This window comes from Heteronotia binoei, chromosome 2, assembly GCF_032191835.1.
Source record: "Heteronotia binoei isolate CCM8104 ecotype False Entrance Well chromosome 2, APGP_CSIRO_Hbin_v1, whole genome shotgun sequence".
NCBI lineage: Eukaryota > Metazoa > Chordata > Lepidosauria > Squamata > Gekkonidae > Heteronotia > Heteronotia binoei.
The window spans coordinates 178,491,019-178,635,197 of NC_083224.1; the positions used below are offsets into that span (position 1 = coordinate 178,491,019).

The window sequence follows — 144,179 nt, forward strand, 5'->3', positions numbered from 1 at the left end:
ATTGTTTTAATAATAAGTTCAGCAGTGGAATATGTTGCCTAGGAAGGTGGTGACAAACAATTCTCAGGGATGCTTTAAGCTGATCCTGCATAGATGGCCTGTATGGCCCCTTCCAACGTCATGATTTCATAAACCCATAATGTCTAGTTAAGCCTCCACTGACATGCTAGGAGCTCAGGGTTTCCCTGGAAAACAGTTTGAAAACCACTAGAATTTGCTGCTACTGGATGCTTGCAGGCAATGTCATTTAACGATATTTGATAATCCAAATGCAGTTTATTTTTTTAAAATCTTAGAACATTTTAAAAAGTTAATTTAATAGATGCAGCATTTGGAATCTCAGCATAGGATTGAAACAAATATACTGATATTTTGATGGCGGACACCTCATGAGATTTCACAAATCAAGAGATGGCAGCAGGTCTTAACGTTTTCAAAATATGAGGTAAAAATTCAACATTCGAATTCGAAACTCGAAACACCTGCTTCAACAGAGCTAACTAAGAAAATTCACCACATTTCAAGTACTTGTACATATTAACTTCAGCTGTAGCCTAGAGAGAGCCTCTTGTCCGCAAAACACATCAACATGGCAGCCATATGAATGATAGAGGAAACCATCTATGGAGATACATGTGCACTGATAGGGGTGTAACAAACATTTGTGGTGAGATCCCCATTTGGAGGCCATCATCTGGAAACCATCAAGGCATCGGAATGCTTGAGCTTGCTAAACACGGAAATGCTGTGGGTGATTTATGATGGACAGTCTGGCATTTTCAAATGGTACTGCTGGATATGCGTGCCACCAGGGCCGGATGGAAGAGACAACCGCGCACAGTAATTTAGGGGAAGGAAGCCAGGGGCAAGGACATTTATATATTTCCTCCAAGGAGTTCACAGTGTCCCCCAGCACCATTCAATTCCCCCTGTGCAGCAGTTTAGACAGAAGCGGGGCTTTTTTTGTAGCAGGAACTCTTTTGCATATTAGGCCACACACACCTGATGTAGCCAATATTTCAAGAGCTTACAGGGCTTTTATTTGAGTACCTACTGTAAGCTTCAGGAGGACTCGCTACATCAGAGAGGTGTGGCCTAATATGCAAAGGAGTTCCTGCTAAAAAAAAAAGTCCTGCAGAGAGCTAGGAAGTGACCCAAGGTCACCCAAATGGACTGCATGGTAGACTATGGATATGGACTCCTCTCTCTCAGTCAAAATATCTAGCCACTGCTCTGTACTGGCCTTTGTACGTTTGTTTTCAAAATGTCCAGTGCTGAGTGTCTGGATGACAAACAAGATGAATATTACAGGCTTGGCAGGAGATCAGAACTTCTGGAAGGATTACAGTCTGGCACCGCACTCCTAAAGTCGGTTTGTAAACAGCTTTAGGAGAGCAACTCGGATCCATACTAAATCTTGACTGCAGTACACCTGGCACTGCTGCACCAATGAAGGAACCAGAAATGGGCAGCACGAGGGCCAACGTCAGGGCAGGAAACGGTTTAGTTGGTATCCCCTCAGCCTACCTCCTAGCACTGGTAAGCAAAATTTGCTGCTATGCAGAGGACTCACTGGGAGTGAAAAACGACCCTCTGTTCTCAGGCCTACAGAGTCATTGTGCTGCTTGGGATACCAAGCAGCTGCAGCCAGTGACGGCTCTCCTACGCACCTCAGATGCCATGGTCAGGACACCTGTAGCTCAGATGAGAGGCTGTGCAGTCCAGGGCTACATCTCTCTGCCGCTCAGCTTTTGCTTAGAACACGTATGGAAGAGAACTCGACAGAAAGGAAGCTGCACATGTAGCAGAACTAGGAAGAACTGCAACAAATAGAAGCTACACTTGCGCGCCGATAGGGGACTCCTTCAAATTGGCTCGAGGAACAGGTGCTTATGCACGGCTCTTGCTGTGCTGAGACAGCTGACCTGACAAAAGGGAATGGGTGCTTGCAAACAGAACTCTATCAGAAGTGGTGGATGGAGGGCTATAAAGAAGGTCATGGGAGTCAAATGCCATCCCATTTCAAGTAGATTTTGGTCAAAGTTGCGGGAAAGGCCAAGTTTGGTCTCTCACTTAACGTCAGTGCGACAGGCTAAGCAAAATTTCCTGCCTTGAGAAGGTGGCTCTGAGCAGAACTGGGCTTTGCTTCTCACGTTAAGGCACCAGGGTTGATTTAAAGTGCTCGCTTGCTTAAAACATCAGCCCAAAGCCCAAGAACACGTTCAGTTGCACACTAGTCAAAACTAATCACCGAGAGAAGTGTAATCCACTGGAGAGTGTTTTGCAGGGCTAGACTAAGGATCAACGGCAAGGAAACATTAACTCTTGTAGCTGCAACATGACCGTTTTAAGTGCTTTAACTTTCGAGCTGCACTTTGCAACGACAATCATTGTGGATTTCTAAAGTGCAAGGGCACTGGTAGTGATCACATCGGTGGGCGGAAGGCTGGGCATAAAGGCATTGCCTTGCCAGATCCCGATCCATCGAGAGCATTCTTCCTGCTCTGATCATAGGACCAGTTTCAGGATCCAGGGAGGTAACTTCTATCTGGGATCACTTCTTCTTCCCAGAATTTGGTGAGACTGTATCCTGAGTGTTCGTTCTGATGATTTCTGAGGGTATGTTTCCAGTGCTGTGGATTCTCTTAGCTCACGCTGGCGAGGGATCTCCAGCAAGTCCATGGACTTGGGCCAATACAAGGCCTTCACGAGTGAATGCAGCCCCGCTAGGGTGTGCAAGAATGCCCTGCAGCTGGAAAAGGTTCCTGCCCTTCCTCGGGATGTTTCTTGCTTAACAACTGTTGTCCCAAAAGGAGAACAGGAAGCATCCCTCCAGGGTCTGTTCTCAGCAGGAAGACATCTGGCCGTGGAAACTGTCCAATTGTACAGTTATGACGACCGACTTGGCTAGGAAAGCGGAGCGCGGTCGTAGCGACGGGAGACAAAGCTACTCGAAGGAGAGCAAGTCTGGGCTGCGGCCTTCGCTTTCCATTGTGGATGTCCTTGGCACGGAGGGATCCATGCCGCTTGGCAAGTGGCACTCTGGAAGGCATTTGCCAGGGGTCAAACTGAGACTGAGCGCCAAATTTTCTGGGCAAGTAGGAGACATCTGGAAAGCGCTGTTCGGCCTGGGCTCTGAGTTCTCTTTATGAATGAGGTCAGGGACACTAAAGGTCCTGTTGGGACTGCCTCCGTTCTCCTCCTGTGTTGGCAACCTGATCTCGCTCCACCCGTCTTCCCCTTCCTTTGTCCTGGCTGGTTGGCAGGCATGTTCCTGGATTTCAACTGGAAAACAGGCTTCTATGCTACCCGCCGATGGAGGGGAAACCATCAGCATGTCTTGAGTGGTCTTCAGAGCTCTGGGTGTGCGCTTTTTGGTACTCAGCGGTGGCGGGTCAAGCCGGGGGATGGCATCCATCGGTGACGGCCTACGATGTACAAGAAAGATACAGTCAAGGGAAGAACTGGATTCCCTCGCAACGCATTTCCAAATCCCTCCCCAAAGCAGGACTGGCTATCGGTTTTGTTTTGCAGCTTTTGGTGTGTCCATCTTCTTCCCAAGGGCCATCCCAGCCTTGGAAAATGGTGCCTGCTGCTTAAAGAAAAGCCAGAACATTGTAAAGCATTCAGTGAATGACAAAAGTGCAGCAGTCTTTTCCTCTGTCAGGCAAAACTTTCCCTAAGAAGAAAAGTTAAAACGTTTGGGGCCCTTTAGCTTGGAGAAACGTCGACTGAGGGGTGACATGATTGAGGTTTACAAGATTATGCGTGGGATAAAAAAAGGTAGAGAAAGAAGTATTTTTCTCCCTTTCTCACAATATGAGAACTCTTGGACATTCAATGAAATTGCTGAGCAGTCTGGTTAGAACAAATAAAAGGAAGTATTTCTTCACTCAAAGGGTGATTAATACATGCAATTCACTACCACAGGAGGTGGTGCCAGTTACAAGCATAGCCAGCTTCAAGAGGGGATTGGATAAACATATGGAGCAGAGGTCTATCAGTGGCTATCAGCCATAGCGTATTGTTGGAACTCTGTCTGAGGCAGGGATGCTCTGTATTCTTGGTGCTTGGGGTGGGGGGCACAGTGGGAGGGCTTCTAGTGTCCTGGCCCCACTGATGGACCTCCTGATGGCACTTGGGTTTTTTGGCCACTGTGTGACAAAGAGTGTTGGACTGGATGGGCCACTGGCCTGATCCAACATGGCTTCTCTTATGTTCTCTTAAAGCAGAGCCTGATCTCCTTTCAGCTCCCCCCAAATGGTTCAGCTTCTCAAGATCACCCCACTTGCCGTGCTTTTTCACCCCAGGACAAAGACAGCTGTGGTCCCCTGCCAAACTATGCTATTTTCTAGGAGTAAATAAATGAAATTGCCTAGTGTCACAACATCCTCTTCTTTGGACTGGCAAAATGACTGTTCTGGGGCTGGAACCTCCAACTATTGTAGAGTATCACCCAGCATCCAATGGGTGGATGACCCTAGTATTCCAAGAAGGAATGGTATCAGATGATTTAGGACAGAGGTGTCAAACTCATTTGTTACGAGGATCCAGGATCTGACATAAATGTCACTGTGTTGGTTATGTGTGCCATAAAACTAATGCCAGGTACCAGAGATATTAAGCTGTATAAAGGACAACAGCTTTTAAGCTGTTGCTGTAGCCTCAATGCATGGCTCCATGGGTTGGGAGGGGGGTGTAGAGGAAAACCCACATGGGTGGACTGGAGAGCCAGTGATGCAACACTGGGCAGATGCTCCCACACTTTTTGACTGCTACAGACAAGGTTGTTCCTCTGTGTTGAAGCCACAACCAGAGTGGCTCCACCCACTCCCTTTCCCCGAGCAGTTATCTGTTCACTCCCTTGCACCAGTTGCTCATGGGCCATATGAAAGCCCTGGACGGGCGGGTTCTGTCCCCTGGGCCTTATGTTTGACACCCCTGATCTAGGAGGCCATATTCCCACACTGGGCTTTCAAACTTCCAGCCCCTGCCTAGTCCTACTTGGCAAACTTCCATCCTTGGCAAATTCATAACTATGGACTGCTTTGGTGGACAGAAGGAAGAAACAACCAGCTCTCCGGCTGCAGCCCCATTTCTACAGGCCTAACCCTAGGAAGCCCTGACTTGAATGGTCCAGACTACCCCACTCTAGTCAGGTCTCGGGAGCTCAGCTGGGTCAGCCCTTGTTAATATTTGGATGGGAGATTATCAAGGAAGTCCAGGGTTGCTACCTCTGAAATCGTTTGCCTTGATTCCCCTACTGGGTTGCAATAAGCTGGCTGTGACTCAGCCCTGTAGCTAAGAGTCAAAGAGGGAGGGGGCCATGGGGGTGAGAGCAAGAAGCTCCCCGCTCCAGTGTGATTTAAATTGCATGTAAGCTCCAGTTCCCCTTCTACCTTTCCTGGAGCTCAGCCTGCAGTGATCAGCTTCCAAAGTTCAAAGAAGGCTGATTTGTATCTCTGCGCTCCCTCCCCATTTCCCTGCTTTCCTGTGCCCTTCCCCAACCGGAAGCAGCAGGGAACAAGCACGTCTTGTACACGCTGACTAGGGGAGACATGTCCTGGCCGTCATCCCTCCCCACCCCGAAAGGACTCTAGCTGTCCTTGCAGCCTGTGCAATCCAGAGGCCTCTCCTCCCACCCACCTAAGAACTGACCGTTCAGGCTCATGGTGGTGGAAAACAAGGCAGCACATGGAGTCCTCAGCTCTTCATGGCTGCTGGGAGCAGGGGGTGGGGCTGGCTGCCCACCTACCCATCCATCTTTTGGAATCTGACTGCCCACCCACCCAACTCTGCTCTGAGCGCTTCAGGGGAGAGCTTGCCAGTGCTGCTACCTGCTTCATGTGCTGAGGCAATTGGGGTGAGGAGTTATGAGGGGGAGGGGGAAGCCAAGGCTTGGGGAGGGGGCCTGTAAAATCCACAAGGAGGCTGGGCCCTCTGGGCCTCATGGGGTGCTATGGGCCTGCTGTGACTTGACGGCACTTTCCACCAACAACCCTGGGAAGCTTCAACAGCGGCTGCCCACCACTTACCCCACTGCCTGCTCCTGGCTTTCCAACAAAGCATCTTCTTTGTGCGAGAGAACCGCTCCGGCGCTCTCGTTGACTTCTGTCACCCCCAAGCCGTTGAGGTTGGCAGGCTCTTTCCTGCGCAGGAAGTCATTGACTTTGGCACCAACCGCTTTGCCCAGGTTCTTGAGGTGCTGGCTGCTGCCAAAAGCAGCCGGCTGCCCTCGTAGACTCGTACCCAGGGATGATCTGGATTGCAGGGAAACAGATTTGGTGGGCGGCAGCTTTGATGCGGAAGCAGCGCTTGAATTCTCGAACATGCTGTGATCAACTGCGGAAGAAAGAAAGTGATGCCTGTATGAGAGGGGGCGGCTGCCTGGGCAAAAGCACAGCAGTCCCACATTTAGCCTCGCTGGTCATCCGTCATGATAACAGAACCTGAGAATGACTCTCGGTTTGGTAGAAGAAGAAGAAAAAAAAGAAGATGATGATATTGGATTTATATCTCGCCCTCCACTCAGTATCTCAGAGTCTCAAAGCAGCTCACAATCTCCTTTACCTTCCTCCCCCACAACAGACACCCTGTGAGGTAGGTGGGGCTGAGAGAGCTCTTACAACAGCTGCCCGTTCAAGGACAACTCCTATCAGAGCTATGGCTGACCCAAGGCCATTCCAGCAGTTGCAAGTAGAGGAGTGGTGAATCAAAACTGGTTCTCCCAGATAAGAGTCCTCACACTTAACAATTACACCAAACTGGTAGCTGATGAATAAGGTCTTTGAGGGCATAAAGCTAGGCCAGGAGTCCCTGATCTTTTCCAGCCTATGGGCACCTTAGGAATACTGACAAAAGGTAGAATTCTGACAGACCGATTCCCCACTAGCCTTATGCTTCTCTCACGCTCCTCTTCTCTGTGGGGCTTCCATTGGATTTCACACTATCTGCCCTGGGGCTGCAACTTGCTCTGCTTCTTTCACAGAGCAAATAAGATCCTGTAAAAAACTGGTTTCTGTTTGCCATGCAAAAAAGGCAAAGCGAGTTGCAACCCTGGGGCAGATAGCGTGAAATCCGACGGAAGCCCCACAGAGAAGAGGAGCGTGAGAGCGGCATAAGGCAAGTGGGAAATCAGCACCCGGTCTCTAATAGAAACTCTTCAACGTTTTAGGCAGAAAGTCCTTTTAACAGGATGCCTTTTAATCTGCACAGCCAATCAAAAGCCCTGCTGGGAAAAAAGCCCCACCTAGCCCCGCCAACTTTCTAAAAACACTTGGCAGACACCCTGTTGGGGACCCCTGTGCAAGGTTAGGATGTGGGTTGACCTGTATGTTTACTAATGCATTTGAAATTATGCAAGAAATCTTTGTCCAGCGGGTAAGGCACGAGTGGGTACTCCGACGTTCCGCTCACACGAGCAGAAATGCCTGATGGTCAACGCAAAGACTACTTGCCCTTGACTGTATCCTGTCTGGCATTTGTTTGTGCAAGGCAGAACACAAAGTATATTTCAGCACCCTCACATGGACAATGACCTTCGTCTATCATAGCATATGGCACTGCTACCCTTCTGCCACCGCTCCAGTCCAAAGCTTTAAAAAATGCTAGGGTCTGGGGGTGGGGGTGGGAATCTCCTTTTGAACCCTAATAAGGATTGTTGCCTAGTAACTTAGGAGGTGATGTATCCTCCCAGACAAAGGGACTCAAAGACATCACTCCACAATGAGAATGACCACTATCTGTAACTTTAATCCTTCACTTTAACTAAGCCCTGGAAATTAGCTAGGGGGGAAAGTTCTCATGAGGGAGCATAACATAGAATCATCTTGTACGGAAGTATCAAGGATACATTTCTTGGCAGGCTCATTCCCATTCAGTGGTTAGCGTACTAAGGAAACACAAAAAGTAACACTCTTCAAACAATGAAGAAAGCTTCCCCCTGCCCCCTAGATAATCGCTGGTGAGGCAATTCTAAACCTGCAATCACAAGATCGGTTTCAAACTGGCATCGTTCACGCTCTTAGTCTTCTCGTGTTACTTCTCGTGGGCATTCAATGAAATTGCTGAGCAGTCGGGTTAGAACAGATAAAAAGGAGGTACTTCTTCACCCAAAGGGTGATTAACATGTGGAATTCACTGCCACAGGAGGTGGTGGTGGCTACAAGCATAGCCAGCTTCAAGAGGGGGTTAGATAAAAATATGGAGCAGAGGTTCATCAGTGGCTATTAGCCACAGTGTGTATATATATATATATATATATATATGTATATATATAATTTTTTTGGCCACTGTGTGACACAGAGTGTTGGACTGGATGGGCCATTGGCCTGATCCAACATGGCTTCTCTTATGTTCTTATGCCCATCGCTCCCAAAACTATCTGCCAAACATCAGAATATCAGAACATGACCCTTTCCTCCTGGAATTAACAAACGATGTCCGCCTCTTTGGTGTAGTGGTTAAGCGCGTGGACTCTTATCTGGGAGAACCAGGTTTGATTCCCCACTCCTCCACTTGCAGCTGCTGGAATGGCCATGGGTCAGCCATAGCTCTTGTAGGAGTTGTCCTTGAAAAGGCAGCTTCTGGGAGAACTCTTTCAGCCCCACCCATTTCACAGGGTGTCTGTTGTGGGGGAAGAAGATAAAGGAGATTGTAAGCCACTCTGAAACTCTGATTCAGAGAGAAGGGCAGGGTATAAATCTACAGTCGTCTTTGTCTCTTTTCCTACCTCTTTATTCTCTCAATACAACTTCCTCTAATGAACACATACACTCAACCCCTCCACCAATCCTAAGCTGTTCAAAAACAGCTCTCCTCTCTTCCTTTCTCCTCAAAGGCTAGATCGCTCATCCTCAGAGGAAATATATACTGCTGAGTTCTATTAAAACCAATTGAGAGTGGGTGAAATACACTCAGAACTGACGTTAAGCTAATGCCAGGGGTCCCACAACGTGACGCCTGCCAACACTTTCCCCAGCATCTGCAAAGTGCTTTGAGAAAGTGAGTGGGGCTAGGTGGCTTCTGATTGGCTGTGCAGATTAAAAGGTATCCTGTAAAACAAATCTGCCTGGAATGCCGAAGTGTTGCTATTGGATTTTGCACTGGGCAGGGGAGGAAAACTTTCCTCTATCCTGAAAACTCTGGATTTACTGAAATATTTTAAGTTAGCGGAGGCTAACCCAATCTCATTAGATTTCAGAAGCTAAGTAGCGTTGGCCAGTACTTGCAGAGAATACAAACGACACCTGGGGTTGCTATGCAGAGGCAGGAAATGGCAAACCACCTCTGAACATATTTTGCCTTGAAAAACCGATAAGGTTGCCATGAGTCAGCTGGAGACCAAGTCCTATGAGGAAAGGTTGAAGGAGCTGGGGATGTTTAGCCTGGAAAGGCAGCGGCTGAGAGGTGAGAGGATTACCATCTTCAAGTACTTGAAGGGCTGTCATATAGAGGATGGTGTGGAATTGTTTTCTGTGGCCCCAGAAGGTAGGACCAGAACCAATGGGTTGAAATTAAATCAAAAGAGTTTCCAGCTCAACACTAGGAAGAACTTCCTGACCGTTAGAGCGATTCCTCAGTGGAAGAGGCTTCCTCGGGAGGTGGTGGGTGCTGCTTCCTTGGAGGTTTTTAAACAGAGGCTAGATGGTCCTCTGGCAGCAATGAAGATCCTGTGAATTTAGGGGGAGGCATTTGTGAGATTCAAGCATTGTGCAGGGGGTTGGACTAGATGACCCTGGAGGTCCCTTCCAACTCTATGATTCTATGATTGATGCCCTGGACTGCAGATTCCATGCTTTCCCCTTGCCAGAGGTGCTCTGGTCTTCCATACTCCCCGAGCAGAGAAGCAGATGGGCATAGCAGCCAGCCAGCCACCCAACCCACTGAGTCTCCATTTGAGATCTTAGCAGAGGGATCTGCAAGGGGAAAAAAAGAGGGTGGGGGGGAGTTGGGTTCATACCAGGGGAATGGGAATGGGGAAGGAGCTCAAGCTCGGGCATGGTGCACAAAGTCTGCGGAGAGTGGGAAGAAGAGAGGCCAGCTGAGGGTTTTGGCAACTGCTGTTGAAGCTGAGTTGCAGAACTAGAAAAAGATCTCTCCCTGTTTGGTGTAGTGGTGAAGAGCAGTGGACTCTAATCTGGAGATCTGGGTTCGATTCCTCACTCTTCCACCTGAAGCCAGCTGGATGACCTTGGGTCACCAGTCACAGCTCTCTCAGCCCCCCAAATAAACTTAGCTCGCCATAAAAAGAGGTAGAGTTGCAGGCTGCCGGACAATCTTCAGATCTCCTGGCCACACTGCACCCACTGCCATACGATAATTATTATTTGTCCTGGATGAAATTAGAAATGAAAGTCTCATTGACCAAATGGCATTTTATTCCAGCATTTTTTTTTTTTTAAATCATTTTTGAAGAAAAGTCGGCCTCATTAGTGTGGATTAGCACAGGAGGTGGTAGTGAGGTAATGTTCTTTGGACGACTGCATGTGTTCTTTCGGAAAATGAGAATAAAAATTTAAGTTTAGTAGAAAGACAATGAGTAGTGATGTCAGTGAATGTGGCTTAATGAACATAATTCCCCCCCTTTTGTATTAAACCTATACTTTTAGGGTTTTTTAAGCCTTCAATTGAGGCACTGAAAGTAGTTTAAAGTAATGAACACAGGAAACTGCCTAACACTGAAACCAGAGCCTTGGTCCATCAAAGTCAGTCTTGTCTACTCAGACTGGCAGTGGCTCTCCAGGGTCTCACGCTGAGGTCCTTCTCACCACCTACTGCCAGATCCTTTAACTGGAGATGCTGGGGACTGAACCTGGGATCTTCTGCATGCCAAGCAGATGCTCTACCACTGAGCCACCGCTTATCCCTACTGGGGAAAACACACAGCAGGTTTTTTTCCAGGGTATGTGTGTAAATATTTCCCTTCCAGTAAAAAAACCCTGGGTCATCATAAAAGAATTAATTTTGGCAGCTGGGAGGGAGACTCCGTAAATGCCCAGGGAGTTTCTCTACCTCTGCTACACACGCTTGGATCTAAGCATATCTGCTCTCTTGCTCTGCTCTTTCTTTAAAGGTAACGGTAGTCCCCTGTGCGAGCACCAGTCGCTTCCGACTGGGGGGTGATGTTGCATCACGACGTTTTCACACAGACTTTTTTACGGGGTGGTTGGCTAGTGCCTTCCCCAGTCATCTACATTCCCCCCCACAGCAAGCTGGGTGCTCATTTTACCGACCTCAGGAGGATAGAAGGCTGTCAACCTGGAGCCAGTTACCTGAACCCAGCTCCCGCTGGGATCGAACTCCAGTTGTGAGCAGAGAGTTCGGACTGCAGTACTGCAGCTTTAACATTCTGCACCGAGGTGACAAAGATAGGTTATATTGATAGAACAAGCGGCGGTACACCACCCGCCACTTTCATTGGCACGTGCAGTTAAGCATGGCTCTCTCTCCTTTGGGATTTGGTGCCCTTTGCTTGCAGGAATACATTTACCATCTTTACTCAACAGATTTTATGAAACTGGGTAAAGCTGACAGGACTGTGACATCAATGAGCGACCTCACAATGTCAGCTCCCAGGGTGGCCATTTTGCACAGAAAAACTTGCACGCAGCTGAGGTTTCCATCCTTTCAGTTAATCCGTTTGGAGAGGCAAATGGAAAATTTCTCTCTTTTAACCATTTCTGGGCCACGTCTCCCCAGCTTTGCCTTGAAAAGCTTGCCTGATTTAACATGCCCTGTAGTACACACAGCCAGCTTGCCAGGTGAGTTGGGGGCTGGGAAGGTGGGGCACCCCTCCTCAAAGAGTGTTGAAAAGTTTGAGCAAAGATTAATTTCTTTATGATATGCGAAGCAGACGGGTGCTACCATGGGCTAGAACAGGCTATCAGAGAAGTTCCTGGACCATCATCTGGGAAAAGTTCACAGTTATCTTTCAGCATACAGAGTTGTTCATCTGACCATCTTCTACCACTGTAGCATCCTTCCATCCTGACCTGGATAGCCCAGATCTCAGAGGCTAAGCAGGGTCTGCCTTCATCAGTATCCAGATAGGAGACAACCAAGGAAGCCCTGGGTTGCCACATAGAATCATAGTCGGAAGGGACCTCCAGGGTTATCTAGTCCATCCCCCCGCACAATGCAGGAAATTCACAGGATCCGCATTGCTGTTAGATGGCCATCCAGCCTCTGTTTAAAAACCTCCAAAAGAAGGAGAGTCCACTACCTCCCGAGGAAGCCTGTTCCACTGAGGAACTTTCTGTCAGAAAGTTCTTCCTAATGTTGAGCTGGAAACGCTTTTGATTTAATTTCAACCCGTTAATTCTGGTCCTACATTCTGGGTAGGCAATGGCTAGGCATGGCCCTGGGAGGGGGTGGGCATAAGCAAACCATTTCTGAACATCTGTTACCTTGAAAACCCTAAGGGGCCATATACAGGCTGTGACTTGATAAATTCCAGGATGACCATAGCAATTGCTCCACAGAGGAGACTAATGTGACATTAAACTCCCTAGCCTTAAGTGGATGCAGCAACATCTGGTGAGACACTGGCTTTGTGAAGTGCGATAATCACAGCCCTCTACCCCCGCCATGTATCTCCCAAACTCATGGGTGCCTCCCTCCTTCCCATGTGAGATGCTATAGGGTTGCCAACCTCCTGTTAGGGACCCGAGCCCTCTCAGAATTACAGTTGATCTCCAGACTCTGGAGGCAACTAAAAGAGAAGCGATTGGATTTATTCCCCACCTTTCACTTGGGAGTCTCAGAGTGGCTTACAATCTCCTTCCCCTCCCCACAACAGACACCCTGTGAGGTTGGTGGGGCTGAAAGAGCTCTCCAAGAACTGTTCTTGGACAGAATAGAGAAAATTATGATTGACTCAAGGCCATTCCAGCAGGTGCATGTGGAGGAATCAAACCCTGTTCTTCCAGATAAGAATCTGTGCACTTAACCACTACACTAAACTGGCTCTCTAAAGCTTTGGGCTCTGTGGTGTTACACTCTACTATGGACTTATACACTCACAGTCCACCTCCCCAGTCTCCACCTCCAAATTTCCAGGAATTTCATGACCCAGATGGCAACCTTATGATGACAATGGGCTTGCTTTTCGTCCTTCAGGACCAGCTTTTTTGTGACATGTGCTGCCAAGTTCAGCAACTCCCTCTCACATGAGAGAAAATGGGGAGTGGCAATATCCTTCTACACTGGCCATTTGAAGATCTTGTAACGCCGTGGAAGCCTTCTTTTAAAAAGTTGCCTAGTTCAACCAAGAGGGGGTTATGGGGGCAGGGCTGTGTTTCATAGCAGATAAGCCATGTTTAGTTTGGGCAATTACTGGGCCAGGTGTCAAGAAAAGGTAAGCTGAGCTTCTGAGTGCCAACAGCTTTTACAAGGGAGTAGCAAGGCTGACAGAAGCCAGGGCAAACAGGAGACAGACACTGAATAATGAAGGGAAACAGGTCACCATGTCCCTAATGCAGAAGAACACACTCCAGGGGGCGAAAGCTTAGAAGATGAAGAAGATATTGGATTTATATCCCGCCCTCCACTCCGAAGAGTCTCAGAGCGGCTCACAATCTCCTTTACCTTCCTCCCCCACAACAGGCACCCTGTGAGGTGGGTGGGGCTGGAGAGGGTTCTCCCAGCAGCTGCCCTTTCAAGGACAACCTCTGCCAGAGCTATGGCTGACCCAAGGCCATTCCAACAGGTGCAAGTGGAGGCGTGGGGAATCAAACCCGGTTCTCCCAGATAAGAGTCCACGCACTTAACCACTACACCAAACTGGCTCTCCTGCTTTAGCATGCCAAAAAGCAACTGGTTCCCCCAACCATATACGTTTATACAGCTGTGCGTATTGCCCACAGCAGTGATATGCATCCAGTGGTGCAGGAGCCACAGGCGGTTCTTTGACGGGCCACCGGTGGCTCTGCTGAGCGCTGTTACTTCGTGTGGCACCAGCCCCATGTTTCAGGAAAGTGGGGCTTGTCCTTTGCTGGTGGCACATTGAAATAACCACTGCTAGAGGAACAGGGAAGCTGCAAGCCCCCATTGAGGAGCAGGCCTCCAGGGACGGAAGCAAATCCATCTCTTTTGGATGATGGCAACCTCTCGGCAAGCTGCAGAGTGAGTACCGCCGCCCTCCAGATCTATGGTGCCCTTCTCACCTACTAAGCGCTGTACAAGGATTCATTCATTCAGGTTTTTATACCCTGCTTTTCTCCCCAGTGGGGACCCAAAGTGGTTTACAACTTTGCTCTCCCCTCCTCTGATTTATCCTCACAACCCCAGTGTGTAAAGCAGGGGTGTCAAACATGTGACCCAGGGACCAAATCAGGCCTCCAGAGGGCTGCTATCAGGTCCCCAAGCAGATGGTTCTTGTCTGCTTCCTTCTCCCTCTCGCTTGCTTCCTTCTGCGTAACAGCTTGCTTTGCAAGGCTTGTTCAATCGCACAGGAGCTACAGAGCAAAACCTCTATTTTCTCCATTGGCTGAGGCTCCTCCCCCTCCTGGTCCCCTGGTAAAGGAAGGAAAGAGCCAGAACTTTCTTTCCCCAGTTCCCTGGATCCCATGGGAGAAATACAAAGGAAGCACCTTTAAGACCAACAAATGCTAATGTTTAAACATATTTTTTAAATTTTAGTTGTGTTTGTCTGTGTCCTTTAAAAAGTTTATCTCTCTGCTACCTAATCTGAATAGGTACACACGTGGCCCAGGCCATCATAGCCCAGCCTGGCCTGTCAGGGTCTCATTTATATCAGATCTGGCCCTCATAACAAATGAGTTCAGTATGTGTGCCTGGTAAAGTATGTGTGCCTGGCCCAAGGTCACTTGGCGAACTTCCATGGCAGAGTGGGGATTTGAACTTGTGGCCTCCTGGATCCTAATCTGACCCTCCTAACCGCTGCGCCGCAATGACGTGGGTCCGAGAAAGGCCCACGGCCCCCTTGGCTCACTCCACCTTTCCTTTTTGGTAGACTGCCTCCTCATGGAAATGCAGAGCGACGACCCCCTGAGACGCAACTGTGCCATCTATCGGCCCTGGTACTCTCCCTACAGCTACTTCGTGTGCATGGACAAAAGCGCCCCGGTGGATTCCTTCAGCTTACCCGGCATTCTTGGAGTCAGCGGCGGAGACATCCCAGTGGAGGCTGGTCAAGCTGAAGAGGCTTCCAACAGCGCCTCTTCCTCCTCCGGCTCCCTAGAGAAAGCTCGCCCCCAGGAGAGCAGCAGCAGGAAGGGTAGGCCCACGCCCGAGGCCAAGGACAGCATCACGTCCCAGGACATCCTCCTGGCCTCCAGGTGGCACCCCCTGCAGCAGAACGGTTACAAATGCATGGCCTGCTGCCGCATGTTCCCCACTCTGCACTCCCTCAAGACCCACATCAAGTGCGGGCTGAAGGAAGGCTTCAGCTGCAAGGTCTACTACCAAAAGCTCAAAGCTCTCTGGGAGAAGGAACACAAGTGTCAGGTCAACAAATGCCCGGCGGGGGGTGGCTGCCACAGCCCCAGGAAGCTCAAATAGTCCTATGGGGAAAGCCATCAGCTATCACCTCCACTACCACGAAGACAAGAATAAAGCAAATTATTGCAGTCCCCTGGCAGATTCCTCTCATAGCAGCTCCCTCCCCTGGACACTGACCAGCAGAACTTCTCCTGTCTTCTTCCAAAGTCTCTGTCCCTCAAACAAGGTACTCTTCCCTCTTTGAGCCCCATTAAAACGGGGTTGCCCCGCTTCTACGGCTGGTACACAGACTCTGTCCCTGGCACTGGCAGAGCTTGGCTGTCTCCTCTCCCCACTGTTCTCCTACATTGGTCAAGGCCAACGTTTCCTCTAAGCTGCAGAGTCTTGTGAGCCAAAATTCTACTTTGTGAGTCACTGGCATTAAAATGGTGAGTTACTGCAAAAATTATTGTGCTCGGGGGGGGGGGGGCGGGGTCATCCTTCCTGAGCTAAGACAAAAATGTGCGAGCTGGAGGCTAAAAATCTGTGAGCTAGCTCGTGCTAACTCAGCTTAGAGGGAACACTGGTCAAAGCCAGGTCTTTTTTTGTAGCAGGAACTCCTTTCCATGTTAGGCCACACACACCTGATGTAGCCAATCCTCGGAGCGCTTACACGGCTCTTAGTACAGGGCCTACTGTAAGCTCCAGGAGGATTGGCTACATCAGGAGGTGTGGCCTAAAATGCAAAAGAGGTTCTGCTACAAAAAAGCCCTGGTCAAGGCACAGTTGCCCACATGACTGCAAGTACAGTCACTGGTCAGAACCCACGCCAAGGGCCTGGATGTTGCTTCTTTGGACTGCCCAAGTACCCGGTCCAAGGGGCACCATATGCAGGCCATACAGATGACAGAGCTAAGTCTGTGCAACTGCAGTGGTGAGGCGGTGACTCTGTGCAAGCTCATTTGCTGTCGGACATGGGCTTTGGCTCTCACTGGCCATTTCCTAACATGGCTACTGGAGACTGGGTCATCTGCTGTGGCAGGGGAGGGAGCTCGAGGGAACAGGGGCTCCAGCCACCCTGCCGTTGGTGGGAGCAGGAGTCCTTGCTTTTGTGGGCATGCCTCAGGCAATCCTCTCCCTCCTCCCCACACTGTGTTCCGTGCCTTGGGAAGAGGGACTGTAGCACTCGTCAGGGGAACAGGAAGCCAAAGGCAGAGATGTCTGAGTAGGAAACCAAGGTGCCTTAGCGGTAGGGTTTGGGCTCGCATTCTGTTTGATTTCTCTCTCTTTCTCTCTCTCTGGAATGCAATTAGAACACGGACACCAAACAAGGGAGGTGGGGAGGTAAGCAACTTAAAACGGGATTCGTGGCGTCCCCTGCGGCTTGATAATGCAAGCTAATAGCCTTAACTCGCACTCTGCAGAGCTAGCAATGATCTTTCGTTGCATCCCATGACGCGTTTTGCACCAGCAGAAAATGACAAAGAAGCCGCACAGCTGATGCTTACTTATCTATATGCACGAGCATGCGGCTTCTCTGCGTCCTCATCCAGCGTCCTCCTTTTGTAAATACCCTCTTGTAAATACTGTAAATAGCCCTTTCTTGCTGATTTCAAAAGCACAGTAAAAATGCCTCCGGTTAAAGCCAAGATCAGGAGGGCAGGCATCACGATTCACGAACAGATCTGTCGATAGGGGGGAACAAATCGTAAACTATGGAAGCGAATTTGCCTGCAATCAATGTAATTGAATCTAATTTCACGGGCCTGGCAGGTGGCGTACTACAGGTAACAGGCTTTTAAAAAAGATTTCTGTTCTGAAATAGTTGCACTGAGTGTGGAAGTCGTCTAGCAGTCCTTGGAAATTATGAGACAAAACCGTCCGTGTTGAAACACCAGGCCATTTCACACACACAAAATAATGCACTTTCAATCCACTTTTCAATGTACTTTGCAAGTGGATTTTACTGTGTGAACTGGCAAAATCCATTTGCAAAGGGTCACTGACGTGGATTGAAACTGCATTATTTAGCATGTGTGAAAGCACCCACCATGAATCTGAACTTTTTGCTTGTTCCCTGGTTTTTGCCCTTTTTAGCACTGTATGTTGTCAATTTCTTTTTCTGGTAATCTATGAGAAATTTTTAAAAAATACTATAAAGCCTAGATTGCTGTGAGTGACACGACCCTGCAGAGAAATGCTTTCAAGATACTGGTGCAGCCATGTGAGCCCTCTGATGTGCAGACTGTTAATTCATTTTTAACTGTGCAGGGAGTCTAACAACTCTTTTTCTTCATAGCTGGTTTCCCAGCTCTTCAAGTAATGTAATTGGACTAGGAACAAAAAGATCCTGGCAGCCTATTATACAGAACTGACGTGCTATTCTACATGGGCCCTGCAAAATGAAACATCACTTGACTTTTCTGGCACCTGGGGACTTGAGAGCACATTCTCTGCCGAGCGGAAGACTGTTCAGGTGCTCAACTCCAGAAAGCTAAGCAGGGTCAGCCAAGGTCAGTACTTGGATGGGAGACCACCAAGGAAGTTCAGGGTTGCTACGCAGAGGCAGGCAATGGCAAACCACCTCTGATAGCCTCTTGCCTTGAAACTCTTGCAGTCCTGGGGCTCCCATGAGTCAGTTATGACTTGATGGCACAATACGCACTCAGCAGGGGTGGGGAAGAAGATGTTTTTCGTACTGCTGGCAGGGCTCAGAAGCCTGGCAGGGAATGGGGAGGGAGGATTCCCTTTCTGTTGCATCTGAGGTGTTAGCTGTCATGAAGAGGCAGCAAGGGATGGAACTGTCACACAGCAACATATCTGAGGAAGCCACTCTCGGCTCTCTAGAGCAAGGGTGTCAAACATGTGGCCTGGGGGCCTGATTCGGTTCCTATCAGCCCTCCAAGCAACTGGCTGTTATCTGCTTCCTTCTCCCTCTGTCTTGCTTCCTTCTACATAACAGCTTGCTTTGCAAGACTTGCTCAATCACACAGGAACTACAGAGCAAAATCTCTATTTTCTCCATCAGCTGAGGCTCCTCCCTTGGGGAGGAGGAATAGCTTGCTTTGCCTGGCTCTCCCAATCGCACAGCAGAGCTCCTGAGCCAAGTCTCTCTTCCTTCTATTGGCTGAAGCCCCTCTCCTTCCTCATCCCCTGGGGAAGGAAGGAAAGAGTCAGAGCTTCCTTCACCCAGTTCCCTGGATCCCATGGGAGAGCTATGAAGCAAACACCTTTAAGACCAATGGGTGCTAATCTTTCCGCTGCGCACATTTAAGGTAACGCAGCAGTCTGAATAGCCCATACTGGCCTGGCTTATCTGAGCTTGGAAGCTAAGCAGAGTTGACTGTGGTTAGTACTTGAATGGGAGCCCACCAAGGAAGACTTGGAGTTGACATGCAGAGTCAAGGCAATGGCAAACCACTCTAAATATCTCTTTAAAAAAAAAACCCTTTTCATTGTGTTTGTCTGTGTCCTTTATAAAGTTTATGTCTCTGCTACCTAATCTTAAATAGGTACACACATTGCTCTAGAGGGCAAAACTGGAGCCACCGTTTGCTTCTAAATGACAAGCCAAACCCCAAGAGGGCTACGTCTTCAACAGGCAGAATGGGGAGGGTGCAGAGCTAATCCCGGTGGCTGCTCCTTGGAAGATCTTTACGTGGAAAAGAAGACACTCGACGAGGCGTCGTTTTTTAAAAGGCTGCCAAAAGCCAAAATAATTTTGTATCCTCTACTCCAGAGTTCCCTAGAGTTGATTCTGCGAGTTCATTTCCAGTTAAGAATCTTTTTCTGAGGACTTCCGGGGTAGGAAAATGCCGAGCTGAGCTGCTTCTCATAAAGGGAGCAGGCTGGAACTGCTGTTCGGGGTAGTGGAAGGCAATTTAATGCCTACTGCCTACTTTTCTCAGTCAGAGATTAGTCCAAGATATGCACAGAAAACTTTGAGAAGATTTACCTTGGCTAAAAGGGAGTCCCAGGGGGGGGGGGGGGCTCCTTTGAGGGGTCTCCGGAGAAGAGTTGCATTTTCATCATCTGCAGAAGTTTCCAGAGTCATTTATTTGACATAAGTTCGACAGAATCCTAACCTTCTTGGACATTACCAAACATCTAAAGTTACACAAGACCGGTGTGGATCTGGATAATTTGCAGAAAAGGTATAGATTACTATCTTTCATTCCGGGACTATTTAAAGTTAAACAGAATAAATTCAGAAGGTGGGAAATGGAAATCTAGAAAGCTTGGAAGAAGAAGGGATGAAGAGGTGAAATTTGGACTTTTTAAATTTAAAGGACAGTGCTAAAAAGTGAGAAGGAATTTATTGTTCGGTCTACTTGCGGTTTTGAAAAAAGAGCACCATCGTCACAGACTTGCAGCATACACAGTCAACACAGGAAGTACGTCAAGTATTGTGAGATCTCTCTACCAGCGAAAACGGGATTTGGTGGCAGGTAAAGCAGGAAGCATTAGATGAAAAGCCTACTCTAGGACTATAATACCACAGAAAAACATTGGCGGCCATTGCAAGGAGGTCAAAATTAAAATAATTTTAAGGAGTTCGGGACATTAATAATTGTTGGAAAAAATTGAGGTGATGATGAAAGGATAAATACTATTGGACATTATTGTTAATATTGGATTTTAGAAGCTTTTACATTATTGAATAATGACTATAAAATATACACAAGAATACTGGCAGAACGACTTAAGCAATATTTGATAAACTTTATAAAGGAATATCAAGCAGGGTTTCTCCCCAAAAGACAGATAAGAGACAATATTAGGACTGTTGTAAATATTGTAGAATATTACGAAAGACATCCAGAAAAGGAGTAGCATTATTCTTTGCGGATGTAGAGAAAGCATTTGATAATCTAAACTGGGACTTTATGTTTGCAGTTATGGAGAAAAGTGAGTTGGGAGAAGACTTTATAAGGATGATAAAAGCAATATATACTGAACAACGTGCAAGGCTATGTATAAATGCAGACCTTACAGAAGATATGATAATTAGTAAAGGTACAAGACAAGGGTGTCTGCTCTCTCCACTGTTGTTTATAATGACACTTGAAATCTTGCTGATGCAAATTCAAGAAGACAAAGAAATAGAAGGATTAAAAATAAAAGGATTTATTTATAAATATAGAGCATTTGCAGATGATATAATGTTTATAAATGAAAATCCCACTCAAGTAACACCCTTGCTGTTAGCTAAAATACAAGAATATGAAGAACTGGTGGGATTTTATATAAATAAAGAAAAATAAAAAAAAATTATGTAAGAATATGCAAGTAAGTAAACAAAAGGAGTTACAAAAGCTAACGGGTTGTGAAGTCAACTCGAAGGCAAAATATTTGGGTGTGGAGATAACAATGAAGAATATTGATTTGTTTAAAAATAATTGAGAAGCTATGGCGTAAAATGGATGAAGACATGATAAAATGGAATAAACTTAATTTGTCATTGCTGGGAAGAATAGCTGCAATTAAAATGAATATTTTGCCAAGAATAATGTATTTATTTCAAACTATTCCTATTGTGAAGGACAGCAAACAGTTTAACAGATGGCAGAGGAAGATCTCAGAATTTGTGTGGGCTGGGAAGAAACCAAGGATCAAAATGAAAATTTTAACAGATACAAAAGAAAGAGGAGGATTCCAATTACCAGATTTAAAACTATATCATGAAGCAGTCTGCTTAGTGTGGATAAAATAATAGGTGATGCTATTAAACAGAAAACTTTTGGCGTTGGAAGGTCATGGAAATAAATTCGGCTGGCACGCATATATGTACTATGGGAAAAAAAAGATGGATGTTGAATACATGGATAAAATATAAGAAATATGGTGATGAGAGAAAACCGTTATGGTTAGTGAAAAAAATAACGGCTGAAGTGGGTGAAGAAAAGTGGTTGTCATATAATCAGCTATTAAAAATACAAGGTGGTAAAATAAGAGTTGAAAACTGCGAAAGAGTTGAATAATAAATATGACTGGTTTCAAATGCAACAAATAAAGAGTTTGGTGGAAAAAGACATTAAAACTGAAGGAATAAGAAAAGAACAAACAGAAATGGAAATATTTTTGCTTGGAGATAATGAAAAATTAATTTCAAAACTATATAAACTGCTTTTGAAATGGTCTACAGAAGATGAAGTAGTGAAATCTCAAATGATTAAGTGGGCAATTAATGTAAATAAAGAAATACAGATGGAAACTTGGGAATATCTTTGGAAGAATTCTATAAAGCTTTCAACATGTCATAGTATTAAAGAGAACTGTTTTAAAATGATGTATAGATGGTATGTAACTCCTAAAAAGTTGGCAAAGATGAATAATAAGATACCAGATAGATGTTGGAAGTACAAAAAACATGAAGGTTCTTTTTACCATATGTGGTGGACTTATGAAAGAGCAAAAAAGTATTGGCAGATGATTCAACAAGAAATATCTAGGATCTTGGGATATGAAATCAAGAAAGTTGCAAAGACTTTTCTGTTGGGATTATATATGGAAAAATTTCCAAAAGAAGATAGAACTATAATTTGGTACTTGCTCTCACCTGCTAGGACATTGTATGCGCAGTTGTGGAAGCAAGAAAGAATGAATACCAGAGAAATGGGATTGGATTATAAAAGTTATAACGTGGAGTGAAATGGAAAATTGACAAGAATTTTAAGAGACTATGATCTAGAAACTTTTAAGTTGGAGTGGAAGAAGTTTAGAAGTTATATAGAAAAAGAGTGGAAAATAAAAGGACATTGGACAATTTTTGATAATGATTAAGTCTTAAAAGAAAGAAAAATAGAAATTTTTGTTTTATTAGTTAAGGGTACCTTTAAATATTAGTATTTTAAGTATACAACACCGGCGAGGGTCAAGTAACGGGAGGGTTTTTTTTAGAAAAGTAATATATGGGATAGATAAAAAGAAGTAATTAATAATGCAAAGAAATGATTGTTACCATATGTTACTGGAATAAAATTGTTTTAAACAAAAAGAATCTTTTTCTGAGGAGCTCTCGCTGAGATTTATTCCCTTCCGCTCTGCTTTTCTGCATATCCCTTGTGCAGTTCATCTCAATCTGACTTCGCTTACGGTCAAGTGTGGCTCCCGTCTTGCCTGCCTCCATACAGAGGCCATTTCACTTACCCTCCAGATGTATCGCCCAATGGGAGTTTCAGGCTCAGAGCCACTTAGCTGAGGCCAGCAACAGCTTTCCTCTCCCAGGACCTTGGCAGGGACGCAAATGCTGATGCCCTTGAGTGAGAGCATTTACAAAAAAGCCTCCCTCCGCCCCCAAACCCAATAACCTTTGGATGTTCCTGCTGCTGTTCAAATGCTCAAGCAGGGACATATTTAAAGTGTCACCCTCAAGGTAGAGTTTGTAGAGTAAAAAGGGGCAGCACCAGAACCAGCACTTCGACTCCCAGCTTAGATGTGATACTGGAATCATTGTCCTCCTTTGCTTAGCAAAGACTGTGCAGGATGTCACAAAGAACAAAAAACTAAATTATGACCTCTCTTTGACAGCTGACTGGCAAGTGAGGATGACTGTAAGGATCGCTTGCAGTTCAGCTCTGGCATTAGGCTTAGACGGTGGCAGTGCCAAAAGGGGCTTTTTTCTGCTAACTTGATGAGGACGATTCTTGGGAATGGAGTCAGTTTAGCCCTCGGTTACTTCCGCATGGTGCTTCAGCTCCAGTCTGCTGCTAACTGCTTGTTATCTTCCCCCTGCCTGCCTGCACATGTGAGGGACCATGAGCAAACTGGATGTCTCTCTAAGGGTCAAAGCGATTGAAGGTGAGAGGGAGGAAGTGTGGGGGAGATAACAGAAAGAAAGCAAAGAAAGCCGAAACGACAGAGAAGCTTTAGAAATCAGTAAGATTTATTTAGCAAAAGCCAAGAAGCAAACAACCACCACCCTGGGGGTTAAGTGCACTTACACAGAAAGTCATTCTGTAACAGCAAGTGTGATAGTCTGAGAAAGAACAAAATACAGAGAGCTCCCAGGGGGGCTTTGTGAAGAAAGAGCCTGAAGCAGAAATAGACAGGAATACCAGACAAGGTGAGAGTCAAAACCCTTCCCAAGGACTTAGGCTCAAATTGACAGGGCGAGCACTGCTGCTGCAGGATCCTGCGTATACGAGAGACACCAGGTGAGCAACTAGCCCACAAATTACATCAAATGCACATGTATCCTTGTGTGTACGTGCGTACCTCTGTTTGTAAGAGCCAATAAAACTGGGGACCGGCAACTGGGATGCAAGTGGAATTTAAACCATGTGTTTGACCCTATGCACACCGAGACAAATTTCCTACTCACCCTACACTGCTCTGACGTTCCTCTTTTCAGCGCGGCGTCCTTCCGATTTCCCACTATCTGCTCCGGGGCTTTGGCCTGCATCGCCACTTTTGCTCAGCAAAGAGAAACTGGCTTTTAGCAGTTTCTCTTTGCTGCGCAAAAAATGGCGATGCAAGTTGAAGCCCCGGGGGCAGACAGTGGGAAATCGGAGGGAAGCCCCGCTGAGAAGAGGAACGTCAGAGCAGCACAGGGTGCGTGCAAAATCGGTCTGAATGTAAGAACTGTGCATTGTGCACACAAGCAGAAATCACATGTGCAATGTACATGGACTGTATGTGCATTTGTTGCTAATGTATGGCTAGGGTTCCTGTCGAGTAATAATCCCCCACTTGAAGCAGCAGCCTGCCCTGTTCCTTGTGAACGGGACATCTGTCAAGCTGAGCAGGTGACTTCTCTCCCTCCCCCTCAATCAAAACTTCTTGCGCCTGAGGCACCTGCGCCTGAGGCACCTGCGCCTGAGGCACCGGGCCTGGCATTCCCTGCTTCTCGCTATCATCTCTTGTGGGCTTTGCCCTTCTAAGTCTCTAGCTTTTCTCCACATCATAGGGTTTTTTAAAAAACTATTTGGCCTCCATATCCTTCCCCCTCTCTAGACACTCACTTCACATACTTCATGTCACTCCTGTGCTCACCAAGGCCTTGGTTTTATATTCCCAGAGTTGGCCTTAATGTGAGGGATGCACACAAAATGCACCAGCAGTGGCAGCTAGCAGTTCTCACCTCACTTCAGTCATCTGCCACCAACACTAGAGCAATCCTGTCACTCCCTTCCTAGACAGACTTTCCTAGGCAGCATAGAGACCAGGGTGGGGAGAGAAGCCCTCCTCCCAATTTGTTCCAAAGGCACTGTCTCCCTGAGTTGTGTCCCAGTTAGCCCCGTTGAGCAGTAAACAATGGGCCTAGCTTTCTTTGGCTTCAGCTGGCCTGCTGTATGGCAAACACCGCCTGGGAATGCAAAGAACTGGGCTACTACAGAACTTTTTTTTGTTTTTTGTTTTTTTAAAGTCAGACCTAATCTCCCTCAACTTCCACCTCAAGTGTTGTCCTGAGGTGACGTCGTTCTGTGGCGACCATTCTAGTAAAGGAAAGAACAGAAGGGGGGATGGGAAATACCTAAAAGGCGTTAAAAGTAAGTCAACCACCTGTCACAAAAATATACAAGAGATACAATCTGAGGGTCAAGGACGCCCTTGGGAACTTGGGTTCAAATGCTGCTGCTTGTGGGGGCAGCAGTTGCTCAATCATCTCCCGGCTCCAACCAGCGACAACTGCTTTTCGCTCACACGATTGCGCAAAATTCACACAAAGACAAAGAGTAAGAAGAAAGAAAGAATTAGCTTCATCAGAAAGAACAGCTTAGGACAGGGGTGGCCAACGGTAGCTCTCCAGATGTTTTTTGCCTACAACTCCCATCAGCCCCAGCCATTGGCCATGCTGGCTGGGGCTGATGGGAGTTATAGGCAAAAAACATCTGGAGAGCTACCGTTGGCCACCCCTGGCTTAGGACATTAAAAACAACACTACCAAAATCCCACCCCTCTCACGATGCCACCACTACAGGCAAGTCCTGCCAAAACATCCCATAATCAGTGCCTTCATGAGAATGCCCTGGCAAGCGTTCGCTGCAGATCTGCCTTTAGGTTTTCTTGTTTCCCCCCAGTTTGGAGGATCAGAAAACCACCCATTGTTGAACCAAGGAACGGTAAATCCATCTACCAAACTAGTGCATTTTTATGCCTCCCTTTCTCCAAGGAGCACAGGTTGGCTTACATGATTCTTCTCCCTTTCTCATAGTATCCTCACAACAGCTTTGTCGAGTACGCTAGACTGAGAGCAAGGGACTGGTCTAAGGTTGCCCAATGGGCTTCGTGGTGACGTAGGCTTCTGAACCCAGGTCTCCTGGATCCTAGCCCGATGCTATGAACCACAAAGGTGAAGTCCACAACAGCAGCAGGACAGCACAAAACATTTCAAAGTTTCTAAGGACAGATCAAAACAAGAGCAAAACATATTTGGCATTACTGTTTCACTCGAGAAAGGAGGAAGTATTTACACAGTGGGGCAGCGTCCCCTACACCACTCCTGCTCTAGTTATGGGGCTGGTGATGGGCATCAGCACGTAGGGGAAGCAGGGTGCTTTTGCTGTCTGGCTGCCGATTACCATGAGATGCCACACAGGCAAAAGGACATTCTGAAAATCCTCTGAAAAATCTCGCCTGAATGAGTGCTAGTTTGGTTTATTGCCACTCCGGGATTATTTAAGAAGCTTAAACAGTCCAGAGCTCAGGGACTGGGCTCTGCTTAAGCATACAGCACCCACAAGCATCCCCGACACTTGTGGGGACACAAGTCTGCCTGGCAAGACGTCACCAGCAAATTCTAGACTCGCAACCGACAGCACTCACCTTCTGTTGGAAAGAAACAGAAGAAGAGACTGGATTTATACCCCACCCTTCACTACCCAAAGGAGTCTCGGAGTGCCTTACAATCTCCTTTCCCTTCCCCTCCCCACAACAGACACCCTGTGAGGTAGGTGGGCTGAGAGAGCTCTGACAGAAACTGCTCCTGAGAGGAACAGCTTTGTGAGAACTTGTGACTGGCTCAAGGTCACACCAGCAGGTGCATGCAGAGGAGTGGGGAATCAAAACTGGTTCTCCCAGATAAGAGTCTGCACTTAATCACTACTCCAAACTGGCTCTCTGAGGGAACAGGAGGAAAAGCAAGATGGGACAAGTGAGTTCCCATATGGGAGGGGAGGGGGAAAGGCCTTGTCTATGGAAGGGATGGGGAAAATGGGCAGTGACACTTCCTGAAGGACAGTCAAAACCTGGAGCCCTAAGAACAAATGCATTTCCAAGCATCTCTCTTTTTAAAAAATGAAGTGCTTTTAGGACTTTATCTATGATAAACTTGCCTTCACTGTCCAGTTGCTCTAAAGCAGGGAAGTCTGAATGCTCTTTTGTTCACTGACAAGAGAGTATATTTTCAGAAGGCAAAACTACATAATCCAACCTTGAGAAGAGAGGAGTATATGTGTGTGTGTACAAATGTCAAGAAAGAAGATGGAGCATTCCTGTGGGATGTTTCAAGAAAATAAAAAGCACAATGGAAGGAAATGATAGAAGCAGTGAAAATGGGGGCGGGGGGAGAGGAAAGAAATCAGTTCAGACTGAGCTTGGTACCTTGCTGATGCTTGGCAGAGAAAACATCTGAATGTACACAAAGCTGCTTTCTGCTGAGCCACACTCTTGGCCTGTCCAGGTTAGAGCTGTTTATTCTGACGGGCAGGTGGCAAAGGTCTTTCATACAACTCACTCCCTGATCCCTTTAACTGGAAATGCCTGGGATCGAACTGGGGATCTTCTGCCATGCAAAGCTGCCACTTCTGCCACTGTCAGACCACTGATCTGTTGAAGCTGGGGTTGCCTACGCTGATCCGTTTAACTGGAGATGCCAGGGACCGAACCTGGGACCTTCTGCACGCCAAGCAGATGCTCTACCCATTCACCGTGCCTGATTAAGATCCGGCGTGCTGCCTTCACCAGGATGTCACTGAGACCTACACAACAGCAGAACTGCAGGTGCAGTTTCTCAAATTGGATCTTCTCCAGCCAGCGCCTGCAGAGGAAGCGGCCTGCTCATTCAAATGCAAAGGTCCCCTTTGCATGTCAGCTGCAAGAGCGTCTTCCCTGTGATTGCATGCAACTGCATGTGAAACACGCAGCGATGTGAATAGAGTCATTTCTGGGAGATCTACACACAGAAGGGAAGGCACTGATCTTGAGTAACAGACACAGGTGATTAGCTTTGCCCATGTAAATGTATCATTCACACACTGTCTCTGCTACAGGGGGGAAATCACAGAATCACAGAGTTGGAAGGAACCTCCAGGGTTATCTAGTCCAACCCCTGCACAATGCAGGACCTTCACAAATACCTCCTCCCCCAGACACTCCCAGTGATCCCAGCTCCATGCCCAGAAGATGGCAAAAAACCTCCAGGATCACTGGCCAAACTGGACTGGAAAAAAATTGCCGCCTGACCCCAAAATGGCAATGCTCAATTCCCTGGACATAAGAAAGAGCCACACGAATGAAGCACTGAAGCAACTCTTCCTGATCTCCTTCCCCATGACCTGCCTGAGTTCACAGAATCAGCAATGCTTTGCTTAAGTTAACAGAATCAGCATTGATTCTGTGGACTCGGTTCATAAAATGTTGCCTGCTTCTGTGGCTACCCGTGAAAGGGACTTTCAAAAGCCTTGAAAATGTCACTGGTAAACTACCATCGCACACAAAGATGCACAGTTGTGAGGTGCCGTGGGGGCTGAGTGCCACAACAAATTAATCCGCCTTTAAGGGGCAACAGTCACTACACACTAACACAGCTGCTCTTCCGGAATCGGGACTGAGGCTTCAACGATTGCAATGGGACTAAAAAATGATATGAGAAATGATATGACTGTGTTTCTGGTTGCAAGAGTTCCCGGATTACTCCCGGCAACTTAGATCACCATTCAAGTGAAGAAACTTAAGGCTACGGGGTCGTGTCCAGAGGCTAAACAGGGACAGTTCTGAACAAGGGAAGGCATGTGCTGGAAAGTCATTACTGAGAATAGGGCTATGTATATTTCATACACCTGTTCCCCCTTTCACACTCCCTTTGCCAAGCTCAACCTCAGTCTATCCCCAAAGAAGCAGAATCTGGCATTGTGAACACGCCATCTGCATACTAAACTAGCTTTTCATCTGAGTTATGCTTCTAATTCAAACGAGGAGCCAAGACCTACGCATGCCATGTCCTTGTCCGGTGGAAACCCCTTCTTGTCTCTACCTCCAGCTTTTGAGAGCTCACAGGCCACTGTCAAGACCAGTTTAGCAGCCTTTTGGGCTAGAAACGTGTGTTCCTTAAAACATATAGTAGCTTGAGATTCTCAAAATGCTGAAATTTGAACCAAATGCCAACTTCTGCACTTGGTGTATGGAGGAGTCACAAAATATACACAGCCCTGAGTTCTTAGGACCACGCCGGCAAATGGCTCTTTTTCACTTGAACGGAAAGTGGTTACTTTGACACCTGCTACGCGCTCGCAGCAGGTCAAAGGAAAGGGAGGAAGCAGCACTTGCCATTGCAGCTGTGCTCCCCGATAGCACTTTCATTAAATGCGGCTCTGAGGCTGCCAGCAACATGAGATGCAGGCTGGTCCAGGCCTGTTCATAAGACCCAGACCCCAAAAGCTCTCAGCTGTCGCTTGCCACCTAAGCTGACTCTGCCACTCCTTATACTGCAATCTCGTCATCCAGGCTGTCCCCCAGCCCCTGCTTGTGCAAGACATTGAGCAGTCGGAGCGGCTCCTCCTGGGCCCACGAGTCCCAGTCCTCGCTCTCGTCCGTGTTGGACTCGTACTCAGAGGCGATCCCGGACTCTCGGAACTTGATGAGCTCCAAGCTGCCCAAGGGCGGCTCGGTGCCGGGGAGGAAGTGGAAGCATTCCAGCTTGGCCAGGCAGTCGCTCCTACCTAAAGGGCTGCTCAGGGAGTTGGTGGCACCGGGAAAGCTGTGGTCCAGCTGGAGCAGGTGGGTGTCCGCAGGCATCGGGGTGGTGGGATAGCACAGCATGGGCTGGGCACCCGCTCGGAAGGTGATCTCCAGCAAACTGTCTTGAGAGCCAACTGCAAAACAGGGAGAGAGGGAGAAGGAGGTGTCATGTTATACTTCTTGAAAAGAGAAAATGTGACTTGATAAGAGCCCCCTGCTTGAGTACTGCTCTCTTCTGTTTTTAATAACCTAAATTCCTTAGTAATAAAAGAGATACTATGTAGTAATCTTTGAACCTGTGACTCAAATTGCATCTGTATTCTTTCCTTTGAAGTAATCCTATATAGTAACGATGTAACCATGTATACTTCCAAGGATTCTGTCCTCGGTAAAGCTTCTGAGTTTCTACAGTAAAGCAACTTTTGATTTAACAACAGAAGACTAATTATTGAGAAATATCGATGCTTTACACACACACACTCTGCTGAGAGTTAACATAATTAAAAGGAAACTATCTAGTTTGCCAAATCCTGTATTTTACTCCTTGTTTATCTAAATGCAATGCTATCTGGCAGTGTAAAAAGCACAGCAATGCATTTAGGATAATACAATATTTACTCAAGTGCAAGAGCAGGTATTTTCACAGGTATGCCATCAAAAACAAGAGATGGGTCATCTTATATTTGCATACATGATAAGCGTTGTGTCAAATAATAACTTTGGTTGGTTAGCAATTCTAAGGGGGAGGCATCAGGGTTGCCTTCCTTGCATGTGAACATGGCATTTATTAATTTATTTAAAATACTGCTCAGCCCGCTTTCCCCTCAGCATAGCTAATCACATGAAAACAAAAGCAAAACAGACTTTTAAAAAGTTAACAGTAAAACACTCTTAATATAATTTCAGCTCAAATCCTAGGATGTCCTACGGCAATTAGATAACATTGCCCCCTTTCCTACGTTTGTACTTGTTATTTTTACAGAGAGGTATTTGAGGGAGGCCTGAACTGGTTGGCCCTGGCTGGCCTTATCTTGTCAAATCAGAGAAGCTGAGTAGGGTCTGCTCTGGCTAGGACTTGGATAGGCATCCCCATCTGCAAAGCTTCCAGCTGCATGTTAGTTGCAGCACTCTTACTGGGTACACTGCAGTCCTGCAATCAGCATAGAGTGCTGCCTTATGCATTATGGGGAGGGGGCAGAATGATGACAGAGAGGCATAGCCGGGCACTGGTTGACTGCTTCTAAAGATGGCTGACAGGGTGGGTGTTGTGCGGGTGTAAGCACTGTCGCTATAGACTCCCATGTAGTTGCAACCTGTTCAGCTCCCTGGAAGTGGCTCTTTTTGGCCATTTTTTTTTTAAAAAATGAGACCGCATAGTCATGGAATCTAATATAAATCATGCACTGCATGTAGCATGTGTTTGTTCTTCTAAGCCTTGCTTCATTAGTAAGCATAAGCCAAACTGAATCAGTTAAGGCTCACTGAATCTGCTAATTACTTCCTGTAGCTACTCCAAATAGGCATTTTTCTTTCTCACTGTTCTAATGCACAGTTGGTGGGTGTCCTTGAGAAGTTTTCTGCAGCTAGCTGAAACAACTTCTTCTACATGGTCTGCCATGATAAATCCCAGGAAATGAACACTGATTCTGTAACTGGCAACCCATACTTATTTAGTCTGCACAGTTTTGCAAAAAAGTATAACTTTTGTACTCAAAGGAACATCATGAAATACTGCAGTGGAAATATAGCTTTTTCTATACATATACACTATATTTTTCAGCACTATGTGATATGTGAGCTTTTCAGATCTGAATTCAGTGAGGGTATCTTTTCTGTACATGCTTTTGCTAAGAGACTTAGAATTCGGATTCATTCTTAGAACTGCTATGTATTTTCATTCATTCATAATAACTTTTACATATGTCAGTGTGATTTGTGAATTGTGTATATTGTACTTTCTCACATTAAGATTAATTTTTAAATAAAGTTTCAAATTAAAACACTGAGTGGAAGCAAGGTTTTCACATAAGAGCTGGAAAAGAGGTCCATCGGTGGCTATTAGCCACAGCTTATCAATGGAACTCTCTGTCTGGGACAGTGATGCTCTGTATTCTGGGTGCTTGGGGAGGGCACAGTGGGAGGTCTTCTAGGGTCCTGGTCCCACTGATGGACCTCCTGATGGCACTTGGGTTTTTTGGCCACTGTGTGACACAGAGTGTTGGACTGGATGGGCCACTGGCTGGGTCCAAATTGGCTTCTCTTATGTTCTTAATAAATTTAAAAAAATTAAGCTTCCCATTTTCCTTTAAAGCTAGAAGATAACCTTGAAAGCAGAGGATATGGGGGGGGGCGCATGTGCTTACCACTCAAGTACCATGACATAGGGAGGAGAGCATCTGAGAAGGGCTGTGGCTCAGTAAGTAAGCATCTGCTTGCCGTGTGAAAGGTCCCAGATTTAATCCCCATCATCTCTAGAACCAGGTAATGTGAAAGACCTCTCTGCCTGAGACCCTAGGGAGCTGCTGCCAGTCTGAGTAGACAATACTGATTTTGAGCGGTCAAGGGTCTGTTTCAGTAGGAGGCAGCTTCATGTGTCCAAAACACAACCATACAGATGTCTTAAGTTTCAACATGGCTACTTTTTGATAATACCGCCCACAGTGCCTCTCTTAGTCCGAGGACGTTGACTAGCTATGCTGGCACTGTGCCATGCAGGCCCCTAGCAATGGCCGAGCATTTTGGGGCCACACCCCACCACCTATGCCCCTGCCCCACTCCTCACCCTTGCTCAAAGGCTAGCCTGAGTGCAGGCCATGCTCGTTCTGGCTAACTATGCTGGCACTGCCATATATTGAGGGGAAGCTGCCTTCCTTCCTTCCCTCGCTCCCTACATCTGATGTTCATGTCTTTCAGCTCTCAAACATCTTACATTTATTCTGTATGGCTCTTATGTTAAAGCATGTTTGACCACCCCTGTTACAGCCTAACACATACACCTACCTGAAACTCTACTCCTGAGCTGAGGTCCCACACTCATACTGATGTCCTACCACACACACAGTGAGGGTGACCACCAAGACTGGGACGCAGGTGTCCAATTAAGTGTTAGGATACAAAATAAGCATCCGAACCCGAACACTACCAGAGGGACAGAGGCAGAGAGGGAAGCTCTTACTGGTCTGAGGTCCCAACAGCTTTGCCTCCAGCTCCTGCACCTGCTTCACTAAAAGGGAAATATGTTGGAGGAGGTCCTTGTTTTGCAGCAGGAGTTGGTGCACCCGGGCTTGGGCTTCAAGGCGGGCAGCTGCCTCTGTCGCCAGCTGGTCCTTTAGCAAATGCACCTGCGGGACAGATCACAGAAGAAGGCCGTTGGTTTGGAAGCAGCATGGTGGCTGTAAGCGAGACCTGTCTCTAATGGACGGGAGGGACGGTGGCTCAGTGGTAGAGCATCTGCTTGGGAAGCAGAAGGTCCTAGATTCAATCCCCGGCATCTCCAACTAAAAAGGGTCCAGGCAAATAGGTGTGAAAAACCTCAGCTTGAGACCCAGGAGAGCCGCTGCCAGTCTGAGTAGACAATATTGACTTTGATGGACCGATGGTCTGGTTCAATATAAGGCAGCTTCATATGTTCATATGTTCATAATGCTACAGGTTTGCATGAGACGTGTACATAGGCAAATCTATCATTTGGCAACATGCCATCCAGGACAGACTGCTCAAGGGTAGTGGTGGCAGTGGGGAGATGGCTCTGCTCGAAACCAACCTTGTGATCTTTGGAAGAGCTACCGGGAGCAGCGTCAGCTCAAAATATTCAATATTCACGAATCAGAACAAAGCGACTGAAAGCCGTTGTCATAAGCGGCACACCACTCCCCCCCCCCCAATTTTAAAAGTTAAATTTTAATCTGTAATCCGTTTAAATGTTAAATTTTAATCTGCGATATGTTTTGGAATTTACTGCTGTAAGCTGTCCTGAGCAGGATCGGGCAGGATATAAATCCAAAAATTAAAAATCAAATTAAACATGCAGTCAATAAACAGAAACCACAAAAACAGACTGTAAAGGGTCACTTGGCTAAGCAGAAAGATAGGGATAACCTAACGATGAACATCAACAGATCAAAATTAGTCAATATTCAAGTCCATACCGGCACAGGCATTAGAAACAGACAGTTTTCTGTTCAGGTGCTTGACATGGTAAAAGGCTTTGGGGTCTGGATGACCAAACCTGGAGTGGTGGTGGAATGTTTACAACCCACCTCTATTTCCCCATCTGGCCCCGAACCATGGGTGGGTCATAAACTGAATCAAGATCCCTAATCTTCGTCCCATGTAACCTACTAGTTCAGACTGTGACATTTCATACGCCCATTTGGATCTGTGGATCAGCAGGGGGATTTCAGCCCAGCAACATCTTCTAGTTGTCCTTGGCCCAAAAGATGCCCACCTAGCCTCAACTAGGCCCAGGGCTTTTTCCATTCCGGCCCCTATCTGGTGGAACCAGCTCCCGTTGGAGATCCGGGCCCTGCGGAGCCTTTTGCAATTCCGCAGGGCCCGTAAAACGGAGCTGTTCCATCAGACTTTTTAGTTGAGGCAGCAGACATCACTGAACACCAGCATGGCCTCCCTGCCGCATGCAGGCCAATTTGTGAACTCTCCTTAGAGCAGGGATTGATCCTGACTACCGCCATTTGTCTTTTGTCAGCCAGAGTCCAGGTTTTTGACTTGGCCATCATCTGAAATTGTTAACTCGAAATGATTGTTTGGTTGTTTTTAGCTGGCTGTTTTAAAGTTATGTCGTTGTTTTATTGATGCGACCCACCCTGAGCCCGTTTCGGGAGGGAGGGACAGAAATGCAAACCAATAAAAAACCAAATTAATTTGCACTCTCCCCTGTGATCTCAAGGCATGGCTAGTAACCTGGGCCACAGCGACTTCGGTTTGCTGCTGCTGCTGTTGCAAGAGCTGCTGCAGAAACTGCATTTGGTGGTGAGTCGACAGAGGGACACCTGGTTCAGGTAACTGGGAAGAGGAAGGTAGCAGCATCTTGGGAGAAGCCAGCAGGATGTCCTCTGGATGAAGCAAGCCCTGAAAAATAAAAGGACATTCTCAATAACAACCTCTTTTTCCCCAGTGCACAGACATGTACTTAAGAGGAGCTACCAGGGCAGGGCAGAAAACCAGGAGTGGGGAGATGAACTACAAGCAAGCCTCTTCCCCCGCCCCCAAAGGAGACTACAGCAGTTACTAGGGAGATCAGGGCACACAGCTGGCCTGCTTGAGGCCAAATGACCCAAATGGCTCTGATCAGGGATTGTTTTGTAGAAAAATAGGTGGTGGAGCTCATCCAGGGGATTGTTATGCAGCTGCACATACTATTCAATGGACAAGGAGGTGGAACTCTCAGAAGGAGAAGGTGGAACTCTCAGAAGGAGAAGCTGGAACTCTCAGAAAGGTTCAGGAGCTACGCTCCTGTGAGCTCCCACTGAATTGGCCTGGCTCTGATCCACAAACACAGAACCTTTATTGGCATAACAACACTAGCAAATCAAGGACGCAGAAAGGCTCTGATCCATATTTAGGTGGATCTGAATTACTCTCCCCCGTGGGGATGCTGAAATCCCTTTTCCCCAAGTGAAAGTGCTCTTGCCCCCAAGCACAGCTCTTGTTCAGGCTGTGGCCATCTTCTGGCTTCCAAAGGATTTTTTTCTTTTACATGTTTAACACATAAGATCTTCAAGCTAGCAAGGGAAAACAGTGGTTCTCCACAGGATTCTTTTTCCAAGTAACTGGTTCCCATTCTTACAATATTGCAATTATCCTGAAAAGGATGAAACCGTTAAGCTAATTTCCATGACACTAGAACAGTAAAATCCTAACGTTTCTGTTACTATCATCTGGACATTGATTTTGATGTTCTTGCCCACGGCTTTTAAGGAAGTGAACAGGTGCGCTGTAGTACATGCATGTGTTATATGTGTATATACACACACAGACACACACAGATATGAGGCAGGCAATGGGCAAACCACCTCTGTTCATCTCTTGCCTTAAAAACTCTATGGGGTGACTGTAAGTCAGCTGTGATTAGATGGCAGTTTCCAGCACAATATAAATATGAACCTGTATAGAACTTTTTCCGCCCTATCTGCAGGCCAGCTACAAGCACCTGTATAATAAACACCATCCCCGAGGTCAGACACACATAAACTGATGAGATGGGCATGGATGAAAGCCAGATGCATGTCGGATTTTATGCGGTTGTCCAAACATCAGCATTTGGCAATGGTCGTTGGCTCGTTCGTGTCCCGAACTGCCACGACTGAGACGTGGACTTTTTTGATAGTACATTAAATCCAGAATAAGAATGCTTCCGACGACTCCCGCGCGCACCTTCTATGTTTGAACGCTCCATTGTAGCCGACTCATCGCAAGCGCACATCCGCTTCCCTGCGAGAGCCCACTCCAAATGATATCATTGAGCCAGCAATTGTTGACTCAGCCTTCCAACCTTCCGAGGTTGGTAAAATATGTACCCAGCTTGCTGGGGGGGAAAGTGTAATGATTAGGGAAGGCAATGCAAATCACCCCGTAAAAGGTCTGCTGTGAAAACTGTGAAAGCAGCGTCACCCCAGAGTCGAAAACAACTGGTGCTTGCACAGGGGACCTTTCCTAAATGGGGGGGGGAGGCAGATTGCCCACCTTTGCTGTCTACCTGCCAGGGGAGGAAGATGACCCACCTTTGCAGTCTCCCCGCCAGGCGGAGAGACAGCAAAGAGACTTGCCATGCTTCCCCCCCATTTAAACACCACAGCGGAGTGTTTAAATGGGGGGGGGAGGAAGATCACCCACCTTTGCTGTCTCCCCGTCAGGCGGAGAGACAGCAAAGAGAGTTGCCGTGCTCCCCCCCATTTAAACAACACAGCGGAGTATTTAAATGGGGGGGGGGAGGAAGATCACCCACCTTTGCTGTCTCCCCGCCAGGCAGAGAGACAGCAAAGAGAGTTGCCGTGCTTCCCCCCCCCCATTTAAACACCACGGTGAGGTGTTTAAATGGGGGGGGGGGAGGAAGATCTCCCACCTTTGCTGTCTCCCCGCCAGGCAGAGAGACAGCAAAGAGAGTTGCCGTGCTCCCCCCCATTTAAACACCACAGTGGGGTGTTTAAATGGGGGGGGGGGAGGAAGATCCCCCACCTTTGCTGTCTCCCTGCCAGGCAGAGAGACAGCAAAGAGAGTTGCCATGCTCGCCTCCATTTAAACACCACGTCGGGGTGTTTAAATGGGTGGGGAAGATCTCCCACCTTTGCTGTCTCCCCGCCAGGCGGAGAGACAGCAAAGAGAGTTGCCATGCTCTCCCCCCCCCATTTAAATACCACGGTGGGGTGTTTAAATGGGGGGGGAGGAAGATCACCCACCTTTGCTGTCTCCCCACCAGGCAGAGAGACAGCAAAGAGAGTTGCCGTGCTCTCCCCCCCCCATTTAAACACCACGGGGGGGTGTTTAAATGGTGGGGGGAGGAAGATCCCCCACCTTTGCTGTCTCCCCACCAGGCAGAGAGACAGCAAAGAGAGTTGCCGTGCTCCCCCCCATTTAAACACCACAGTGGGGTGTTTAAATGGGGGGGGGAGGACGATCCCCCACCTTTGCTGTCTCCCCGCCAGGCAGAGAGACAGCAAAGAGAGTTGCCGTGCTCGCCTCCATTTAAACACCACGTTGGGGTGTTTAAATGGGTGGGGAAGAAGATCTCCCACCTTTGCTGTCTCCCCGTCAGGCGGAGAGACAGCAAAGAGAGTTGCCGTGCTCTCCCCCCCCATTTAAACACCACGGTGGGGTGTTTAAATGGGAAGGGGGAGGAAGATCACCCACCTTTGCTGTCTCCCCACCAGGCGGAGAGACAGCAAAGAGAGCTCCTGGGCTTCCTCTTCCTTTCTGGGTGTTTAAATCGGGGTGTGTGTGTGTGTGTGTGTGTGTGTGTGCAGATTGCCCACCTTTTCTGGCACTTTTTTTTTTAAAGCCAAGCGCAATATCCCACGTACTGCACTTGCGTGAGTGTGGAATGCCATCTCAAAAAATGAGGTCTGGTTGAGACCTCTGAACAACCAACGACGGGACCAACGCTGCTTAGAACTGAAGGATGGAGGGATGTCTGATCAGGAAATTCGTTGTAAAAAAGCTGCGGGGTATAATAGCGACGGGTTAGGGATGGATTTAATGGTGAGTGTGACCACGGCTCATGAGAAACAAATTGCCTTTAACGTACTAGAAGCAGAAAACCAGCCTGGGAAACAGTGTGGCCCTTAGACTAAAAAAACAGTAGCACAAAAGGAATCCTAAAGGAACAAAGAGTGCGACAAAACTATTTCGTTACAATTTTCTAGACATGTGCTTTAGGCTTGACTATGTTTGTGTAGGATGGCATTAAGTGCTGTTAGCTGAAATGGTGATATATGTCTCTTTGAAAAGAACTAGCTTGTGATCTGCTGAATGGGAAGGCTTCTACCCCATTAGGAAGACCCCTTTTAGGATGTCTGTGATGGAATCAAAAGGAGAAACTGACAGAGAATGACAGTTGGAGAGTCCACTGGCTAAGGCTGAAGAGAACAATTAGGGAGTTGGAAAGAGAAAAGGATTTTACTGTTCCAGTGTCATGGGTATTGATCTGAATATGGATTTAACTGACCCAGTTCCTCTCTTGGTCTACAGCAATGTCCCCTCATGTCTCTGTGAAGGCTACAGTATTTGCAAACGGCATAAGCTAACCTGTAACCAGAGAACACTATCAAAGCTCACAAATATTGTTCTGATCAGAGAAAATCAAATACCTGCTAGCTAGCATTCAGTAATACCAAGCCAAATGAAAGAATAGTTTCCAGGCTTTCCTCACCCTTCAGAAGGTTTTACTCATATGGGTGTGAGGTGGCTTGCTGGCTGTTTCCTGTTTCCATGGAGGAAGAATCTGCCACATTTAAGGATGGAAAACTCTCTCGCTCCCTCATCCCATCAACTAGGGTGTTGAACACATTTTAGATCACCTGATGTCTGGATGATTCCAGTCATTTGCTTGGGTTGTCTGGTGCCTTCTACTGTTATCTGGATTTGGGTGTAGGAGCAGTTGTATGTGATGGAACTCCCTCCCTAGTTCCCTGATTTTCAGACCATCCCTTGCTTGTTCTCCTTGAGGACTTCTTTAGTTCTGAATTTGTGCACAGGGACAAGCAAGCATACCTTGTTGCAGGACACGGTGGGCGACTCCCTGCCGACGGCATCGAGGTCTGTCACTCCCCTGTTGAACTCCAAATGGTCGCTCCCAGGCAACCCACCATCCACAGCGTCAATGTCTGTCTCCTCAGCAGTGCTGACAGGTGGCGCTTCGGGCGCACTGCTGGCTGCAAGAGATCCAACAGGATTACCACTGGGGAAAGTAATGGGAAGCTTTGGGGCAGCAAAGATCTTATATAAAAATCCTCTCTCTGCCTCTCCCTGAACTTTCTATACAGCACTAAGGCATCTGCGAAAAACCAGCCTCTAGAAAAAACACTTATCACAAGTTTTATACAAAATCATAGAGTGCTTACAACTAAATACAAAAATATTCAAACATCAGAACGCTGATCACACCTGTACCCCAAGACTCTCAAATTGTACTAATGTCACTTTCTCCAAAGTTGTGAGTCCAGGAAGTGATGCAACAAGCCATTTTATACAGAGTCCAATGCTCCAAATACTCCTTTCAAGTAGAGCTGGTGTAGAAATAAGTTGCGCCCAGGCACAAGACCGCAACAGGTTGTATATGATGTCCTGTTTCACACGAGGCTTCTATAAGCTTCAAAAACCATTATACCAGGGGTGGCCAACGGTAGCTCTCCAGATGTTTTTTTGCCTACAACTCCCATCAGCCCTAGCCATTGGCCATGCTGGCTGGGGCTGATGGGAGTTGTAGGCAAAAAACATCTGGAGAGCTACCGTTGGCCACCCCTGCATTATACAATTTTCACTAGAGACCATTGCTTCAGAACACTTTACAGGTAAGTTACTCTGTTTCGTTACCTTACCTCTCCCTGGACTTTAGCATCCTTTTACAGAACTTACGCCAACAGGAAAGCCTCAGCAGAAAGCCAAAAGAGAAGTCCAGTGCCACCCTAAAGACTAACAATATTTGTTTTGCTGGGTGCTTTAGTGACACAGAACTCACTTCTTCAGATACAATGGCAAAGAGTGACAGCGTTGTGGGTCAGTGGTAGAGCATCTGCTTTGCAGGCAGAAGGTTCCGGGTAGCCCTGACCTGGGTAGCCCTGGCAAGCCCAGTCTTGTTAGATCTCAGAAGCTAAGTAGGGTGAACTCTGGCAAGTACTTGGATGGGAGACCTCCTTGAAATACCAGCAGTCAGGAGGACAGAGGCAGGCTTTATCCAGCCATCTCTCCAAATATTCTTCAGGCCCCCAGTAGGGGTCAGTCACCAGAGGTCACCATGACTTCCAGGTGCAGACATACACAAACACAAAGAAAAAGGAGGAGGAGGAGCAGGACATGGTGGTCCCGAGTTCAAGCCCCAGCATCTCCAGCTAAAAGGACCAGATTGTAGGTGTTGTGAATGACTTTGAACAGAAATTCTGGACTTTGAGAAGATAATTCTGATTTTGATGGTGGCGGACTCTAATCTGGGGAACTGAGTTTGATTCTCCACTCCTCCTCAATGTGAAGCCAGCTAGGTGACCGTGGGCCAGTAACAGTTCTCTCCAAATTCTCTGAGCCTCACCCACCTCACAAGCAGTGTTCCCTCTAAGCTGAGTTAACGTGAGCTAGCTCACAGGTTTTTTGCCTCTGGCTCGGTCATTTTTGTCTTCACTCAGGGAAAATGGCCCCAGAGCAAGCTAATTTATGCTGTAGCCCTCAACTTTAATGCCAGTTGCTCACCAGGCAGAATTTTTGTTCACAAGACGCCACAGCTTAGAGAGACCACTGCCCACAAGTGGCCTGCTATGGGGAGAGGATGGGAAGAAGACTGTAAGCTGCTTTGAGATTCTTTCAGGTAGAGAAAAGCGGGGTAAAAAAACCAATTCTTCTTCTTCTTCTTGGGGCTAACTCAATAGAAGGCAGCTTCATGACTGTTCACGTGAGCCTGTGAGCTGCTTTTCTGGAGCATTCTGACTGCAGTGGCCCAGAAAGGACCACACATCCTTCATTTGTGTGTTTTGGGGCTTGCTGATAACACCCTCTGCATTCAGCCTGCAAAAGGGGAGGGATGGTGGCTCAGTGGTAGAGCATCTGCTTGGTAAGCAGAAGGTCTCAGGTTCAATCCCTGGCATCTCCAACTAAAAAGGGTCCAGGCAAATAGGTATGAAAAACCTCAGCTTGAGACTCTTGAGAGCCACTGCCAGTCTGAGTAGGCAATACTGACTTTGATGAACCATGGGTCTGATTCAGTATAAGGCAGCTTCATATGTTCATAAAAGCGGGGGGCATCATTCCGAGCAAATTGGGAAGTGAGAGTCATTCACTGCTCCACAGCACTTCTTGACTACTCTTTTGGCTCCAAGCTTGGAAGAGCCTTTCCTTAGGTCTTGCATCCTGTTTGTGTCTTACGCCACCCTCTTCTCCCCAATAGGTCCCTGAAGTGGCCTACATCTCCCCCTCCTCCATTTTATCTTCGCAACATTCTTGTGAGGGAGGTTAGGCTGAGAGTGAGTGACTGGCCTAAGGTCCCTTTGTGAGCTTCCATAACAAAATGGGGATTCAAACCTGGGTCCCTCAGACCCGAGTCCGAAACTCTGACTGCTACACCTGCCAAGGCCCACATTAACCACCCACTCATCCACGTACCTGGTGCCCCCAAGTCCTCGCTGTCCTTCTCGCTCTGGCTTTCCTCCTGGCCGTCAGCATTCTGGTGAGTGTGCTGCAGGCTCAGCTTGTGGCAAACCTCAAATGCTTGCCCCACAGTTCGGACAATGCGCATAGCTTGACTCTGCAGAAGGAGAAGCGAGAAGGAAGGGTGTCTGATGGAATCTTCCAGGATCTGAAGCACCAAGGCCCCTTGCCAGCCAAAGCCTGGGGAAGAGAACTCCATGCTGGTCCTGGGACACAGGCAGGATGGCAAGGATCAGCCGTAGCCAGGAGCACAGCAGAGGACAATGGCTAACGAAAATGGAGTCTGCCAATCAACTATTGTGGAAGAGCACTTGCAGCTCTCTTGCATCCTGACTAAAGACCTGCAGTGGACTTCAGGAACTGCTTTGGGGCACATCATGGAATCAAAAGGATCCCCAGCAAAAGAACCGCGGCAGGAAACAGACCAGGCTCTGCTCCTTTCCCCCCAGGAATGTAATTTCTTGCCGTCATTTCTGATGCCAGGGCTATGATTCTGTCTACAAATGAGCCGTTTAGCATTTTGATTCTGTTCCCGATGCTGTCTGTGTTTCAAAAGACATTCATGGGTTCCCTCTTCTGCTATAAGAAAGAAATGCTTCCATTTCCTACAGCTTTCTCAAAACCAGGAGCTGTCTTGTAGAAAAATAGGTGGTGGAGCTCATTAGTATAACTCATTAGCATATGCTGCCCCCCCCCCAGCCACAAGCAACTCAATGCAAGAAAGGAGAGCCCCAGGTGAGTGAGGCCTGCTTGGGCTGGCTAGAGATTCAGCCAGCCCAGGCAGGCCTCACTTGCCTGGGGTTCTCCTGGGCTGCTCCCCCCAGTCAAAAGGTCAGCGAGCTGCCCCCCCCTGCCAAAATCACATAAGAAGTGGAGAAAGGGTGGTGTGGGTTCCCCCAGGGGTTAATGAGGGCTGCTGGGGGTGTGGCAAAGCCCCTGGTGGCTGACTGGCTGCCTGCTCTCCTAATCCAGGGATTGTTATGCAGCTGCACCTACTATTCCATGGACAAGGTAGGTGGGGAGGAGGAGGGGGAAACCTCAGAAAGGTTCAGGAGCTGCGCTCCTGTGAGCTCCTGCTGAATCTGAGCCCTGCTCAAAACACCTACCTATGGCCTGGCTTATACACATCCAGGGAAGCAGGCTTGCAAAGTGCTTAGGTGGTACAAGGGACTGCACAGCTTTAGACTTGTGGGTGCTGGGTTCCTGCTTAGGAATGCTTTCTACAGGGAGGGGAGGGGAGGGGAGGGGAGGGGAGGGAAGGGAAGGGAGGGGGAGGGGAGGGGAGGAAGGAAGGAAGGAAGGAAGGAAGGAAGGAAGGAAGGAAGGAAGGAAGGAAGGAAGGAAGGAAGGAAGGAAGGAAGGGAGGAAGGAAGGGAGGGAGGGAGGGAGGGAGGGTTGATTCCCCTCATATGCTTGTTTCCAAACTGCATGGGGATCTTACATAAAAAGCATTCTAAGCTGGAACCCAGCACCTGCACTTTGAAGCTGTACAAACCATTCAACTACATCAAGGCTCTGCACGTGTGAACTAGGCCTAAGTAACTATCCCATACTGGAGAAAGAGGTGAACCCCCCCCCCCCCCACAGGACAGCTCAGTTTGCTATGGAGGCAGCAGCAGGACTTAGAGTCATCCATCAGTCAGCCGGCTTACTTTCTTCTTGGACTTGAAGACATTGCAGCGGAAGATATTGCTTGAGCCATCTCTGGCAATGTAGCTGAAGATCTTCAGGTCCTGGGAATCATGGGACACATAGAATATTCTGTGGGGACAACAAAACATATATCCCTGTTTACAGGTTATAGTGAAATAGGTGTACAGTCTTTTTTCTTTATACAGGTTTTTCTTTACACAGGAATTGAGTAATTATCATATTACATTCAGCATATGCATTTCTTTAGACAAGCAGTAATTCTCATGCTATGCTCAACAAATGTGCAGCGGAACACGGGCTTGAAACTGTACATTATGCAGGCACTGCCCTGGTTTCGCTTGTAAAGTGGATGTACGCCGACTCCTTCTTACAAACGGGTCCAGGCAACTACATGCAGAGTACAGGTGAGTTGAGTTTTATTATAACGGTCATAGATGAGAAAAACCCTCCCAAATCTATCAGAAATAGGAAAAAGTAAAATGTACACATCTGTCAGAGGTATACTGCTAAAATACATGTCCGTGTATAATATAGCAGTGTTAAAATGTAGATAAAATTTTGGTACGTAGAATTATGTACCGAAGGTGCAATCTCTGTAACGTGAACAGGGCTACTGTGAATGAGGGAACTGGTTTTTCTGCTGTGTTGCAAGGAACTGGAACAAAACCCGGACCACAGGGGATTTACAACTTGGGTGCTATTATTGGAGTAACCTTTGCAAGTAGGGGCATCTGGCAGTGAAGAAGGAGACCCAATTCCACGTGAACAAGGGCTGCTGTGTAACTGCATGTTCAGAAGTAATGCTAGGGAACTGTCCACATTAACTGCTAAAGTCTAGCAGTACCTTAGAGAGTGGCAAAGTTTTTGGAATATGAGCTTTTGGGAGTCAAAACTCTCTTTCTCAGAAACCCCAAAATCTTGTTCATCTCTAAAGAGCTTGAGACCAATTTCGCACTCAGCTTACCCTGCAGTCACATTCCTCTTCTCTGTGCAGCGTCCATCGGATTTCCCACTATCTGCGCCCTGTAGGCCCTGTAGGAGTTACAGGAAGCGTCGTGGCTTTCATGCAGCTAAAAACCAGTTTCCGTTTGCTGCGCAAAAGCTGCGACACTTCCTGTAACTCTGGCGCAGATAGTGGGAAATCCGACGGACGCTGCACAGAGAAGAGGAACGTGATCGCGGGGTAAGCTGAGTGCGAAATCGGTCTGAATCTAGTTGTTCTGCTGCCAGACCAACACAGTTACCTTTTGAGATCATCTCCACAATTACTGCTTTTATGCCACTGTTATATACACATTAAACAAAAAAAACAACCCTGAGTCAAGTAGACAAAAGATAGTTCCTTTATGTACAATATACTATAACAAAAACTGTTTAACTGCACACTATTGCTGTTATTTGTAATAGACCTTGATCACCTAATAACAATAAACCTTTTATATACAAGCAGTCACTCCAGATCCTTCAAGACTGCTTTTATGTAGATGCGAGATCACATTCTCCTAGCATGAGATGAATTACATTTCGACCTCCACATGTTTCCTTTCTAACAGGGTACCTATCAGTCACCATGTAAAAATCTGAATGGTGGCTCTTACAGCCACTGATTGGTTGTTTCGAATAGAGACATCTAACAGTTTTTAATATTTTAATTTATTCTTTCTTGCAATGATCTAAAGACTCAGTGCAAGGATATATCTGAGCTTCCCCAGCACTGCACTAAGAACAGCAACAGCAACAATATGCGGAACATTTGCCACTTCCTTTACTGTTAGTTCTCTGGCATTAAATGCCCCTCTTCACCACTGGAGATAATGTTTATTTATTTAACCAACTTACCATGGCTCTTGGTCTAACAAGGCTTCCAATACATAAGAGAACCAGGCCCTGACCTGGGCAGCCCAGGCAAGCACGATCTTGTCAGATCTCGGAAGATAAGCAGGGTCAGGGCTATTTTTGTAGCAGGAACTCCTTTGCATATTAAGACCATACCCCCTGATGCAGCCAATCCTCCTGGAGCTTACAGTAGGCCCTGTAGGAAGAGCCCTGTAAGCTCTTGGAAGATTGGCTACATCAGGGACGTGTGGCCTAATATGCAAAGGAGTTCCAGCTACAAAAAAAAAAAAAGCCCTGAGCAGGGTCAACTCTGGCAAAGCACTTGGATGGGAGACCTCCAAGGAATACTAGCAGCCGGGAGACAGGGGCAGGCTTTATTCAGCCGCATCTCTGAATATCTTCCAGGCCACCTGTAAGCATCAGTCACTAGAGTTAATCATGACTTCCAGGTGCGTGCATAAGAGAATCATCAATATGGTGAACATATGAAGTTGCCTTATACTGAATCAGACCCTCGGTCCATCAAAGTCAGTATTCAGGGGTGTCAAACTCATTTGTTATAAGGGCCGGATCTGACATAAATGAGACCTTGAGGGGCCGAGCTATGTCAGGTTGGGCCAAGCCATGTGTGTACCTATTTAAGATTAAGTAGCAGACAAGCACAAATATATATTTTTTAAAAACTTAAAACATGCTTAGAACGTTAGCACTGATCGGTCTTAAAGGTGCTTTCTTTGTATTTCTCCCATGGGATCCAGGGAACTGGGCAAAGGAAGCTCTGGCTCTTACCTTCCTTCCCCAGAGACTTGGGGTGGGGTGGGGGGGGAAGCCTCAGTCAATGAAAGAAAGAGAGGCTTGGCTCAGTAGCTCTGTGTGATTAAGAGAGCCTGGCAAAGCAAGCCATTCCTCCCCACCTTCCTAAGGGAGGAGCCTCAGCCAATGGAGAAAATAGAGGTTTTGCTTTGTGGCTCCTGTGCAATTGAGCAAGCCTGGCAAAGCAAGCTGTGATGCAGAAGGAAGCAAGAGAGGGAGAAGGAAGCAGATGGCAGCTCAGGGGCCTGATAGGAGTTCTCTGGGGGCCTGATTCAGCTCCCAAACTGCATGTTTGACACCCCTGGTATAGTGTCTACTCAGACTGGCAGCGGCTCTCAAGGGTCTCAAGCTGAGGTTTTTCATGCCTATTTGCCTGGACTCTTTAACCCTTTAAAACTTAACCAAAAATTACCTTTCTGGGCTTTCTTCCATGCAGCTTCCTGTGGTTGAACAACCTCCTCTACTGTATTCACTTCATCCAATTCCCCTTCAAAAGCCTCTTTTCCACAAAAGAAACCCAGGAGTTGCCTTGCCCACCAAAACTTCCCCTGCTGTGTGCAATCCACTACTGGTTAACCCTGTCCTTCTTACTAGAGGCCAGCTCTGGAAATTCAGACAGGGCTTCTGCTTTGCTCTCAAGCTCTTACCTGTAGATTGGGTCGTGCATCACCAGCAGCTTGGTCTCATCCCAGTCCCACTCTTTTTTCTGGGGGAAAAAAGGAGAATCAAAAGTAAGCAGAAGGGAAGCCTCACTGAGCAGGTACAAAAAAACAAACATGTCCCCAAGGATGGTTTTATGCAGCGTTGCCTATATCAGCAATCCCTAACCTTTCTTAGGGTCCAAGTACAATGCAATCAGAAGATGTAAGTCCCACTGTGCTCAATGGGGTTACTCCTATAGTGAGAGTGTGTAGGAATGCAAGAAGAAAATAAAAGGGCCACAGCAGTCACAGGAGTTACCTGGGCCAGGACTTTCTCGGTCCTGGTCCCAACCTGGTGGAATCAGCTCCCTATGGAGATCTAGGCCCTACCTGGCTTGTTAGCCTTTCGTAGGGCCTGTAAAATGGAGCTGTTCCACCAGGCTTTTGGACAAGGCGGCGTGTATCAATCTATTAGATCGGTTGCCCTCCCCTACTGTACTATTCCACTGTGCTGTTCTGCTGTACTATCCTGCTATACCATTTTGCTATACCATCTTGCTGGACCATCCTGCTGTACTTTTACTAAATACTGTAATTGGTTTTTATTGTGATGTTACTGTGATTTTATTACTTATGATGTACTCCGCTCTGAGCCCCAGGGGGAATGGGTGGAATATAAACTACTACTAATAATAATAATAATGCCAAGGCCGATGGTGCAAAACCAGGTTAAAATATATTTTATTAGTTAAAATTTCCAAACAATTCCCTACACATTTCACTGATGGGCTTCGTCAGGGGAATCTGTTCATCTTGCAGTAATTCTTCAAAAGGTGTTCAAGCTCAGCAGCAAATTGTCACTGGAAGAAACTTTACTATATTCTGGTGCCAGTCCTGTATATTGGTATGCTGAGTTATTAAATCCATCCCAAGCTATCTCCTCTCCACCTCCCCAAGGATCTTGTGTCCTACAACCAAAACGTGGACTGGTACACATCAAAAATCCTAGAGCTGAACTTTTTGCAATCTTGTCCGGAGTCTAGAAGGTACTGGGCTACAGCCTGCAAGGAACCAGCAGCCCATGAACCTGTTGGAGATCCTACCTTTGAGCATGGAAGACCAACCCTGTAAGGTAGGCTGGCTGAGAGCCACAGGCTCAAGATCACCCAGCAAGCTTCCATGGCAGGCTGGAGACATGAAAATGACCTTAAGACCACTGGTCTGGCTTACAGCAAGGCACTTTCATATGTTCAGTGTACACAGGAATTAGAATACCCTCATACTGCACACTGTGAATTAGTAAAACATTCTCTTTAACTAAAAAAGAGAAAAGAAAATCAATTCAGAAGAATGTTTTCTCAGCACACCCCCCTCACAAAAATATTCTTTCCCTCAAGGTTTCCTGCTTCCCTCTGCCCCCAGCAGGTCTTCTTGAACGTGAGATCAGGTTATTTCCAATAATCTCAGAATGAATACCTGTACTGACTTATGAACAGATCTGGACAGAATTTCACACATTACTTTGCTCATCATATAGTTCAGAGGCCACAATGACAATATTTTTGTCAGCAGAAGACACTGGAACAGTGGGCTCAGGCTTATACAAAATTAGAGGAGAAATGCTCAGGTATTCCTGCTCTCTCTCTAGGCTAGAGTTGCCAATTCTTGATTGGGAAATTCCTGGATACTTGAGGGTAACCTCAGTAGGGTATAATGCCACAGAGTCCTCCCTCTATAGCACTCATTTTCTCCAGAGAAACTGATTTCTGTAGTCTGGAGATGAGATGTAATCTGAAGAAATCTTCAGGCCCTACCAGGAGGCTGGCAACTCTACTGAGAGTCTTTTCACAACACAAAAAGGGCCACATAGGACTTAATCCAGGAAACACCCAGAAACCGTTTATCTCAGGCTACAGCCACATCCCAGATGGACAGGCCTCTGTCAGGGAGATATGGGTCAAAAGGCGGGTATGACAAAAACCACCACAGCACCTTGCATGCTGGCAAAAGCAAAACATGTTGAAGCACGTTTGAACAGCATTCTGAGATGGTGCAGATAAACACAGAGAACTCAATTTGAGTAAAACTTGCAAAATTCAGCTAGAATTACCAGAACAACCTCAGGGCAACTATCTTCTCTGCCAATAGCCAGTGTGCTAACTTATATGACGTCTCTACAAGCGCTGACCACTATGAAAATCCATGAGAAATTTTTGCTCAACATTTAATGTGCTTACAAATATATAATATAATGTCCTTTATTATTCCCCTTTCAGCAGAAGTTTTATTACATAATTGGGATACTTTGGAAATCTTAGCTTGAAAGGAATTAATAACAATATGATGTATGGCAGCAAAAGTGATATTTGCAAGGTCCTGGAAGAATACCCATGTACCTTCTATTCTTGAATGGCTGAAAAGAATCCTGACTTTTGGTTAGTGGCTAAAATCACATCTATCATACAGGTTTTTATAGCACTGACTCAGATTGGTTGCCATTTATAGCTTACCTTTTTGGTTTAGATAATCCGTCTTGGTTATCTAATTTTGTGAAAACAATAACTCTTATTAAAATGTATCATTCCAATTTAATAATTTGCTCATTCTTCTTTTTCGTAATTTTCAATCTGTAATCCTATGCATTTATTTTTCCTACCTAAGATTATGTTAATATGATCCATCGGTTATTGACAATGTTATTGTATTATTAGTTTTGAAAAGTTAATAAAGTTAAAAAGTTTTTTTTTAAAAAAAAAAAACATTGAATGCGCTTCAATTAATGTTGTTTTGGCCCCAGGAATTCTAACACGGCTTTCAGTGTCAATTTGTCTATTGCTGTTTTATTTATCACTGTCTACTCCACGCTGTTGTTGCTATTACACTGTAACAACATTTGGCCATATACAATAGATTGCAACCTGAAACCTGAACTATATTAATGAGAACTGGTAGTATGTCTCAGGGCCGAATCTAGGGGGGAGCAGAGGGGGCACTTGCCCCAAGTGCTGCCGGATTGGGGGAGGGGCTGGGCACGCCAATTTGGGTATGGAGTCCATTCTATTCTACAGGTCCATAAGATAGAATGGGCCTATAAGGGGACGTCATTTTTTTTAATTTTGATGCCCCCCCCCTCAAAAAACATGGTAGTATCTCTCAAGGCCAGATATAGGGGGGAGCAGAGGGGGCACAAATTGGGTATGGAGTCCATTCTATTCTATAGGCCCATAAGATAGAATGGCCCATGTAGATCCAGTCCTGGTATGTCTACTTCCTTTTCTTTGGGGAGAGTCTGAGGCTGGGGCTCAGTGGAAGAGCCTCTGCTTCGTGAGAAGAAGGTTTCAGGTTCACCCCCCAGCATCTGCAGGAGCAGGCAGTAAGTGATGTGAAAGACTTTGGCTTGGGACCCCGGACAGCTGCTGCCAGTGTAAATAGACAAAGACCTTGAGGGGCCAAGGGCCTGATTCAGTATAAGGCAGCCTCATGTGTGTCCATGTGAACATTATACTGCAATTGGGATTTGAAAAGGGAAACTGTGACCAATTTCGCACTCACCTTACGCCGCTCTCACGTTCGTCTTCTCAGCATGGCTAACTTCCGATTTCCCACTATCTGCGCCAGGGCTGCAGCAAGGATCGGCGTTTTCGTGCAGCAAACAGAAACTGGTTTTTAGTGGTTTCTGTTTGCTGAGTGAAAACGCCGATGCTTGCTGCAGCCCCGGTGCAGATAGTGGGAAATCGGAAGTTAGCCGCGCTGAGAAGACAAACGTGAGAGAGACCTAAGGTGAGTGTGAAATGGGTCTACATTTTCTTAGGTTATAGATTTTACTAGACAGAAACCTCTTTCTCTTTTCCTCTCTCTTTTTCCCATATCTGACAGCTTTGACTCTCAAAAGCTTATGCCCTGGAAATCTTGGTCTTAGTAAGTTGCAGCTGCACTTGAATCTTGGTTTTCTACTGATTACTAACACAGTTAACCTACCTGAGTCTATCTTTTACACCAGAAGGCTATGCTGGAGTTCTGAATCATGTCCAGAAAACCTGCTCTTGGCCACAAAAGTGAGGGCTCCCAAAAGAGAGGAAGGCCCTGAGTCAGAAGCTTATGAAGCTGGAATGTGAACACTTGCAGAATAATGGTGGGCAATGAGGTTTGCCTGCATGTTGGGGCTCCATAAAAAACAAATAACAAGGCTACTCAGCTTTAAACCTGTATCATAACAGGGGGAAATTAGTAAGAATTTGTTTAGCCTACCTGCACTGACAAGGTTACTCAATTTACAAGTCTACTCAGCTCTAAACCTGTTATCATAAAAGGGAAATTACTAAGAATTTGTTTAGTCTGCCTGCACTGAACAAGGCTACTGCAATTAACAAGGCTACTGCAATTAACAAGGCTGCTCAGCTTTAAACCTGTATCATAATAGGGGGAAATTACTAAGGATTTGTTTAGTCTACCTGCACTTAAAGAGACCAAGATTCATACTGAATGCACACATAAACAATTAGGGTAATCATGTGTTTGCAGGGATAACTATTGGTGGTGGAAAAATGCCATCAAGCGGCAGCCAAATTATTGCAACCCCGTAGAGTTTTCCAGGGGTCATTTTGTAGAAAAAAAGGTGCAGGAGCTCAGTAGCATATCTCATTTGCATATACCCCAGGACCTGTGTGCAGCGGGGAGAGAACTTCCCACTGCATGCAGACACTGGCTGGAGGTTCAGGAGCTGTGCTCCTGTGAACTCCTGTTGAATTCAAGCCCTGGGGCTTTCAAAGCAAGAGACTTTCAGAGGGGTTTCGCCATTGCCTGCTTCTGCATAGCGACTCTGGACTTCCAAAAAACTACAGAATGTGGCTGACCCCGCTTCTCTCTCACAAACACACAAACACATCACAGCAGGATTACAGGGTCATGAAGTCATTTGGTCTGGTGGTAGAGGAAAGTGCTGTCAAGTTTCAGCAGACTTATTGCAATCCCATAAAGTCTTCAAGACAAGAGACGTTAACGGGTGGCTTGTTCTTGCTTGCCTCTGTGTAGTGACCCTGGTCTTCCTTGGTGGTCTCCCTCCCCCCCACCCCCACAAGTATCAACTGCTTTGCTTCCAAGATCTGATGAGATTGGGTAGCTCGGGCCATTCAGATGAATGTGGGATAACTAAAACAGGAGTGAAAATCTTAAAGGAGAAAAAAATGACAGGGATTCTGTAATCTAAAAACTCGAAAGCAGGGATGGCCAAACTTGCTTAACATCAGAGCCACACGGAATAAAAAGTCAGATGTTTGAGAGCCGCAAGACATGAGCATCAGATGTCTGAGAGCAGGCAGGCAGGCAGGAAGGAAGGCAGGCAGATAGATGAGGGAGGGAGAGGTGGAAAGAAAACATCTTTAACTTTAAATGCATTCTCCAAGCCAGCTGATGGTGTGGTGGGGGCTTCAAGAGCCACACCATACATGAGAAAGAGCCACATTTGGCTCCTGAGCCACAGTTTAGCCATTTCTGCTCTAAAGCAATATTAGATTTTTTTGTTTGTTTCTGCAAGCAATCAACCAATGCTTGCAGCAGATGTATTAACAGCTGCAAAGATGATCGTCCTAAAAACTGTTTTTAAAAACCTGCAATTAAAGAATGAGTTAAGAAGGCACAACAAATTGCTAAAATGTCTAAATTGAATGAATGAGTTTGCTTATGGGGTGGCAGTCAAGAGAAACCTATTTTTGTCAATGAATGAAAACCTTTCATAGGTTATTGATGATCACTCATATTTATAGTCTGATCCTTATAACTGTCTTTCTTTAATCTAATTTCATATCCCAAAAGATGGAAAGTATACCTGTATATTTGTAACAGTATATCTTTGTGATCTCCCCCCTCAATATTTGTACAAGTTCTAAAGTGTTTTTTTTTTTAACATTTGGGGGCTATGTTGGGGAAACCCCTCCCCTCCCCAATTAAATAAATAGGAGCAATTTGCAAGGACACAACCATAAACAAACTCTATAGCATGAAAATAATGGTCATGCTATAGAATGAGGTGAAGGGAGGCGGAGGTCTCTTAAGCATGTGGGCACACCCACCACGCCAGGGTTTTTGTAGCAGGAAATCCTTTGCATATCAGGCCACACACCCCTGATGTAGCCAATCCTCCAAGAGCTTACAGGGCTTTAAATACAGGGCCTACTGTAAGCTCCAGGAGGATTGGCTACATCAGAGGGGTGTGGCCTAATATGCAAAGGAGTTCCTGCTACAAAAAAAAGCCCTGCCACACACAAAAAATAGGAAGGGCTGCAAGAGATCATTTCAAAACACAGTATCCCCAGAAGTGTCCTAAAGCCTCTGTTACTCCACAGAAAGGATTTTACATGCAGTGTGAGAAATCAGGAACATACCTTCTTCTTTTTCTTCAGCACCACCTTCACGCCATCCACAGACACCATCAGGTTCACCTTTTTCTTCTTTATGTTTTTGGCTTTAAACTCATACTGTGGGAAGCAAAACACAGAGGGAATTAAGTGCCTTCAGTTTTCAGTTCAGCTTTCCTTCCCATTTGCCAACTTCTACCTATTCTGGGTACTTCCTGGCAGCCTAGTCATGGCTATCACGTTTTCTACTGGGCATGCTCAAAGGCAGGTGGGATGGGCAGCAGGCAGGGAAGTCAAGAAAGGGACAAGGGTTAGGAAAGAGGCTTAGGGTTCTAGACAGAGATTTGGCAGGCTTGATAGGGAGCTCTGACTCTTGAAAGCTATACTCCGAAAATCTTGCTGGTCTGCAAGGTGCCACTAGACTCAAATCTACCTCTTTGATTGCAGATCAGCATGGCTACCTTCTGTCAGGGCTTTTCTTTTTTTTGTAGCAGTAACTCATTTGCATATTAGGCCACACACCCCTGATGTAGCCAATCCTCCTGGAGCATACAACAGGCCCTGTAGTAAAAGCCCTGTAAACTCTAGGAGGATTGGCTACCTCAGGGATGTGTGGCCTAATATGCAAAGGAGTTCCCGCTACAAAAAAAGTCCTGCCCTCCAGAAACTATCCCCTAAAAACCAGTACCCAGAAGTTTGCAGATTACATTTAGGAACTAACAGTAATTTCATCAGTTGTCCTCTTGCCTCAAAATCACACTTCCTGATATCAGTAACATGTCCTCTTGTTAAGCCAAACTTACCCAATTCATCATTACTGTGTCTGTTACTTGACCCAACAGTCGTGCCCATATATGACACGAGCAACCTCCATGGTATGCTTCCCACCTTTCCCATGGTCTCCATTTGACCACTTCCTTTCTAAGAACAGTCATCTTCTATCTCACTGGCATAGTCTGTGCACAAAATGGGCCTCCGTCTTCATCTTTTGTTTCCAAACTCTGAAATAATGCGTTTCTTTATATAGCCCACTCGGTTGCCCTGTAATAACTGGAGACACAACCCTTCCCACAGTAGTATGCTGTCTGCCCCAAGAATCCCTTTCTCACGCAACTCTCTTGATATTGTCTTTGGTGCATGACATTCTTAGAGTTGCCATCTTCCAGGTGGAGGGTGGAGATCTCCTGGAATTACAGCTCATCTGCAGACCACAGAGATCAATCCCCCTGGAGAAAATGGCTGCTCTGGAAGGTGGACAATATGGCATTGTACTCTGCTGAGGCCCCTCCCACCACTCTCACCTGGTTCCAGCCCCAAATTTCCAGGAATTTCACAACTCTGATCTTGCAACCCTACATGCAGGCCTACTTTCCTGCATATTTCAACTTTCTTGTTGCTCAACCATCTGGATATGCATCAGGGGTGGAATTCTAGCAGGAGCTCCTTTGCATATTAGGCCACATAACCCTGATGTAGCCAATCCTCCAAGAGCTTACAAAAAAGAGCCTTGTAAACTCTTGGAGGATTGGCTACATCAGGAGGTGTGGCCTAATATGCAAAGGAACTCCTGCTAGAATTCCACCCTGTACGCTAAACTCTCAACTGCACCTTCAGTTATTGCTCTCCATCCCTCCCTCTTCCCCTCCTTCTTTTCCACATTCCATCCTCCCTGTCCTTCTGCCCAAGCAGGTAACTGACTCATATTCTTGGTACCTGGACTAAATCTTTCACCTAGATTTGCTCATTCTTCCAACCTTGGTGCGTGTCTTTTTCACTTTTAAATAAAAGTGTTTGCTGATTTCTATTCTGCTTGGGCTCTCTATATTTCTTTCCGCCTTCCAGATTGTGGTAGCACTTCATCATCGTCAAAAGGCCTGTACTGCTAACAGAGGACAACCCCAGCCCAGGGTGGTTGGCTTCAGCCAGCGTTAAAACCCAAGCTAGCAGCTATGAATGCGGGGTTGTAGATGAGAGGTAGTTTCCCCTAGCTGGGTTTCTCAGGCCAGTATGTGAAGGTGGGCTCTATTTGAGGGCTAGGACCAGGGGTCATTACATAGAAAAAGAGGTGCCGGAGTTCATCAGCACAATTTATTTGTGTAACTCATTTGCATATGTCACACACCCCTGACATCACTGGAAGGTCTACTAAATTATATCAGCTCAGCGTCAACCTTAAAACGCTTCTCGAATTATAACTGTCACAATAAAACCTTTATTCCATCATACTTTTAAGATTACTTTCTCCTATGTGGCCACAGTGGCACGATGAAGATTTCCATCTCTCTGCTTTGTATGTTCTGGTTATTTTCCTATTTTTTTGTGGGGGAAAATATTAGTTTTTCAAACCTCAGCGTTCAGCAGAATTCTCACAGGGGGTTTGAACAATGGAGTCCAGAAGCAAGTATTGGGGGGGGGGGGGGTAAGAAAGAGCACAACGAAATTTAGAGGTTCCGGAGCTCCGCTCCTGTGAGCTCCTGCCCAAAATGAGGCCCGGCTAGCACCGATGCATTTAGAGAACCCTCATGCCCAATCACCCACAGTCACAACTCCCACAGCGAGATCTCGCTGTACCCATTCAGCAAGGCAGACTGAGCTACAACTCAAGATGAACGAATTCCATGTCTGGCGACAAGCTCCAAGCCTCCCACTACCTTGCTGGGAAATGTCTGTTTGCAGAGGAATGTATGAAAGCGAAACTTCCTGTTGTCTGCCGCCTAGCTAGAGCTGCCAACCCACTTCTTGTGATATGTTAAAGGCATGAGGTTTTGCTAGAAGAAACTTCCCTATCTACCAGGCCAGGTGAACAAAAGCTTACATTGTGAATAAAACTCTGTTGTCTTAAAGGTGCTACTGGACTCCAATTTTGTTCTGTTGATTCAGACCAACACAGCTGCCCACCTGGATCTATCAGGCCAGGTGTGAAGTGACCAGTGGTAGTCTTTGTCAAAGGGATGGCTTTGGCCATTCACGGATGTTTGGTCTGAATTACCTTCCAGGTTTGATTCCCCACTGCTCCACACACACCTGCTGATGTGACCCTGAGTCAGTCACAAGTTCTCTCAAGGCTGTTCTGCTCAAGAGCAGTTTCTATCAGAGCTCTCTCAGCCCCACCTACCTCACAGGGTAACTTTTGTGGGGAAGGGAAGGAAAAGGTGATTGTAAGCCACTCTGAGACTCCTTTGGCGAGTAGATATTGGATTTAAGAAGATATTGGATTTATATCCCACCCTATACAAATCTCAAAGTCTCAGAGCGGTCACAATCTCCTCTACCTCCCCTCCACACACAACAAACACTCTATAAGGTAGGTGGGGCTGAGAGAGCTTTTTATAGCAGGTGCCCTTTCAAGGACAACTCCTACGAGACCTACGGCTGAACCAAAGCCATTCCAGCAGCTGCAAGTGGAGGAGTGGGGAATCAAACCCGGTTCTCCCAGATAAGAGTCTGCACACTTAACCACTACACCAAACTGGTAAAGGACAGGGCATAAATCCAATCTCTTCTCTTCTCTTCTTGCTTTGCATTAGTCCCGAGGATTGGTTGTCTTAACTTGTTATCTTATTCTTTCAAAGGAGACACATGCGAGCCAATCCTAATTGTAAAATTTATAATCTGCCAGGAAGCTAGAGAATGAGGGGAGCTTCTTTGAGTCACCTGGTACCCATCAACAGCCTTCAGTCAATATACTTCCTGATGAGTAAATGTATGGCAGGGCACAGTTTTCAATCCATGCCTTGAACAAAGAAAAAGACTACAGTAATTATTTTTATATTTGGAATCAGTCCGTGAATTCTTGTATTCTTTTTACTTTATCTCTTGTCATTTTTTTTTTTAAATCTTGCTTAGGACCTTTCAATGCTCAGTGAATTTTCCTTTTCGTTTTCTAACACATTCCTTTGTTCACTTTATATAAAAGGTATCACACACGAATGAACTAAACCTGACAGGCAAACTGTGAAACCTACCGTATATTCATGCTCCCCATTAGCACAAAAGAATTTCTGGTCTTTGGAATATGATGCTTTTGATATATGACTTTTTAAAAAGGGATTCTTGCTGGCCAGAAGGGCCAGATAACTCACCTTTGATGGTTTTTACGACTATGAAAGCCAGATCACCACTGACCCCTCAGCTTCCCTTTAAGGAAGAGAGCTCTGAGAGAGAGCGGATAAGAAGTGCAATAAGGGTGAGGTTTGGCTTTCTAAACAGCTGGGAAAGTTGCTGAGAATTTCTGAGTTTGTGTGACGGTGTGATTGCTGAAAATTCTGAGTTTGTGGTTGCTGGGGAACTGCTATTTGTTTGGTTTGAGTGGGCTGAAGGTGATTGTTGCTGATTGATTAGAAATGTCTGTGTTCCTGGGGCAGACTGAGGCCCCACCCTCTTTGCATTATTAAGCTGCACGTTGCCAGAGGCGTGAGCCTTTGGCGCGAGCCGAAGGGCGAGAGCTAAAGAGCTCTTGGTCTGGGGGCTGTGTAAAGACCAGGAACCCAGATCCCTATTTTCCTTGTGTTCCCAATAAGGTAAGTAGACCCTCCAGAAGGAAAGCCACTTAAACAAACAGGATTTAAAAGGGGACTGTATATTTAAAAAAAGCTATCATGAAGATAGAATGCCAGCAGGGGGGTAGGGGCTTTCCAGTGTTTTGCACTGAGTGTCACATGTATGACTATCTGCCCACAGGACAGAAGTCTTGGATGTGTGCTCGATGCAAGGAGCTCCTGGTCCTCAGGGAACGAGTTCGTACCCTTGAGGCTGAGGTGGCGGACCTGGAGAAGCAGAGACAGTCAGTTAGGCACTTGGAGAAGACTCTCAGGGATGGGTTAGATGAGCCCCACTCTGAACATGGCAGCCCCGCTGCTGCTAGGGAGGGTTGAGAGGGAACAGGGCACTGTGCTGAGGATAAGGGGAATGCGCCCTCAGAAGGGACCTCTTCTTCAGTTGGTGAGCAGGTATCCTTTTGCTTCAAGGAACCATCCCTGGGCAGGGAGAGAGGGGGGGGGGTCTTGGTAATTGGTGATTTGATCCTTAGGCAAGTAGACAGCTGGATGGCAAAACCACGTACTGACTGTATGGTGACTTGCCTGCCTGGTGCAAAGGTAGCAGACATTACGCGTGTTGTAGATAGGCTGATAGACAGTGCTGGGGAGAAGCCAGAGGTCGTGGTGCATGTTGGCACCAATGAGGTGGGGAAATGCAGTCGTGAGGTCCTGGAGGAAAAATTTAGGCTGCTAGGCAGGAGACTTAAGGCCAGGACCTCCAAGGTAGCCTTCTCAGAAGTGCTACCTGTTCCACGTGCAGGGCTGGAGAGACAGGCACAAATCAGAAGTCTCAATGTGTGGATGAGACGGTGGTGTAGGGAGGAAGGGTTTAAGTTTGTTAGGCACTGGGATGCTTTCTGGAACAGCTGAAAGATCTACACTGGCTAGCTATTGTGTTCCGAGTCCGTTTCAAGGTGTTGGTTTTACCTTTAAAGCCCTTTATGATCAGCGACCTGTCTATTTGCGGGACCGCCTTTCTCCACATATTCCCCAGAGAGCACTGCGTTCAGGGACAAAAAATCTATTGTCCATCCCTGGACCAAAGGAGGCTAGGTTGCGTTTGACGTGAGCTAGGGCCTTCTCGGTGGCAGCACCAGAATTGTGGAATGCTCTCCGAGAGGCCATAAGGGCCCTGCGGGATCTTTCTACTTTCCGCAGGTCCCATAAGACCGAATTGTTTCGACAGGCCTTTGATATTTAACCAGGAGAGAGCTGCCACCTGACATCATATAGAGTACTTGGTGATCACCGTCTGAAAAGAAGAACCCGCCTATATTGTACATTGTAACTATACAGCACCATGAAATGGTTTTTAAAAATTTTTAAATTGTAATTATGTTTTATTGATTGGTTTTTAACTGTGAAAATGAATGTTGTGAGCCGCCCTGAGTCCACTTGCGGAGAGGGCGGGATAGAAATTTAAAGTAATAAATAAATAAATAAAGTGGAAGCCGTACAAAGGAGACCGTCTCCACTTGTCCCCAGATGGAACCAGGCTGCTGGCGCTTAAAATTAAAAAGGTGGCAGAGCAGTTTTTAAACTAAATCTTGGGGGAAAGCTGACAGGAGATGAAATGTCTCTGGTTCGGAAGGACTCATCTCAAAGAGATGAAGGGTTAGCTGTTACTTTTCTACCGGGTAATGGATCAGAGTTGTCCACTGAGATGCTGACAAACAGTATGGACTGTCTGCTAAAGTGTCGAGGCAGCAGGAGGAAGGCTGCAGGCCTAACTTGCCTGGGAAATTATAGATGTTTGTATACAAATGCTAGAAATGTTCAAAGTAAAATTGGTGAATTGGAATGTTTAGTGTTGGGGGAAAACATAGACATTGTGGGAATTTCGGAAACTTGGTGGAATGAGGTGAATCAGTGGGACATGGTGATTCCTGGATATAAGTTATATTGGAAGGATAAAAAGGGAAGGGTTGGAGGTGGGATGGCTCTGTATGTCAGAGAGGGTATACAGTCCAGTAAGACTGAGGTCAGAGAATTAGATCCCCTTCTAAAAATGCTTTGGGTTGAAATAGAGGGCCCAAAAGGAAATTTAACTATGTGAGTTTGTTATCACCCACCAAATCAAAAGATAGAGAATGATTATAATATGATGGAAGGATTAAAGATAGTGGCTAAACGTAAAAGCTGTATTGTAATAGGTGATTTTAACTACCCGCAGATTGATTTGGTCAATATGTGTTCTGGTCGAGAGAAAGAGATTGAGTTTCTTGATGCTCTCAATGACTGTGCTATGAAGCAGATGGTCACAGAACCTACCAGGGATGGGGCAATCCTGGATTTGGTCCTAAGTAATGCCCAAGACTTGGTTAGAGATGTAAAAGTGATTGCACCGCTTGGGAGCAGTGACCATAACATTATTGATTTCACCATTTGTATAAATAGGGAGTTGCCCCAAAAGACCAGCACAACCACATTTAACTTTAAAAGGGGTAAATTCTCTGAGATGAGGAGGCATGTGATGAGGAAAATGAAAGGAAAGGTAAATACAGTCAAAACCCTTGGGGAAGCTTGGAGGCTATTTAAAACTACAATCCTAGAAGCTCAAATAAAATATATACCACAAGTTAGGAAAGGCACAAACAGGTATATGAAAAGGCCTGCATGGTTAACAAAGTAATGGAAGCTGTAAAAGGTAAGAAAGATTCCTTTAAGCGATGGAAAGCTAGTCCAAGTGAGATTAATAAAAGGGAACACAGGCTGTGGCAAATCAAATGCAAAACTGTGATCAGGCAGAAAAAAAGGGACTATGAGGAGCATATTGCAAAAAACAAAGACCAACAATAAAAATTTCTTCAAATATATAAGAAGCAGGAAACCAGCCATGGAGGCAGTGGGGCCCTCAGATGATCAAGGGGTAAAAGGATTACTGAAGGAGGACAGGGAAATGGCTGAGAAGCTGAATGCATTTTTTGCCTCCGTCTTCACTGTGGAAGATGAGAACTTTTTGCCCGGTCCAGAACCACTAATGTTGGAAGGGGTGTTGAAAGACCTGAGTCAGATTGAGGTGACAAGAGAGGAGGTCCTACAACTGATGGACAAATTAAAAACTAATAAGCCACCCGGTCCGGATGGCATACATCCAAGGGTTCTGAAAGAACTCAAAGGTGAACTTGTGGATCTCCTGACAAAAATATGTAATCTTTCATTGAAATCTGCCTCTGTTCCTGAGGACTGGAAGGTATCAAATGTCACCCCCATCTTTAAAAAGGGTTCCAGAGGAGATCCGGGAAACTACAGGTCAATCAGTCTGACTTCAATACCGGGAAAGTTGTTAGAAACCATTTTCAAGGACAGAATGAGTAGGCACATCAATGAACACAAGTTATTGAGGAAGACTCAGCATGGGTTCTGTAAAGGAAGATCTTGCCTCACTAATCTGTTACAGCTCTTTGAGGGGGTGAACAAACATGTGAACAAAGGGGACCCGATAGATGTTGTTTACCTTGAGTTTCAGAAAGCTTTTGATAAAGTTCCTCATCAAAGGCTCCTTAGTAAGCTCAAGAGTCATGGAGTAAAAGGACAGGTCCTCTTGTGGATCAAAAACTGGCTAATTAATAGGAAGCAGAGAGTGAGTATAAATGGGCAGTTTTCGCAGTGGAGGATGGTAAGCAGTGGGGTGCCGCAGGGCTCGGTACTGGGTCCCATGCTCTTTAACTTGTTCATTAATGATCTGGAGTTGGGAGTAAGCAGTGAAGTGGCCAAGTTTGCAGATGACGCTAAATGGTTAAGGGTGGTGAGAACCAGAGAGGATTGTGAGGCACTCCAAAGGGATCTGTTGAGGCTGGGTGAGTGGGCGTCAATGTGGCAGGTGAGGTTCAGTGTGGCCAAGTGCAAAGTAATGCACATTGGGGCCAAGAATCCCAGCTACAAATACAAGTTGATGGGGTGTGAACTGGCAGAGACTGACCAAGAGAGAGATCTTGGGGTCGTGGTAGATAACTCACTGAAAATGTCAAGACAGTGTGCGTTTGCAATAAAAAAGGCCAATGCCATACTGGGAATTATTACGAAGGGAATTGAAAACAAATCAGCCAGTATCATAACGCCCCTGTATAAATCAATGGTGTGGTCTCATTTGGAATACTGTGTACAATTTTGGTCACCACACCTCGAAAAGGATATTATAGCATTGGAAAAAGTCCAGAAAACGGCAACTAGAATGATTAAAGGGCTGGAACACTTTCCCTATGAAGAAAGGTTAAAACGCTTGGGGCTATTTAGCTTGGAGAAACGTTCACTGCAGGGTGACATGATAAGAGGTTTACAAGTTTATGCATGGGATGGAGAAAGTAGAGAAAGAAGTACTTTTCTCCCTTTCTCACAATACAAGAACTCGTGGGCATTCATTGAAATTGCTGAGCAGTCGGGTTAAAAGAGATAAAAGGAAGTACTTCTTCACCCAAAGGGTGATTAACATGTGGAATTCCCTGCCGCAGGAGGTGGTGGCGGCTACAAGCATAGCCAGCTTCAAGAGGGGATTGGATAAAAATATGGAGCAGAGGTCCATCAGTGGCTATTAGCCACAGCATATTACTGGAACTGTCTGGGGCAGTGATGCTCTGTATTCTTGGTGCTTGGGGGGGGGGGCAAAGTGGAAGGGCTTCTAGGCCTACTTGTGAACCTCCTGATGGCACTTGGGTTTTTTGTTTTTTTTGCCACTGTGTGACACAGAGTGTTGGACTGGATGGGCCATTGGCCTGATCCAACATGGTGTCTCTTATGTTCTTCTGTGACACAGAGTGTTGGACTGGATGGGCCATTGGCCTGATCCAACGTGGCGTCTCTTATGTTCTTCTGTGACACAGAGTGTTGGACTGGATGGGCCACTGGCCTGATCCAACGTGGCTTCTCTTATGTTCTTCTGTGACACAGAGTGTTGGACTGGATGGGCCATTGGCCTGATCCAACGTGGCTTCTCTTATGTTCTTCTGTGACACAGAGTGTTGGACTGGATGGACCATTGGCCTGATCCAACGTGGCTTCTCTTATGTTCTTCTGTGACACAGAGTGTTGGACTGGATGGGCCACTGGCCTGATCCAACGTGGCTTCTCTTATGTTCTTCTGTGACACAGAGTGTTGGACTGGATGGGCCATTGGCCTGATCCAACAGGGCTTCTCTTATGTTCTTATGGGTTAGTGGCAAGCACTGTCAAAACATGTGAACTGTTTTTCTAAAAGAAGGTGGCAAGATCTTCTATCTTTGCTGGAAGATTATTCTAGCAGCTACTATTTTGGTAGGGATACTATTATGCCTTGTCCTCTGGATAAGCATTATAAATTCACAGTCAAGCAGTCAGGCAGAGTTAAGCACAATAATGTAATTTAATTCAACAGTTTTAAAAAAGGGGACGTTTTACTTGTCAGTTTTATTAGATAGTGTGCGTAACTAAGGTGACATCCTACATTCTTGGGATGGAACAGACTAGAAATTTAATCATATAAACAAAATAAATCAGTACAAACTGGTGCCCACACATTTCTTTCTCACACACAAAAAACCTGGCACACTATTTCAGTTCAATATCGGGTAGGGATACTATTATGCCATGTCCTCTTGATAAGCCATATAAATTCACAGTCAAGTGTACATGCCTAGCTTTGAACAGCCAGAATTAAGCACAATAATGTAATTTAATTTAATAGTTTTTAAGGGGACATTTTACTTGTCAGGCTTATTAGAGCATGTAAGCAGGGTGACTTATCCTGCATTCTTGGGATGGAACAGACTAAAAGCTTAAGCATATAAGCAAAACAAGTCAGTACAAAATGATTCACACACATATCATGTGCACGCTCTTTCTCACACACAAAAAAACCTTGGCTCACGTGAAGCTCAAGCCTCAGTGACAGATTGGGTGTGAAGTACAGCACAGTCCTGCACTGAAAGCTCCAGGGAAGCTCCAGATGGAATTCTTCTCTGGCTGTGAATCTGCCAGCAGCTAGGCTCAATGCATTTCACATATTATGGCGGAACAAGCCTTGTGGGCAAGTAACTGTGGCTTGGCTCCTAAATGCCCGTTCTGGTCATAGTAGACACTTCCGCTACTGGAGGAGAGAGGACAGTTTTCACCACTTCCCTCATCTCACTGCAGCTCCCTACTCAGACCTCCCCAAGGGGGTTCCATTGACCCATGTTGGCATAACATTAGACTTCCACAGTGTGAAAGGAATGGGCAAGCCACTATTTACACAGAACAGCTTGTCATAAAATCCAAGTCTGTACCTGCCAAAACTTGAAAGGTCATTTAGAAGGCCTAGCTTTGAATGGCCGCAGGATTCTGTGCCACCTGAAAACAGTTTTACCTAATTTCTATAGCACTTATTCATTCAGGCAGCAAATCCATGAGCATGGAAATTCTTAAGATTTGCATTCTGAGATGAAGAGCTGAGGGGGACTTAATAGAGATTCTGTGTTCAAGCCTAACCAGAGTTACATTGTTCTACGCTAGTTGACTTTAATGGGCTTAAAAGGATGGTAATTCTGTTTAGGATTGCACTGTAGTGACCCGCGGCCCTTTCACACGTTAGTCAATGCTGTGCACAGAAAGAAGAATTGAGATGTTACAGAAAGTCTGTGGGTGGCCTACAGGAGGACACACTACTGGTGCCAAAATTCTAGAAGGTTTTGTTTCTCTCAGAATTTAAAATGCCACCCCATTCATGACTGTACTTTATTTTCATACAAAATGCCAGTTTCACCCCTCTAAATTATCTGCACCAATGTTGCCCATTGGGTTCCCTACAGTAATGGATTTTACTACATAGATGTATGGCCCTACTATAAAAACCAAAGAAGGGGGATCAATAACTGTATGTTTGCCCTAGAGAGTGACTCCCTGGAACTGTTTCAGGCCAGGAAAACAGCACATGGGAGGCTTAACTCATCTCTATGGAGGCTGTGGCCTCAGTAGGAACTTGGCTGACGTTGCACCTTATTTTCAGAGAGAGAGAAATTATAACTCTGTTAATTGAACTCTCAATATCTCATGCAATTGATTCATGAACTCAGGCAAGACATTTTGTAGGAAATTGTCTTTAGCACAGCCAAGTTGATACTGAGGAAGCGTTTTTTATATCCTGCTTTTCACTACCCAATGGAGCCTCAGAGCAGTTTACAGTCACCTTCCCTTCCTCTCCCGATAACAGGTACCTTGTGAGGTAGGTGGGGCTGAGAATGCTCTGACTGGCCCAAGGTCACCCAGTTGGCTTCATGTGGAGGAGGAGTGGGGAATCAAACCCAGTCCTCCAGATTAGAGTTCGCTGCTCTTAACCACTACACCACAGCTGGAGGGGGCCGTAGGGGAAATATGTCTGCAAGCAGACACTACCTGGAACTTACAATTCCCACATGTCTTCCCCCCCCACACACAGAGCAGGGAGAACAACTACTACTATAACAAAAAAAGAGGTAGTGGGGCTTCTCTGCAAAACTGGCACCCTTTGACCAGAGTCTAGACACTGAAAATGTGAAATCTTACTGACTTTGTGGGAACCTGCCTTGCCTCTCTCTTTCCTCTGCCATCCCTGCCACTGAATTTTCCTTACCCACAGCTCCAGAAACCATTGGCTTTCAGGAGAGTATAAAATAGCACTCTGGAACCTAATTGCAAAGGAATCTTGGGAATTCATTAGCAATGAGATTGCTGCTTGATATGAGTGTAAATAAAAAGAGTTCTGCCCATCTGCACATGGGCAGATGATCATTCTTTAGGACCAAGCTGTGGTTAAGGAAAAACTTCTCAGAAAATAGTACAGGGTGAAAGTTAATGTGTTTGTACAGCATGCTGGGTTATGAAGATGATGCAGCACATGTTCGTTTGGCTTTGGTTCTTTTGCGCTGTGCAGATGGGCAGTGGAGGGCAGTGCAGGACCAGCAGTGGCTTGCAGGAAATTCATTTGCGAAAGTCAGATGTTCTTCGTGAACACAAAGCCCAAATGTCTAATAAGGTTTTACCTGTGGTGTCTAGATCTGTGCAAAAGGAGAACCTCTCCAGCTTATACCGGGACTCCTTTCATCTGATTAAAGCTCTTTTGATCAAATATCTGGAGCACTCATGTACTCTCCTCTGATAAATATCGTCTCTGAGTGACAGCAAGGGGAATATTAGGAGATCTATCAGAATAGATTTATAGATTTATAGATTTATCTTATAGTGAGGTAAAAAGGAAATATTTTTCCAAATAGCACATTAAAAATAAATGGTTCATGTCATTCACGTATTCAACTCCAACCAATGCTACATTTCTTGAGGTGACTGTTGTTTCTAATAATGGCCCAACAACAGTTACAACATCCTGAACCACGATTGTGCACTAATAATAATGTTAACAGTGTTACTGGCTCATGACAACCCCAAGACTATGGAGTTTTCAAGACAAGAAACTAGCAGAGGTGGTTTGCCCTTGTTGCCTCTGCGTAGCAACCCTGGTCTTCCTTTGCAGCCTTCCACCCAAGTACTAACTGCAACCAACCCAGTTTAGCTTCCACATTCCAATGAGATTGGACTAGGCTGGGCCAGGGCTTTTGTTGTAGAAAATGCCCAGCAGGAATTCATTTGCATATTAGCCCACACCCCCTGATGTCACTATTGTTTCACATAGGGCTTTTTTTGTAGAAAAAGCTCAGCAGGAACTCATTTGCATGTTAGGCCACACCTCCTGACACCAAGCCAGCTGGAACTGCATTCCTGTGCGTTCCTGTTCGATAAAAGTCCTGGGCTGGGCTATCAGGCTGCTCCAGGGTGCATAAATGATCATAGAATCATAGAGTTGGAAGAGTTAGCCACTGCCCTTGTGCAGAATGCATTTTTGGTTTAAACCTATTTTGTCCAAAACCACAGCTCAGTGTCTGCAGTTAACACCAGGGGTTGTGGGAATAATGTTGTCTGCCTCCTGTCTATCAAGGTCAAGGAAATAAAGACTTTGCAAAGGATGTTTTCAGGAGATCAGTCAAAGAAGCTCAGGGACTGCACAGCTTTTTCTTTTTAATTTCAAAGTTTTCTCGGGTTTATTCACAGTTCCCTGCACTTCTTTCCCTCCCCCAGCTTCTTCTTCATTTAAATTCTCTTCTAGGCTGTTTGCTCAGATTGTACTGGCCTGTGTTTTGTGTTCAGGAATGGACTAAAGCCATTGAAAAAAATGCACTCTTTGTATGTGCAGAATCTAAGGTTACATTCCAAGCTGCACAGGAGCTTTTCATGGGGAGGGGCCATGGCTCAGTAGTAGAGCATCATTTTGGCTTGCAAAATGTCCCATGTTGAGTCCCCAGCACCTCCAGTTTAAAGGACCAGACAGGAGGTGAGGTGGAAAACCTCTGCCTGAGTCCCTTGAGAGATGCTAACAGTTTGAGTAGACAACTGACTTTGCTAGATCAATGATCTAATTCAGTATACGGCAACTTCATGTGTTTATGATACAATTGTGCACGATGGAAATGTGCAAATCCACACTCAAAACCCCAAGTAATTAAAAAAAATTGACAACACCCCTCCCAACTCTCAGCCCTGCTCCTAGAAGTTGACTCAATCATGCTCTGCTTGCAATTCCTGAAACGCCTGGTCCTTCTAAACGGACACCAAGTCCCACTCCCTTTGTCTCCAGTTCTGCCCAGTTTTCCTGGGCAAGGCAGTGAATGCATCTTTGAGTTCTGCAGAGATAACAAGATCATTCAGTGAGTGGCTCCACAATACCTCAAGAAGAGAGAAAACAACCATCCTGTAAACCACAGCACATTCACAGCACACTTTACAGTCAAATGAAAAAGGAAATTACCAAGGAAAGTATAAGGTATAGGAGCTGGGTGGAGGCAGAGATAAACGCAAGGAAGTGGGAATAAAGCACCACACCCCCGTGTATCATCTCAGAGGGCCTCTCCCCAAGACTGGAGTTTTTATTGTTATCGTGGCATTGTGAAATAAGAATACATTAGTTGCTAAACTGCTGAAAACACTTCTTCCTAAAGGAGTCAACTGCTTGCAGGGGTAATGCATTACTTGAACATTCAAAATACTCTGGGACAATGTGGATCTATTTACGCCTGTGGAGCCCAACAATTATTTTTCTATTCTAATAAGTTCGTTGTCATCAATTGATTTTTGTTTAGAAAACTTGGGTGGGGGGGAGTTTGCTAAACAAAAATCAAGACTTAATTCTGATTTTCCAACCCGCCAGTTTGGTGTAGTGGTTAAGTGTGCGGACTCTTATCTGGGAGAACTGGGTTTGATTCCCCACTCCACCACTTTCACCTGCTGGAATGGCTTTGGGTCAGCCATAGCTCTGGCAGAGGTTGTCCTTGAAAGGGCAGCTGCTGTGAGAGCCCTCTCCAGCCCCACCCACCTCACAGGCTGTTTGCTGTAGGGGAGGAAGGTAAAGGAGATTGTGAGCCGCTCTGAGACTCTTCGGAGTGGAGGGCGGGATATAAATCCAATAGCATCATCTTCTTTCTTTTTAGCCTTCGCTTCAGAAAGGCTGCTGAGTGAATAGCTATGCTTTAGAAGATGTGTTCCTAAACTGTACTTTTTACTCTGACCTGCACTCCATACTCATTGATCCCTGCCTGAGTGAGCAAACAGTGAAGCCCGACAAGTATAAAATTGTCTTCCTGTTGTCAATTTGGAACCAATTGGTAATTGAAACTGTTGCAAAATTTTTATATTTAGCATCTAGAAGGCGCTTAATGTATTTGCAAATTGCCATTTGATGGATGGATTGGTTCCTTGCCATGTTCGATATCATGCCAATAAAGGTTATTGTATTGACTAGCTATGCCTGCATTGGACATGTGATACCTTTTTAGACCACTGCCAGCCAAACTTAACATGACCTTGCACAAAAGTGACTCTCGTGACTCACAGTGACCTTTGAGACAGAAGATCATAAGACCTTAATGAGCTGGACACAAATTCACAGGACCCTTTCTCAACATTTCCGTTTGCTTGTCAGGGAGGTTGCGGGGCCAGTGATGACCATCTTCCAAGAACACTTCCCACTTTGTTGCCTTTCTGTTCCCCTCCCTGTTCAAAAACATCTAAAGCTACTGGTTGAAATCTGAACCAAGACTGATCTCGCAATGACCAATCCAAGAGTCTCAGGGACCCCAAAAGGCAGAATTCTCATTTATTGATGGTGTTCCAGTTTCTTGCATTGGCCTAACTACACAATATGTTTGGAGTTTTGTGTATGGAGCACCAAATTTTTAAACACTCTCTTACCAAAAGCATAGGGGCCCTATGTGAATTGGAACCAAATGGCTCCAAGGGAAGGACGGTTTGCTCCATTTTGAAATGCATGTGCATTTTTACAGTGAGGAAAACAACACCTCTTGGGGTGGGTCTGTTTGGCTGTTGTAATCTATGTTTTGCGTTATGTATGTGGACTCAACAGGAGACTAAAGGGTGCTCCTGCCTGGCTCATTGGAGCCATACGGATTGAGCTTGGGGACTTGGGAACAATGGGCAGCAGGATCCAAATCTCTGCTGCCCTACAACAATTACAAGCCCCTGCTGGTTTGAATGATCCAATAATGTGCTTGCGCAGGAACCCAAAGTTGTATATAAATTTGGCCCCGTTGGCCCAGCTGTCAGTCTTTACTGTGCAGCCACCTACAATGCTGTACCCAATAAAGAGCTGTTATTCGCTACCACCTCGCCTCTTCAGTGCCTAAGAACCCACGATATTACACCTCACTATCCTCCATATTGGATTACTGCAATGCGCTCTGTGTGGCGTTTCCCTTGCAGAGCACCTGAAACCCCCTAACTGGATCAGAAAGCAACAGTAACGTTACTAAGAAAGATCTACCACTGCGTGAATATTCAGCCTGGATTCAAGAGTGTTAAAACGGTTCTCCATACGTTTTCATTTGCTATGATCTATGTCAAGGAGATTCAGAAGGGAAGCATTTCCTCTTACATTCCTTCCTGTATGTTATCGTTACTTGATGAAGCCTTGCTTTGAATTTCTTTACTGTCTAACGCAAACCATATGTTAAAAGCAAGGCTACTGGCCGTGGGGCCCTCCCTGCAGAACTTTCCACGGGAATTATGGGAACATTCTTTAAGCAGCCAACCAGAGAGCTCATCCTTCCTTGCTCATCCTCCTCTTTCTTTACTTCTGCCTCTCAGCTATGAGAGAATGGGGATTCTAGAATATCTACAATATTCGAGAGGGAGATGACGAGGTAGGGTACCACGGACAAGAGGGGGTGGATGTTAAGCTAAAAAGTGTTCTTTATTTTGATGGAATATCACCCGTTCAAGAGGAATGGAGTTCGCAAAATGGGATTCAAGTTCGCTCAGGAACCCTAAAGCTACAGTTTAGGAACAAGAGTGCTTTTTGGCTGTGCATCTGGAAAGTGTCTTGATACAGACGGAGGTCAAAGATTACCACACACAGCAGCAATTCCAGACATTCCAGGCAAATGCCAGGGGCCTCCCTTCTTTGCAAGTTGCTCTGATATTTATTTATTTTAGTCCTTTCCCTTTCCATCCTCCCTTTCCTCCGAGGAGTTCAGGGCAGCATGTGTGGCTCTCCCCTCCTTCGGGTTATCCTCGCAACCACAGTGAAGTAAGTGATGCTGAGACTGACTGGCCCATGGGCACCCAGGGAATTGCATGGCAAGTAGAGGTTTGAGCTCTCGCCTCCCCTGTCTTAGTCTGACATTGTAATTGCGATCAGTGTTCCCTCTAAGCTGAGTTAGTGTGAACTAGCTCACAGGTTTTTTTAGCCTCTGGCTCACACATTTTTGTCTTAGCTCAGGAAAGATGGCCCCAGAGCAAACTAATTTATGCTGTAGCTCACAACTTGAATGCCAGTAGCTCACAAAGTAGAATTTTTGCACACAAGACTCCACAGTTTAGAGGAATATAGACTGCAATGCCGTGCTGCTCTCAAGAAGAGCTGAGTGAATACCTCTAGCATGTCATCCAACTGCTAAGGCCGAAAAAGGGTACAAAACGAACACAAGGGTACTTTCATGTCCCTTTCAACTATTTGACTTGCAAAGATCTGAAGGAAAACCAGCAGTATGGGGGATGGAGACAGAAAAAGGACACAGAGGCCAGTCACAGAACACAAATTTGTTGTGCTACAACAGTTGCAAATGCCCCAGAGATTCTTGCTAAATAACAATCTGGTACAGAGGGGCAACTACTTCTGACCGATTCCTCACTAGCAGTTGCTCTGTCCCTGGGCTTCTGCTTTCCTTGGCTCAATTATCCACCAGTTGCTGCATGGGTGCCTTTTGACCTGTGGTTCCCTCCAACTTCCCTTGCAGCTTCCTGATCTTGTTTTTTAGAGACCAGGAAACTGCGAGGGAAATTGGAGGACCAGGGCTTTTTTTGTAGCAGGAACTCCTTTGCATATAAGGCCACACAACCCTGATGTAGCCAATCCTCCAGGAGCTTAGCGTAGGCCCTGTACTAAGAGCCCTGTAAGCTCTTGGAGGATTGGCTACATCAGAGGATTGGCTACATCAGAGGGGCCTAATATGCAAAGGAGTTCCTGCTACAAAAAAAGCCATGGATCAGAATGCGCCCATGCAGCAACTGATGGGGAATCAATCACTTGAGCCGGGGAAAGCAAAAGCCTAGGGTTGGAGCAACTGCTAGTGAAGAATTGGTCTCTGTTTTTAAAATTCAATATTGGTTCTCTTCCAACAGGTTTTAAAAAATGTTTTTACAATATATTGGTTATACTGTTGTTACCCACTTTGGGTCCCAGTTTCCAAGGGAGAAAGGGGGATTTATCTGTTTCAAAATAACTGAATGCATTTATTAAACTAGTGATAGCTCACCCTTCTGACAAGTTCAGGCTGGTCAATGACAAAGCTTAACAGCAAGACAAAGCCTAAGGGGTAGCAAGCAAGGTGAACCAAGTTCTACCCAATGCAGACCTTATCTTCCAGCGAGGGACTGAGCTACGGGATAAGTATGCATGATACAGTCTCACATTCAAGGGTCAATGGCCTTTGGAACCCGGCTCCCTGGCTTGATTCAAACCCCTGCTGAACTATGGAACTTGTCTTCAGTACCAGGGCTCATTGGCCTCCCCGTAAACGTTAGCGTGAGCAGTCTTCCTGGCAACAGCCTGTTTCCTGGAGAGCATCTTAGATTGCATGAAGATTGCCTTTCCCACACCACTGCGTAAGCATAGCTGCACATTAAGAGCAGAGCACTGGGACTGCCTAAAAGGTCATAGGTCCAGATTCTTCCATTTTAATTCATCTTCTGATACATTTGACCAGGGATGGCCAAACTTGCTTAACGTAAGAGCCACATAGAATAAATGTGAGATGTTTGAGGGCCGCCAAGATGTGAACATCAGATGTTTGAGAGCCACCAGACAAGGAAGGAAGGAAGGAAGGAAAATGAGGAGAGGAGGTGGGAGCGAGAGGTGGAAAGAAAGCAACTTTAAACTGGAGAGCCGGTTTGGTGTAGTGGTTAAGTGTGCAGGAGAACTGGGCTTGATTCCCCACTCCTCCCCTTACAGCTGCTGGGATGGCCTTGGGTTAGCCATAGCTATCAAGAGTTGTCCTTGAAAGGGCAGCTGCTGTAAGAGTCCTCTCAGTCACACCCACCTCACAGGGGGTCTGTTGTGGGGGGGAAAGATATAAGAGATTGTAAACCACTCTGAGTCTCTGATTCAGAGAGAAGGGCAGGGAATAAATCTGCAGCCTTTTTTCTTCTTCTTCTTTAAATGCCTTCTCTAAGCTGGCCTATGGAGTGGTGTGGGCTCTGAGAGCCACACAATATGTGTGAAAGAGCCACATGTGGCTCCTGAGCTGCAGTTTGGCCACCTCTGCATTTGAAGCACTGGAATTAAAAATAAACTGGTAGAACTAACAATGTAAATGGGACATCCCCATATATATGTGTGTGTGTGTGGGGGGGGTGTTATCCTCCAGATGATAAGAATGGTGGTGAACACAGCTTAGGGAAGAAGTATCATAGAATCATAGAGTTAGAAGGGACCTCCAGAGTTATCTATAACCTCCTGTACAATAGCAACGCTCACACTCCGCATATAAAAAATGTTCAATATTATCCACAATTTGTTTCTTCCAAAAATTCTCAACAGTGTTACAGACAAAAAATCATCTATTGCACAACATGCCTTCTGTCCAGAAAAATCATATACTACTAAAGTCCAACGAATCATAAAAGAACCGGTCCAATTTTGTTTCAGGAAGACCCTTCTTCAGGCGACCATCTTTTACTTTTATGGGTTCAGTGGTGTAGATGTGCCATTTTCCATATCTCGGCCTTCCAAATGATAATCTCATCTAAAGTCTCTTGTTGGAATGCCACTGCCGATCCTTATCCTGCAGAAAAATGGCACATCAACACCACTGAACCCATAAAAGTAAAAGATGGTCGCCTGAAGAAGGGTCTTCCCGAAACAAAATTGGACTGGTTCTTTTATGATTCGTTGGACTTTAATAATATATGATTTTTCTGGACAGTAGGCATGTTGTGCAATAGATGGTTTTTTGCCTGTAACACTGTTGAGAATTTTTGGAAGAAACAAATTGTGGATAATATTGAACATTTTTTATATGCGGAGTGTGAGCATTGTTATTTCACAGTTCCTTTTGCCTCCGCGGTCCCTCTCTCCACTAACCTCCTGTACAATGCAGGAAATTCACAAATACCTCCCCACACACCGCCCCCCTCAATGACCCCTGCTTCTTGCCCAGAAAATGAGGAAGAAACAAACATAAAGAATAACCATAAAACAATACCCAGGCAATGAAAACAGTTATATTGACATCAATTTATATCATTAATAAAAAAATCATTAATAGGTTCAGTTGAAAGACTCTAATAAAGTGCAACTCTTAATTCATGCCCAAAAGATGGCAAAAACCCCCCACAAACAACTCCAGGATCCCTGGCCAAACTGGCCTGGAGAAAATTGCTTCCTGACCCCCAAAATGGCGATCAGCATTTCCCTGGGCATGTAAAAAAGGGCCACAAGAACTAAGCACTGATGCAACCCTTCCCGCCCTCCCTCTTATAATATGCCTAAGTTCAACTAGACTCTCAGCCAAAATCAGACCCCCAAAGTCCATGGTTGACACCAGAGTGGCCAAGAGGTGGGAGAAAGGCTTAGAAGATGTATGACATGAGACACCTAGCTGAGCTTATGTTAAGAAGAAGGCTCTGGCCTGGGCTGTGATTAGGACTATGCCAAAGAGTTGTATTCCACAACAAAAAATGCAAGCTAGTGACCAATTTACTAAGAAGTATATAGAAATCAGTCCACATGTCCAAAACATGTATATTCAAGTCCCAAAGTAGTGTGTAAATAATCTATATACGGTAATTGAATCAATAGGTAAGTATGATATAATTTTTCACTGGAAGAGGGTTGGTGGTGTCTGAATGCTCTTCTGATACTTTTGTATAATATTTTCTTTTGTCAGTGGTCCCAGGTCTGATAAAGACTGGAAAGAAACAAGTACTTAATCGATTGGCTTGTCACCACACTACTTTGGGACTTGAATATACACGTTTTGGACATTTGGACTGATTTCTATATACTTCTTAGTAAATTGGTCACTAGCTTGCATTTTTTGTTGTGTTATCCATTATAGTGACCTCTCTCAGATTGTATTCTATTCTAAAGAGTTGTATGCAGCATGCTGGGACCAGCTGGCTCTTTTCCAAGTTAATTAAAACTCATGGCAATTGAAGTGAGGCAACTGTCAAGCTCTGTGAGACCGACTCCTTCCTCACAAAAGCCCTGACAAGGCCATTATCCAGGTATGGGGTAACTCGTACTCCACATAGGCAGAGATCTGCCGTGACAGCTATCAGGATGTTCTGGGTGCTGAGACAAGCCCAAATGGCAGAGCGTTGTACTGGTACAGTTTCCATGACAGAGAAACCTGAAAAAGTGCCATGACAAGATTATGACATGCAGGGCTTTTTTCATAGCAAGAACTCCTTTGCATGTTAGCCCCCCACCCCCACGATGTAGCTAATCCTCCGAAGGCTCTTAGTACAGGGCCTACTGTAATCTCCAGAAGGATTGGCTACATCAGGGGTGTGTGGCCTAATATGCAGAGGAGTTCCTACTACAAAAAAGCCCAGATGACCAGTGTTCCCTCTAAGCTGAATTAGCGTGAACTAGCTCCACAGATTTTTAGCCTCTAGCTCACGGGTTTCAAACATGCGACCTGGGGGCCAAATCAGGCCCCGGAGAGCTCCTATCAGGCCCCCGAGCAACTGGCTATCATCTGCTTCCTTCTGCATCACAGCTTGCTTTGCCAAGCTTGCTCAATCACACAGCAGATTGTTCAAGAGCCACAATCTGATGTTCAAGAGCCACAAGACAGGGAGGAAGGAAGGTTGGTAAGAAAGGTGGAAAGAAAGCAAATAGATGACAGAGGGAGACAGAGGTGGAAAGAAAGCAGCTTTCACTTTAAATGCTTTCTCCAAGCTGGCTTGGCGAAGTGATTTAAAAGAAAAATGCCTTCTCCAAGCTGGCCAATGGGACAGTGGGGGCTTCAGGAGCCAAACAATATGAGTGAAAGAGCCACATGTGGCTCCCGAGCCACAGTTTGGCCACCCCTGCTCTAATATCATCTCCGTGCCAAACCGTATAGAGATGCTGTGCATGATCAACTCAGATAACTTGTGAAGGAATTTAATCTCAGCCAAACTAATTACACCACAGGCAGGTAACACTGCTGTTATCAAAATTAAATCTTAAGTGAGAAGAGGATGTCTTGTGAGACAGTGAATTAGTCTGCAAGCCTTTCTCTTATCTCACTAATTTAAATCTAATAGGTGTCAAGGAGACTGGAGAGATAAGGAGGCTGTAGAGGAGGAAGGATGATGGAACTATCTCTGTTTTGGGCCTCTCCCCCTCCCACTTCCTGACTGCTTCTGGGATAAAAGATTCTTGCCCACAAAAGTCACAATCCCCAGAAACATGTTAGTCAAGGCAGCTCTAATCTTATAAATTAAGCACCAGTCCTTACATGCGAAACAAAATATTATGAGCAATCTTCTTCTCCAAAAGTCAAAGTACCCACCCTACAGAAAAACCCTTAACACAAGAAAAGTATACTCTACATATCCATTTTCCCATCCCTCCACATATATTTTATTACTAAAAGCAATATCCATACGCTGGCCCCACACGTTTTCATTCAGAATCAGATCCCAGTACAAGCAGAGCTTATTTCCAAGTATGCATCCAACTCATCCTTAATTAAAGCTTTCTGGCCTTTAAAGCCCTTAACAGTCTGGGACCAACATACCTGTGGGACCACCTCTCTCCAGTTATGTCCCCCAAAGAGCTTTACACTTGGGAGACCAAATTCTACTGGCAATCCCTGGCCCAAAAGACATCCAGCTGTCCTCAAATAGAGTCAGGGCCTTCTCGGACCAGTCTGGTGGAACTCTCTGCCTAGTGACATCCGGGAACTAGTACAGTTCCACAGGGCAAGTAAAACAGAAATGTTCCACCAGGCCTACAGCTGAGGACACAGGAATGGCCTTTTAAATTGGATTCTGCCTGGGCCTTCACCATGCCCAGTCTATGATTCGCCCTATGGAGGGAGAGAAATTTTTACGCCACCAACTATTTGGAGGATGCTTTTGTTATCTATTCTTGTTACCTATTTTAACTTTATTTATTGTATATTTCAGCTTATTCTATGTTCTGACAAATGATGCACACTGTCCTGAGCCGTTTTGGGGACGGCCGTCTATAAAGATGATGATGACAATGCGATAATGGTTCAAAGTTTAGTTCTATCTCTGCTGATTTACTCATCTGAAGACATCATTCAAGAAGACTAAAATGCTGGAAGAGTAATCTGTGCAAAGGTCAAGAATAAGGACCACGAACAAGACATGCCACATGAATTTCTGAGCTGAGTACATGGGGCTGGGCCGCAAAGAGAGGTACTTCTGTTCTAACGTTGAATGCAACATGGCTTTGCTTTGTCTCTGTCTGCCAAGATAACATTCATTTATGCAACCCTGCTTTGAAACTGATTTTATAGGGGAAGTAGGACTCGTTACAGTTGGGCAGTTTAAGCCACCCCAGGGACAGCAGGCAAGCAGATCTAAAAAGCGCATCCAAACATGCACAGCTGCCTGCCGTCCCGTACTCACCCCATCCTGGTCCGGCTGGGAGCTGCCTCAGAAAGGCACCACATCCAAAGTGGTACCTAATATCTGAAGTGGCTCCAAGGCACCTCTCCAGCCATCTGGACAGCTAGGAAGCACCCAGAGAGTGCCTGGAGAGCGGAAGACGGGCACATGAGAGCTCTGGATGCTCCGCCAGTGGTCCATCCCTGTTCTAGGGGCAGGCTGTGCGTGTCAGGCCTGCACCAGACCCAGCCCTTGCTAACCCAGAGCAGGAGCCACCTGAAACTGATCAGGCCACACCAGGCCCTAGCTCATCCCCTCCTGAAACTGATCAGGCCACACCGGGCCCTAGTGCATCACCTCCTGAATCCCCGCCACCTGTGAGCCAGCTCCGTGAAAGGAGACGGCAGGAGTTCAAAGACAGACGGAAAGAAGCACGCATGCGTGGGAGGAGAGATCTAAGCCCGGAGTACTAACGAGTTAACAAGCCAGCACAGTATATCTGTAGTCCTGGCCTTAGGGCAAACTGTGCTGGCAACGAACGATCCTCCTCGGACGTGACCACGCCCTGCACCCTCTTGCCTGCTGAGAGAACCCGTTTGCTCCTGACCCGGCTTGAAACTTGGACTTGGAACTGGACTCTGCTTTTGCTCTGTGGACTGGCTTAGGTGCTTTGAATATATTCGGCTTGCTTCCTCTGGCTTTTGACCCACTGCATTCCTGTGACGACGCGCCCTGCTTCTCCCTTCGGCTGGACTGATTTATGGTAGGGACTAATTAGGACTGCTAGATAACGCTTGTGCTGCTCCTTGAAAGAACCGTAGCCGGCTGCCAGCGTCCTGGCCGATTGCCAGGGCAACAGCAGCCGCCCGTCTCTACCTGAAGGTCCGGGTCGTGACAGTGCGCCATCTGCACACTCCCAGGCACTCCTTTTCTAACCGGCTCACTTCCGGGTTGGCTTGATGTCGCTCTCAGCCGGCAATCTGTAACCGGCCTAACAATAGTTTAATACCACCTATTTACTTCACCATGTTTCTGTGGCACTGTTCATTAGGGCAAGACCTCAAGAAACCAGTATTATGTACTAGGAAGTTTCAGGAATCATATCCAATACCCTAAAAGGGGAAGAATATGGGAGTGGGGAGTATCACCTCCCAGATTCACTTATCAGGCACTTTGAGCCAAACAACCTTTAGATTGCCAGGCCTGGCTTCTCGGTGGATTCCAGTTGTTGCACATTAGGCAGTGATGAAGGGAACCCCAGAGAGGACTCCACAAATCCAGTTAGTGCAGACCTTAATGTCTTTCCCTTCCCTTTTCTGGCAACTTAGGTGGTTTGGGGCTTCTCCCTGTTTCAACTAGACTTTAAAAGAGATGCAGTGCTGGAAAATGCAAGCTGATGGCAGACTTATCTTCTTTCCCCTAATACACTCCCCCTCCCCAACGTATCCATTTGCTACCTGGTTGGCCTGAGCTCCTCTTGGTGGTATGAGGAACTGCAGCAGGCTCCAGGAAGCAGGAGCATCAGCCAACCCATGTCCTGGGAGGAACAGACTAGGTTTCTGGAACAAGCAGTGGTGACTGGCTAGCCAGCCTATATTAACCAAAATGCACAATCCTAGCTCCACTGTACTATGTTCCTGCTCTCAGTATTGGCCGATGCTCTGGAGTGCAGAGAGAGGATGAGGAAGCAGAGGCACAGTTGCTGAGTATGTGCGGAATGTTCCAGAGCCAGAAACACTGGACGATTGGCCTGAATCAGCCTGCTATTAACTGACCAGACAGACCCTTCATTCTGCTCACCCTGCTCTTTTGTACATAAACAACAGTCTGATTTTCTTTTATTTTCTTTTTAATATCGACTCCGTCAATTATGCACGCTGCCCACACCACTGAGGAATGCAGAGGAGGGAAAATTCAGATGTAAAACCCACCCCACCCCAAAGCAAGTGAAGCTGCAATCACACACACTAAGTAATGCTCTTTTCAATCCGCTTTCAATGCACTTTCCAACTGGATTTTACTGTGTGAACTGGAAAGTGCACTGAAAGTTGCATCCTGATTGTGATGACTGAGTTCTAGGGCTATGTAAGGGGATTCCTACTCACCCAATTCAACCAAACCAATCCATTTTACTGTATATATTTATACCCCTCTTTTCTCTCCCAATGGAGACTCAAAGTGGCTTATAAGAAGAAGCGTTGGTTTTATGCCCCACCTTTCACTACCTGAAGGAGACCTGGAGCAGCATTCGATCACCTCCCCTTCCTCTTCTAACAACAGACACCCTGTGTGGTATGTAGGGCTGAGAGAGATCCGAGAGAGCTGTGACTGACCCAAGGTCACCCAGATGGCTTTACACGGAGGACTGGGGAATCAAACCTGGTCCTCTAGATTAGAGCCCACCGCTCTTAATCACTATGCCAAACTGGCTCCCAAGCATTGTTCTCTCTTCCATTTGACTCTCAGAACAACCAGCTGGAGAGGAAGGATTAGGCTGAGAAAGAGGGACTGACCCAAGCAAGCTTCCAGGGTAGAGAGGGGATTCGAACCTGTGTCTCCTCATTTCTGGCCTGACATACCCTATTGCTACACCACATGGGTTCTCAGTGCCATATGATGGGTCAAAAAGGATCCGGGAAATTTATTCATGTATATTTTTATAATTTCTCTGTGGTTGCTGCTGTTTGTACTGTGTTGTGCCTCTGGTCGTGGACCGTAATGAAGTAAACTGACCGCCCTGAGCCTGCTTCGGCGGGGAGGGCAGGATACAAATTAAATATTATTGTTATTATTATTAAACTGAAACTGATCAGGGCATTTGACTGATACCATAATGTCAAATAACGGCCAAGGGGTTTTTTTTAATGAATTAACTTTAGCAACAACAACAAAAAATATGTGAATCATTAACTGGTTTGTTACCTTATGCCAATTTTTTTCAAAAACCAGATTAGTTTACTGTTATTGTTGGAAATCAATCCAATTGCTTTAAAAATACAATTAATTATTCTAACAAATATTTAACAAGATTTTTAGACAAGTCAATTCAGTCACTCTCTCTGGCTTTTATACTGTGACAGCAGTTACAATTTTTAAAGAAATGAAGGAAAGTAACAATTTATATATAATATATAATATAATATAATATAATATAATATAATATAATATAATATAATATAATAATCATATATATATGATTGTCAGCAGGGGCCGCTTTGTATAAAAATAGGTGGCAGAGCTCATTAGCATAACTCATTAGCCCCCCCCCCCTCCCGCCAAAAGCAACCCGATGCAAGAAAGGAGAGCCCTGGGCGAGCAAGGCCTAATTCGGCTGGCTAGAAATCCACCCCTCCCCAAGCAGGCCTCACTTGCCTGAGGCTCTCCTGGGCTACCCCCCACAGTCAAAAGGCCAGCAAGCTACCTGCTGTTCAAAATCACATAAGAAATTGAGAAAGGATGTAGTGAGCTTCTCCAGGGGTTAATGAGGGCTGCTGGGGGCGTGGCAAAGCCCCTGGTGGCTGGCTGACTTCTGCTCTCCTAGTCCAGGGATTGTTATGCAGCTGTACCTACTATTCAATGGACAAGGTAGGTGGGGAGGAGGGGGGGACCCTCAGAAAGGTTCAGGAGCTGCACTTCTGTGAGCTCCTGCTGAATCGGAGGCCTGATTGTCAATTTTTCTAGGCAGCAGTTTTAATTATACAACAGACTGATTCTTCCTCTTTGGTGATACCTGTGGTTCTAGCTAGAGGCCCAGATAAAAGGGTCTGAACTGCTGCTAGACCTGATCCAGAGTGTTGGACTATTAGGGAGAACATACTGTTACTTGCAAGAGCCATGGCTAACTCAAGGCCATTCCAGCAGGTGCAAGTGGAGGAGCGGGGAATCAAACCCGGTTCTCCCAGATAGGAGTCCGTGCACTTACTACACCAAACTGGCTCTCGTTTATTTATTTATTTAACTGACCAGCATGCCAACCCGTCAAGGAATGTGGATTAGCTGGAGTGGACAAGTCTGATCAAACAATCTGCTCCATTTGGTCTCCAGGTGCAAATCCTTCTTCTTACACCTTACCAGGCAGTCTGGTGACTATTTGCTGACCGCATAAGAATGATTTATCTAGCACTCCAAACCCCTTCCTTGTTTAAATACAGCCCAAATTGTTAGAACCTTCCACTCCCCAAGTATGATGTGACCTGCAATGTTCTCAGATGTTAGATCCAAAGTTACAGTCTTATGCACACCTGAGCTGTATCCACGCATTGTTGGATACAGTGCTTTTTGTTACATGACAGCAACTTTTTGCACCTGGATTATCCTGTGCAGACAAGCTGATCCAGTTGCAAATTATTGCTATGGCACATCAAAAATTAAATATTGAGCAACAGGTAGATGCAGTCCTTGGTGGCTGGTTCAACCCACTGGTGAGTTGGCTGTTTGTCTGGTTGTACAAGGAGACTTTCACCAAACCCAATGAGGAGGAGCTGTTCAGTTTAAAATTCAGTAGGTCTTTTGATTTAGAGCAATGCATGGGCAGAGAAGTCCTTTTCTTGGTTCTGAGGAACCCTGTTCCACTAACTTCCCAACAATCTATGACAGAACTGCTGCAGATGTGCAGCCAACATCATTTGCCTGAGTGTAAAAGATAAAGTAGGAGCCCCGTGGCGCAGAGTGGTAAGCTGCACTACTGCAGTCCAAGCTCTGCTCACGACCTAAGTTTGATTCCGGTGGAAGCTGGGTTCAGGTAGCTGGCTCAGGGTTGACTCAGTCTTCCATCCTTCCGAGGTTGGTAAAATAAGTACCCAGCTTGTTGGAGGTAACGTGTAGATGACTGGGGAAGGAAATGGCAAAGCACCCCGTAAAAAGTCTGCCATGAAAGCATCATGATGTGACTTCACCCCAGAGTCAGAAACGACTGGTGCTTGCACAGGGGACTGCCTTTACCTTTTAAAAGATAAAGTAGGACTCCATTTTGAATGTTCACCTCGACTAGAAAACTGAAGACTAACATAAACTATAGCAAGCTTCTCAACTTGTTCTCATCACCACTGTGTGTGCAACTCAAACTTATTTCTTTCTCATACAGCATACAATGGAAGAATCCAAAGCAGCTAAATATGAGGATGTTCTATACAAAGACGTTACTACGAAGTAGCAGGCAAAGTTCATCAATGCATGCCAGTACCTGTAAAGCTGAGGATGTTCTGTAAATCTTTCAAAGTACTTTTCTAAAGTCAAATTCAATTTGCTCCCAAATTTTCAGTAGCTGTTCCTTTTCCTTCCCCCACAGGTTGTCTTATTTTTAGGTATAACTGGCATTCCTTTGGACACCATTGGAAACATAACATTGATGAAAATATTACTGGAGTATGCATTTCAGAAATCCATTATAGGATTTGTGTAACATCTGCAGTTGTAGGAGATGCAGATTTAGCAAAAAAAAAATCCCAGGCAGTTTTAAGTGTTCTATTTCAGGAAGAACTAAACTCCGCCACCTCCCCATCCACAATTTTTCACAGCCAGCCTGATTGTTCTTATCCCTATAAAAGAACTCTGGGTAACAATTTTTCTCATGGTTTGATGAGAAGCCAGATTTACAGTGTTGATTTTATTTCAATTTAAAAAAACAAAAACAAAAAACAACTTCCCTTCCTACAAAGAGATCAGGGTGGCATGCATAGCTCCATCTCACTCCCATTTGATCCTGTTAGGCAGAAAAGAGTGCATTGTTGGCCCAATGTCACCCATTCAGCTGCATGATGGGCGTGATCTAATCCCAAGTTTCTCCCAGTCCGAATCCAATACTCTACCATACCAACTCCATGGCTGGTCTTGCACCCCTCATGAAACTTCTCAGTGCACAAGGCCTTGAGTAATTTATACAGCTTTCCATCGCTCTTCAGAACAGATTTAAAACGGGAGAACGTTGTTTGACGCTTTATTTTTTTAAAAAATGAGATCACATGGGAGTGATCAGGCCTTGAAATCAGCAGGAGCACACAGGAATGCAGCTCCTGAACCTTTCTGAGGGATCCCCCTCCTCCTCCCCACCTTGTCCATTGAATAGTAGGTGCAGCTGCATAACAATCCCTGGGTTAGGAGAGTGAGCAGCCAGCCAGCCACCAGAGGCTTTGCAGCCCTCATTAATCCTTGGAGAGGTTCGTGCCACCCTTTCTCTACTTCTTATGTGATTTTGGGCAGCAGGTGTCTTGTTGGCCTTTTCACTGTGGGGAGGGGTGGCCAAGGAGAGCCCCAGGTGAGTGAGGCCTGCTTGGGCTGGCTGGATCTCTAGCCAGCCCAAGCAGGCCTTGCTCACCCGGGGCTCTGCCTTCTTGAGTTGGGTTGCTTTTGGTTGGTGGGAGGGGTGGAGGATTATGCTAATGAGTTATGCTAATGAGCTCTACCACCTATTTTTCTACAAAACGACCCCTGGGAGTGATTGTGAAAAAAACAAAATAAAGTCAGCTTTTTCCACGTACACCTGAACTCAGCAACTGCTTTTGTTGCCTTCAAGGCCAGGAACCATAGAAAATAGAACTCCCACCCAGAAAATTTGTGTGATGACACCTCCCTTCTTTCTCTCAAACAGACTCTTCTCACCCGCCCACCCCTTCCATGAAATCTGCATCTTTATCCCCAACTCAAATGCAACTGAAGCACCCTCTTCTCCTGTTTAGTCTTGTCTTGCGCTGCCCACACTGCTCTCTATTACTGTACCTTTATAATTACTATACCTAATAATAAAATGGGTGGCTTGTGTCAATTAGAAAAGCGGGGGTGGGTGGGTGGGTGGGGGCAGGGTAAAGAAAAAACATTTAAAAGGTCTCTTAAGGGCAGAGAAAACTCCAGGAGACACAGAATTTTCAGTATTTGATTGTGAGTTAAAGACGGGGGAGAAACCAAAGGGAAATCAGCCTGTTCAAGGCCCTAAGAATTTACAAAATACAACAAGGGACAATTTGAATGTATCTGTAGAGGGGGGGAAATGTCCAAATCTTTCCACTCTCTGCCCAGCAATTTCTCATAGGCTCCCAGCTCGCATAAATTTTAAGGAGAAACAGAGAGATGTATGTGCACACCTTCACCTTGGCACACACGGCGAATCATTCTCCCTTACCCCCCCAACTCCATCTCTTTGGGACACAACAGAGAACCACAATAAGACTGTATGGCTACTTGCCCTGATACGCCGCATAGCATTCACGATCTCCACTCTGCTGTTTGGCCGAGGCACGTCTAGGCTGCCAATATACTGAAAAGAGGGGGAAAAGGGAGAGAAGTTACAGTGGAAACATTCTGGATGGAACGAAGTCAAACTTTCCTAGGAGATCTGCCTTCCAGGCAACTTCCTCTTCTGCTGAACTAATTTCTTCTTGTTCTCTTTGTGCCCAGGGTAAAATATTGACTTGACTCACTTAAGATGCCCGTTCCATGAATTTCGGAAAGTGGGCTCTGGCCCAGGAAAGCTTCGATCGCAATACATTTGTTAACCTTTAAGAAGATGCTGCAAAATTCTGTTTACATTCTTATTTTGTGGACTGAAAGGCAGAGAATGTGGGACAGTCTCATCCTGGCTTCTACCACCACTCACCATATTCAGGCTGTCCCTGCACTGGCAAGCAAACATTGAATTCAAGGCTCTGTCCTTGGGTGGCTGCTTATGAATTATGATGCATCATAAATACCCTGTCTTTGTAACTGTTGCAGTACACGGTTGTTCTCATTCTGGAAGACTCTGCTTAGAGGAGGGTGCTGGCTACCAGGCAACTGATAGGACAGTTAGGAGCAGTACATGATGTGAACTGGCTGTCTGGAGAGTAAGAAAAACTGGCAACTAGAAAAGGCCCAATATTGTAACAGGCAAACACTGGGAAGTGGAAAAAGAGGAGAAAGGAACAGGGAAAAGAAAAGGGACAAAGCCAAGGAAGAATACTCAGTGTCTCTTGCCATCTGCAAGGGAGTGCCTAAACCAGGGGTGGCTAAACTCTGACTCAGGAGCCACATGTGGATCTTTCACGTATATTGTGTGGTTCTTGAAACCTCCACCGCCCCGTTGGCTAACTTGGAAAAGGCATTTCTCTCTTTAAATTGCTTCTCCAAGTCAAGCCTGCTGGCTGCTTGGAAAATGCATTTAAAGTTAAAGTTGCTTTCTTTCCACTTCTCTTTCCCAGCTCTCCTTCCTGCTTCCCTCCCAGCTCTCAAACATCTGACATTTATTCCAGGGCTTTTTTTGTAGATAAAGGCCCAACCGGAACTCATTTGCATATTATGCCACACACCCTGATATCACCATTGTTTCACACAGGGCCTTTTTTAAGAGAAAGCCCAGCAGGAACTCATATGCATATTGGGCCACACCCCCTGGTACCAAACCAGCCGGAACTGCATTCCTGTGCGTTCCTGCAAAAAAAAAAAAAAGCCCTGGTTTATTCTATGTGGCTCTTATTATAAGCAACTTTGACCACTCTTGATTAAGAATCCCCTTAATTTAATTTAATTTTTAGATTTATATCCCGCCCTATCCCACAAGCATGCTCAGGATGGCTTACAACAATAAAACAACAGAGTTAAAAATGTCATAAAAACAGACATTACAAAACAGGAGCAGCACAGTAAAATCAGCAAAGATACCAATCAAAGATAAAAATCAGCAAAAGTACCAGAGGTCTTGGTTTGATGGGCTACAACATGCTCTTCGTGAATGCTAGCCTATAATTTTTTTTCAAAGAATCAACAAATCACAAAGGTATATCGTTTGAGTCACTCTCACAATGTACACACTTTGAAAAAGGGAACCATTAATCCCCAAAGGATTCTATCCAAACAACTTTATCTCAAAGCAAAGACTCGACGGGTTTCTGTTGATTCTTTAGATAACCTTCAGTGGAAGGTATGGGCATGGGCCTTAAGAATAAAGGGAAGTTGGCTTCCAAAGTATAAACTTCTGCATTCCTGACCTCACTTTCCCACAGATACACACACTCACTCCTACAAGTCCAAAGGCCTCCTATTAATTGGTTTTCTACGGGCATTCCATTCGGTTTAGCCTTAAGAACTGCCTCTTCTTGTCTCTCGTCACTTATATAATCCCACTATTAATGCTGCTTCAAGCATCTTCTGAAGGACGACATCACCTGTTTCCAAAGCAGAAATAAGAATTCCACTGAGTTTCGCGACATTACATTGACAAGTGGCATTTCTGTTTTGAAAGCAGTTTTTTTTTTCTTTTAAAGAATAATTATTTATATGTACTCATGTGAGGTTACTTAGGAACTAGGCTCTGGGAACTCAGCAATTTATTTTAGGGACACGGCTTTGATAGATTAATCCTCCCTCCCACGGCAAGCGGGCTGTGCTTTCAGTGGAAGGGGCTGGTGGTGACAGTCTGTTTATTTCTGCATTGCAAAAGTCAATCCTCTTCAACACCCAAGCCAACCTCGCCCAAAGCAAAGGGCACATTTTAAAAGATGCAATTTTTGTTTGGGTTGATTTTTTCTTCTTCTTCATTTATAGCACATCTCTTGAAAACAGCTTGGTTCTGAAATCAGAATTGAACATATGCACAATTACAGTCTGCATTTTATCTTTTAAAGCTGACCGCGTGCCTTTCTATTAAACATCTGGAATCTGAGGCGCAATAAGCAGTAATTCATGTATTATTTATATGTATTACTGTCAGCATCCTGCTGGATCCAGGAAGTTATTGCAGGCACTGGGAACAGGGACAGACAGATGGCCCTTATAGCCACCAGGCAAAGTCATGATGGGCCCGTGGCCTGCACTCCCGCCCCTTAGGCCAGTCCAGCCCAGGGGTAGAAAGGTGGCATGCAGCCCAGGGAAGGCAACACCCGGCCCAGCAGAACCAACACAGACAGATGAGCCCAGCCTAGCAGAACTGTGTGGCTGGAGGTGCCTAACCTGGCAGAGCCGGATGTGACATGTGACCACAGGCAACTGACTGATCCAGGTGAGATGCAGGATTGGCCAGCTGGCTTTCTCCCTCCCTCCTTTAGGGAGGGAGGGTGAGCCCCTTTTTCAAGGCCATTTTTTCCCCTCTCAGTCCACCTGATGGGATCCATAAGATACCATGCTGTACCTCAACTGGATCACCTAGTAAACGCCCTCCAGTGATCTTTTACTATTTCATGCCAACTGAGCCTGATGCTGTATTCGGTTCTTAAACAATGAATTTTTATGAGTGTACCCAACAGCTATGTATCTTACTCAGCCGCGGATCTGGCTGATATGGTACCAGGCATAGTGAGGTATTGCATCAGTTTGGGATCAATTTCCCACTAGCCTTATGCCGCTCTCATGCTCCTCTTCTCTGTGGGGCTTCCGTCGGATTTCACGCTATCTGCCCCGGGGCTGCAACTCGCTTTGCCTTTTTCGCATGGCAAACAGAAACCGGTTTTTAGAGGATACTGTGAAAGAGGCAGAGCGCGTTGCAGCCCCGGGGCAGATAGTGTGAAATTCAACGGAAGCCTCGTGGAGAAGAGGAGAGCGAGAGTGGCATAAGGCTAGTGGGAAATCTTCATCTGAGCAGGAAAGCCAGTAGCATCTTAGTATCGCAAGACAGGCTAGCAGACAACACAGCCCTTGTTCCCACTACAGCTTCCATCCCATTCTAAGGCATGTAGGCATAGGGGACTTCAATGAGACCCATGACTTTGATCGTGTGTGCTTAGTCAGCACCTGGCTGGACAAATTAAACCATGGGGTGACAGATCCCAAGCACCAGGGAGATCTATAGCCTAGGCATTTCCGCCTGGCACCTAGTATTTTCTGTAATGTGGTAGAATTCAACAATCTTCCAATGACTCCTAATGGAGGTACAAAGCTCACTTATTTTGCATCAGGATGTGCCCTGCTGTGTGATATAAAAATAAATGCATATGATGTTTTTGTCCTTGTAAACTTTAATTTTCATCACTGAATAGTGGCGGATGAATTCATTTCTGAACCAATCATATTTGTACTAGCATCAAATGAGTTAAAATTGAACTTTTAATGCGGTGGAATTCAACAGTCTTCCAATGAATCTCCAAGTGATACTTAATGGAGGTACAAAGCTCACTTATTTTGCATCTGGATGTGCCCTGCTGTGTGTATAAAAAAACAAATGCAAATGATGTTTTTGTCACTGTAAACTTTAATTTTCATCACTGAATAGTGGCGGATGAATTCATTTCTGAACTAATCGTATTTGTACTAGCATCAAATACTGAGTTAAAATTGAACTTTAAAAAAAAGCCATAACGAAATAATGAGGAATTGGGGGAAAGTAGTTAGGTAAGGGTTAGAGTTCATAAGCTAAGCAGGGTTGGCCCCTGTTAGTTTTTGGATTGGGGGCTTCCAAGGAATACCAGGGTCATAACGTAGAAGCAGGAAATGGCAAACCACCTTTGAACGTGGTTTGGGGTCTCCATAAGTCAGCTTTGAACATCTCTTGCCTTGAAAACCCTTTGGGGTCTCCATAAGTCAGCTTTGAACATCTCTTGCCTTTGAAAACCCTTTGGGGTCTCCATAAGTCAGCTATGACTTGATGGCACTTTCCACTATCACCTGAGACTAGCTGGGTTTTGGTGGTGATGACAAATACCTTTTATTTATACACTAAAACAATTATGTCATGGTTGTGGAAAGTGCTGTCCAGTGACAGCTGACTTACAGTAGAATTTTCAAGGCACGAGTTGAACAGGGTTGGTTTGCCATTGCCTGCCTCTCATAGCAATCCTGAATTTCCTTGGTGGTCTCCCATACAACTACTAACCAGCCCTTCTTAGCTTCCAAGATCTTTCATAGCATTAATTAGATTATGAGAAACTTAGAAAAGGTCAGCACTTGGCTTTGTGGCACTACAACATATGGTCACTCACTACAAAGTCTGGCCCCTTGGTTAAACCATTACAGAGGCAGATTTGACCAATGAAAGAAGTACTTTTCTCCCTTTCTCACAATACAAGAACTCGTGGACACTCAATGAAATTGCTGAGCAGTCGGGTTAGAACAATAAAAGGAAGTACTTCTTCACCCAAAGGGTTATTTACACATGGAATTCACTGCCACAGGAAGTGGTGGTGGCTACAAGCATAGTTAGCTTCACGAGGGGATTGGATTAACATATGGAGCAGAGGTCCATCAGTGGCTATTAGCCACAGCATATTGTTGGAACTCTCTGTCTGGAGCAGTGATGCTCTGTATTCCTGGTGCTTGGAGGGGCAACAGTGGGAGGGCTTCTAGTGTCCTGGCCCCACTGATGAACCTCCTGATGGCACCTGGGGGGTTTTGGCCACTGTGTGACACAGAGTCATGGACTGGATGGGCCATTGGCTGGATCCAACATGGCTTCTCTTATGCTCTCATGATGTATCATATTGTTGTGATGTGACTAAACAACAAAGGGGTTACCTGGGTTAGGAAGCCACCTTTAACTGGAAGGACCTGTTACTCCCCAAGCTCAGTGGCAGGTCTGACAAGGCTAGCAGGATCCTCCTCTGCACACCTTTGACATATGCAGATGACAAAAGCCAAGAACAGGGAGTTTACCAATCCAAGGCTTTGAGCCCTGGTGACTTTGCCCAAAAGTGAATGGCATATGAAGACCCTTTGGAGGTAAAGGAAAGTTTGCTAACATTTTGCAAATAGCAGATCAGGCAATAGCGTGGCAGCCTTAGTTTAATCCAGACAGGGCATCATGAACATATGAAGCTGCCTTATACTGAATCAGACCCTTGGTCCATCAAAGTCAGTATTGTCTTCTCAGACTGACAGCGGCTCTCCAGGGTCTCAAGATGAGGATTTTCACGCCTACTTGCCTGGACCCTTTTTGGAGATGCCAGGGATTGAACCTGGGACCTTCTGCTTACCAAGCAGATGCTCTACCACTGAGCCACCGTCCCTCCCCAAAAGGAAGTACTTCTTTACCCAAAGGGTTATTAACACATGGAATTCACTGCCACAGGAAGTGGTGGTGGCATCTTTTGTCTTTATTCCTGGAGTTTGTATTAAGGGATTGAGGGGGGCACAATATATAACGAGACATATGCAAATAACTCATTCATAAGAAATAGGGCAAGCGATGTAATGCAAAGCTAATTCCCCTGCTGCATAATGGCACAAACTTGAGAGACGGCTCAGCAGGATACGACGGGGGGAAAACTGCCTCGACAGCAATAACCCCGGGACACATTCTGGTCACAGGATATGCCAGGAACGGGAAAATAGATGCTCCACAGCAAATGTTAGGTTTCTGTCAAATTAGTGACTTGCTGAATCATTCTTTCTTGCTACTTCAATCATTTTCCATGCCTCTGGCAAAGCGGCTTAAAATATTCCCCTAATGCATAAATCATAACGTTAAAATGAAGGAAGACGACACTAGGGCAGCAGATACATGACCCATATTGGCCCTCTCTGACTCATACAGTCCCCCGGCCAGCAAAGAATCCATCGCTATAAGGTTACTTGTTTAGTACAGTAATTTCAAGTGCTTTCACTGACATACATCGTTTATAATGGATTTTCTTATTAATTAAAATAATGAAGTTATTATTTCACCAAGAAGCCGACAAACGTCACCTGCAACCCTCTCAGCCAAGAGTGCAAATGGAAATTGGAGCTCGTTTTCTTATTAGAAACTAAAGCAAGTGCACCAAATAACATTGAAAGAGTACGCTGGGCCACTCCATCTGCACCTACTCCTCTATTACTTTCCGGCTCAAACAATCTGTGCAGAATTTATTATTTTTAAATTCTTTTTGAAGGCTTGCTTAAAAACTGCTTAAGCTGCGATTACAGCTGAGGGAATCAATGGCCAACCAATACGCTTCTCTCTGGATAAAAAAAGAACGATTGGAGAGGATTTAGCATTTTGGCAATCCACCAAGGATGCCCATATTTGGAGGCATCCAGAGAGTCGTTGAATTGCAGAAACAAAGCTGAACCAGGTTTGTATTTGGTTAATGATCAAATGGGAGGTTAGGCTGGAGGGGCTGTGGCTCAGTGACAGAGCCTCTGCTTTGCATGGAGAAGGTCCCAGGTTCAGTCTCCGGCACCTCCCATTAAAATGATCAAGTAGCAGAGAATCTGAAAACCAAAGAGCTGCTGCTAGTCTGAGTAGGCAATACGGACCTTGATGGACCAATGGTTCAAGTTGGTATGGCAGCTTCATGTATTCTTGTGACTAGATTCATGGCTCTCCTACGGGGCTGTGTCTCCTTTGGTGGAACATCTATTTGGCATGTACAAGGTCCCATAATCAATCACTGGCATTTAAAAAACAAACAGCCGATACTAGTCCGAGGAGACAATACTGATCTGCATAGGCCCAAGAGCAGGGCCATTTTGTAGAAAAATAGGTGGTAGAGCTAATTAGCATATGCCACCCCCCCCTGCAGTCAAAAGCAACCTGATGCAAGAAACGAGAGCCCCAGGTGAGTGAGGCCTACTTGGGCTGGCTAGAGATCCAGCCAGCCCAAGCAGGTCTTACATCTTCTGGGCTAGCCTCCCCCCCAGTCAAAAGGCCAGCAAGCCACCTGCCACCCAAAATCACATAAGAAGTGGAGAAAGCCTGGCCCGAGCTTCTCCAGGGGTTAATCAGGGTTGCTGGGAGCGTGGCAAAGCCCCTGGTGGCTGGCTGGCTGTCCACTCTCCTAATTCAGGGATTGTTATAAGAAGATGAAGAAGATGAAGAAGATATTGGATTTATATCCCGCCCTTCACTCCGAAGAGTCTCAGAGCGGCTCACAATCTCCTTTACCTTCCTCCCCCACAACAGTCACCCTGTGAGGTGGGTGGGGCTGGAGAGGGCTCTCACAGCAGCTGCCCTTTCAAGGACAACCTCTGCCGGAGCTATGGCTGACCCAAGGCCATGCTAGCAGGTGCAAGTGGAGGAGTGGGGAATCAAACCCGGTTCTCCTAGATAAGAGTCCGCACACTTAACCACTACACCAAACCAGCTCTCCAGCTGCACCTACTATTCAGTGGACAAGGCAGGTAGGTGGGGAGGAGGAGGGGGGGGGGCGTCAGAAAGGTTTAGGAGCTGTGCTCCTGTGGGCTAATGCTGAATTCAAGGCCTGCCCAAGAGTCTGACTCAGTGTAAGGGGCTTTGTGTATTCATTTGAGATGGCCTTTATTCAGACTGTGGCCACGGTCCAAGGGATATGTAGGTAATCACTTCCCATCACCCCCAGGAGACTTATCTGAGAAGAAAAATGACACAATGGGAAAGTTCAGCCTCCCCACCCTATCCATTATTTAGACTTTTTAAAGAAATCACATCTCGCTTGTCTCTGAAACCTCAGACTCAAATATGAGAATGGCCCATAACTGGCTATTAGCATTGTCATGGTGGAAAGTGCCATCAAGTTACAGTCAACTTATGGGAACCCTGTAGGGCTGCGAGCCAGTTTGGTGTAGTGGTTAAGTGCGTGAACTCTTATCTGGGAGAACTGGGTTTGATTCCCCACTCCTCCACTTGCAGCTGCTTGAATGGCCTTGGGTCAGCCATAGCTCTGGCAGAGGTTGTCCTGGAAAGGGCAGCTGCTGTGAGAGCCCTCTCAGCTGCATCCACCTCACAGGGTGTCTGTTGTGGGGGGGAGAAGATATGGGAAACTGTAAGCTGCTCTGAGTCTCTGATTCAGGGAGAAGGGCAGGGTATAAATCTGCAATTCTTCTTCTTTTCAAGGCAAGAGACATTGACAGGTGTTGTATAAATGAGATAGAATACCTGCCAATGCCATCGCCTGACTTTGAACTTCCTTGGTGGTCTCCCATCCAAGTATGAACCAGAGTGAACCCTGCTTAGATTCCATGATCAGATGAGATCAGGCTATCTGGGTGATTAGTGTTATGCTTTAAAAAAGAAAAAAACAGACACAGAGGGGGAGAAAAAACCTTTCGGACAGAATCATAAGAACATAAAAGAAGGCATGTTGGATCAGGCGAATGGCCCACGCAGTCCAACACTGTGTCACAGAGTGACCAAAAAACCCAAGTGCCATCAGGAGGTCCACCATTGGGGACAGGACACTAGAAGCCATCCCACTGCCCCACCCCCCAAGAACAAAAAATACAGAGCATCACTTGCCCCAGACAGAGAGTTCCATCAATACCCTGTGGCTAATAGCACTGATGGACCTCTGCTCCATAAGCTTATCCAATCCAATCAACATTGTCCTGTCTGCAAGTACGGTATATATGCATAAAGACCAGATGCAGGGCCTTGGGTATGAACATGAGAAACACGTGTGTTCTTTGCAAGAACATGAATTAACCCAGGCCTACTTGAAAGGTGGTTGTTGTTAACCATTCAACCGTGTCTGATTCTTGGGACAGCTCTCTCCATGTTTTCTGATCTTGTACTGTTTCTTTGAGTTGTTCCATGCTCAGGCTGGTGTCAATTTTTATGGACGGCCTGATTTCCTTTTGCCACTAACCAATCCAAGTGTAATTTTTTCCCCTAGTGAGTACTTCCACATGACATGGCTGAAATAAGTCAGTCGTAGTTTTGTAGTTTTTCCTTCTAATGGCATGTCTGGTTTTGTGCGCTCCAGTATTTGCTTGCTTGTCACCTTTGCTGTCCAAGGAATGTGCAGGAGCCTTTCTCCAGCAACACAGCTCTAAAGAGCCAATCTTCCTCCTGTCTTGCTTCTTGCAAGGTTACAACTCCCTTAAGTTTATGTTCAGTTGCAAGTGGTGGGATTGTAATCAGGTAATACACAAATGCCTTGATGGAGAACTCACAGACCACAGATACATACACCAGTTCTGCCTGAATATGAAGAACTCACAGAGCCAAAAAACACAAACAGCAAGTGAAAATTTTGAAAATAAGGCCCTGATAAAGAGCTAAAAATACAAAAATCATTTGCAAAAATCTGAACCAAATTCAAAGGAGAATTACAACCCGGGTATCAGGCAGTTAAGGAATCTCAAGGGTGTGCCCTTACCTTAAAATTATCAGCGCTCTGGAAAATTGTGAGCACTCTAGAAAACTAAAGTCCTTGGAATATCTTGTGACCTAAACACAGAAGAATAGTCCCTCAATAGGGAAAATGGGTAAAGATGTGGATATGATTTTGAATGTGGAAAAACAAGTGCGTACCTCTTCAAGGAATCATCCATCTACTGACATTAACAGGAATTGGACTGTGGAGAATGGAAGGAGTTAAGATCTCACGGCTATCACTGATCCATGGATAATAGATCTGGATAGAGGAAGTCTTGTTGTACTGATACCAATTAAGGAGATGGGAGGTGAAATCCCATACCCACTTCAAACATGCTATCTGAAAAAAGCCATCTGGACACCCAAGTCACGGATAATGTCCCTATTTTATAAAGCATACCTTATTATTATTATATTTGTGCCTTATAATCTGCTGCTGCCATTTAAAATTGCTCTATTATTATAACCTAGTAGCATGACACAGGACAGATACTAAGACCATGGGGTTGACAAGAGCCACAAATATTTTTAGAAATCTTTATTTGAGAATTAATTACTAAAATAATCTGAATGTGGTTGCTTAACTGGACATCTGTAATTCTGGTACAACTTCTTGTTGCTATAATTAAAGGAGATGGTAATCCCTGCGGTAGTTCACTCCCCTAATTAAATTCAAACAGACAGTTTCCCTCAATCCCAGCCTCCACCCCAAGTTAGCATTTACAGAACCCAGCTTGCTCTTCTCCAAAGTCATCTTTCTTCTCAGACTCTTCCTTGGCTGTTATAAATACTGAAGACAATGGCACCACTTCCAACGCTTCTCCTTGGTCAGGACCATTCTCTGAAGGCACTGGACCTATGGTACCAAAGTGCAGCTTCTAGAAGATACCACTGCTCCCTCAGCTGACACTTTTCAGGCTCCTCTCCCTGCAGCCTCCATCTTCTTCTCAATCTCAATGCCAGACAGAAGACTTTTTTTCCAGAAAGCTCTTCTCTTCTCACTATCCTTGGTCATCTTCAGTTCTAGCAAGTATTATTCCAATCAAAATGACTGTCCTTAGATCCAGCACAAGGACCTTGTGAGGCCTTCCCATGGATCCCTGAGCTTCCTGGCTCCCCCATTTCCCCAAGCAACCATTTCCACACCCAGGGAAACTTTATTCCCAGGACTGGAGGAGAGTAGCATCCACGTGGGCTGAGAGGCTATGGTGGAGAGGCAGACGGGGGCAAAATCACTCTCCTTTTTGGGCAGTGGATCTCCAACTCATACAAGTGGCATAAAAGCCTATCTCTTGTACTTTGGTTATCTCGCACTCCCAGGTCTTTTCCTGACATCCAACATTTATAACAACACAGAAAAGCTGCGTAATGTCAAAGGAAATGATTTTAGATCAGAACATGGCAAAAAGCAAGATTCACCAGTTAACGGAAGTCAGAAATCCTGCGACATTGTATGCTCTTTTGTTTTTAAGTCAACCCACTTTGAATGGGGTGTTAATATTATGCTGTTATTTCTGTTTAATTTTTCATAGGTTTGATTCTGTTATATTCTTGTTGTTGCTGGACATCTTATTGGTACAGTGGGATAAAAACCTTTCAAATAAATTAGCTGAGCAAGATTTTGGCTTCAGTGGAGCTGACAGGAATGTGATGGGCAACCTGAAACACTTACTGGGGAAAAGCCAAAAACACAACAGCACCCTAGGCAAACCAAAGTACACCAGCATAGCACACAGACAGTGAAGGCGGCCATTTTGCTCACTAGGCTTCCCTTGTTCTTCACTTTTCAAAAAGCAGGTTAATGTACAGACTTTTCCAGAAGACTCTGTCGGACTCACCCAGTCATTCACTCATTCTTCCTCCCCCAGCCACCCTCACAACAGGCACAGTTCTGCAAAGACACTGGGGGGGCGGGGGGAAATTACCTGTTTTGTACTGTAAAATCCAAAGAGAACCTGAGCCTGTGTATGCCTAAGCTCATAGAATCTCCATCCTAAAAATATGACCTTATTCTTTTGTAAAATAGCTGCACACACACACACATACACACAAACGTGCACGCATGGGCAGACCATGTGTAAGGTCTAAATGAAGAGAGGGAAGGGAAGCTAGGTGTGCTCTCATTAAAATGGCAGAACACTTGCAGAAAAATATCAGAGGATCAGAGCGATCCTTTGCCTCCCAGACCTGCCCACACCACCGTCCAAAGATTCTGTCAGTCAGAGGCACGATATCTAATGCCATGCTGATGCTAGCACCAAGGAGGGATCAGAGATTACTGCGTTGGCGGGAGGAAGCAAGTACAGTTCACGCCCTTCAGTCATTAGGAGTACACACACAGTTGCTACAGAGGTAGAGAAATGCTGAGCCACAGCTAATAACAAGGTAAAAACAGGGATGAGGAGAAAAAGCTACCGGAAAACACCCTTACTCAATGAAAACTACACAGAACACAAAAAATATAGAAAAATGATCAATTACAAAAGAAGGCAACATTTTATAAGGTAATATATACTCTAGTTCCACTAACTGCAAATAGTATCACTATACCAAAAATACCAAAATATGATACAAATCCAGCCTTCCAAAGAGAATATTGTGCATGATGGTCAGCACCCAAACGTATATAAATATAAATTCTCCAGATGTGCATAAAGGTAAGTTCTCAACGGAATTTTGATTGTTATACTTCCTGTTTCAATAAGTACCTTTATCAAGAAACATACATATAAACAACTCAAGCCTTTATGCAGAGAGCACTCAGTTCGGTAGAAGAGTATAACCATTGTGTTGTGAACATTATAGAGGCAGCATGGCTATGAATACAGAAGCATTTAAACAACAAAAATAATTTGTACTGATGTATAGCCTTGAGAGTTTTTATATAAAGGTTCTAGTTGTTTACAGGTACAACTCTTTATAAAGATACTTATCGAAATGGGAAGTATAACAATCAAAATTCCATTGAGAACTTACCTTTATGCACATCTGGAGAATTTGTATCCTTGGAAGCCTGGAGTTGCATTGCATTTTGCTATTTTTGTATATAAATACTATCTGCAGTTATTGGAATTAGGGTGTATATTACATTATAAAATGATGTCGTCTTTTGATAATTTTTCTGTATTTTTTGCTAGCCACAGCTATTGGCAAAGAAGGGATAAAAATTCTGCTCAGAAACAGCCTCTGGCCTACACTAATTTCATTCCTTACTTTGGAGGAAGAAGCTCAGCCTCCCTTTGGTCCAAACAGCACTGTGGGGAAGAAGCATTATTTCTACCACAAGGCATATTATAGCATTGGGAAAAGTGCAGAAAAGGGCAACTAGAATGATTAAAGGTTTGGAACACTTACCCTATGAAGAAAGGTTAAAACGCTTGAGGCTCTTTAGCCTGGAGAAATGTCGACTGCGGGGTGACATGATAGAGGTTTACAAGATTATGCATGGGATGGAGAAAGTAGAGAAAGAAGTCCTTTTCTCCCTTTCTCACAATACTCGTGGGCATTCAATGAAATTGCTGAGCAGTCAGGTTAGAGCGGATAAAAGGAAGTACTTCTTCACCCAAAGGGTGATTAGCATGTGGAATTCACTGCCACAGGAGGTGGTGGCGGCTACAAGCATAGCCAGCTTCAAGAGGGGGTTAGGTAAAAATATGGAGCAGAGGTCCATCAGTGGCTATTAGCCACAGTGTGTGTGTGTGTATATGTATATGTATATATATGTGTGTGTGTGTGTGTGTACACACACACATATACTGGCCACTGTGTGACACAGAGTGTTGGACTGGATGGTCCATTGGCCTGATCCAGCATGGCTTCTCTTATGTTCTGATGTTCTTATCCCTAGCTGATACATTTAACAGAATGTCTAGCAGTTTGCAGTTTCCTGCTTTGAACTTTGCTCTCAGTTCTACCTTTGGTAGAAAATATTCAGGGTAAATTATTTTAGCTCCTTAAACAGCATGTCCCAGTTTGGAACTACTCTTTTAAGTAAGTGCTTCCTAACATTTAAACCAAAATAGTCCTCCCTGTAATTTTAAAAGAAGGAATACCTTGGCTCCAGAGCAAACTGTCTCATCCCAGATGCAAACACTGAACTACCAAAAACAATCTTGCACTAAACACATCAGTACACAAATAGGAAGTTATCACCTGCTCTAAAGAGAAGTGCATCTTGTTATCTTTGTTGATACAAAAGCCCTATTTAATGGAATTCTCTAAGCAAGGAGGACAAAAATGTTTCCTCCCACACCTTGAGACAACTTCATTACAGCCCTTTGACTTCAGGCCTTGTATCCCGCTGAAGGGCTGAGAGAGAAAGAGACAGGTATATGTTTGTGCATAAGTGCATGTATAAAGGAATATTCTTTAAGAGCCCCATGGCGCAGAGTGGTAAAGCTGCAATACTGTAGTCGGAGCTCTCTGCTCACAACCTGAGTTCAATCCGAGCGGAAGCTAGTTCGGGTAGCCAGCTCCAGGTTGACTCAGCCTTCCATCCTTCCGGGGTCAATAAAAATGAGTACCCAGCTTGCTGGGGGAGGCGGGGGGGGGGAAGTGTAGATGACTGGGGAAGGCAATGGCAAACCACCCTATTAAAAGTCTGCTGTGAAAACGTTATAAAAGCAATGTCACCCCAGAGTTGAAAATGACTAGTGCTTGCACAGGGGACTACCTTTACCTTTATTTATATATATATGTTTTATATATATATATATATATATATATATATATATATATATATATATATATATATATATATATATATATATATATATATATATATATATATATATATATATATATATATATATAAATCTCTTAAAAACTATACACAATGCTGCTTGTTGCCCCTCCCACTTTGTAAACTTTTTGTAAACTCCCACTTAAAATCTAGCACCACTTAGGGTTGCCTGTTCTGTATTGGAAAATACCTGGAGACTTTGGGGGTGGAGCCAGGAGAGGGTGGGGCTTGGGGAGCAGAGGAGCCTCAGCAGGGTGCAAAGCCATAGAGTCCACCCTTCAAAGCAGCCATTTTCTCCAGGGAAGCTGATCTCTGCCAGCTGGAGGTCAACTGTAAAAGCGGGAGATCTCCACCTGGAGGCTGATAACCCTAGCACCACTCCAAATCCAGAGGAAAAAGAAACATATAAGACTGAGTTAATTATTATTTACTTCATTTATTGCCTACCTTTCTCCCCAGTGGGGACCTGAAGCAGCTTACATTATTCTCCTTTCCTCCGTTTTATCCTCACAACAACCCTGTAAGGTAGGTGAAGCTGAGAGTATGTGACTGTCCAAGATCAATCAGTGAGATTCCACAGCAGAATGAGGATTTGAACATGGGTTTCCCAGATCCTAGTCTGATACTCTAACCACTACACCACACTGATTCTGCAAGTAACATGTGAATAGGAAGTTAAAGCAAATTTCCAGTTCCCCAGTCAAACTTCTGGGGAGCAGAAGCCAGTGCTGGGTACCAGAGCACCTGCTCTACATGAAAATTGTCCCAGGATTTGCAGGTTTTGGAAAAGAATGAAACCTTGGCAAGATGCTGATAGTCAGAGCAGACAATGCTCAATTAGATGGGTCAGTGGTGTGACAATATATGACTGGGGGGGGGGGGGCAAACTGTGGCTTGGGAGCCACATGTGGCTCCTTCACACATTGTGTGGCTCTCAAAGCCCACCCTACCCCACCCCACTGACCAGCTTGCAGAAGGCAACTGTTTCCTTAAATCACTTCTCCAAGCCAAGTCAGTCAGTAGCTTGGAGAATGCATTTAAAGTTGCTTGCTTTCTCCCTCCCTCCCTTTCTTTTCTGCTCATGTTCATGTCTTGTGGTTCTCAAACATTTGATGTTTTATTCCATACGGCTCTTACGTTAAATAAGTTTGGCCATCCCTGATATATGGCAACATTGTGTACTTCCGGGAACACTATCCTAAGTAACCATTTTCACTACTGAACAATGGTTCTGACAACTTCCACAGCACATAAGAAGCAGACTGCTTGTTCGCCAGCAACAACAGTCTGTGCTTCTTCAGCTCAAAGAAACAGAATGAGGCTATAGACTGAGTCCCTAAAGGCTTAGTAGAAGGTTAGGCAAAAGGACACCAGAGGCTTAGTCAAGAATTTCCGGAAAAACCTACCCGTTTGGGAACACAGATGTCAGAGAGACTCTTCATAAGAAGCCATGGGGAAATCTGTGAGTGCAAGATGTCAGCTGAGATGGCAAGGCAAACATGTGTCACCCTGAAGAAGCAGGGAAACGGAACCTGGACACTGTGCAAACGAAGAAATTTGAAAGACAAAAGGATGGCCCAGAATCCCAGCACAACACGCTCCCAAACATGAAGTCTGAAGCCCAACCAGAATAGACCACAGATTTATGACATTCAGCACAGGATGACTCCTGTCTGATGAAGTCTGCTTAAGAGCATACGAAAGCTGACATTCTGAATAAAACTTAGGTTGGTCTTAAAGGTACACTTGTCTACTGCTTTGTTCCTTTGAGTAATCTGTGAGGAAAAGTGACATGTCATTTTTTTTTTTGACAGATTTTTATCCCACCCTCCACCAGCGCTCCCTCTAAGCTGATTTAGTGAGCAGGCTCACCGATTTTTAGCCTCCAGCTCACACATTTTTGTCTTAGCTCAGGAAGGATGACCCCAGAGCACACGTATGCAGTAGCACACATCTGCAATGCTAGTAACTCACAAAGCAGATTTTTTGCTCACAAGACTCTGCAGCTGGAGAGAACATTGCTCTCCACTGCACGCAAGGCTCAGAGCAGCTTGCAACAATGATAAAGCAAATAAAAAGAGTTAAAAACAGTGTGTGGGCTAAAGCCTACAATAATATAGCAAGTCAGCATACAAGACTGCAAATAGGCACGAGACCACCCAGGAACTTTTCATGACCAAGTAGGGAGCTCATACCTGGGTCTCCCAGAACTTAGTCCAATACTCTAATCACATCATCAAGCTGGGTCTCCAATACTGGACATGCTTCTGGTATCCAACATCTGACATTCATTGAAATGAAAGAGAAATCTCGTCATGAACAGCCTGACTCACCGTTCCCTTATTAGCCGTGCGGTCTACAAAGAGCACCTCAGTCCTGTCTTGTATCACTTTACTGGCCCTCAACCACCCCACTCCTGCCTCTGGTCACCAGTTCAGAATGTTCCCTGTATCACTTGACTCTGCTCAAAAGGAGGAAGAGAGCTGTGGATTATTGGTTTCATAAACTTTTCTTGGGCTTTCTTGGTGGTTTTCCCATCCAACTACTAATTAGGGAAGACCCTGCTTAGCTTTTGAGATCGGGCAGGGCCGGATTAATAATCAGGCACTGGCCTATGGACCTCCACACCTTTAGGGGTCCCAGACCAGCCCCCTCCCCCATTTCCCCCTGCTTGCAGCCCTCCCAGCCTGCACATGTAGCCCGACTTGCCTGGTGTAGCTGCTGCTGGTGTTGGTGCCAAGTTTGCCTCTCTCTGCCTCTCCCCCACAGCTTTGTCAAAGGGGCTTTAGAGAAGGGGCCTGCAGGCTGCAGTGGGGGCTGGGGCAGTAGGGTGGCACTCCAACTCAGAAAATTTCTCAGGCCCCACCCCCCAAGATTTTGACTGGGATCGGGCTAGCCTAGGCCATTCTGGTTAGGATAATGCTTTGCTCTAAGATTCTGTACGGCTCTCCCAGGGCCACCACACAGATATTAAACAGCACCAAAGACCAGACAGGACCTTCCACAGAACCTTATACCAGAAGTGTAAAGGACATGAGCACCTGTCCTTAGCACCCGTTTCTAGTTCTGACCAGTTAGTCAGGAATACAGACAGTGGAACATGACCCCATTCCCCACCTCAGGCAATTGATAAGGATTACAGTGGCCAGTGGCTTCAAAAACCACCAAGAGGTCTAGAAGCATCAACATACTTTTGATAGTCTTCCATTAGGGCAACCAAGACAGCTTCAGTGCCAAAGTCAGGTTGCGAATTCCATTGACAAAGATCTAGGTAATCTACCTCATTCAAGAAAACCCCACAAGGGATATTTTTAAGTGTAAAATAGTTAGTCACAGGATTTGGGTGTGTGTGGGGGGGGGAGGGGTCTTTACAATTGGCTCCTTTTAGGCAGATGGCACTATAGTCTCAAATGAAATACTACCCCCTTGAACCATGCAGCTACAGAAACATGAAAGCCTGCAGTTTTAAGGAAACAGTAAAAGAAAACCCTCCTGAAAAATATTCTCTTTTTTGGAATGAGAGAAACCTCTGAAAACCCAGAGAACCAGCATAGTTTAAGAGAGGCAGCATGGTGTAATGGTTACAAGGGGTGCAGAAGCAGTTTGATTCCCTTCTCCTCCACATGAATCCTGTTGTTTCGGCGACTTAAGCTAGAGAGCGACTCGGATCGGCTGGTCCAGAGCTGCTCTCTAATTGGGCAGTTGAGGGGTCTTCCTCACAGGGAGACCCGTGTCTGGGACCCAGGAAGGGTCTCAAAAGGCAGGCAGATTGAGTTGAGGGTCAGGATTGTCAGCGGCAGCTGTCTCCCGAGCCCGACTCGCTGCGAGCCTTGCTGCCCCGATAGCTATTTTTAAATGTCATCAGGGTTAACTGCCGGACTTCTTCTTTTCTTTCTATCAAGCTCTTCTGCATGACATGATCAGACTGCAATATTTCTGGAATGATTGTAAGTTTTTCCTTCCTTTCTATACTTAACTTTCTAAGTAAGATTTGTGAAACCCAGGGACTGGAGAGTTGAAAGTAAAGTGGAGCACAGACGGAGGCAAAGGTGAGGAGAAAGGGGCGGGGAGGGGGGGATACCCAGCTCTCTCCTTTTCTTTTCCGAGACTTCAAAAAGTTCCTGCCTAACTTGGTGACTGTCCTATTGTTGTCCTGAAAAATGACTCACACCAGTTTCTAAAGACAAAAAAGGCTTGATGGCTGAATTGAACTGATTTGTCCTGAATTCTTTTGGGGAGGAAGATCTTGCTGTTGGAAAGTTGCTTGCAAGCATATGTGGATGAGAAGAACAGATGCTGTAAGAATTCTCGGTTAAGACTGTCAAGCCAAAGAATGTCCTAAAGAACTGACTCTTAATGGACAGAATATAGTGTTGTATAAAACCTTGTGACTCTTAAAGATATAAGAAAAAGAAGGAGTTTGTTGGCTATGTTGAAGGGAAGTATCCTGAATAAGCCTCTGTGGGTCCTAAGTAAGTAAGTAAGTAAGTAAATATACATTCAGAGTCACACTGGGTTTGTGCAGTGGATTATAAAATGCAGCTATATTGTTGACTGTTGGAAGAATAGCTGTGAAGTTTTTAAGTGGATTATAAATTTTTGATGGCGGGTATGGTTACCAGCATTTTCTTTGACTTCAGCTCATTAATGGATTATAAAAAGTTGGTTGGTTGAAGGTGATTTTTGTATTTTTTTTCTCCAATTTTGATTTTTTTCCCTCTTCTTCTTGTGTGTTTACTACTTGTGGCTTTACCTGGAGGATTCATTTTCAAACATATGGTTGGAATATTTTTTTCTTTTTACTTTTTTCCCTTATTTTTTTCATTTTTTTTCTCTCCTTGTGGATTTTCATTTTTTTTTTATCTTGGGTTCACCTGGGTTGACTCATTTTTTATCTTTTCTGGTTATTCTTAATTTTTGTCCTTACCGTGGGCCCTGGATCCAGCCCTGGATTACAATGTATAGCTTGGAATAGTGGGATGAATTTGTTAAGACTTGGACTCCATTGAACTACTTATTCTGAGAAAAGCACTACAGTGAACTGTTTCTGTGAGTTGAATTGTTTAGGCTAGGTGATACTAACGATTGTTGCGGTAAAAAGTTTTTGTTTAACATAAGGCTTATCGCTGTTTGGGGCCTGTTAAATTGTTGATAGAAGCAAGAAGGTTATATTTTCAAACAAACTATTATCTTTGCATAATATTGATACTATTTGTTAGATACTAGCTCAGCTAACATAAATAGGAACATTGTGTTCCAAAACAGGCTACTGAAAGGGCAATACACAAAATTTGTGGCTGTGAGTGCAAATATACTAATAAGGATGGAAAATAAAGCTGCTATTGGCTTTAAAGAGGTACCAAGGAAAAAAGAGAACCGAGAAGATGAACCACCAACTCCTTCACCCAGCTCTTTGTCTGGTTTAGGGAAGTTTACACCTGCCGCTATGTAGGGGGACATGAAAGAAATGCAAAATACTCTACTAACTGCCATAGCACAGTGGACTGGTAAAGCAGATAATCTAGGAAAGCAGATGGCAGAAATTAAACAAGAACAAGAGACTAGAAAACAGACAGCAGAGACCAATAAAGCTTTAAAGGTCCTAGACACACAGGTGACAGACAACACACAAAAGGTGGAACAACTGGAAAAAGAACAGAAAGCATATAATAGTAGACTTCTACAGTTAGAGATAGAGAGAGCAGCCTACATGCTGAGGTTTCAAAATGTACCAGAAGAAAAAGCTGAAGATCTACAGAAAATACTAAGTGAAGCCCTAGCAGAAATTTCACAGGTGACACCTGACAAGATAGAGGAAGAGTTTGATCAAGTTAAGCGAGTCCCATCAAGTTTCATGAGGCGGAATAAACTACCTAGCGAAATCCATTTGAAGCTCACAAGAAAGAAGACTAGGGCCAATATTCTGAAGCAAGCGAAAGATAAATCAGTGACGATAGCAGGAAATATGGTGAAAATTCTGAGAGAGGTACCATGGCCTGTTAGATAAAGGAGAAGAGAATATCAAACTTTGACAAATTTGGATTATGCAGAATACTGTCTAGTAGGAGATTTTAATGCAGTTTCTGATACACAATTGGACAAAAACACACACACACTAAAGCTAAAGGTTTTCAACTACCAACAAGTTTTTGGAAGCTTGTAGAAGAATTAGAGTTCGTTGATGCATGGAGAACAAAATACCCAAATTCGAAAGATTTTACATATTATTAGGCCAGCCACCAATCGTGGTCAAGAATTGATATGTGTTGGCTGTCCACAGACCTGGTTAAAGATTTAGCTGAGACAGAAATTCAACCAAGAATTATATCAGATCACAGTCCTGTAATGATAAAACCCAAAGGCACTCAACTGAGAAGAACTTGGAGGTTAAATGCTTCTTTTTTTAAAAGATAAAGACTTTCTTAAAGAAACCAAGGTAGAAATGGAATCTTTTTTCAAACAGAATATAACTCAAGATGTAAAGATGCAAGCGGTCTGGGATACTGCCAAAGCATATTTCAGGGGGCTTGCAATCAGATATAGTGTCAAAAAAAAAGAAAGGAAGAACTGAAAACTTCCAAAAACTAATGTCGCAAGCAGGAGAAGCTGAATTTAAAATTTAAAAACACAAGTTTAAAAACACAACCTACAAAACAGGAGTTTCAAAATAAAGTTAAAAAAATACAACATCAACTTAATCTACTGCTGGTAGAGGAAATGGAGAAAAAAATTAAGATTTGCCAGACAGAAGTTCTTTGAACATGCTAATAAACCTGGATGGTGGTTGGCCTATAGACTGAGAAAAGAGAATGCCAAAAGAACAATACCGGTACTGAAAGATGAAAATAATAAAGAGAAATTTCAAAGACAGGAGATACGTCAAGTTGTGGAACAATTTTACAAAAGACTATATGAAGACAAACAAGTCCAAAAGGAAGATTTAGAAGAATATATTAAACAAAACAATCTTAATAAATTTACAGAAGAACAACAGAAAATTTTGAATGAACCAATAACAATAAGGGAAGTGGGAGATGCAACGGCATCTCAAAAGAATGGTAAAGCACCGGATCCAGATGGCTTACCTGCAGAGTTCTATAAAGCTTATGAGGATTCCTTGCTGTTGCCATTTAAACGTCTTATTGAAAGGATTCAAGAGGAAGCTCAAATACCACCTTCGTGGCAAGAAGCTACAATATCTTTAATTCCAAAAGAGGGTGCAGACTTGAAAGATACAAAAAAAATTTCGGCCAATTTCTCCTTTAAACATGGATTACAACATTTTTGCTGCAATATTGGCACAACGCTTAAAGAAGGTCTTACAGATCATAATACATCAAGACCAGGCAGGATTTCTTCCCAGAAGATACCTGAAAGATAATGTTAGAACAGTATGTAACATAACGGAATATTATGAGAACCATCCAGAGAAACAATTGGCATTAATTTGTCTGGATGCAGAGAAGGCCTTTGATAATGTTCATTGGCAATTCATGTTGCAACAACTGAAGGGAATGGAATGTGGCGAGAACTTTTTGAGAGCAATACAATCAATATACTCCTCGCAAAGGGCAAAGGTGATGGTGAATGGTGAACTAACAGAAGCAACTGCTATTCAAAAGGGTACAAGACAAGGTTGCCCACTGTCACCACTTCTTTGTATTTTGTGCTTAGAGATATTGAATAACCAAATAAGAGAAGATGCAAGTATTAAGGGAGCGGTGATTAAGGGTGAACAATACAAACTGAGAGCCTTTGCAGATGATCTGGTTTATAGATTAGAGCAAACAATAGATTCAATTGACTGTTTGATAAATAAGATTAACCAATTTGGCCATTGGGCAGGACTGAAGAGTACCGTAATTACCATAAAACAAAATCCCTGATGAAGAACATGATGACAGAACAAATTCAACTTCTCCAACATAAATCAGGATTCTTTTATGAGAAAAGAATTAAATACTTAGGTGTATACATTACAAACAAATGCAGCAGCTTAAAGATGGATAACTATGATAAACTGCTTAAAGAAATTAAAAAAGATTTGGGAAAATGGCAAGATTAGAATTTATCTTTAATGGGAAGAAAGCTTCAGTAAAAATGAACATTTTGCCAAGACTGTTATTTCTATTTCAAACTCTGCCAGTACTTCTAACTAGTGCGTTTTTTCAAGAACTGAATAAGATGGTCTCTGACTACATTTGGCGAGGTAAAAAACCAAGAATTAAGCTAAAGATATTGCAAGACTCTAAATTGAGAGCAGGCTTGGGCCTCGCAGATTGGCAATTGTATTAAAGAGCTTCAGTGCTCTCTTGGGTAAGAGACTGGGTGTTACTGAATGACAGGAGACAGTTGTTGTTAGAGGGTCATGATCTCAATTTGGGTTGGCACACGTATTTATGGTATCAAAGATTAGAAGGGCACTTTTATTTTAAGAATCACTGGTTTCGGAAATCTCTGTATCACACATGGTCATGGCTAAAACCGAGAATTTATCAGAAAATTCCAAGATGGGTGTCCCCAGTGGAAGCATTTACACCTTCAAACCTTATGAAACCTAATCAGATTTATAGATATGAAGAACTGTTGAAAAATGATAACCAACTGAAAACCAAGGAAGAGTTAGAAGATATGGACATTAAAATGAGTGGGTGGTTGAGAACGCAAGTTGAATCCAGATATGTCAAAGATAAGACAACAGACTTCAATATAGAACAATACCCATTTGATAAAATCTTTTTGGGTCCTCAAGAAAAACTAATTTCCAAACTATACTCATATTTATCACAGATGAAGATGCAAGATGAGACTGTAAAAGACTGTATGGTCCAATGGGCTAAAAATCGGGGGCGTAACATTATGCTAGAAGAATGGGAGATGTTATGGAAATTTAATATCAAACTAACCAAGTCAGTAACCTTTAAAGAAAATCTGTACAAGATGTTCTATAGATGGTATACAACTCGACAGAAATTGTGTAAGATGTATACTAACATGTCTAACAAATGTTGGAAATGTACTAAACATGTTGGGTCCTTTTAGCATATGTGGTGGACCTGTGAGGCGGTGAAAGACTATTGGAAGATGGCCCATGAACTATTACAGAAAATTTTGAAGACACAGATTCAATTTAAACCAGAACTATTTTTATTGAACATATATCCTAGTGACTATTCCAAAGAGATGAGACATTTGTTGGCGCATATTAACACAGCAGCTAGAATCCTTTTGGCACAGAGATGGAAACTTCAGGAGATCCCCAAGAGATTGGACTTGGTGGGGAAAATTCTGGAAACGGCTGAGTTGGACTATTTATCCCAGTTGATGGCTGGGAAATCTAAGGAAGAAGCAAGAAAATATTGGGTGAAACTATATGTTTGGCTAGACGCTCAAGACTTCTAAGATTCTTTGGTGTGAACTTCTATCTCCTTTCTCTTGTACTTTGTATTATAATATCATTTATATTGGAAATGTAAGCTTAAATAGACATTTTAATAAGACTTACAATCACTAAAACATACTATTTAGATGCTGATGACTTAATGTAAAGAGATAACAGTATGTGATAATATTTGTACCTTAAGAAAGAACACTACATGTGGATTAGATTCTTATAGTATTTGTAACTATTTTTCTATTTCCCTCTTACCCGTTCCCCCTAACTTTTTGGAAAACCAATAAAAATTTTCAAATTAGGTATAGTCTCAAATGAAATGCGACCCCCTTGAGCCAGGCAGCTACAGAAACATGAAAGCCTGCAGAAAAAAAGATATCATTGAGGGGGTGGGGGGCTGCCCAATTTTTCTGACAGTAAAATTGAAAGTTTTAAAGAAACAGTAAAAGAAAACCCTCCTGAAAAATATTCTCTCTTTTGGAATGAGTGAAACCTCTGAAAACCCAGAGAACCAGCATAGTTTAAGAGAGGCAGCATGGCGTAATGGTTACAAGGGGTGCAGAAGCAGTTTGATTCCCTGCTCCTCCACATGAATCCTGTTGTTTCCTTAAGGCCAGTCTCAGACCTCTCTCAGCCCCACTTACCTCATGAGGTGCCTGCTGTGGGGAGAGGAAGGGAAAATGATCATAAGCCTTGATCAAAGGTAAAAATAGCTTTCCAAAGTCTACTGGACTCCTGCGTCCCCTCTAAGCTGAGTGTGAGCTAGCTCAGTTTTTTAGCCACCAGCTTACACATTTTTGTCCTAGCTCAAGAAAAATGGCCCTAGAGCAAACTAATTTATGCAGCAGCTCACAACTTTAATGCCGGTAGCTCGTGAAGTAGAATTTTTGCTCACAAGAGTCCACAGCTTAGAGGGAGTATAGCTCCTATGTAAAGTTGCAAAGACTAACACAGCCACCACTCTGGAAGTATTAGTATCATTTTAGATTTGATGATACCATTATGCCTATCAGACAAACATTGGTTAAGAAGAGACCAAAACATGGGACAGATGCTGTTTTGTCTTAATTTGGCTAGTCGTCTTCACTGCTGTATCTCCTTTACCTAAGAACAGAACAAACAGGCGAACTTCTTCCCTCAAGCACAGTACAAAACCTCAAGGCTGTAAAACACACCCCAGTATCTTCCAACAGATTCCCTGTCTTCAATGTCTGTTCTCTTCAACCGTTTCAAAACACAACTAAGCAGCTATAGTTAAAACAAGTCACCAGTAAGGCTAACTATCCCACATAAAACACTTAATACACTCTGAGAAAAAATGACAGAGGAGGAACCTATGAGAATAACTAGAAACAATCTATGATGCAACACTTCGTTTTTAAAAAGAGAGCTCTCTTTGTTTTCTACCCGACTGCCAAATGACTGGGTCGAAACACAGGTTCTGCTTCTGACAGAGATTCCTGGGTTAAGTAATAGAATTCCATGCTTTGGCTTGGTGCCTCACAAATGTGGCCAAGTCAAACACTCAGAAGGGGCAGATCTCTGAAGGGTCTTCAACCACGGCTCTTGGGGCTCTTTTCGTCAGCATGAATTTACAGTTCTTGTGCTTTCTGTGCGAGTTGTTACAGTTTCCTAATAGAGACCTTGATTTTTTAAAAAAAGGCTATCTAGAATTTTGCCTCAGAAGTTCTAAGAAATGTCACTCACCTTTACAAGGCTGTGTAACTGCACTATAAACGAAGAGTTTGGATGACTCCAGAGGGACAGGCAGGCCAGGCCTGAAATCTCAGCAGGAGACATAACAGCTTCTGCCAAGCTCCCTGGATGTTAACCAAAAGGTCATTTGGTGTCAATGAGTAGCTCAGAAAGGAGTACGGAGAGAGCTTTGCTTGATCAGACTTGGGCACAGTTGACAGTTCCAAACCTTTAAAAGCACGCCATATCTACAAACCACTCAAAAAATTAATCTAAGACCAGGAACATGGGACCCTCTCCTCCAAACATACACATCCTTGGTATTCTGTGAAATAAGGAACATTCCCCCTTTCAAATTGCCCCTTCTTTCCTTTTTGGCTGTTTCCCAGAGCTCCCCTTTTCCTTCAGAAAACAGAAAATTCTGTTCATGTATGGCTGCCCAGTAAATAACTGCTGCATCTTCTATTGAAACAAGACATGTTTCATTTCCTTAATGCATTTCTATACTACCTCTCCAAAGTACCTAAGGTGATGTCCAAAAGAAAGTTCTCTCACACACATATCCTCTAAGTAAACTGCAACAGTCCAAGTACCAAACAGCAACATCAAGCAGAATGGCAGCCAACAGCGGCAGAAGAAGATGATGATGATATTGGATTTATATCCTGCCCTATACTCTGAATCTCAGAGCGGTCACAATCAGTGTTCCATCTAAACTGAGTTAGTGTGAGCTAGCTCACAGATTTTTAGCTTCCAGCTCACAGATTTTTGTCTTAGCTCAGAAGCAAACTAATTTATGCAGTCGCTCACAACTTTAATGCCAGTAGCTCACAACGTAGAATTTTTGCTCACAAGCCTCTGCAGCTTAGAGGGAACATTGGTCACAATCTCCTTTTTACCTCCCCCCGCCCACAGCATACACCCTGTGAGGTAGGTGGGGCTGAGAGAGCTCTTAAAGCGGCTGCCCTTTCAAGGACAACTCCTACGAGAGCTATGGCTGACCCATGGCCATTCCAGCAGGTGCAAGTGGAGGAGTGGCAAATCAAATCCAGTACTTCCAAATAAGAGTCTGCGCACTTAACCACTACACCAAAGGGAAAAAGAGACCCCTGAACAGCAGACTATATATTTAAAAGCCAGAAGTGCCAAGTTCAAAATGAAGACAGCTTGACTCCAGCATTAATTCTGCCATGGGAACTTGCCAAGTGTCATAGGGTTGCCACCTCTGGGTCAGGAAATTCCTGGAAATTTTTGGAGTCTGGGAAGGATGTGGCTGGGGGGGGGAGGGAGGGTTTAATGCTACAGAGACCAACTTCCAAAGCAGCCATTTAACTGATTTCTGTTGGCTGGAACCCATCTGAAAGTCTGGGAGACCTCCAACTACCAGCTAGGCTAAAGGCTGGCAATAGGAGACCGTGGGCCAGTCACACACTCTCATCCTAACCTACTGTGAGGATTAAGGAAGAAAAGAGAAGATGCTTGGGACCTCCAGTGTGGAGTATAAGGAAGCTGAATATATAAATAAAAGCTTGGGTAAGCTAAAAGAACTTTGTGGCCTATTGCCAGAAAACTAACATATTTTGGCAGAAGGTTAGACAAGAGCCAGTTTGGTGTAGTGGTTAAGTGTGCAGACTCTTCTCTGGGAGAACCAGGTTTGATTCCACACTCCTCCATTTACAGTTGCTGGAATGGCCTTGGGATAGCCATAGCTCTGGCAGGAGTTGTCCTTGAAAATGCAGCTGCTGTGAGAGTCCTCTCAGCCCCACTTACCTCACAGGGTGTCTGCTATGGTGGGAGAAGATATAGGAGATTGTAAGCCGCGCTGAGTCTCTGATCCAGGGAGAAGGGTGGGGTATAAATCTGCAGTCTCCCTCTCAGTTAAGGGGCGAGGGGAGGGCATGCCACAAGAAAGAAGTTGCCTCTGAAGATGGGGGGGACAAAGAGCAAAAAGCCTTTGCTGATGCTCTTAAAGCACAGGGGAGGCTGACGTGGGACCAAGTCTTGAAATGTTTGGGAGAAAAGGACCAACTGCAGCCCAGAAATGGGCAAGGAAGCCGTGAAGCTCCCGCCTCCATTTTTATTTATATTATCAATTTTAATCCTTCCATTCCTCAAAGGAGTTCAAGACATCAGATAGGGCTGCCAGCCTCCAGGAGGGACCTGGGGAGTCCCTGGAATTATAGCTCAGCAACAGAGTTCAGTTCCCCTGCAGAAAAGGACAGCTTTGGAGGGTAGACTGTATGGCACAGTACCCCACTGAGGTCCATGTCCTCCCCAGGCTCCACCCCAAATCTCCAAGAGTTTCCCAATCTGGATCTGGAAATCCTAACACACACCCCCCCCCCCCGCGTCCCCTACCAGTGGCCAGGAGGTACATGGCAACCCCAGGCATACATGGTACTCTCCCCCTACTTTACCTTCACAACAACCCTGTGAGGTTGGTTAAGTAAATGCTGGCCCAAGGTCACCCGATGAGCTTCTTCACTGAATCCAGATCACCATGGTGGTAGTCTGACCCTCGCTGGAAGAATACGTTGCCTGTAATAAGTATTGGCCAGGGCTTTTTTTGTAGCAGGAACTCCTCTGCATATTAGGCCACAGACTCTTGTTGTAGCCAATCCTCCAAAAGCGTACAGGGCTCTTAGTAGAGGGCCTACTGTAAGCTCTTGGAGGATTGGCTATTTTAGGGGTGTGTGGCCTAATATGCAAAGGATTCATGTTACAAAAAAAGTCCTGGTATTGGCCAGTTGTCTTGCTATTGCTGTTGGGACCAGGTGACCAAACGGTGTGCAATCTTAGTACTGCTTGCAAATACAAGATTTCAACTCTGACGGGGCAAATTGCCCATCAATACAGATCTAAGAATGCTTAAACACTAGTGAGGAATGCAAAAAAGCATGTGTCTTCTCATGGAAAGAGAAAGGTGTTCTTCTCTTCAAGGCAGCTGAGGATGCTACCCTGAGGCAAGCCCCAAAGATAATAAAGGGCCGGGGAGAGCCGCTTTTGCTGACTCTCCTGGAACTTTGAGATTACTGTAGATACCTACGAGAAATCCAAGTGGCTATGCCAGTCCATTAGGAAAAGGAAATCTCAAAAGCACCAGTATAATAATAGATATTGGATTTGGGATATATATTTCTATTAAGATCAGCGACGAGCAAACAACCCCTCTGTCTGAATGACCCCTAGACCACAAACTGTCAGCAGAATCCTCTCTGCATAGTGACTAACAGAGGTGGTTGTCCATTGCCTTCCTCTGTATAGTGACTAACAGAGGTGGTTGGCCATTGTCTTCTTCTGCATAGTGACTAACAGAGGTGGTTGGCCATTGCCTTCCTCTGTATAGTGGACTAACAGAGGTGGTTGGCCATTGCCTTCCTCTGCATAGCGACTAACAGAGGTGGTTGGTCATTGCCTTCCTCTGTATAGTGACTAACAGAGGTGGTTGGCCATTGCCTTCCTCTGCATAGTGACTAACAGAGGTGGTTGATCATTGCCTTCCTCTGTATAGTGATTAACAGAGGTGGTTGGCCATTGCCTTCCTCTGCATAGCGACTAACAGAGGTGGTTCACCACTGTCTTCCTCTGTGTAGAGACTAACAGGTGGTTTGCCACTGCCTTCATAGGCATAGAGACTAACAGAGGTGGTTCGTCACTACCTTCCTCTTCATAGAGATTAACAGAGGTGGTTTGCCACTGCCTTCCTCTGCATAGAGACTAACAGAGGTGGTTCGCCACCGCCTTCCTCTGCATAGCAACTAACAGAGGTGGTTTGCCAGTGCCTTCCTCTGCATAGTGACTAACAGAGGTAGTTAGCCACCATGGGCTTCTGTATAACCCTGGAATTCAGAAAATTATTTATCCAAGGAAAAAGCACAAGTCTTGCGCTTCAATCTCGCTGGGACGGGTGGTGAAGGGAGCTGCAGATCAAATCAAAGCAAGAAAACAGAGAGCAGGGGCATGCAGTATTCACTGGGCTGAGTACAGTTAAGTGCACAGAGGCAGAGAACTACATCAAACGCTTCTTATTTTAAATGAGTAAATAATCATCAATGCACCCATATAAAATGTTTAACTCCAGAGGAAAAGGGCAAAAAAGCAACATCCGTCTGATTTTTCATCTTATCTGCAAAATACTGAACCCTCTCTAATTAGCACTAATTTTCCAGACCTTATTCAGTTAGCCCTAGTAAGGGTTAAGGCTGCTTTTGTGTTTACCTTCAGCGTTCACCATATTTAATCCTGCTATGATCATTTCCTGCAGGATGAAAAAGAGAGTGAAGTGCCCTTGTCAGCCAAAGTTCCACAGTGTGCCAGCTTTCGAGTTCTCCAGAACTCTGCATTGGGTTGGGTGTGCAAACAGAAGGGGTGGGAGGAAATAAATCTCAGGCCAGGAATCTCTATCAGCATCCCGTGTACGTAGGACCTGATGTGCCGGTGGTAAGAATGAGAAGCTATTGCTAGTGATCAAAATGTTAGAGCACAGGTTTCGATTTTTATTGCGGCCAGGAAGAAGGATATCGGAAACATGCAACTAACCTAGGATTCATGTCGGCACTGCTATTTTGAAGAAAACATTGTAACAGGAGTCCGGAGTGCGATCTTTTATACATAGTTGGCTGTAATCTACATGACGACAGCCTTATCTACCAGAAAAAATACGGCTGGCAATGGAATGAAAGGCATGAAATGGACATTACTGGGACTGTTTCTTTAAGTCAGTCAAAATAGTCCGTTGAAGTATGGCTATGTATATGTATTATTTTCTGTTAAAACATGAAAACATTTCTTTTGGTGCATAAGGTGCTGTAAATCAGAAGGTGTTAATGAATGTTTGAATTATTACACAGCAGTTGTGTGTGCGTTTGCAAACCCATCGAGTTGTGGTTTCCCTGTGTGTCGCTAAGTTTCCAGGGGTGGCTGGAGAGCTTCTTGAATTACAACTGGTCCGCGGATAATAAAGACCAGTTCCCCTGGAGAAAATGGCAGCTTTGGAAGGTGGACTTTATGGCATTATACCATACGGGGGGTCCTGCCCTCCACAGGCTCCACCCCTCAAATCTCCAGGTATTCCCCAACCCAGAGCTGGCAACCCTACAGGCAAAGCATAACAACCAACAGCTGACTAGACAAAGTCCCTGACACCAAATGAGACATGTGGGTCCCTTTAAAGGCCAAGAGTAAAAGGACAACATTGTCGCCCTTATATTAACAACAGAGGAGATTCCCTTCAGTTTGAGGAACTAAGAAAAGTGTAAGTCAAAAATAAGGTAGTGTGACCTAGTGGAACTTCCCCAGTTCTGTTTCCTTTCCTCCAATTCAATCATCCCTTTTCTTAACCGCTAACTTCACCTGTCAGCTGAGCTTAACTCACGGCATAAACAGGTCCTGAAGCAGAAGCAAACTGCTCTGAACACAACTCTGCAGTGTCCCCGGAACTCTTCCTCTCCAACATGCTGTTTACTTAATCAAGAGTTACAGGTCTGGAAAAGTGATTTCTTCAGCTTTCTCCTTACGACAATATTTGCTTCCCAAATAATTATCTTTATCCCTTAGCATTCACCCTACCCTCTGGATATCCAACATGGCAACATTATCTGCCCTTTTCCCAAGACACTCAGGCTGGGAATGTGGCAGGGGGGTAGGGAGGTGTGCCGCACCGTGCTGATAAGTTTCTAGCAGTATGGTTTTACTTATTAGCCCTCCTACATAGACACATACCTTTTCTTGGTGAGGGCAGATTTACTAAAAATGCAGGGCTGGCCATAGTTTGTCTGGCACCCTAGGCGAGGCTAACTTCTGCCCCCCCCCCCACACTGAGAACATCACAGAGGCACACAAGGGTGCCCAATTTGGTGCCCCCAGAAGATGGGCGCCCTAGACAATCACCTAGTTTGCCTAGCGGCAGAGCCGGCCCTGCTAAAACACCACGGGCAATCCATTCAAACAAGAATCAGCCCTGGGGAGCAAGAGCACTGGAAAAACTGAGTATTGGTTATCTTGCTCTGCCTTGCATAAGATAATTCCCCGTCAATCATTAGCACAAATTACCCAATGGTCTCCTAACAATACAGCAGGATGTATTAACCTAACAGATCTCACCCCGCAGGGGGGAACAAGCACTCTCCTTCCCCCTAAGGGATTTGAAGACATCTGTTTAAAAAAATTCTTCAGCTGCGGCCTTCCCCCACTTGAGTCTTGTCTACTTCCCTGTCTTTTATGCACCACGCCAAAACATTCCTCTTTACCCCCACGGCTTTTCACCGAGAAGTTCCATCTTTTTCATCCCGCATTTTTGAGTCCGTTTCTAGCCCAAGGCCCGTTTTAACGGATATCATTTTAGGCAGCCAAATGATGTACATCTTTTTTTAAATGCCCCTGGCTTGTATTTGACGTGGATCGTACTTTGGTGGTATTGCATCACCGCTTTGGTGTGTTTTGTGCAAGCTGCTCGGAGCACCTCCCTGGAGAAATGAGATACAAATTCTCCAAATAATCTATCAAAGAGAGCCATTCTCTCCTCACGAAGACATTGGCCTTAAATAACTGGGGATCTCCAAGCATGGAGAAGGGGGGGGAGGGGGGACCCACAGGGATGGGGAATAGTGGCTCTGAGCCTTTCCCTCTCCTTTCTGATCCAAAACAAGACAGGAGATTAAAAAACGTGAAATTACGAAAGGGTTTGTTGACATACAAGAGAGAGAAAAGGCACCTGCTCCTAGAGACAAAGCTCAGAGCACCTGCTCCTGGAACTTTAGAGGGCAAAATGAAGTCAGAAAATCCCTACCGAGAACACACCAATCACCGCCACCCTGAACCCTCCTAAGTCGACTTAAATCAATTGGTTTAGAAGCGTGTGCTTTGAACCATGCTGTGAATCCCCAGAATACAAGCATGAGAAGCAGGCCACCCATGGACAAAAGACAAAGCACAGAAAGGGTGGGGTGGGGGGAGAGAGGATTGGGGCCAGGTCTGCAGCAGCATCCCCGTTTGGAAAGCATTTTTGTTCCACCCTTTCTCAGAAGAGTGCAGGGATTTCGTCCCCTACCTATGGGGGGCAGTCAGACGGGGGGTGGGCGGGAGAGGACAGCCTGAGCCTGTCTTTCGCTTTCTTGGAGCGATCCTGGGAAGCGGGAGCCGCTCTGCTCAGCGGCCGGGCGTAGGGTTGCCAGCTCCCGGTTGGGAAACTCCAGGAGATTTGGGGATGGAACCCGGGAGGACAGGGACCTCAGTGCCACAGAGTTCAGCCCTCCAAAGCCTCCGCCCTCCCCCCCGGAACAGCTCTCCGTAGTCTGGAGATGAGCTGTAAATCCTGGGGATTAAGGCTCATCTCCAGGTGCCGCCTGGAGGCTGGCATCCCTAGCGGGGAGCTGCGCGCTCGGCGCCAAAGAGCAGCGTCCGAAAGCCCGCCCGCGGCTCACGGCAGGACCGCAAAGGGGCTCCGGTGCACGTGCAGAGGGCTTTGTCTTCAGCCCGGAGGAAGCGCGGACTGCCCCGGCTCCCCAAGCGCACAGAGCGGCCATAAAGAAGCGAAAGCTCCGCGGCTGCGTGCGCCCCCCCCCCCGCCCCCGGGCTCTTCCTCCCCCACCGCCGGGCGTCCAGCCAGCCGCCCCCTACCTTGGCCTCGAAGCCGATGCCGTGCTGGAAGGCGTCGTCGTTGTGCAGCGGGAGGCGCAGGTCGTGCCGGTCGTCCACCAGGCTGTAGCGGGACTTGGCGGCGGGGGAGGCGCCCACGGGCATGGCGGAGCCGAGCGGAGCGGCCACCTGAGCCCGGCTGGCGGCGGCGGCGGCACTGGCCGCCACCTCTGCCTGACCCCGGCGAGGGAGGGATCGAGGGAGGCTGGGCTGGGCTGGGCTGGGCTGGGCTGCCGACGAAAGCAAGGCAGAGCCTCGCCGCGCCGGGCATGCGCCAAGCCAGAGGAGGAGCCGAGCGAGCAGCGAGCGGGGCGGCACAGCGCGGCAGCCAGGCGGGGGAACCCACGGCCGAGCTCCTGCTTCCCGCCCCGGCCGGGATTGGCGGAGGAGGCGCGGCAAAAGGCTTCCCCGCGCCAGACTTCCTTCCTTCTTTCTCCCGTGGCTCGCCCCTTCCTGGCAGCCGCTCCCTGGAGCAGGCCGGACTCGCCCAGCCGGTCGGCTCTTCCTGGGGCCTCCTCTTCCAGCAGGGCTCACGGAGGTGGCTTTCATTCTCTTACGCCCCCCCCCCCCTTCAGATCCGGGCAAGGGGGACTCGCTGGGAACCGGGGTCCCCAACCTGGGTCTCGGAGGTGTCCCAAGGAGGGACGGTGGCTCAGTGGCAGAGCATCTGCTTGGGAAGCAGAAGGTCCCAGGTTCAATCCCTGGCATCTCCAAAAAAGGGTCCAGGCAAATAGGTGTGAAAAACCTCCGCTTGAGACCCTGGAGAGCCGCTGCCAGTCTGAGAAGACAATACTGACTTTGATGGACCAAAGGTCTGATTCAGTATAAGGCAGCTTCATATGTTCAAACACCTTTCCTGGCACCAGGACCGTAGCCAGGATTTTAAAAGTTGGGGGGCTTTTTAAAAAGTCAGGGGGGCCCCTTTTCCATCCGCTCAGGGCTTGCTGCTTCTCGGAAGCTTCCTAGGGCAAAAGCTGGAAGCTCTGAAAGTGGCCAAGTCGAGGCAGCCAACCCTAAAACTTTGGAGTCAAGAAGGCACTGCACCTTGCATGCAAGCAAGGGGTGGGGGGTTCCTTCCACCTCCCTCTCCCCCACTCCAGCACTTTGCAGCCAGCAGGTCCATCCGTCCCCCCCTCCCCAGCCCATTCCAGTGGGCTTTTGTTTCTCACTCCTCCACCTCCCTCCTCTCCATCTGATGCTTTTGCTACTGCAGTGCCCTGATCAGCTCTCCTAGCTCTGGCTGCCGCTGATGACCCTTTGGCAGCTCAGCCACGACAAAAAGCAGGCTGCACCCCCCCCTCGAGGGCCCCCTGGAGGTGAGGGGGCCCTGCCTGGAAGTCAGGGGGCAGTGCCTTCACAGGCCCCCCTGTGGCTACAGACTTGCCTGGCACCTGCAAAGTGTTGGCGAGAAGCCCAGAGCATACAGAGTGCTTGCCTTCTGAGCGTTGCAAGTGTATTTATGCCCGATGGCTAACCCATGCCTTTGTGAGATCCTAAGTATGTTTGCACGGAAGTGGCATGTGAACATAACGAGCTGCCTTATACTGAATCAGACCCTGGGTCCATCAAAGTCAGTATTGTCTACTCAGACTGGTAGCGGCTCTCCAGGGTCTCAAGCTGAGGTTACTTGGCCAGAAGTTTTTTAGCTGGAGATGCCAGGGATCGAACCTGGGACCTTCCGCTTACCAAGCAGATGCTCTTAGAGATCTAGTTTGGTGTAGTGGTTAAGTGTGCGGACTCTTTTCTGGGAGAACCGAGTTTGATTCCCCACTCCTCCACTTGTACCTGCTGGAGTGGCCTTGGGTCAGTCATAGTTATCACAGAGCTTGTCCTTGAAAGGGCAGATGCTGTGAGAGCCCTCTCAGCCCCACCCACCTCACAGGGTGTCTGTTGTCAGGAGGAAGATGAAAGAGATTGTGAGCCACTCTGAAATTCAGAGTGGAGGGCAGGATGTAAATCCAATATCATCATCATCATCTACCACTGAGCCACCGTCCCTCCCCAATAAGAACATATGAAGCTCCATTATACTGAAATCAGACCTTTGGTCCATCAAAGTCAGTATTCTCTACTCAGACTGGCAGCGGCTCTCCAGGGTCTCAAACTGAGTTTTTTTACACCTACTTGCCTGGAAGCTTTTTAGTTGGAAATGCTGGGGATTGAACCTGGGACCTTCTGCTCTACCACTGAGCCACCATCCCTCCCCAATAAGAACAAATGAAGCTCCCTTATACTGAATCAGACCCTCGGTCTATCAAAGTCAGTATTGTGTGCTCAGACTGGCAGTGACTCTCCAGGTTCTCAAGCTGAGGTTTTTCATGCCTACTTGCCTGGACCCTTTTTAGTTGGAGATGTTGGGGATTGAACCTTTTGATAACTTTTTGAAACTTTTTTTTTTTTGGGGGGGGGGTAATTTGGGGAGAGGCACTGGATGCTGTACTGAACATTTGATGCATCTACCTCAAAAAACACACACATCCCAGAGCCCCAGATACCCGTGGATCAATTCCCCGTTATTTCCTATGGAAATCGGTCTCCATAGGGAATAATAAAGTTCCCAGCAGACATTTCCCTCCCCTCCGCCCGCTTTCTGATGACCCTGAAGTGCGGGGAGGGCCTCCAAATGGCGGGGGGGATCCCCTGCCTCCACCTGGAGATTGGCAACCCTACCCCCCGACTCCTGCTAACTCTCCATTTAATGACTCCAACCCAGAAACCCTGAATCCTCGGCTGGAAGTGTGGGAAGCCCCCCTGGAGGCAGCCCTTCGGAGAGGCCCCTGAACTGTTTGTGTGTAAAGTGCCATCTAGGTGCAGCCGACTTAATGTGACCCCATTGGGTTTTCAAGGCAAGAGAGGAGCAGAAGCAGCTTGCTATTGGCTGCCTCTGCGTAGTGACCTCGGACGTCTGTGGCGGTCTCCCATCCAGGTACTCCCCAGGGCCAAACCTGCTTAATTCCAAGATCTGACAAGGTCAGGCTAGCCTAGTCTAGGGGTGGCCAACCTTGCTTAATGTAAGAGCCACATAGAATAAATGTCAGATGTTTGAGAGGTGCAAGACACGAATGTCAGATAGATCCAAGCGGGCAGCCGTGTTGGTCTGAAGCAGTTGAACAAAGCAGGAGTCAAGGGGCACCTTTAAGACCAACCAAGTTGTATTGAGAATGTAAGCTTTCGTGTGCTCTCTTAAGCACACTTCATCAGATGAAGGGATCAGGTATTGTGGGGTAGCCTACAACTAGGGAATACATGTCCTGTGATTTGCAAAAAACACCAATTGGCAGGGAACTTTATTACCTTTTGTGGCTATCCAGATCAAATGGCCAAGCCACACTATTTTATCATGTGACCACTGCCAGATTGCACTCTTAAACAAGCTGCATGTATTTCAGCCCACAATATCCGATCCCCATGAATGTCAGATGTTTGAGGGAAGGAAGGCAAATAGATGAGGGAGGAGGGAAAGGTGGAAAGAAAGCAATTTTTAATTTTAAATGCATTCTCCAAGCTGCCAGCTGGCTTGGCTTGCAGATGTGATTTAAAGACACAAATGCCTTCTCCAAGCTGGCTGGCGGGGGGAGGCTTCCAGAGCTGTCCAATATGTGTGAAAGAGCCACATGTGGCTCCTGAGCCATTTGACCACCCCTGGCCTGGACCATCCTGAACTACTTGGAGAAAAGCAGGGTGCAATCACTAGGATGAGCCCCTGCAGGCTGGGCTGGGAATTCTGTCCCTGCTGCCTGTTCAGGCTTTGATCCCCAGATCCTAGAGCTGATGAGTTCAGCTTTAGAAAGAGTGCCTCTTTGCCCTTAGCTTCCGGGACCATCCAGCTGTTGCCTGGAGATTCGTAGTGCAACAAGCCACTCCCTAGACCTTCGGGGCTGACAGCAGCTTCAAAGAGTGACTTGCAGCTGGGACTGGCCCATCAGGGACCCAGTGTTGCAGGCCCGGCTTCCTATGGCTTCAAAGGCAATGCGGCTGCCAGGCGTGAAACACAGAGGGAAAAGTGATGCCTGTGCGTTTTGTAAACCTAGGAGAAAAGGTGTTCCAACCTGTTCATCATCTTGGTTGCCCTCTTCTTTTCTCCAAGGTTGTCCTCTTCTTTTCTTCCTCATAAGCATCCCTTATATGCTGCCATTATCATTACTATATTGTTGATGTTGTTATTATTGCTTTTCGTAGCAGGAACTCCTTTGTATATTAGGCCACACCCCCAATGTAGCCAATCCTCCTGGAGCTTACGAAGAGCCCTGTAAGCTCTTGGAGGATTAGCTACATCAGGGGTTGTGGCCTAATATGCAAAGGAGTTCCTGCTACAAAAAAGCCGTTGTTATTGTTAAAATTCTGTTATCTCCTTGGTCTGAAGGCAGCTGCCAGTGCTGCAGCCAGATTGCAGTTATAAGCAGTGCAATTCAGATAAAAAGAAAGCTGGCCGAGCTGCAAATGAAACACATGCCAAATTTTAAATGCACAGAATTATGAAAATGCACGCCTACTCACTTGCTTTCCTTTCCAGAGCTCCTAGGATTGGATGATCTTCAGAAATGGTTAAAAGGAATGATATATTATTTACTAAAGGAAAAATGTGCTAAATAGAAATTTAGCAACCAAGTAGGTTGTGTTTGGGTCACTGTCTAGCAACAAGTCGGGTATCTTATGTCTCTTGAAGTTGATTAGATGAGGAACGTGTTAAAAGTGGTGAGATCCAGCAGTTTCTAAAAAATGGTAAAAAACCCAACATTCCAATATTTTGTGAGACGGAATGCCGATTTTACTCCAAACATAAGGGCAGAGATGACCTGAAAATGGAATACAGCAGAATCTACCCTGTAATACTTTGCAGTGGATGGCATTACTGCCCCAACGTGGTGGGGACAAACACACACCATTAGAACAAGCAAAGCCAAATCTATTAAAACCATTCACCCTATACCCAATCCTCTCTGAAATACATTTACGGTCATTATGCATATGTGTACCTTTGTTAAACTATGCATAATGACTGTAAATGTATTTTAATAATGATTTGTATGGAGGAAATATATTGTGCATTTGCACTTTTAAGGAACATTGTTAAGTATTTGCATCTTCTTTTAGTATTAGAATCTTGTGGTTGGGCTGCTTTGCAAGACCTTTGAAAACTGTCACTTGGATGTGTGTTAAAGTTGGAATCTTGCCATGCTCTGAACCTATTGTTGAAAGGTATGTGATTACATAGGATGCAATTACTTTGTTTAGGTTTGTTCGAAAAATGTTAGTTGTGTTATTGTTCTTCTTACACAGCTAGATAAAGCGGAAAATGAAACGAGGGAATATAAAGTACAACCTCGTAGGTGTGGTGCTGTATAGTTGGAACTAAGTTTGGATCTTGAGAATTTTTTGATTTTCTTTGATTCCTCACTCCTCTGCTTGCACCTGCTGGAATGGCCTTAGGTTAGCCATAGCTCTCGCAGAGGAGATTGTGAGCCACTCTGAGATTTGGAGTGGAGAGCAGGATATAAATCCAATATCATCTTCTTCTTCTTCTTCTGGACTCTTCAGGCTGCCAACGAGACCGAGAATTTCTGCATAATTTGAGGAGTGTGTTTAAAAAACAGACATTAGTTTGTACTTTAATTATATACACTTCGGTCCTTATATCTTGTTTCAGTTGTCAGGGTATGTTTATAGGAGTACTGTTCATTGAGAGTGTGTGAATATATTGTAGTTTTTTCCTATTTGGTTATAATTGGTTTTTTTTTTTTTTAGGCTGGTTTTCACAGAAACCTTGGGTTTATTTCCAGTCACCACTTGGAGGTTTGGCAATCAACCGGGAAATATACTCGGCTTGGTAGTAGTCCTAGAGAGAACCGTGTAACAAAAGCTACACTAATACACAATTGTAATATTTTCCAAATTGCTGATTATTACCACTTATTATAACCACAGTGCTGAAAGCACACAAAACTCACACTAATAGTCAGTATACATAGATATCAGCACTTATTACAATACCACATCAATCATTCCAATGAAGTTAAATTAATTGAGCATTGGTTCCAGATTTATGAATGATTGTGATCAGACGGACGTCACATTTGTGTTTCACGATTGGAATCTCAGCATATTATTGGAATGGTTGATGTGGTATTGTAATAAGTGGTAATATCTATGTATACTGACCATTAGTGTGAAATTTGTGTGCTTTCAGGACTGTGGTTATAATAAGTAGCAATAACCAGCAATTTGGAAAATATTACAATTCTGTATTAGTGTAGCTTTTGTTACATGGTTCTCTCCAGGACTACCACCTGGAGGTTGGCAACCCTACTGGAGGAATTCGCTTCCATACTGGGGTGGGGAGATTGACGCTCCAAGCACAATGACATCACTTCCTGCGTGACCTGGAAGTGACATCATCGCATGGCGGGGTAACCCTTTATGGTTTAACTGTAGAGTGAAGGACAAACGTTCAGCACATAACCCAGTGTGATGACAATAACTTCTGAGTCGTGGCAAAAGCAATACCATCACGCCAGGGATTTCCCCACCACCACTGCCTAGCTGGCCATGGGAAATCCCTTCCCCCTCGTCAGCAAGCTAGAAACCCTCTTTAGGACCAAGCTTCCCCAGTGATGGGAAGAAACAACTGAAAGGGATCAGGCAGTAATATGTCTCCAGGCCAGTTTTGCCAGGGATCCAGGAGAGGGTTTTTTGGGGGGTGCCATCTTCTGGGCATGGAACAGTGGTCACGGGGTGTGTGGGTGGGGGAGGTACTTGTGAATTTCCTGCACTGTGCAGGGGGCTCGACTAGATGACCCTGGAGGTCGCTTCCAACTCTTTGATTCTATGTAAGGGGTTCTAGAATGGGGAAACGTCTTGGTCTCAAAAAGGGGTATTTGCACCATTTGTTAGTTCTCTTTTTGACGTTTCCAAACCTCAGCTTTGAATGCAATTTCAGGAGTTTAAGAAAACCGCTCCGGATTTTAGCGTAAGCTCACACGACGTATCCGCTGTGGTATACATCACACCACAAGTCGAATGCCGGCTTGAGCATCACCGCTGCTAATGAGCGGGCAATCAAATGGATTACCTAGACTTAAGCGGCTACAAATACATTGCACGTTTCCCCTGAGCCACAGGGGAGAGGCAGGGAAATCATGCGCTCAGTACACGCGCTCCGTCTTGTCCGCAGCCGAGCGTTAATGTTCAGAGAATGCCTCCATGCCCAGCCACGTCAAAATTACAATCATAGTATTATTTAAACAGAGGTGATTGTTCTAAGCCCTGCCTCCTGCGTTCCCCTCCTCATTAGTGAAACAACGAGAAACCCGTGTTCCTTTCAGATGCATTATAGTTGCGTGGCAGGGCCTCCAGCTAATGGCAAATTGTAATAATCCCTTTGAACTTCATCCTAACCTGCTGGGGAATTTGTGTGGCAGGTATTGCAATTGAAAAGTCAAAGAACAGCAACAACAAAAAATGACGGCTCTGAAGCGCAATGGAGCAGCTAAGCGTATGATTAATGACTCCAGGCGGAACTAGGAATACGGAAAAGGGGAGAAAAATAAAACCTTTGCAGAGATTACAACACCACTAAATGGCTGCTAGTTGGTCAGAGCTGGTTGGGTCAGGCCCCAGACATGTGGGGAGCTTGAAAAAAATTAGGCACCGAACCGGATCAACAATTAGGCCAGGTAGGCACGGGCTTAGGGGCCCCCACGCCTTTAGGGGCCCCAGGCTGACTCCCCCCTCCCAATTTCCCCCCTGCTTGCAACTCTCCCAGCCTACACCTGCAGCCGGCAACTGAGCTGCTCTTTGCCTGACTTGCCTGGTGTGGCTGCTGCTGATGTCATTGCCAAGTTTGCCTCTCTCTGCCTCTTCCCCACAGCTTTGTCAAAAGGGCTTCTGAGAAGGTGCCTGCAGCGGGGGCTGCGGGTGGTGGGGTGGGCGCTCCGACTCTGAGATAATTTACAAGGAGGCCCCCCAAGATCTGGACTGCCTAGGGGCCTCCACAGGGTTTAATCCAGCACTGATTGAGTGGTGTGCTATTCTGTCCTGTGTGCCTTGCAGAAAGCTATTTCTTGGCCCATCCCCTAGATACTCACCAGGCCCTGATCCCTTGCCTGGGAGAGGTCACACTCTGTGTGAGGTGATGTTGTCCTCCAGGTAAGCTAGGGGTGTCAAACATATAGGCCGAGGGCTGAATCAGGCACCCAATGGATTCCTATCAGGCCCACGAGCAACTCACTGTCGTCTGCTTCCTTCTCTCTCTCTTGCTTCCTTCTGCAGCACAGCTTGCTTTGTCAGGCTTGCTCAATCGTACAGGAGCTACAGAGCAAAGCCTCTATTTTCTCTGTTGGCTGACCAGCACATGAAGCAACTTATGTTAAGTTCACAATGCCCAGCCGTTTCATGTTTCTCCCTGGGTCTTAGGCTCAAAGCATTGACCATGAGATTTCTGCAATGAATGTCAATAAATCAAAAGTAGGTTTGCAACTTACAGACCCACACCTGAACAACACCTGAACAGCCTACTCACGATTGCTACAGCACAGACATTGTCTCCAGATTTTGATGCAATAATTCAGAGCAACAGGTGTCAGTTATCAGAAACTGTTAAATAAACAAAATATTTCAAGAGCGCTAATCTTTTAAGTATGTCTTAAGTTTTTTTTTAAAATCTTTAATTGTGTTTGTCTGTGTCCTTTATAACATTTATATCTCCACTACTTGGCATTACATTCTATGTCACACATGGCCTGGCCCGACAAGGTCTCATTTATGTCAGATCCGACCCTCATAACAAATGAGTTCGACACCCCTGGTTTACAGCAAGTTCACAGGGGTTTTTAAAATTATTATATACCCAGAAAAGCATTATGCTCAGTGGATAAGAACTTATTGGTGGTCCCTGGCTCAAGAGACATCTGGCTGTCTTCGACCGGAGCCAGGGTTTTTTCCTGGTGGAACTGTCTGTTGAGTAAGTTTGGTGCAGTGGTTAAGAGCGGTGGATTCTAATCTGGAGAACCGGGTTTGATTCCCCTCCTCCACTTGCAGCTGCTGGGTGACCCTGGGCCAGTCACAGTTCTCTGAGGGTTCTCTCAAGAGCCGTTCTCTCAAGAGCTCTCTCAGCCCCACCTACCTCACAGGGTATCTGCCGTGGGGAGAGGAAGGGAAAGAGGATGTAAACTGCTCTGAGACTCTGAATGAAGGGCAGGGTATAAATCCAATCCCCCTCCCCCCCTCCTCCTTGTTCTTCTTCCTCCCCCTCCAAGGGAATGGATCTCTAGTCTGGAGTGAGTTGTAACCTGGAACATCTCCAGATCCCACCCGGAATTTGAGTGGGAATTCAAACCTGGGTCTCCTAGATTCTAGTCTGCCACTGCACCATGCTGCCTTTCTGTGTGACACAAGTTCACTTAATGCCTTTAACATCTTTAAAACAGCAGATGAAAAGTGTTTTATTCACTGGAGCCTTCAGTGGAATTTAATTGATGAATGCATTCTGATTTCTCTGCAGCGATTTTGCTTTTAGGTTGATATTGAATTAGTGTTTGATTCTTCTTCTTTTTAAAAAGTTTTTTATTTTTTTGTAATCCATCTCAGACATTAATTTAATGGAAAGGCAGAACATAAATCTTCTAAATAAGTAAATATTGACTCGGGCAAAGCTCTCTGTGGGGTTTAATTACGCTGAGATGACTGAGATATGGTGAACTGCTGCCACCTGCTGGGCATTGTTAGTGTGGCGGTTGAGCATGTCTGGTCTACTGCAATCCCTTCTCTACCGCAAGACTTGTGTCTGGGGAGAAAGCTGAAGAACAGAGAAAAGCTTTTAACCTTTCTGATTTGCTACAAATCATTATTTGCTTACAAAGCTCCACTTTGTCACTTTCTTGACATCCTAAGGATGAAATTGAGACGAGAGAAAACCTCCCTTGGTAGAAATGGAGATATTGCATTGGGGGTAGGGTTGCCAATTTCAGCTGGGGAAATTCTTGGAGATTGGGGCGGGGGGGGGGGGTAATGCCTGTGAAGGGGAGATTTGGGGAGGGATTTCACATGGCAGAAATGGGAGCTTCAGAGGGCAAACTCTATGGAATACCAGAGATGCATGCTGTTATACCACGTAGTTTGCCCTCTGAAGTGGCCATATTTCTCCAGGAGAACTGATCTCTGCAGTCTGGAGATCGGTTGTAATTCTGGAAGAACTTACAGCCCCACCTGTGTGAGGTTTTGCCAAGTAACACTGTTACTGATGCACGGGGTGACGTCACATCATGGTGTTTTCTTGGCAGACTTTATTTACCAGGTGGTTTGCCATTGCCTTCCTCAGTCAGCTGCACTTTACCCCCCGCCCCTCAGCAAGCTGGGGACTCATTTGACTGACCTTGGAAGGATGGAAGGCTGAGTCAACCTTGAGCCGGCCACCTGAACCCAGCTTCCACCAGGATCGAATTCGGGTCGTGAGCAGAGCTTAGCACTGCAGCCTTGCCACTCTGCGCCATGGAGCATAGAGGAAGCTTTATGGATATGTTGCCTGTTCAGACCTTCCACTTATGGGGCCTTGCGGGAAGTGAAAGCAAGAAGTACAGATATCATTAAGTAACTCAGGAAAGCATGGACTCCCCCCCCCACCACCACCACAGACTTCTTATCTCCTGTGAAATGAAGGTTATTGCAGCCTGTGTCTCCAGATGGTGGAGAGGCAGGGGGGGAGCCCACACATTCCCAGGCACCAGGGCATTTCTTTTTAGCAGGAATGCACAGGAACGCAGTTCTGGCTGGCTTGACATCAGGGGGTGTGGCCTAATATGCAAACGAGTGGCTCAGTGGTAGAGCATCTGCTTGGGAAGCAGAAGGTCCCAGGTTCAATCCCTGGCATCTCCCAAAAAGGGTCCAGGCAAATAGGTGTGAAAAACCTCAGCTTGAGACCCTGGAGAGCCGCTGCCAGTCTGAGAAGACAATACTGACTTTGATGGACCAAAGGTCTGATTCAGTATAAGGCAGCTTCATATGTTCATATGAGTGCCTGCTGGGCTTCTACAAAAAAGCCCCGTGTGAAACAATGGCGACATCAGGGGGTGTGGCCTAATATGCAAATGAGTCCCTGCTGGGCTTCTACCAAAAAAAGCCCTGTGTGAAACAATGGCAACATCGGGGGAGTGGCCTAATATGCAAACGAGTCCCTGCTGGGCTTTTTCTACAAAAGAAAGCCCTGCCAGGCGCCAGCAGTATCTCCTCTGTGAGAGACAAAATAACAATATTTCACATGCCACCTTAAGAACGTTCCACATTCAGCACAGCATAAGCCCCTAATATACTGCATAGCAAGATGATGACAGCTGCGTACAGAAGCACTCATGAAAGACGGCCCAGCAGGAGACATTGTATGGATCCTGACAGCCTGGAGGCTGGCCTGCTAGCATTGCCTTCATTATCGGAGAATCGCCTGATACAAACCTAGCGAGCTGCATCGTGTAAAGCATCAGCGGGAAGAGTTGCTGGCTATGGCTCATCCCAGCTCTCCCTCTGCCCAACAGCCGTTCCCAACTCGGAGAAAGTTTATTCCTGGAGCAGGGGGAGCAGGGCGAAATAATATCCCTCCGTGTGGTCAAAAGGCTGCAGCGGGGAGCAGGAAGGAGCCAAATCACTCCCCCTGCTTGTTGCATGAGCAGCATCCTGCTTATTAAAGATACAGAAGGGACCGACTTTGTCTCCTTGTCCTACCAATCGATGTTGCTATTATTCTACAAGGGACTCGGGGTTGCCTAGGGTAGTCGGGTCTGACTCAAGAAATATCTGGGGACTTTGGTGTTGGAGCCAGAAGACTTTGGGGGTGGAGCCGGCAGCAAGGGTATGACAAGCATGATTGAACTCCGAAGAGAGTTCTGGCCATCACATTTAAAGGGACCGCACACCTTTTAAATGCCTTCCCTCCATTTGGAATAATGAAGGATAGGGGCGTCTTCTTTTGGGGCTCATAGAATGTATCTTTTTGAAACTTGGGGGGTGTTTTGAGGAAAGACACCAGATGCCATGCTGAAAACTTGGTGCCTCTACCTCAAAAACAGCCTTCCCCCAGAGCCCCACATACCCACAGATCCATTCCCCTTTATACCCTATGGGAATCAATCTCCATAGGGAATAATGGAATGCCCAGCAGACATTGCCCACCCTGTTTTCTGATGGCCCTGGAGTGTGGGGGAAGGGCCTCCAAACTGGGGGGTCCTCTGCCCCTAGCTGGGGATTGGCAGTCCTAGGGTTGCCCGGCTTCTTGCTAGACAAACACACGAAGAGAATCATGGAATAAAAGTACCTCAGGAAAGAAAAGGGGAAAAAAAACCCTGTGATACGTAACTAAGGAATTTATGTTGCAAAAAATTGTACATACATTCTACCCAAGTGAAAATACCCCACATAGTCCTATTTGTTTCATACACTAACCCCTCTGTATAAATGGAATGCCGTCATCTCTGTGGATGTAAATATCCTGATTAAAGTCGCTTTGATTTTGTTCATTCGCTTGCATTCCTCAAGGAGCTCTGCAAACAAAGCGTGATGCTCTTCAGTTCTCCAGAATGCTAAACATCCAGGTTGGTTGTCCAGAATGTCTCAGTGCTTATCTCCGAGAGCCACAAGCCTAACAACAGGCAGTCGGCTTGAAAGCCTCTTTCAAGGTTCTTTTTCAAGTCGAAGAAGGTATATGTCTCAAATCGGGGTCCTTTTGCCACTAATGAGTTTTTTCAAGTTGCATCTTCAGATAGCAATCAGGGCTTCGTACAGCTCCGATCCCACCCTCTCCCACGCACCATGTTTCTCCTCCCTCATTTCCTGCTTTCCTGGGGTTGGAAATGGGTGCTGGGGAGAAGAGGGAGCCGGGAAGATCAAGGATCCTTCCGCAAACCTCGCAGCATCCTTTGGCTGGATCCAACCCAGTGTCTAACAAAATGCTGCAAAGGCTCAGAATGTTTCAGAAGACTCTATTCCGGGGTGGCCAAACTTGCTTAACGTAAGAGCCACATAGGATAAATGTCAGATGTTCGAGAGCCATAAGACATGAATGTCAGATGTTTGAGGGCAGGCAGGCAGGCAGGCAAATAGATGGGGGAAGTGGAAAGAAAGCAACTTTCAATGCATTCTCCAAGCTGCAGGCTGGCCTGGCTTGGAAAAGTGATTTAAAGAGACAAATGCCTTCTCCAAGCTGGCCAACAGGGCGTTGGGGGCTCCAAGAGCCACACAATATGTGTGAAAGAGCCACATGTGGCTCCTGAGCTACAGTTTGGCAACCCCTGCTCTGTTCTCTGGAGCCCAACCCCCCAGTTCGAAACGAATATTCTTTGTTCTAAATGCAAAATTGTGTGGTTATAACCAATGTTCCCTCTAAGCTGTAGAGTCTTGTGAGCCAACATTCTACTTTGTGAGCTATTGGCATTAAAGTTGTGAGCTACTGGCGTTAAAGTTGTGAGCTACTGCATAAATTAGTGTGCTCTGGGGCCATTTTTCCTGAGCCAAGACAAAAATCTGTGAGCGAGCTCACATTAACTCAGCGCAGAGGGAACACTGGTTATAACATCTCATTTTATAGTTCTAGCAGAGTGGTCGCGTGGATGCAAAACAGCAAAAGAGTTTGTGTCTGGAGTCTGAATAATATAATATGTGGTGTTGCTGACCAACAGTTATACCTTAGAACAAATTCAGTGGCACCTTTTAAGGCCAACAAAGTTTAATTTGGGGTATAAGCTTTTGTGTGCGCACACACTTCTTCAGTTAACTTGGAACAGACTTCCTCAAGCCTTACATGTAGAACCAGAGCTTTCTTTTTTTTTGAGCAGGAACGCACAGGAACGCCGTTCCGGCTGGTATGGCATCAGGGGGTGTGACCTAATATGCAAATGAATTCCTGCTGGACTTTTCCTACAAAAAAGTGTTGTATGAAACAATGGTGACATTGGGGTGTGTGGCCTAATATACAAATGAGTTCCTGCTGGGCTTTTCCTACAAAACCAGTTCTATGTAGAACAAACTTTGCCCTGTTACTTCAAACCAACACGGCTGCTCACCTGAAGTTACCATTCAGTGATTGTCAATGTGCTGAGAATTATAGCTGTCTTTGCTTTCAAGGCTATACGTGCAGCATTCCTTTAAATTGTCTGTACATTTCAGGAAATAATTATTTCAGAAAGTAGAAATGGAAAACACCTCCTACGTATATCTGGAAAGAACAGATTGATATTGAGAACTGTCATCATTTTGTGTGTCATTTAACACATGATGAGAAACACACGATGCTGTTCTTTGAATGATTAAAATATTATATGTAATGTACTGAGAACCGAGACGGTTTGAAGGCAACATAGTTTATTCAGTAGCACATTACAAGAGAGAGAACACGTGGGCCGAGCCCCGCTTATATACATGACCCGGAACAGCCCCCTCATCCGACCAGGCCAATCCTGGTCGGTCAAACTTCCTGCCACAGATCTTGTTGGGCGGGGCGACTGGCAAGCTCCATCCGGGGACCCGGGGGTCGCCTTCAGTAGCGATCGCCATGCAGCCTGATCCCTTATGTTCAATACATAACATTATACTTATAATTGAATATTTTGGTTATGTTACAACAAAAATGAAGCAGGCTCAAACACCCTCTAGTTCAGAATCAGCACATGTTCCATTCGCCAGTCATGAGCAAGCAGGGAGCCAATTTTTTGTCCGGCTGTTCAGATGTTCATCAGCAGCCTGAATCAGTTTGATGAATTAAGGATCAGGTTGTAGGTGATGCAAAAAGCCTCTGCCTGAGACTCTGGAGAGCTCTGCCAATCAGAGGAGACAATACTGACCTTGAAAGACAAACAATAACACAGTCTTCTGCCCCCTTGGGCAATGCTCAGTGCAGGGGTGGAGGGGGGGGGGTCTAGTCCCAGGTTCAATCCCCAGCATCTCCGTTTGAAAGGATCAGTAGTAAGTGAGAGCTGAGAGAGCCGCTGCCTATCAGAACAGGCCATGTTGTTCTTGATATGACTCCATATAAAGCAGCTTCCTGTGTTCTGTGGCTGGATGAGGGACTAATGTGTGTTATGACTGGATGGCAGCTGTGCTCTAGGGGACAAATTTGAGATGATTTGTTCAGAGGATTGGGGGGGTGGGTAGGAGAGTTGAGTGGGGGAAGAGATTGAGTTAGGTGCCGTGGAGTATGAGAGACATCTGTGTGCTTTGTGGAAGTTATTAATCTAAAGTGGCAGGTGGGGAAAATAAGTCTTCGTGGCTAGGTCTGTTTGGGAACTATAGAGAAAAAGGAATGGCATCTACCTGAAATCATTATGCTTATGATCTTTACTGAAACTGTCACACCTCTAAATAAACTCTGTTTATGTTTTAGGGGGAAAAACCCTGTTTTATCTAAAGTATAAAGCTTCCCTTTTATCTCAGAGCCACCCCCATGTGCTGACTATTGTCATTCTACCAAATACAACTAAGCCACCTTGTTTTTTGGGTACCACTACTACTTCTCCTCCCCCTCATATTTATATTTATAATGTGAGAGCATTTTGTGTCAGTGAAAATAAGTAGGAAACACTAAGGAAGGCAGGGAGGTAGTATAACCCACATGACCTCAGAACACTACAGAAAGGTGCCTTCAGAGGTGTTACATACAAGAGGTCTCAGAATGAAGCAAAACGTATTTTTTGAGGGGGGGGTCCATCACAAACTTAAATTTTAATATCTTTTATATCTTTCCATGGGTCTTTATTGGCTTCAGTGATGGGATATCAACTTGAGAAGATATTGACCTGAGGGGATATTGTTCTGTGGAGAACAAACTGAGAGAATTCCAAAAGGGTGGGATATGCATCTGAGGAAAGAAATAGATAATTTACAGACATCTGGTAAGAGCACAGACACAAGATGGATAGAAGTGCCAGTTGCTGGGAATGAAGATAGATACTCTAATTTTCTTTACATTTCCCCCATGTTTTACACAAGGGAAAAGCTAGAAAAAATGGGACAGCAGAGCAGTAGCTGGCAAATGATACTGTCGGTAATGAAGGGAGAAAACCTAACCCAAGCCAGAGGAAATACCTGGTCTGAAAAGCCCACTGTGTTATAGCAGGCAAATCCTTATTTACAGGGCTTTTTTCCTGTGGCAGAATGGAGTTCTGGAACCTCTTTGTGGAAACAAAATCCTCAAAAAAATGTTTAAAAATTCATGTGTGTTTCTCCTTCATTTCCCTCTCGAAGAGTTCCAGCATCTCTTTTTCCAGGAAAAAAAAGCCCTGTTTACTTCTGTGACTAAACTGCTAGTCTCTAGTTCATAACTAGGGTTGCCACTACCAGCTGCAGAATAGGAAGTATCTGGAAATTGGGGGTGGGGGAGAGGGTAGAACTTGAGGAGTGTGGGTTTGGGGAGGGGAGGGACTTCAATAGGTGTAATGCTGTAGAATCCACCTTCCAAAGTGGCCATTTTCTTCAGGTGAACTGATAAACTGAAGATCAGTGATAAACCCAGGAGATCTCCAGCTGCCATCTAGAGGCTGGTAACCCTATAATATCCTCCTCCTCCTACCAAACTTTAGGAAAGTTCCTTCTCAGATTCCATCTTGGACAGATTTGGGTGCTCTGAAATGCAGTCTTCCAGTCCATAAGTGCAATTTGTGTGGTCAAGGTCATGACAGAGCAACAGAGGATAAATAAGAATTCAGAAAGATTCTCTTTTGGTGATTGCCTGACTGAAGCCTGATGGATCTAATTCCCAGCCACATTCAACCGAGGTGGGAATTTTGCTTCCTTGTTCTGTGATGCTGAAGAAGGGGATATTTCTTTCTTTTTTTTCATGCACTCAGTGATGTTTTCAGATTGCTGCCCTTTGCTGATTCTCACTTACAAGGGAGGGGGGAAACCAGTTTCTGGCTTCCGTGTTGGAGACAGGAAAAGACAGTTGTTAAGGATTTAATGAGCATCCTTCCTGTGACCCCTCAGGCTCTGGGTCCAGGCATAGCATCAGCTCCCTGGAAACTGACAGATATGTGGCTGAGATCCTCTCCAGAGGAAGCCCACAGACTCCACTGCTCTCTCATCACTGAAAAGCTTTAACGATCAAGAAACAGAAAAAGAGGCAGAAAGATGTCTTGTTTGGTCCCTGGTTTCCCAAAACTTGATGTTGTGTCTTGCATTTTGGCCCCTGAATTTCCAATACAGTGTGACTACGTGCGCTGAGGTGACACGCGGGAAACCACGGGTCCTCTGACGTAAGGGACAAATGCAATCCGCCTATGAAGATCTGTGGTGGGAAGGGGGCAGTTCCGGGGAATGTATATGATTGGGGACCCAGTGCCGCCGTGTTGTCTTTGTGATGTACGAGCGAATAAAGGATGCTGACTGTTACTAGTGTCTGAACCCAGCACATTACATTTGAATATGAACTGACAAAAGTTTTCAACATATTGTTCATCCAGTTAGCTTTGCAGCTGTGTAAGCTAATGACACCCTGACCTAGATGGTCCAGTCTCATCAGATCTCAGAAGTTAAGCCAGGTCAGCCCTGGTTGGTACTTGGATGGGAGACCACCAAGGAAGTCCAGGGCAAAGGCAGATCACCCCTGGTTGTCTCCTGCCTTGAAAACCCCAAGGAGTCACCTGAAGTCAGCTGTGACTTGATGGTACTTTCCTCTGCCACCAAGCTAAGGAGAAAAACTTCTACAGGACTGAGGGATATGGTTCCTAGGCTGGGTGTGGATAGTTTATAACAGCTGCGCATTTCTTTAAACCTCTAAGAGCTGTCATTTCTGTGCCAATTCAGTACTTGATCAAATGGCTGTGAGTGAACATGCAGAGAGTAAATCCAAATTAGATAGAGGTGATGCTGATTGTTAAAGGCAATATCCTTGCAGGAATTAGGTTGCCTCCCTGTGTAGGGCAGGAATTTCATTAAAAGATTGGTTAAGAACTTTGTGCATTGAACTGGATGGCCCTGGCTAGCCCAATCTCATTGCATCTCAGATGCTAAGCAGGGTCAGCCTTGACTAATGCTTGGATGATACCAAGGAAGTCCAGAGTCACTATGTAGAGCAGGGGTGGCCAAACTTGCTTAACGTAAGAGCCACATAGAATAAACATTGGATGTCTGAGAGCCACAAGGAAGGAAGGAAGGAAGGAAGGAAGGAAGGAAGGAAGGAAGGAAGGAAGGAAGGAAGGAAGGAAGGAAGGAAGGAAGGAAGGAAGGAAGGAAGGAAGGAAGGAAGGAAGGAAGGAAAATAGATGGGGGTGGGAGGCCAAAAAACTCAAGTGCCATTAGGGTTGCCAAGCCTAATTCAGAAAATATCTGGGGACTTTGGGGGTGGAGCCAGGAGACTTTGGGGTGTAGCCAGACTTTCCCATTTCCAAAATAAATGCATAAAAATACAGCGGTGCATTTCATCTGAACAGTCATCATTTCCTCAATACCTGCAATTCTAGTAAATAAAAGTGTAAACACACAAAAAGCAGCCAAAATGCACAGAGTTTGCAAGCTCACATTTTTTGTGATCTCACTGGAGCTTTGCTCACAGGAACTGCTGTTCTTCAGTCTAACACAGGCAAATAAAAGAGAGAGAGGCGGAGTTTTCCTCTATCCCATAAACAGGCTCCTATACAAAGATTCTGAAAACAATGCAAAACAAGCACAGAGACACACACTATTACTGCCTCCCCTACAAAGACTTCTGAAAAGTACTCTCTCTCTCTCGCACACTCACCGGGTCTGGTTCTTCCACAACAACCTCTGACAATTACAGGGGCTACGCTGCTCTCTCTCTGGCTGTGAAACCAATGCAAAACAAATGGAGGCTCTGATTCTGATCCTTCCCCATGAAGTGCTTCCTGCTCAAATTTAAAGGGGCACACACACACACAAGGAGGCATTTTAAAACGGGACCTGTTTGCAGCTTTCTTATAGGCTTGCCAATCCCCAGGTCCCAGCGGGGGTTCTCTGCTTTCCCAGGCTCCTTCCTGCCCCCAGTCAGTTGGCCAGCAGGGGGAAGCCCCGCCCCCACAGCCATCATGTGCCTTTTCCCCTCCTGAGGCTTCAGTCTCTACTTGAGAAAGCCTTCCTCTTTGGATGGTGTGCCTGCGTCTTTAAGGCTGAAGGGGAGCGGGAGGGGGAAGGAGGCAGAACAACATGGCTGTGAAAGGAGCCCAGACCCTCCGTTTGTTGCACAATCCTTGCAGAGGACGTTTGCATAGTGTGAAGGTAAACTTGAACCTTTGGTTGCGCTGTGTTACTGTGAAAAACTTGAAAGTTCAGCAACTCGTGAGTAGAGGTGTCAATCCCCAGATGGAAACAGGAAAGAAAGCCCGTAGGCATCCGCGTAAACAAAACCCCAGATTTTCCAATTATTTTATACAATCATACAATACCAAAAGTGCAAATATAAGACACACCCATACACGAAGTCCATATACTTATAGCAATAGTCTATTTTTTTTGGAATAAAAATCCTTGTAATTGTTCCTTAAGGCTGGGACTCTGAGATGTGGTGCGATGAGCCGTGATGGTGGAGTCCTGTGCTCCAAATCTTCTTGTAGCCAGTGTAGAGATGACAAGCAGCAAGGCAAAAGAATGCAACAGGGATGCGCTTGATGCCCTGTTTCACAATAGGCTTCTATGAGCTGCATATACAAAAGGTTAAACTTCACTAGCAAATAGACAAGTAAACAATTTGAAATTTACAAACACGTCAGGCATTCCTATACATACCTTCAAAACATTTTTACAACTTATGTGGGAGACCAACGCTCCAACTATTCTGCAGACAAAGACGGCTTCAAATAACAAAATCCACTGCACTTATAAGCTACAGGTGTAATCAATCAGATGCTCTCTTAAAGTATCTACAGCGGTATTTCCCACAGATCACAATACAAAGTTTATAAGATTACAAAAAGCATGACAAATCCCAATCGCTGTTCAATCCATTGGGAATCAAGGAGTTTAATTTAAAAATCCATCGCATTTCCTGCTTCAAAAGCCACTTATGCATATCCACTTTCTCATAAAGCCAAATGGGAAATTTTTCCAACACAAAAAATTTAAGATAATTTTGATCATGATGTAAATCACGAAAATGTTCTGAAAGAGAAGCTTCAGGCACAAAATTCTTCACACGAGACTTATGCTCCAAAATGCGGGTACGTACCGCCCATCTGGTGCTTCCACAATATATTTTTGGACATGGACACAAAATTATATAAATACAACCTTTAGTTGAACATGTTGTTGTATCTTTTACTTTAACTCTAAAACCTGGTCTTGGATGTTGAAACTCTGAGTTCCAAAGATAAAGGGCAAGCGGAGTACATCCCACATTTATGGTGCCCCCCTACGTAAGTAGGAAAGGGCATTTTCTTAAAGTCAGATCTCACCAAAGTGTCGGATAAGTTTTTTGTCCTGCGGTATCCTATTTTTGGAAAATTACTACACCCAGGTAAGTCTTTTACCAAGAACCAAATTTTTTTAAGAGTGTTTTGGATAGAATAAGAAAGTGGAGAAAATTGAAATGCACAGGTCAGTCTATCTTTAACCCTTGAGTTTGCCCCCTCTTGGTGAGTGTCTTTGGTTAACATAGCATTTCCTGGCATATTGTTGACTTTTCTACAAGCTGCAGTCAAAGTACACTCTGAGTATCCCCAATCTTCAAACTGTTTACAAATTCTATTCTTTTTGGTTCGAAAATCTTCCAGACATGTAGAGTTCCGTTTTGCCCTTATCAGTTGCGAAAGAGGTAAACCTTTTTTCAGATGACCAGGATGACATGAGTCAAATCTTAAAGGCATGGTTTTATCTATTGATTTGCGATAAGGTTTCACTGCCAGCGTATTATCACTGTGCTTAAAGACGAAAGTATCCAAAAAAGAAACCATGCGAACATCCGCCTGATAGCTAAATTGAATAGACGGATGAATGGAATTAATCCATTTCAGTAATGGATCTACCACACTGCTATTAGATATTACAGCCATCACGTCATCAATATATCGACGAAACCAAATCAAGGACAAAAAAAAAAGGATTAACAAGTGGGTTACAATAGAACCGATCCTCCAATAAATCCATAAATAAACAGGCAATGCTGGGAGAAAATGGGCTGCTCTTAGAGGCACCTTTGACTTGTACATAAAACTGCTCCTGAAACGGAAAAAAATTGTGTTCAAAAATAATATCAGTTAATTCCATTAAGAAATGCATGGGAGGGGAAAGATCTCTCCTAGAATCTAGAACATTCTCCAAAAGCACTCTGATCTCATCATGCAGTATATTGGTATACAATGACTGAACATCAAAGGATACCAACATTGCTTCTTCTGTTACCTGAAGACCCTCAATTTTAGTTATAAAGTCCATAGTGCCCTTAATATACGATTTAGATGTAATAACAAAAGGTTTAAGGGGAAAAAAATCAACATATTGGCTGAGGGACTCTAGAAGAGAGGCAGAGGCTGAAACAATAGGTCTTCTGGGAGGAGGGAAGCCCGCCTTATGAACTTTGGGCAAAATGTAAAAGATAGGTGTACGGGGGAACTGGTTAAACAGCCACTCTTTGATTTGATCTGATATATAGCCCATATTGTTTGCCTCAGTGAGTGTGATCTGAATTAACCTTTTAATTCTGTCAGACGGATCAAAGTCCAATGGTTAATAATAGGACTGATCACTCAACTGGCGTTGTACTTCTTGCAAATAATCAGAAGTATTTAGGACTACAATCCCTCCCCCTTTATCTGCGGGCTTGATTATAATCTCTTCTCTAGCAGCTAATGATTTTAATGTTTATCTTGTACAGAAAAATTGCACCATTTAGGACTGGAGTGTTGTTCCAGACGTTCAATCTCCTTAAGTACTACTCTTTCAAATACGGAGATAGACGCATCAAAATGGGCCAGAGTAAAAGAAGATTTACTTCTAAAGGGTGAAGCTGACACATCCATTACACTGTCAGTATGAAAAAAAATCTCTCAGTTTAAGTTGTCTAGTCAGTTTGTATGTCCAATCTGGTCTGAAAAGCATCATACACTGGGGTAGGAACAAAGCTCAACCCCAGATTCAAAACCTGCATCTTCTGTTCCGACAGCGGGTAAGATGACAAATTAAATAGGTTTGTCTTCTCCCTCTCTAGGGGCGTTTCTGTAAAAAAGGAGGGGTTCAAGGTCTAGGATTTCTAAGAGCATAGCCCCTCCCTGATGTACCCTCATCACCTGAGGATACTGTAGTTTCCTCTCCTTCAGATGTATCCGGCTCCGACCATCCATCAGCCCAAGTCACACGTTACCTAGTGGCTTGGGGGGCCCACCAACTATATACTTTTTCTGTTTGTAGTCTGTTGTGTTCCTCCTAATTTTTTTTACTTTCAATTCTTTAAGCTGATTTTCAAATTGTTTAACCTTAGCTGTTAAATCCTGTAGACTGGTATCAAACACATTTTGTGTTGCCTTTTCTTTCAAGCCCGTCACGATATTTTCTATTTCTGCCTTAGTTTTAATTGCTTCCGCCACTGATCTTTTAATAATCAATAACATGAGATCAAGTGAGCATTTATTCAATACCGCCGCCCACTGAGATCTAAATTCTTCATCTGCAATGAACATAGCAGGAGGTTTTTGATACCCCTTGGGATCATGTCAGACTTACAATAGTCCCTTAAAGAAACCGTGTGCATATTCATCCTAATCTCTTTTTTCATAAGAAATTCAAAATTGGAAAAGTATTAGCTCCTTCATCTAATTGATCCATTAAGGAAGACATCACTGTAGATAAAATATCATCTTTTTCTTGGTCAGTGAAAGCAAGAAATTCCTTCCACAAGGTCATGCTCAAAGACGTATATAGCAAACCAACAGAGTAAAGTGCTAATGGAAACAGGAAAGAAAACCTGTAGGCATCCATGTAAACAAAACCCCAGATTTTCCAATTATTTTATACAATCAAATATCCTCATAGAATCATACAATACCAAAAGTGCAAATATAAGACACACCCATACATGAAGTCCATATACTTATAGCAATAGTCTATTTCTTTGGAATAAAAATCCTTGTAACTGATCCTTAAAGCTGGGACTCCGAGACGTTGTGCGATGAGCCGTGAAGACGGAGTCCTGTGGAGTTCTATGATCCCCGGTTTGGAGGCCCTCCAGAGCTTCAGGGTCATCAGAAATGGAGGTGGGGGAGGAAAATGTCTGCTGGACCATAGGGTATAATGGAGAATTAATCCTGAGGTATCTGGGGCTCTGGAGGAGTGGTGTTTTGAGGTAGAAGTACCAAATCTTCAGTGTAGCATCCAATGAGTCTCCTCAAAATGCTCTCCAAGTTTCAAAAAGATTGGACCAGGAGGTCCAATTTTATGAGCCCCCAAAGAAGGTGTCCCTATCCTTCATTATTTTTAATGTAGGGAAGGCATTAAAAAGGTATGTGGTCCCCTTAAATGTGATGGCCAGAACTTCCTTTGGAGTTCAATTGTGCTTGTCACAACTTTGCTTATGGCTCCACCCCCAAAGTCTCCAGATATTTCTTGAATTGGACTTGGCAACCCTGCGGGAGATCTAGAGGTACTGGTGGCTGTGGGGGCGTGGGCTCCCTCCGCCAGCCAACTGGCTGGAGGCAGGGAAGTCTGTAAAACCGGGGGATCCCCCTCTGGGACCTGGGGATTGAGAAGCCTAAGTGCCATCAAGAGGTCCACCAGTGGGGCTAGAAGCCCTCCCACTGTGACCCCCCCTCCCAAGCACCAAGAATACAGAGCATCACTGCCCCGGACAGAGAGTTCCAATAATAAGCTGTGGCTAATATCCACTGATGGACCTCTGCTCCATATGCTTATCCATTCTCTTCTTGAAGCTGTCTATGCTTTTAGCCAGTACCACCTCCTGTGGCAGTGAATTCCATGTGTTAATCACCCTTTGGGTGAAGAAGTACTTCCTTTTATCCATTCTAACCTGACTGTTCAGCAATTTCATTGAATGTCCACAAGTTCTTGTATTGTGAGACAGGGAGAAAAGTATTTCTTTCTCTACCTTCTCTATCCCATGCATAACCTTGTAAACCTCTGTCATGTCACCCTGCAGCCGACATTTCTCCAAGCTAAAGAGTCCCAAGCATTTTAACTTTTCTTCATAGGGAAAGTGTTCCAACCCTTTAATCATTCTAGTTGCCCTTTTCTGCACTTTTCCCAATGCTATAATATCTTTTTTGAGGTGCGGTGACTAGAATTGTACACAGTACTCCAAATGAGGCCGCATCATCGATTTATACAGGGGCATTATGATACTGGCTGATTTGTTTTCAATTCCTAATAATTCCCAGCATGGCGTTGGTCTTTTTTTTTTATTGCAATTGCACACTGTCTTGACATTTTCAGTGAGTTTTCTACCACGACCCCAAGATCTCTCTCTTGGTCAGTCTCTGCCAATTACCTCAGAAGCTGTGTGAAGCCAAATTCTTCAGGAGGGTGTTTGAGGGCATTCAATTGTCTCATCAGCAGGCCTTGAATTCAGCAGGAGCTCACAGGAGTGCAGTTCCTGAACCTTTCTGAGGGACAGTTCCCCCTCCTCCTCCCCACCTACCTACCTTGTCCATTGAATAGTAGGTGCAACTGCTTAACAATTCCTGGATGAGCTCCACCACCTATTTTTCTACAAAACGGCCCCTGGTCATAAGCCATAGTTGTCTTTTTAGTTCAGATGATTTTGAATTAATTTTGAAGAGTTTTAAACTTTTTTTTGTATGCTGCCTTAGGTCCTCTCAGGGAAAAAACAGGCTGGAAATTTTTAAAACATTTTAAAAAAAATCCATTGTGTGATTTAAAAAATGTAAACATGGAGAGAGATGAAAACCCAGGGAGATAACAAGGAAGAATGAAATCAGGATTTTAAACAGGATTTTCTAGCACCCAAAAAGGTAATTAACGATAGATGCTAGGGGGAAAAATATTTTCTGTTAATTTTTTTTTAAAATCCTTTGTATGATTTTAAAAATGTAAACATGGAGAGACATGGAAACCCGGGGAGATAACAAGAAACAATAAAATCAGAATTTTTAACAGGATTTTTTAGTACCAAAAAAGGGAATAAATAATAGATTGCTGCTAGGGAAAAAAACCTTTGTATTAATAAACAAAAGGTCATACCAGATATGTCACTAATATTTGATCCCAATGTGTTACGATGAAGTGAACTTTGAGTCACAAAAACTTACATAAATTTTGTTAGCTGTTCATGTACTACCAGACTCCTGTTTTATAACATTTGACAAACTTTCTTCTAGAGGGCTGTTATGTCAGTCAGTTTTGTTTACACGGCTCGTTGAAATAATGATGTCTATTGAGGATACCGTGTTCTACACTCTTCCACTCATCCAGCCTATAAAAACAGTTCCCCACCAAGCACGAATGCTGATTTCACAAACACTCGCTGCTCTTCCCATGTCAGGGTTACCTCTGTGTCCCTGCAATAGCTTCTGTTTTCCTTCTCCTCTGCCGAGTGTTGTCCCCCTCAGGAGGACCATCATGTAAAAGCAGAGTCGGTGTTCCCCTCACACATTGTAGGAAGGAAGAGACATGCTGTATACCAAACACCTGAGCGGGTTCCAGAAGATGGAGCAATTTTTAAGCTACTGGATATAAATACTGCTTTATACAGAGCTAATGTGTGGTCCATCTTTTTTATTTCTTTTCTTTTTACTATTCTATTACATGGTTATTTCACACTTTCTCCCAGAGGGGAGAATCTAAGAATCATGCTGTTTGTTTCAGCTGTTATATTAAAGGTGGGAAGGGGAACTGTAGGGTTTTAATCTGGGAGAGAGAGAGAGAGATGGAGATAGATGATAGATAGACAGACATATATATATATGAATATAAATAGATGATGGATGGATGGATGGATGGATGGATGGATGGATGGATGGATGGATAGATGATAGATAGATGATTGATAGATAGATAGATAGATAGATAGATAGATAGATAGATAGATAGATAGATGATAGATAGATAGATAGATAGATAGATAGATAGATAGATAGATAGATAGACAGACAGACAGACAGACGGGTGGGTGGGTGGATGGATGGATGGATGGATGGATGGATGGATGGATGGAGATAGGTGATTGATAGATGATAGAGGAATAAATAGACAGATAAATGGATGGAGAGAGAGAGAGAAATTGCTGTCAAGTGAAAGCTAACTTATGAGGACCCTGTGGGGTTTTCAAGGCACATGACCCTGGGATTCCTTGGAGGTCTCCTATCCAAGTACTAACCAGGGCTGAGCCTGCTTCCAAGATTTGATGAGATCAGGCTAGCCTGGACTATCCAAGTCAGGGCACATAAACTTGGACGGGTGGAGGAAATCATAGAGGAGTCCTTCATAGCTGGACAGACCAGCTGTTCCTGATAGGAGGAAAAGGAGACAGGAATGGTGATGGAGAGGGGGAGCAAGCTTCAGATGGTCCTGCTCCTATCATGCTGTCTCTAGTAGTCATCTGATATGGCTTTTACAGAGTTCCACCCTCAGGGTATGTTCTCTGTCCCAGTTTGGTTTCATATACAGAGCTGATGAATATTTTCTCCACAACCCTCCATCCAAGTTGTTGATTAAAAACTTGGAATAGCACAAGGCACCCTACTTGAAACCTCCCCTCCAGTTCAATTGACTGCTGTTGATAAGCGCTCTCTGAGTTCTCCAACCAGCTGTGTGAATCCCTCTGATGGATAGGGTTGCCAGCTCTGGGTTGGGAAATGTCTGGAGATTTTGTGGGTGGGGCCTGTAGAGGGTGGGGTGAGGGGAGGGGAGGGATCTCAGCAGGGGTATAATACAATATAATTCATCCTCCAAAGTAGCCATTTTCTCCAGGAGAACTGATTTTGTTTGGCTTGAGATCAAATGTAATAGCAAAAGATATCCAGGTGCCACCTGGAAGTTGGCAACCCTACAATGATGCTATCATCTCACCCATCCTTACCAAAATACCCTGTGGAACCCTGTCAAATGCTTTGTTGAACTCAAGATGGTTTTTAAAAAATCAAGTAAACAAAAAAATGGCGGGGGGGGGGAAGTATAAAATTAGTCTGGCAGGACTTTTTTCCCCCTTGACAAATCCATGCTGACTTCATGCATAATCCATGCATTGTTTTCACATTACTCACAGATGTACAGACTGCTTTATTCTCTGTTCTAACACGTTCCCTGCTATTGAAATCAGTCTGGGCTGTAGCTTCCTGGATCCTCCATTTCCTCCTTTTCTAAAGATCAGAACAACACTTGCCTTTCTTCAGTCTTACGGCACCTCACAAACACTCCTGGATTTCTCAAAGACAATAGACGGAGGTTCAGAAAGTACATGACCAGTTTCTTTGGTGTCCTAGGATGCAACTCAGCCACCCTGAAGCTCTTAACTCATTTACATGAACACATGCCTTATAATGAATCAGACCTTTGGTCCATCAGGGTCAGTATTGTCCACTCAGACTGGCAGCAGCTCTCCATGGTAAGGTAGCTTGGGATCCCCTCATCAACTCCTTTTTCAGTTTTGGACTGTTATTTTCTCTTGCTATTTACACAACTTTCGCAAGGTTGCAGATGGCTCCCATTTTGGGGAA

The 144,179-nt window shown here is 45.4% G+C and overlaps 2 protein-coding genes across 2 annotated transcripts; one reads left to right on the forward strand and one right to left on the reverse strand.

Annotated features, from left to right (window-relative positions):
- The first annotated feature begins 11,598 nt into the window (after positions 1-11,598).
- Positions 11,599-15,522, forward strand: SPATA46 (spermatogenesis associated 46). Its single transcript, XM_060233486.1, has 2 exons — positions 11,599-11,762; positions 14,975-15,522. The coding sequence occupies exons 1-2, from the start codon at positions 11,654-11,656 to the stop codon at positions 15,520-15,522; spliced, it is 657 nt and encodes a 218-aa protein (XP_060089469.1). The 5' UTR covers positions 11,599-11,653.
- Positions 15,523-29,065: 13,543 nt separating this feature from the next.
- On the reverse strand, positions 29,066-116,762 carry NOS1AP (nitric oxide synthase 1 adaptor protein). The gene is made up of 10 exons (XM_060232588.1): positions 116,560-116,762; positions 83,342-83,413; positions 52,529-52,621; positions 46,155-46,213; positions 42,858-42,966; positions 41,161-41,302; positions 38,566-38,726; positions 34,261-34,428; positions 32,516-32,681; positions 29,066-29,474 (listed from the first exon to the last, which is right to left on the reverse strand). The coding sequence occupies exons 1-10, from the start codon at positions 116,680-116,682 to the stop codon at positions 29,083-29,085; spliced, it is 1,485 nt and encodes a 494-aa protein (XP_060088571.1). The 5' UTR covers positions 116,683-116,762; the 3' UTR covers positions 29,066-29,082.
- Between the last annotated feature and the right edge of the window lie 27,417 nt (positions 116,763-144,179).

Excerpts from the sequence above, each read along its gene's own strand:
- SPATA46 (XM_060233486.1), top strand. The coding sequence starts at position 11,654 with ATGGAAAATTTCTCTCTTTTAACCATTTCTGGGCCACGTCTCCCCAGC. Across the intron at positions 11,763-14,974 it reads ACACACAGCCAGCTTGCCAG|ACTGCCTCCTCATGGAAATG; the intron begins GTGAGTTGGGGG and ends CCTTTTTGGTAG.
- NOS1AP (XM_060232588.1), bottom strand. The coding sequence starts at position 116,682 with ATGCCCGTGGGCGCCTCCCCCGCCGCCAAGTCCCGCTACAGCCTGGTG. Across the intron at positions 83,414-116,559 it reads GCATCGGCTTCGAGGCCAAG|TATATTGGCAGCCTAGACGT; the intron begins GTAGGGGGCGGC and ends CCCTCTTTTCAG. Across the intron at positions 32,682-34,260 it reads CCGAAGTCGCTGTGGCCCAG|GTGCATTTGCTAAAGGACCA; the intron begins GTTACTAGCCAT and ends TCTGTCCCGCAG.